This window comes from Oreochromis aureus, linkage group 23 (genome assembly GCF_013358895.1).
Source record: "Oreochromis aureus strain Israel breed Guangdong linkage group 23, ZZ_aureus, whole genome shotgun sequence".
NCBI lineage: Eukaryota > Metazoa > Chordata > Actinopteri > Cichliformes > Cichlidae > Oreochromis > Oreochromis aureus.
In genome coordinates, this window is record NC_052963.1 from 24,334,430 (window position 1) to 24,478,154 (window position 143,725).

The 143,725-nt window shown below is 42.7% G+C and overlaps 5 protein-coding genes, 1 long non-coding RNA gene and 1 other non-coding gene across 25 annotated transcripts; 2 read left to right on the plus strand and 5 right to left on the minus strand.

The window, feature by feature from the left end:
- Nucleotides 1–3,813: 3,813 nt before the first annotated feature.
- LOC120436280 lies at nt 3,814–17,030 on the minus strand. The gene is made up of 6 exons (XM_039607032.1): nt 16,962–17,030; nt 14,945–15,222; nt 14,674–14,721; nt 12,896–12,943; nt 7,918–8,156; nt 3,814–3,912 (listed from the first exon to the last, which is right to left on the minus strand). Exons 1-6 carry the CDS (start codon nt 16,967–16,969, stop codon nt 3,814–3,816), a joined length of 720 nt encoding a protein of 239 aa, XP_039462966.1. The 5' UTR covers nt 16,970–17,030.
- A 5,776-nt stretch (nt 17,031–22,806) lies between these two features.
- Nucleotides 22,807–45,941, minus strand: LOC116320907. The gene is made up of 9 exons (XM_031740642.2): nt 44,809–45,941; nt 35,495–35,604; nt 33,260–33,401; nt 30,025–30,194; nt 28,571–28,749; nt 27,127–27,280; nt 26,570–26,657; nt 26,239–26,308; nt 22,807–24,063 (listed from the first exon to the last, which is right to left on the minus strand). The coding sequence occupies exons 1-9, from the start codon at nt 45,939–45,941 to the stop codon at nt 23,437–23,439; spliced, it is 2,673 nt and encodes an 890-aa protein (XP_031596502.2). The 3' UTR covers nt 22,807–23,436.
- A 4,089-nt stretch (nt 45,942–50,030) lies between these two features.
- On the minus strand, nt 50,031–102,017 carry LOC116320952 (CLIP-associating protein 1-A-like). 19 transcript variants are annotated; one of them, XM_039606576.1, is made up of 40 exons: nt 101,742–102,017; nt 100,906–101,337; nt 96,066–96,144; nt 94,626–94,729; nt 94,084–94,175; nt 93,571–93,646; nt 92,099–92,196; nt 91,368–91,438; nt 76,242–76,382; nt 76,028–76,104; nt 75,829–75,921; nt 75,592–75,737; nt 75,319–75,454; nt 74,901–74,971; nt 74,067–74,126; nt 72,685–72,762; nt 72,397–72,564; nt 71,174–71,220; nt 70,702–70,905; nt 67,857–67,952; nt 67,433–67,627; nt 66,920–67,024; nt 65,294–65,391; nt 65,144–65,167; nt 64,563–64,810; nt 63,730–63,793; nt 63,460–63,462; nt 63,165–63,328; nt 62,545–62,767; nt 62,270–62,365; nt 60,717–60,869; nt 60,220–60,326; nt 57,711–57,861; nt 57,341–57,578; nt 57,195–57,248; nt 56,896–57,098; nt 56,679–56,807; nt 56,387–56,593; nt 55,763–55,879; nt 50,031–55,219 (listed from the first exon to the last, which is right to left on the minus strand). In XM_039606576.1, the coding sequence occupies exons 2-40, from the start codon at nt 101,113–101,115 to the stop codon at nt 55,136–55,138; spliced, it is 4,710 nt and encodes a 1,569-aa protein (XP_039462510.1). In that variant the 5' UTR covers nt 101,116–101,337; nt 101,742–102,017; the 3' UTR covers nt 50,031–55,135. The 19 variants fall into 19 exon arrangements, with proteins under 19 accessions (XP_039462510.1, XP_039462507.1, XP_039462509.1 ...); XM_039606573.1 differs by having other exon boundaries at nt 65,138–65,167; XM_039606575.1 differs by lacking the exon at nt 63,460–63,462 and having other exon boundaries at nt 65,138–65,167.
- On the plus strand, nt 96,460–96,588 carry LOC116320981. The gene has a single exon (XR_004199491.1). It is a non-coding gene; the product is annotated as a U4atac minor spliceosomal RNA (small nuclear RNA).
- A 5,182-nt stretch (nt 102,018–107,199) lies between the features above and the next one.
- Nucleotides 107,200–108,024, minus strand: LOC120436406. Its single transcript, XR_005610395.1, has 2 exons — nt 107,930–108,024; nt 107,200–107,744 (listed from the first exon to the last, which is right to left on the minus strand). It is a non-coding gene; the product is annotated as an uncharacterized LOC120436406 (long non-coding RNA).
- A 16,012-nt stretch (nt 108,025–124,036) lies between these two features.
- clcn4 (chloride channel, voltage-sensitive 4) lies at nt 124,037–130,903 on the minus strand. Its single transcript, XM_031740665.2, has 12 exons — nt 130,719–130,903; nt 130,058–130,212; nt 129,851–129,950; nt 129,430–129,617; nt 129,226–129,348; nt 128,746–128,952; nt 128,538–128,618; nt 127,913–128,458; nt 127,643–127,829; nt 127,042–127,440; nt 126,737–126,953; nt 124,037–125,041 (listed from the first exon to the last, which is right to left on the minus strand). Exons 1-12 carry the CDS (start codon nt 130,732–130,734, stop codon nt 124,951–124,953), a joined length of 2,310 nt encoding a protein of 769 aa, XP_031596525.1. The 5' UTR covers nt 130,735–130,903; the 3' UTR covers nt 124,037–124,950.
- Nucleotides 130,904–133,554: 2,651 nt separating this feature from the next.
- Nucleotides 133,555–138,635, plus strand: LOC116320933 (E3 ubiquitin-protein ligase TRIM39-like). Its single transcript, XM_039607033.1, has 3 exons — nt 133,555–133,624; nt 136,999–137,240; nt 137,274–138,635. Exons 1-3 carry the CDS (start codon nt 133,555–133,557, stop codon nt 138,633–138,635), a joined length of 1,674 nt encoding a protein of 557 aa, XP_039462967.1.
- Nucleotides 138,636–143,725: the final 5,090 nt, after the last annotated feature.

The window sequence follows — 143,725 nt, forward strand, 5'->3', positions numbered from 1 at the left end:
ATATTTGTTTTACAGCTTTCAGTGTTCTTTCAATCAGAGCAGCTTTCCAGTTGCCTTGCCCGACACCAAACACCCGACACACACGTCATGTCTCTGCAAACTACTGAAACAGAGAAGGCATGACCAGGTGATGAGGAAAAGCTGTGTCTGTTACCTTCCCCACATACCCCTACCACCCTTGAGTGGGAGAGGAAATCGGCCATGACCATCTGTGCCCCTGGCCTATGGACCAACTTGAACTTAAAAGGCTGGAAAGCCAGTATTATTTTCACATGGCCCTCTCTTATACCTAAAACAATATAATCAACAAAATAAGCATTAAAAATATATATTTAAACCAGATACAACACCACGCCACAATACATAATCAGCCTTATGTCTACAGGTTAGTATCAGCACAACTTTCACATCATATTCATCTCAGCACAACTAAAACATGGCGACTGACCTCAGAGTTTCAAGTCCGCATCCTGGACTCTCCAGAAAACGACACAGTTGCTTCAGTCCTGAATTCTGCAGCTTGTTGTTACTCAGGTCTAGGTATTTCAGATGGGAGGGATTGGACTTTAAAGCCAAGCACAGAGAACTGATCTCTGACAAATCACAGTCCTTCAATCTGTATAAAGAATCAAAGATGTAAGTTTATTAAACAAAGTTTGTGCTTGAAATAATTTAGTGTTTCATAATCTGTTCAGAGCCAAAGAAGCTTCATAATGTAGAAGTTTAGAAAATGGAAACTCCAAACAGTTGAAGCAAACAGGATACAGCTTCCAGCAGTTTTCAAGAAACTCCAACAAAGTTAGAGAAAATTCATTTTTCTCACATTTTATCAACAGATCAGGATAAAGTGTTGGGTATCCAACCATTGAAAAATAATACCCAAAACACAGTATTTGATGCTTTTCTTTGACACGCATGACAGTAAAGTCAGTCTTTTTGTATTCTGGAGTGTTGCTCAGACCAAAACATAATTTGAAAAAGTCACTGTGATCAGTACTTTGAAATGTTTCCACTGTTTGAGATTTCTGCATGTTTGATGACCACAATAACTGGTTTTCCATTAACCATTTAAAACCGGTCAGAGCGGGCACGCTCCGTTTTGCATAACTATTTTTAAATCCCTGTAGAACTGGAACCACGTAGGCTAGCACAATAATTTTTTTTGCATATGAAACCAGAGGAGTTGTACTTACATCTTATGCCATCAGCTTGTCCTAGGTCACGTTTTTTGCTCAGAGAGAGCTGGGGAGGCAAAGTCTAGTCTAGTCTAGCTTATCTTTTTTCCACCTCCTCTCAGACTGACGACAGATACGACGTAAATCTCATATAGAGTCATTTAACCAGGATTGAGGGGAGGATCTAAGACGCTTCATCTTTACGGGGGCCACTAGGCAGGGCTCTAGACTAACTTTTTGCCACGGTTGCACTGGTGCACCAGCACAAAAGTTAGGTGCACCCAAATTTTTCAACCGCATCGCTTAACACCGCAGTTTTACATGTGCACTTTTGGGGGGGGAAAATTGATGTCCATACAGACAATATTGATTTGTAAATGATTAACTAACAATCTTGTGCTTAAAGTGCTTTTGCACTCTTTGGCAATATTGTAGACAATATTAAAATTAATCATCACATTGGCCTCCTCTGATGACCTGTTTGCTGCTGCCTGCCGCTGAAAGGCAGTGGGGAGAGGAGACACTTGGGCAGTGCATTTATCACGACATGTAATGTGTTTTCTGGATACACTGTGCTTTTTCAGTGTTCAAAGATTGATGGCTCCGTGTCAGAGCACTGGCTATGAATTTCAGATGGATCAGGCCTTAACTTAACCTCTTACTTTTGCAGCAAAACAGCAAAAGTAAGAGGGAATTCATGACGATGTTTGTTAAATGTGAAGCGTAGTTTCAGAGTTTCAGAGGGGTTTTTTTGTTTGTCTTTTAAACTCGAACAATTGGTCGCACCGGTGCGACCTAGGATTTTTTTTATTTTGTTTTTATAGATGCACCATTAAAAATTCAGTCACATTTGCGACCAAAGTGGTCGCATTCTAGAGCCCTGCAACTAGGTCCAACGTGGTGGAGCATGTGGATAACATAGCATTCATAACTTCATCAGCCGAGGGGGGGAGTACGACACTTGGGGTCCATCATATCAAAGACAGTAGTGAAATTAGCCACAATCTCAGAGTTGATTACATGTACAGGGCAACAGAGATCAGCAGTGTTCATATGTGTTACACCTAAGGCGGCATTAAACATAACCAGATGATGATCAGAGATGCCAACATGTCAATGTCCTTAATGTCCTTGAAGCCAGAGAATGTAGGAAAAGGCAGTCGCTGAAGTTTAAGTTTATTTTTAAAAACCGTTGCTATGCCTCCACCCTTCCCTGAAAGTCTCGGTGAGCTGAAAAAAACACAGTCAGGGGGAAGGAGTTCAGAGAAGGAGAAAAGCTCACTAAGGTGAATCCAAGTTTCGGTCAGGAACAAAACATCCAGGTGCAGGGTGAGAAAAAGATCATTTAGGATGAAGGTTTTATTCACCAGTGATCTTGTGTTAAGCAACGCCATAACGCTCTTAGTCACCTCGTCCCTGACAGAGGCGCGTCTCAGCTTGCCTGTGTTGAGCGCAAGTCCCAAAGGTCCCAATCCAGGTCCGAAGCGACGAGCACACCACTGGAAAGGCCAGATAAAATTGAAGTCCAACAGGGCAGATCCAGCGATGGCTGAGCAGTTTGAAGGATGGCCGGCCATGGGAGGTGAATGGAAATTGCAGAAAGTCCAGGAAGGGAGAGGAGTTAGCCGCAGCATGTGCCTTAAGTAAGGCTTTAAGGTGAACCCGAAGTCCACTCCGCTTACCACGCTTCCTGGAGTGCCTCTTGAACAGGGAAGGTGGAGGCAGGCAGAAAGTTCTAGTAAACGGGCAGGTACGCGGCAGCGTAGCGTCTCCTAAGTCCCAATGTAGCTCTGGCTCATGGAAGAGAGGTGGCCGGAGATTTAATAAAGTTAGCCGATCATATGTGATTAAAGCATTGTTCTCAGAGAGGCACAAAGCCAAGACGAGAATAAGAAGCACACAACAGTCTAAATAAAAAGTACTAAAACGGAGACGAGGGTAAGAAGAGGTAGGAGGAGAACAACCTGCCAAGCACACTGGCGCCATCTTGGTTTACTCTTCTTCCACAGACTATGAGCTAATACTGGGTATAAGCAGGAGCTGAACACATGTGAACTATTCAAGTCTGGAGGTTTACAGTTTTTGTTCTTCATTTTATGATCTTAGTCTGAAATGTTTTTGAATGTTTCCTTCTCCAAAGCTCCTTTTATTTAAATATCGAACTGTCATCATCCACAGTTAATGTTTTGAATATTTGATAGACAAAATATTCCAATACGTGAGAGCAAAAAATATTTTGTTTCAGCCCTGGTAAGAATCTGAACTGAAGAAAACCATCAGGAGAAACTCAAGGTGAAAATCGAGTGTGTCAGAGTGAATTGTTCGATGGAGGACATTTTCATCTATGAAGGTTTTAAATGTGTAATATTGTTCTGGTACAGTCAATGAACTAAACCAGAGAAGAAGAAAACAGACTTTACCATGAAGATCCTCAGTGTGGATCAGTATAATATCAGCCTGCTGCTGATGTTTGCAGTTTAGTCTCAGCATAACATTTGCATCATATTTACCTCAGACCAACTAAAACATGGTGACTGACCTCAGAGTTTCAAGTCCACATCCTGGACTCTGCAGAAAACCACACAGCTGCTTCACTCCTGAATCCTGCAGCTTGCTGTTAGCTGGGGAAAAACTGTCACTACTCAAGTCCAGATGCTTCAGATGTTTCTGAAGGGAGGAGTTGGTATTCAGAGCTGGGATCAGACAGCTGACCTCTGATGAACCACAACTCCTCAATCTGTATAAAGAATGAAAGATGTAAGTTTATTAGACAAAGTTTGTGCTTGAAATCATTCAGTGTTTCATAATCTGTTAAGAGCTAAAAAAAGGCTCCAAATGTATTTGTCACGTCTGCGATGGCAGGCGGCATGGAGTGGAGAGAGTGTGGACCCAAATCTAGACAATGGAGATGGAATGGAACATTAACAGAAAGCATCTTGATGCATGCTCAATCATCCAGGTAAGTAAAACTCAAAAAGTTGATTCTGTTCATCTGGATGTAGCGTTTTCAGTGGGAGAAACGTTTTGTCACTCATCCAAGTGACTTTTTCAGTCTCAGCTGAGACTGTAGTAGATTATGCAGTAATAGATTATGCAAATCTACTATTTATAAGATTGGGGAAACCTGCAGTCAGCTGAGACTGAAGAAGTCACTTGGATGAGTGACGAAACGTTTCTCCCACTGAAAACGCTACGTCCCGATGAACAGAATCAACTTTTGGAGATTAACAGAAAGCGAACCTTTATTTTGGGCTGAACAAAACTAAAAACAAAAGCACAGAAAGACCGAAATGACTAAACTAAACTGGGCAAAAGTAACACTAAACACGAGATATATGAAGAAAAATACAATAACCTGAAATGCGAAAACCTGGGACTTGAAAACCTGGGAACTTGACATGAGGCAAGACAAACAGACGGACCGACAACAGACAGAGGAGAACAGAGAAGTAAATACACACAGATAATGAGAGGATGGGAAACAGGAGGTGGGAAACACAGCTGGGGCTAATCAGAAACAGCGAGAAAAGGAAGAAGCAAAACTGAACAAATTAACACAGAACGTTTTATCACAATTGTTATCACAATAAAACAGAAAGCATGAGAAATACGCTGAGACATGGACTCGACAGACATGAGAACATAACTTTCTTGACATGACACATGGAACACAGAAAAGGACAGTAACAAAACCTAAGAACTAGAACCTGCCAATCAACCAGAGAATAACTAAGGCAGCTAGAAATACAAAAGACTACACCGTGAGAAACACAAAACCAAAGAATATTGAGAAATTAAAAACAAACAAACAAAAAAAAACATGTAAAAACTGGCTTCCCAGACCCAGAACCATGGCAGTATTATTTCAGGAAATGGAAAGTCCAAACAGCTGAAGCCAGCAGGATGCAGCTTCAAACTGTCTTCAAGAAACTTAAACAAAGTTATAAAAAATTCATTTTTCTTCCATTTATAGGCACAGTTCAAGTTACAGGGTTCTTGCACCAATTGAAACATCTAAATTCATGCTTTACAAGGCTTTTTTAAGACCTGAAAATGTGAATCTGAGCAAACAATGTTGAAATGATGGATTTTATTTTAACTTTTTCAAACAAACCAGACAAACATGCTTTTTGCTTTGTGTACAGGTCCTATGGAGTGGCTTGTTGATTTTCCAGTGTCTGTACTGAATAATGTGCTACTGTAAGTGTTTGATGATGGACTGCCTCTATTTGGCTAAGAGACTGATGTTGCGCACATTTATGGAATGGACAATGAATCTGTGTAATCTGCTTTCTATAACAGTTAAGGAGTCAGGTTACTAGGATGCACCCAACATTGAAAACCAAAAGTTAGTGACTTGGCCAAGTCACTATCTTGTTTTACTTTTCTTTCACTTTTTGTAAGTTTTCTTTCTACAATTATAACAATTATAAGTGCCTTAACCTGTGGTTGTCAAACCTATGGTTTATTTCACTAAAGCCGACTGGTTCTTTTGAGTTACATTCCAGTCTCTGTGTCTCATTTAAACACACCCCTGTGCTCCTATAGTCGAACCTATTGGCCCATTGATATATTCATTTCAACAATATACAAATAAATAAAAATAAATAATGAATAAAAATGTTAATAAAAGTGAAAGTGAAAGTGGCTTTAAAAGCACAAAAACACTCTGCTGTCTTTTGGTAACAGAAAATCATCTAAATGTGGGTTTTAGTACTGACTTTAGAGACAATTTAAAAAAAATAAAAACATTCGCCCAAACAACGTCACAGATAAACAGTTAAAAATATAAACTCAAGAACTGAAGAAAAATAGTCCTGATTTTAAACATCCTCATCAAGATAAACTTACAGATTTACGAGTCAAAAAGTGTCAAAAAGTCTGTATCCTTACCTGAGAGTTTCAAGTTTACAGTGAGGACTCTGGAGTCCAACACGCAGAAAATCCAATCCAGAATCCTGCAGCTTTTTTAAGCTCAGGTCCAGCTCTCTCAGATGATTGGATGGGGAGCTGAGAATTGAGGACAAAGCTTCACAGCTTCTTTTTGAGAGTGTACAATAACTCAGCCTGAAGAAGAATAACAATGAAGACATATTCTTTTATTCATCTAATAGTATTAAACATTTAAAATTATAAATATATTTATTTACAGAGCTTTGTTGGAGGCTTTGACCACTGGCAGCAGCCTCAGAAGAGCCTCCTCTGAACTACAGTATTTCTTCAGGTCAAACACGGAAAGATCTGATGACAGTAAGATGAAGACCAGAGCTGACCACTGGGCAGGAGACAGTTTATCTGTGGAGAGACTTCCTGATCTCAGGGACTGTTGAATCTCCTCCACTAGAGAACGATCATTCAGTTCATTCAGACAGTGGAACAGATTAATGCTTTTCTCTGCAGACAGACTCTCACTGAGCCTCCTTTTGATGTACTGGACTGCTTCGTGATTGGTCTGTGGGCTACTTCCTGTTTGTGTCAGCAGGCCTTGTAGGAGAGTCTGATTGGTCTGAAGTGAAAGACCCAGGAGGAAGCGGAGGAACAAGTCCAGGTGTCCATTTGGACTCTGTAAGGCCTTGTTCACAGCACTCTGGTAGAAGAGTTCTCTTGTTTCAGACTCCTGGGAGATTGTTTGTTTCTCTTCCAGCAGATTGACTCCAGAGTTAATGAAAGTCAGATGGACATGAAGAGCAGCCAGAAACTCCTGAACACTCAGATGGATGAAGCAGAACACCTTGTCCATGTACAGTCCTCTCTCCTCCTTAAAGATCTGTGTGAACACTCCTGAGTACACTGAGGCTGCTCTGATATCGATGCCACACTCTGTCAGGTCTGATTCATAGAAAATCAGGTTTCCTTTCTGCAGCTGATCAAAAGCCAGTTTTCCCAGAGACTCAATCATCTTCCTGCTCTCTGGACTCCAGTGTGGATCTGTCTCAGCTCCTCCATCATATTTGACCTTCTTCACTTTGGCCTGAACCACTAGGAAGTGGGTGTACATCTTAGTTAGGTTCTTGGGCAGCTGTCCTCCCTCTCTGGTTTTCAACATATCCTCCAGAACTGTAGCAGTGATCCAGCAGAAGACTGGGATGCGGCACATGATGTGGAGGCTTCGCGATGTTTTGATGTGCGAGATAATCCTGCTGCTCTGCTTCTTATCTCTGAATCTCTTGATGAAATACTCCTCCTTCTGTGGGTCACTGAACCCTCTGACCTCTGTCACCATGTCAACACAGTAAGGAGGGATTTGATTGGCTGCTGCAGGTCGTGTGGTTATCCAGAGGTGCGCAGAGGGAAGCAGGTTCCCCCTGATGAGGTTTGTCAGCAGCACATCCACTGAGGTGGACTCTCTAGGGTCAGTCAGGATCTTAGTGTTCTTGAAGTCCAGAGGAATTCGATACTCATCCAGACCATCAAAGATGAACACAACCTGGAAGTCTTCAAAGCTGCAGATTCCTGCTTCTTTGGTTTCAGTAAAGAAGTGATGAACAAGTTCCACCAAGCTGAACTTTTGCTCTTTCGGAAGATTCAGCTCTCTGAAAGTGAATGGAAATATGAACTGGATGTCCTGGTTGGCTTTGCCTTCAGCCCAGTCAAGGGTGTATTTCTGTGTTGAGACCGTTTTCCCAATGCCAGCCACTCCCATTGTCAGCACTGTTCTGATTGGTTCATCTCTTCCAGGTGGAATTTTAAAAATGTCTTTTTGACTGATTGTTGTTTCTGGTCTGTCTGGTTTCCTGGATGCTTTTTCAATCTCTCTGACCTCATGTTCATCATTGACCTCTGCAGTCTCTCCCTCTGCGATGTACAGCTCTGTGTAGATCTGATTCAGAAGGGTTGGGTTTCCTGCTTTAGCGATCCCCTCAAACATGCACTGGAGCTTCTTCTTCAGCTTAGACTTTAGTTCCTGCTGACACACCTCAGGAACCCCCAACTGACATGACCGCTGCAGCACCGGGCAAACCTCCATCGGCCCCACTTCTGCTAAACAGGTGAAAATAGATTTAAAAGCGACAGCAATTAGTGCTGCTGAATCTTGGATTTTTATTTATTTTTTTGCTTTTTTACTTGATGTGGGCTGCCACAAACGATTATTTTGATAGTCGACTAGTCACCGATTATTTTTTGCGATTAGTCAACTAATCAGATCATGCATCCACTGGACGTAAAACGTACAACTTATTGCACCAGCATGCGTCTGCTCTTATACACCTATCATTAGCTTACAGCTTGAAGTATTTAAGGTATGTGCTAACTAAAAATAAAGACAAGATGATAGTTTATTAAATGTTTATTTTAATGAAATTTGCCGAATGTCTCGGGGGAGTTTAATAAACTCGTCCGTCTGTTCTTTCTGTGTAAAATATAACACGACAGTGGAGTAAATTCTCGACCATTTCACGCTTCTGTTTAATCAGTTCTGTTTGACATTTATTCAGCTGTGTAAAAATTATAACTTTAATCTCAGCCAAACCAATTTACTGAGGAACAAATAAAACACTGAAAAAAGCCAAACAATAACAGTTTTAAACTATCTGACTGACTTATATATCATGTTTAACCTGAGTAGCGAAAGACCACAAGGGGTTTGAAAATGATGTGCCGGGAGTTCGCTGTTCTCGCCGGCTCTAGTGAACCTTGAACCCTCTAGCTATTGAGCAGGTGGGTAACAGACGTTTCCGAAAACGTCAGAGCACTTTTGCAAATATGTGATGTCTTAATAAACCGAGCAGAAATTTGTAAGTAGCTGCCGCCATTGTTGAAAACTGGAATTAGCTGGGAATATGCAGAAAATAGAACTAAACGTTCAACAAATTTCTTAAAGTCAAAGACTGTTTCATATAATGTAATTGTTCCTCAATGACGTGCATAAAATTAAAAGATTAAAACTAATAAAACATTTTTTTAAAAGAGATTTTTTGATTTGATTCTATTTTATATTATCGATTATACAGAAAAAAGTCATGTATTCAGGTTGTGTATCATATTTTCAAAAAGTAACTAAGCAATAAGGTAACTAATTACTTTTGAAAATAAGAAATCAGTAAAGTAATGGGAGTAATTGGAGAAGTAATCACCAATTACCATTTTCAAGTAACTTGACCAAGACTGGTTATAACTCAGTGGAAGGTTTTATGGAGAAATATTCAATTCAGTTTTATTTATAGAGCACCAAATCACAAGAACAGTCACCTCAAGGTGCTTTATTTTGTAAGGAAAAACCTCAACAATCATTTGAGCCCCTATAAGCAAGCGCTGTAGTGGAAGGAAAAACTTCCTTTTATCAGGAAGAAACCTCCAGCAGAACCAGGCTCAGAGAGGGGCAGCCATCTACTTTGACTGATTGCTTGAGAGAAGGAAGCCAGGATAAAAGACATGCTGTGGAAGAGAGCCAGAGATTTATTATAGCTGTAGATTAGCAGCTGAGTGGTGTATAAACAGGCAGAGAAGAAGAAACACCCAGTGCATAATGGGAATCCCCCAGCGACCTACACCTGTTGCATCGTAACTAAGGGAAGTTTTAGGGTTACCTGATCCAGCTCTAACTATATCCATCCATCCATCCATCCTCATCCGCTTTATCCGAGGTCGGGTCGCGGGGGCAGCAGCCTAAGCAGAGAAGCCCAGACCTCCCTCTCCCCAGCCACCTCCTCCAGCTCATCCGGGGGAACACCAAGGCGTTCCCAGGCCAGCCGAGAGATATAATCTCTCCAGCGCGCCCTGGGTCTGCCGGGGCCTCCTCCGGTGGGACATGCCCGAACACCTCGCCCAGGAGGCGCCCAGGGGGCATCCTTGTCAGATGCCCGAACCACCTCAACTGGCTCCTTTCGATGTGGAGGAGCAGCGGCTCTACTCTGAGCCCCTCCCGGATGGCCGAGCTTCTCACCCTATCTCTAAGGGAGAGGCCAGCCACCCTTCGGAGGAAGCTCATTTCTGCCGCTTGTATCCGCGATCTCGTTCTTTCGGTCACTACCCAGAGCTCGTGGCCATAGGTGAGGTCGGGGCGACGAGATCGACCGGTAAATTGAGAGCTTCGCTTTTACACTCAGCTCCCTCTTCACCACGACGGACCGGTGCAGCGTCCGCATCACTGCAGCCGCAGCACCAATCCGTCTGTCGATCTCCGGCTCCCTTCTCCCATCACTCGCGAACAAGACCCCGAGATACTTAAACTCCTCCACTTGGGGCAGGAACTCATCCCCGACCCGGAGTGGGCACTCCACCCTTTTCCGGCTGAGAACCATGGCCTCAGATTTGGAGGTGCTGATCCTCATTCCTGCTGCTTCACACTCGGCTGCGAACCGTTCCAGTGCGAGCTGGAGGCCCCCACCGATGAAGCCATCAGAACCACATCATCCGCAAAAAGCAGAGATGAGATTCTGAGGCCACCAAGTGAAAGCCCTCCGCCACTTGGCTGCGCCTAGAAATCCTGTCCATAAAATTATGAACAGAATCGGTGATAAAGGGCAGCCCTGGCGGAGCCCATCACCCACCGGAAGCGAGTCCGACTTATTGCCGGCAATGCGAACCAAACTCTTACAACGGTTGTATAGGGATCGAATGGCCCGTAGCAGTGGGCCAGACACCCCATACTCCCCGCAACACCTCCCACAGGACACCCGAGGGACACGGTCGAATGCCTTCTCCAAGTCCACAAAACACATGTAGACTGGTTGGGCAAACTCCCATGCACCCTCAAGTATCCTCGAGAGGATAAAGAGCTGGTCCAGTGTTCCGCGACCAGGACTAAAAACCGCATTGTTCCTCCTGTATCCGAGGTTCGACTAACGGACGAACTCTCCTTTCCAGCACCCTGGCATAGACTTTCCCAGGAGGCTGAGGAGTGTGATCCCCTGTAGTTGGAACACACCCTCCGGTCTCCCTTCTTAAAGATGGGGACCACCACCCGGTCTGCCAGTCCAGGGTACTGCCCCTGATCTCCACGCAACATTGCAGAGGCGTGTCAACCAGGACAGCCCTACAACGTCCAGAGCCTTCAGGAACTCAGGGCGGACCTCATCAACACCAGGGGCTCTGCCACCGAGGAGTTGTTTAACTGCCTCAGTGACCTCGACCCCAGAAATTGGCGGGTCATTCCCTCATCCCCAGACTCTGCTTCCTCCTCGGAAGACGTGTCAGTGGGATTAAGGAGGTCTCGAAGTATTCCTTCCACCGTCTGACAATTTTCTCAGTCGACGTCAGCAGCGCACCGCCAGCACTATACACAGTGCAGGTAGAGCACCGCTTTCCCCTCCTGAGACGCCTGACGGTTTGCCAGAATCTCTTCGAGGCAGTCCGAAAGTCTTTTTCCATGGCCTCTCGAACTCCTCCCACACCCGAGTTTTGCTTCAGCCACTGCCCGAGTCGCATTCCGCTTGGCCTGTCGATACCTGTCAGCTGCCTCTGGAGTCCCACAGGCCAACCAAGCCCGATGGGACTCCTTCTTCAGCCTGGTGGCTCCCTTCACCTCTGGTGTCCACCATTTGGTTCGGGGATTACCACCACGGCAGGCACCAACCACCTTGCGGCCGCAGCTCAATGCAGCAGCCCGGCAATGGAGACGCTGAACATGGTCCATTCGGACTCAATGTCCCCAGTCTCCCTCGGAATGTTGTTGAAGCTCTGCCGGAGGTGTGCGTTGAAGATCTCGCGGACTGGGGCCTCTGCTAGACGTTCCCAGCACACCCTCACTACGCGTTTAGGTGCACCGGGTCTGTCCAGCGTCCTCCCCCGCCACCTGATCCAACTCACCACCAGGTGGTGATCAGTTGACAGCTCAGCCCTTCTCTTTACCCGAGTGTCCAGAACATATGGTCGCAGGTCTGGTGATACGATTACAAAATCGATCATCGACCTGCGGCCTACAGCATCCTGGTGCCACGTGCACTTATGGACACTCTTATGTTCGAACAAGGTGTTCGTTCTAACTATATGCTTTAGAAAAATGGAAAGTTTAAAGCCTAATGTTAAAAGTAGAGATAGTGCCTTTGGCGAGCGAATGTCAGTGTGATTGGTTGTCTCTATGTGTTAGCCCTGCGACAGACTGGCGACCTGGCCTGGGTGTACCCTGTCTCTCGCCCTAAGACAGCTGGGATAGGCTCCAGCACCCCCAGCAACCCTGAAAAGTTTAAGCACAAGCGAATGGATGGATGGATGGATGGATGGATGGATGGTTAATAAATATTGATTTGCTTTGATAATATTACAAAAATAGCATAATACACAATACAGTGTTCAAATATTTAACAACTTTAGTATATCATTTCACTTAATAAAAAATTAATACATTTCTAAAAACTCTGGTTTAAAATTTAAAAGCCATTTGAAAGCACAAGAGTGAACGTCTAAATGTATTATGAGATCCTAAAGCATGACCTGTTTGGATATTTCTGATCTCAAACAGGTTAGATGCTTTTCTATTTTTTTTTAGAATCTGCTATGAACCATCCTTACATCTCATCTAAAGGTCAGTTGTCCTCAGTTTTAACTGGATCTGCTCCTGAAGCATTAATATGAGGTAAGTGCTGTTATAGCCAGTGAACTAAAGTCAGACATTTTTAAACCAACCAGCCATTCACTCAATAGAGCTCTGACATACTGGAGAGCTAAACTGAGGCTACAGAGATATCACATGGAAAGAATCAGAGCTCTGATTGGTCAGCTCAGACTTTGTGTGTTTCTGCCTTATCCACGTCTCTTCAGACAAACTCGTGGAATCTTACCTTCTGATTCTGATGAAAGTAATGAAGCTTCCTGGACTGAGGGACTTCCTGTTGGAGGAAAGTGCACCTGAAGTGATCATGAGGTGGACTGTTTAAAAATGAAAACCTGCGTGGCTTCAAAATAATGTAAATATAACATTTGTACTCAAAGATTATTTGAGGAGGAAAGACAGACAAAATTAAAACTTTTAATACATAAAATAAATTGTGAGAATGTTGTGTCTTCCTACTAGAGATGGACCGATCCGATATTACGTATCGGTATCGGTCCGATACTGACCTAAATTACTGGATCGGATATCGGAGGGAAATAAAAAATGTAATCCGATCCATTAAATATCAAAAAAGCACCTCACAAAACTTGCGACACGGCGTAACTCGGCTCATAACCCTTGCACATCGGAGCAGTGTGCTCACGTGATAGAGCGGCTGTGTGTATTTGTAGCCTCGCTACCAAACCAGCATTACATCTCCGAGGAAGTTATCCCAGAGAGAAGTAAAGCAAGTGTGTAAGTTCATCTCTGAATGTTTGTAAAGCGTTCCCATGTTAAGCTTAACAACCGATATATGGAGCGACTGCCTCTCTCTCTCCCTCACCTTCCTGCGGCTACTTCAATGTGAAACTGATCAATGATCAGCTGATCGGCTTTTCTGTCGCCAGTCCGTCTCTCTTCTTTGTTTTTGGCCCACTTTGCACCAGAAAGAGGAAACCAGCGGCTGAACAACAGCAGCACGTTTAAGCTTGATAAGCTGTTGTTAGAATGTATTTAATATTACTTTCTACACCAGGATCCTTTTCTACATAGCTGACGGCTGGTAACTGTGCAGGGGCGGATCTAGCAAAGTTTAGCCAGGGGGGCCGATAGGGCATGAACAGGAAAAGGGGCACAAAGACATACTTTTCTTTCTTATTCTCATTTAAAATGTCTAGCTTTTAATAAATAATTATCTGAATCTTACACCCAAAGTTTTAATCTGATGTAAAATGTATAGAAGTCCATTACTGTATATAGTAACTGTTAAGTCTAATATACCCTAGTAAGCTATAGTACTTTTTCCTTTGGGAAGGTACCATCTGTGCAGTCTGCAATTCTGTTGAAGAAAGATGTTGAATCTATTTAATTATTCTTGAAAAATAATTTATTTCTGTGCATTTTGTTTCACCCTGCATCAAATTAAAGTTGATTACATCGATTAAGCATCATGAGGTGGAGGGTGGGGGGTGGTTCCCTATTTTTCTTGGCTTGGAGTTTGCAACCCTATTAATTAGGTTGCTTAATATTTCTGCTAAGTACTCTTTAAAATACCAGAATAGGGAGGATGGAGTAGGTTTAAATTTATTAGATTGATCAGTGTTGCTGAACTATGAAATATTTTGGGTGCAGTGTATTTTTTACATACAGGTATAACAGAATAGCTTTAGTGTTGTTGTTTATTTAAACTTGAGTATGAACTTATACAAAATGCAGCAAGATATTAAAATAAGTTTTATTGATTAAAAACACACTATATCGGATTCATATCGGTATCGGCAGATATCCAAATTTATGATATCGGTATCGGTATCGGACATAAAAAAGTGGTATCGTGCCATCTCTACTTCCTACCATACTGAGTCTTTGATGTTTATTTTTTTCTCTGACTTTTATCATACTGGAGAGCTACATTGAGGCTACAGCGATGTCACATGCAAAGAATCAGAGCTCTGATTGGTCAGCTCAGAGTTCATGTGTTTCTGCCTTATCCACGTCTCTTCAGACAAACTCATGGAATCTTACCTTCTGATTCTGATAAAAGCAATGAAGCTTCCTGGACTGAGGGACTTCCTGTTGGAGGAAAGTGCACTTTCATTTCATTTCATTTCATGTCTTTATTTATTTCACACATGGTTCACAGTGCCTCTCCTCCCACACACACTTTGAATCATGAAATGGTCTTTTTAAAAATGAAAAACTAGCCTGTCTTCAAAATAATTATTAGATTATTTGAGGAAAGACAAAATTAAAACGTTTATTACATAAAATAAATTGTGAGAATGCTGTTTCCTACCGCACTGTTTGTTTGTTTCTTCTTTCTCTGAATGACCTTTTTTAATCTTCTTTAAAATCAACTCCGCCACCTCCATCACACGGCCAGTAGTATATGTTCCCACCATAAGATCCACTACTCTCATTGTGTCTGCTTTCTCCAGGTGGCTCTTTTTAATGGTCATGAAATCACCTCCGGGTCCAATCCGCAGGTGCCAGTGAAAACGTTCTAGCTCCTTTTTTCCTAAATCATCCAGTATGTTCAGCAACTGTCTTCGAACAGGCTTCTCCATTTTTGATCTGTAAAACATGAGAGCATGTGAATCATGGTCTCATCACACCTTTTTTTGTTTACTTATTTAGTTTATTTCACAGCAGATTTCATCTTCAATCTGTATTATTTATGCTGGCACCAGTCTGATATCATGTTTCTAAACCTGCTCTGGTATCAGGAACATGGTACCAAGAAGGAGTCGTCACAATAACAGTTACAATATAATTATCTGATGATGGGATAACTCTGGTCATTGGATATATTCTCAGGTTCCCATTGATCCTAATGAGCTGGTTCTCCTCTATTAGAGCAGACAAACGTGAGGATCAGCTGAGCTCAAAGCCACTCAGGGCTGCACGAACAGGCTAGAACGGTTTCACATAAGTTTCACATAAATCAAAGTCCAAAACTTTCTCTTTCAGGTGAAAATGTCTCACTAAACAATTTGTCCTCGTCCATCTAGCAACACCTGAAAGTTCCTACCTTCACTGTGTTTGAAGCAAAGCACAAAGGAGACAACTGCTGGAGCAGCTGGAGTCCTACAGACACTCAGCTTCTACTACAGAAACACCTCCTACAACATCCATTCTTTACACTCTGACTGCTGTGTTTGTGGAAACACAGTCATGGAGTCATGTTAGTTAGAGATCGTCATCTCACCTCTGAGCTTTGGTCTGGGGTAACCCAGTCATAGATTCGCAGAAACACACCAGCTACACTGGCTCTCATGTTCCCCACACAGAGTAGTTTTAGAGGGAGGGGCTCCCTTCTCTTTGTCACTCTGATCCATGCTGCTGAATCCACATCCACCTCAATTTGTGGGTTACAACAGAAAATGATAGGTTTCTTGTTCTCCCGTATTATAAGACAGAGGACATTTTGCCTGATAATTATTTAACTTTACTGAATAAAGAGCTAAAATCTCCAGAATTCCAGGAATAGTTAGTTATTATAAGAAGTGTTTGTGAACTAAAAATCAATAAATGCTTAGACACTGCAAGCATGATGGACAGGTTTTTGACGGGACTCTCACACAAATGCAAAGCAGAAGATGAAGCATTGTCAAACCAACTTGCTTTTAAGCCAAATACTAGAAAATATGTTGAAGAATAACTTGCCTTTGGCTTCACCTGCACAACGGTTGCCAAACTTGTTTTGCTACCCCCCCTCCCCCTTATTTTTACAAGACAATCTTGCCTCCCACCCCCACCCCCCTTCTCCTCAAAAGGGGGATGGGGAACCTGCTTCCCTCTGCACGCCTCTGGATAACCACACGACCTGCAGCAGCCAATCAGATCCCTCCTTACAGTGTTGACATGGTGACAGAGGTCAGAGGGTTCAGTGACCCACAGAAGGAGGAGTACTTCAAGAAGAGATTCAGAGATAAGAAGCAGAGCAGCAGGATTATCTCGCACATCAAGACACCGCGAAGCCTCCACATCATGTGCCGCAAACACATCCTCCAACCACACACACCCATACTTTGTTTTCACTGCAACTGCAATAAATTACAGGTAGCAATAAAATAAACTACTACCTCTTTTATATAGCGGAAAAGTAAACCATCTTCATGGTGTAATTATTTTATGTGTATTTTGTTTTTAACTCTGTAAGAATATTCAACATTGCTATCAATACATGTTTCAAAAAATTCCTCTCTGTGCAAAATGGGTTTAAAAACAGAGACAACTGTGTGATACTGAGTTGAACAAACAGTAAAGTTCCTAAAGACAAACTGTTAAAGGAGGAAACAAAGCAAACTTACATTTTCATCAAACAAACACACGAAGAACAAGCTCCACTCCACGAACTTCAGGGAAGAAGAACTTTGAGCAGGAAGGGAAGGAAACACGGAGAGAGGCGTTTGAGGACACTCAGCAGCATGAAACACTGTGTGCTACATTCATGTGCACCTCGGAAACTCCCTGATGTCTGGCAGGTTGTGATTTATTTCTGCTGGTTTTCCTGTTTGAAACACAAACATATCTCATTACTTTGTTGCTCTTCTTGGTGCGGCATTTGAATATTTCAGCACCAAACTGATGTTTCTTCAAAGCTCGTTTCGACATGTTGAAGTCATGAATGAAAGTGCAGACTGAGATTGGATCACATGATTTTTAAGTGCATCATGTATTGTCACACATGTCTAGATTGTCCCTGATATCATAACTGCTCAAACACTGATTATTATATTTGAAGAATTATTACTGATGGCAGCAAAGTTGATGCTGATTTGTCGCCCCTGGAGATCAAAACACAAACTGCATGATGTCACTGGAACTCATAGTGACAGGAAGTGTTTTTAAATGACTGAAACATATTCAGCTTTCACAGCCAGCCAATATCCTGTGACATTGAGCCTGTGCTACACAGACCTATCAATTAGTGTTTGTGTTGTGAGTCAGTAACAGTCTAAAAGCAATGTTCAGCTGCTCTTGTCATGGTCTGTAGTCAGTGGACTCGGTGTTTATGTTTTATATTTATTAATATTTTGGCCCAGCAGCTGGAGTCTCTGCTGCAGCTCCTGGGGTTCCAGCTGCTGTTAACAGGAGAGTTACACAGGAAAAGCTGCTGGTCTGTGGGGAGAGTTCTCAAACTGTGTGGCTCTAAAGTGGATCTCATCCTCACACCCAGCAAGATGTCTGCAAGAGGAGCTGCTCTCCTCTTTAGACACACAACACAACTACACAGTCTGAGGCAGGAAGTGAAATCATGACTCTCTCTTGTTCTTCTAACACCATTTATCTGCTGTCTGCTTTGAATCTTTAGTTCTTGGTGTTCATCATTTCTGCTCTTTTGTCTCTTTGATCTTCAGGCTTTCCATCGACATGTCCTTGCTCCTGTTTCAGTGGGTAAGAAGAGGCAGAGTGGTCTGTCCGCTGGCTGTTGAAGAGCTTTCTCTTGTGCCTAAGAAAACCCGACCATCACAGAGAGTAATGTTGAGGGCTGTCAGTAGTTTGGCTTCCCTGCTGAGCTACTGGACAGTCGGACGGTTAGACCTGACTGAGACCTGCATCCCTCCTCAGGGTCTGATTACACTGCTGCTCCATGATGGTCCTCTAACAGTCAAGTAAATGTATTTATGTGTATGTTGTGTGTTTATATGTATGTTTTTCCTTGCAGTGTTGACAGGAATCAGCTGCTGAGGTTCATCCAGTGCTGTGCTGCCTGTGACGTCCAGCAGGAGGCAGCGTCAGGCCTGCTGAGGACTCTGCAGCACAGCTTGGATCTGTCCTGCTCCTCCTGTGTGGAGCTACCAGAGGAGGATCAGCCTGAGCCTCTGAGTCTGACCGCTGATGACTGCAGGGCCGTCTCCACCATCCTGACACACAGCAGCCGAGACACACAGCTCGACCTGCGAGACTGTGAGGCGTGCTGGACCTGCTGTTTCCTGTCCTTCACAGGGTCCGCCTCAGGTGTGAAAGACCACAGAAGAGTCTAAACCAGAGAGAAGCTCGTTCACACTGGTGTTGATGCATCCTGACAGTTTCTCTTTGCTCTGTTTGTCCTGTTTAGACTCAGTAAAACTGTCCTCCTCCAGCTGCTGTCTCTGGATCCTGAGAACAGTGAGAGGGACACAGTGCGGCGGGCGGTGTCCCTGTGTAGAGCTCTGGGTGGAGAGCTGGATCTCAGTCACAGCACGCTGGATCAGAGGGCCTGTGGTGCTTTGGCCCAGATGCTGGACTCGTGTGAAGGGCTGACAGAGCTGGACCTCAGTCACTGTCAGCTCACTGACCAGCTGCTGCTCCCTCTCATCACACATCTGCACAAAGTCCAAGTCCTGGAGTGAGTGTCACACACTGATCCTTCTCTGGGAGGCACCAATAACCATCAGCCTGTTCACACACACTACAATAATATAATGTGCAGCAAACAATTAGAGCCTCTTGTTGTGTTTACATGGATTCATTCTGTGTGAATGAGTGACATCTGCTCTCTCTGCTTTGGTCTCTTTCTAGACTCTTTAGCAACAACATCATGGACAGAGCAACCTTCAAGGAACACAAGCAGTTTTAGATCTGAAGTAGTCATCATAGTAGTAGTTGTTGGTTTTCTCTCTTCTCATCATCATTACATGGAAATATTGATGAAGTATGAGCACCGGTACTGTGTTCATGAAGTCAGCAGTGTACGACACATTGACATTAGTCAGATGAGTTTTGACGACTATCTTTTTTTTTAGCCCTTAATTTTTAGTTCTGCATTCTTCTTTTACTCTTTTGGATTTTAAGTCTTTAGCCCTGGTCACTCTTGCACTCTGGGTTCTGTCTACATTTTGAACATTTTTTACATTTATTCCTGTTTCAGTTCAGAACAGCCTCACTTGTGTCCTTTTACCTCCTGGGGCCTGAGAAGTGGAGTTTAATAATAATAATGATAATGTATACTTCATTGATCCCCGTGGGGAAATTACTCTCTCTGCATTTGACCCATTCACTCAGTGAAGCAGTGGGCAGCCACTAAGCAAGTGCATCAGGGAGCAGTGTGTAGGAACGGTACCTTGCTCAGGGGTACCTATGGGTAACCGTTCAGTGGATTTGAACCCCCGACCTTCCAATCATGGGGTGACCATGCTACCTACTGAGCTGTCTCTGCCCCTAGAAAAGACCCGACCCGACCCGACCTGACATACAGACACAGACGAACAGGCACACACAGACACAAATGTGCATTCTCACTCTCATGCAGACATATACAAATACTCGGCACTCAAGACAGACACAAATGGAAACTGTATAGACAATCACACTCCCCAAACATACTCTATACCCCAGGTCCAGGTACCCTCGCCCCCAGAGGGGGAAACCGCACGCACACCCAGGAGATGTTACCCTTTTCCCTGGGGTGGAGACAAGCAGACCGCCCCCAGCTCCGCAGTAGCAGGGAGGCCCCACATCCCAGACCCCAACCGGACGGCCAACTCTTCCTCCCAGCTCCTCTGTCCCAATGGCTAACATAGAACTGGGGTGTGTGAAGACCCCATACCTCCGTCTGCCCGCTCATATGTGGTGTTGCTGCGTGCTGTTCTAAACTGCATTTAAAACATGGGAGGACATGGTGCTTCCTGCCAGAGAGCAGCCGGTGTCAGCACTGCCCCTCCCAAGAACCCTCAATGTCTACATGCATTTAAAATTGAGAGGTGGGCACAGGCACCAGTGTTGAGGTTGAATACAGACTGTCTTCTGGATGCCGTATAACATGCCCACCGCCAAGGCCCTATATGTATGTGTTATGAGAGTGTGAGTAATGTGGATGTCTAGGATGTGGAATAAAATTGAGGAACAGGTGGCCAGCAGGGGACAGAGGGGGGAAGCCTCCCCTGCACCCTGGTGACACACCTGCACCCCAAGGCCCTGCATGTGTGGGTGGGTGTGGTGGAGCGGAAAGAGGGAGGCACATGGGGATGGGGAGGAAAGGAAGGGAGGGGCAAGTATCCCCTCCCTGGGGCCAGCTCCCCCGCTGACCTTGGTAGGCATCCCCGCTCTCTGGAATCCACCAAGGGCAGGGGGCCCAGGCCCATCCAGACCGAGGCCCATGGCAGCATCACCACCAAGCCCGAGAGAACCTGTGGCAGCCCACCTGATCCCACCGCAGAGGGAACTGTACCCACCCCATCATCCAATCATCTCCCAGACTACACAAGACAACAGACAGCCAGGTTAAGTTCATTCTCCACCTCTCCTATATATCTTCCCCACCCACAGAGTGAACTCCTGCAAGGATGTAATAACCTCCCCACCAAATGAAGAGCCCCCCACTTTAGCCGATGCACCACAGGCCCCCGCGCCAGGGCTGAGCCCCCGTGCACCCACCCGCCCACAACCTCAGCGACACACCAACCAGGACCCAAGCCCCCAAGGCCCAGCCAGAGCCCCAGCCTGGAGGCAGAGCACTCCAAGAACCCCAAGCCCCCACACCCACCCCGGACCCACCCAGGGGCAGCCAGTCTAACGATCAGTAACCTATATCCGCCAGGACAGACCCTCTTCCAGCCCTGCTGTACGCAGCCATGAGGAAAACACCATCCAAGAGCCACCAGAGCCCCGAACCAGGTCATGACCACAACCCCCGGGTTAAGCCCTCCAGGGAAAGCATCCCTAGGGAATCCCCAGACGCCCTAGCTCATTAGTGGAACTTGTTTCAGGTTCCATTAATGGGTCCCTGGTGCTTACTGGGGTCAGCAGGGGAGCTGGCCCCAAGGAGGGGCTATTTACCCCCTATTCCTTCCCTCTCCATCCCCATGTGCCTCCCTTTTTCCGCCTGAACGTGCAGGTGCTCACAGACACAAACTATGTCTTTCTTGGCTTCTACCTCAAAGCATATTGTGCGTTGTTGGTCGTACATACACAACTTTTCTACTATATTAATGTTCAGCTGCCAATGGACTTGAGGAGTAAATAATAAAAGGCCAAATGTGTGTAACTGATGATTCTGTCTCAGTGATTTATAGCTGTAACGTGTTGGGTAAATCATGTTCATGTTGCATGATCACAGTCCTTTTTTTGCCCTGACAAAAGTTTGTGCAGCGTAATTAAGAATTAAGACCAGGTTTACTTTAAGAATTAAGATCAGAGCATTAAAATTTTTAATTGTTTGGCCTCACATACTAAAGAGCACCAACAGGATAGACCCTAATTTACCTTTAAGCTTCACCAGTGTCCACATGAAAGAGTAATTAATCAAATTCAGCTCACTGTACAGTTGTGTTTTTTTACTCTATTACTTCAGCCTGATTTAAGTGTGACTGATCTTCTTATTATACATTAAAAAAAGAGTTTTGTTCTGTGCTTTATAGATTTTATAGAATATTTGTTTACAATAATTTATTTGCATCACACTGATCGCATGTAAAAAACACAGCATATTTGATGCCAGAAATAAAAGGTCAAACATTCTGGAAAATTATTCTGAAGCGAAACAAACCTTATTTCATGGCAGAATCATAACTAATGCACTTTTGTAAGTGATTTCAGCTCCTAAACAGTGGCCGGAGGAAAGAATTGGCAGAATAATGTGGGCACATGTTAGAGAGGTTTCCCTGTAGATACTCTGTACAAATATTAAAACCATTAAAATCATAAAATTATTAACACCTGCCTTTAGAATTTCCCCCATAAAGACAGCAATGACCACAAAAGCATATCAAATATAGACCAGAGTCATCCAGCTACATATAGACCACTATCTTTTATGGATACCGATATTAAAAAAAACACCCTGTTTAGAAAAAGTCATTCCAGCACTCAATAAAACACACACACATGTTCCTCCCCATCCCATTTCCGCTCCACCACACCCACCCACACATGCAGAGCCTTGGAGTGCAGGTGTGTCACCAGGGTGCAGGGGAGGCATTCCTCAGCACACACACAAAAACACACAACAAATCCTCTTTCACTGTGTAATCCTGAGATGAGACCTCACAGCATTCATTAAATAATGGATGAATTGTATTTCGTATGCATAATTTATTAATCGAAGAAGAGTTCAGTCTTTTTTTATTACACAAACGTTTTCTCACATTGTTTTTGATCAGTTCATTATTTGATGATATAAAAAGTACACACAAATTATATATACACAACGTCAGCTCAACATAAACCCGCAGACCAGCTTTTATACATGCTCTCTACTTTCCTCTGCATCTGGGGGGCTGTGTTGACGGAGCTCATGCTCCAAGTTGACTCTCCTCTATCATATTATATATTTATCTTCACAAAAACAGATTGAACATCCAAATGATGCTTACCAAGCAAAGGTAAAATAATTCCTGCTTATTAACCACAAAATAACTTCACTGATGACCTGACTGACCGTGTCCTGCAGAGTACCCTCTGGGTATCGTTTCTAACTGAATTCTCTGTCACACCAGTGCTGCTGACTGCGGGTGGATGTGCAGATATCCCTTATGTATTTTCCCATGGTTGTTTTTCTGCAGCCGCCTCACACTCCAACTCACACTCACCGTACATCATATACAATCACAGGTGCATTTCATCTACTACTCTGTGTCAGTTTTCGCTTCTCTTGTTCTTTGTTCATCCTTAAATGTTTTCTCTGAGTGGCCTGAATTTGTGGGGGGTTTTCTTTTTTTTAAATTAAACAAATAAGCAAAGAAACAAGGAACAGGATCTGATTCCAGTCAAACCAGCAGGATACAGCAGATTTCACTTTGCATATGTTAAGTCTGCATGTTGGATGCATTTTTTTTTAAAGTATCTGGATCTATTTCTTGTCAGTCAGCCACTGTTGTCAACAGTAACAGGCAGCACAGGGACAGCTGCCTCGTTCTTCTCAGAGTCATCAATATCGTTCTTCTTCTCTTCCTTCTCTGTAGCTTCTAAATCAACCCTCAGAAAAGATGCCAAGCACGGCACTCGATGCACCTCACCACTTTTGTTTAATAGCTGGACACAAGTGTAGAAGTTTTGTGGTGAGTGGCTGGTGCTGAAAGTGAGTTCTGGGACCAGGACAGTATTGGGACCGCAGGAATATTCCATCATGCTGTAGTCCGTCCCAGGCAGTGATATGATCTTCAGCATCGGCCATGGAGAAGGAATACTCCGAGGTTTGGTGAAGGCTTCAGTGGGAGAAGAGCAGTAAGGCGGCACACTCTGCACAATCAATGTAGGGTTTGGAGCTGTGAGCTGATGGTGGGCGGACACTGCCGTGGATGCCGGATTGCAGGGAACTAGTAAGGTGTCCCTCTCTGATTCTGTAGGGTTGCATGGGTCGCTGTTGTCCTTTGGTGTGTTTAGATAGAGGTCATTGGCACTCACACGGTCCCAGACCTCCTCGGAGGAGCTTGGAGGCCTGTAGCTGTGGAAGTTACTGAAGTGACGATTGATTTCATCCAAGTTCCCCTTCTACGGATGGAGGTGGGGGTGGGAGGAGGAAAGAAAGACAAAATTGAAAAAGGAATGAAAATTAAGATATGGAAGAAAGTGGGAAAAGAGGAAGAACAATAATCTTAAAGGAAATTACAGGAAGACAAAGTGATAAAATAAGAGGAGAATGGAGAAGGGAAAAACATATATGGAGTGAGGCATGAGAATTAAAAAAGAAGAGTCTTGATGCATGCGCAATCATCCAGGTAAGTAAATCTCAAAAAGTTGATTCTGTTCATCTGGATGTAGCGTTTTCAGTGGGAAAAAACGTTTCGTCACTCATCCAAGTGACTTCTTCAGCCTCAGCTGACTGCAGGTTTCCCCAAGCGTATAAACAGTACATTTGCATAATGACTGAAACCAGCCCACTGAAGGAACAATGGATCAGTATATAAGGTTTGACTCTCATCATCCACTGGAGCATAAACTGGGTGTCATCAGGACGCTACAACATAGAACGAGCACCATCCCCACAGACACAGCGGCCAGGGAAGCAGAAGAACATCAAGAAGGCCCTGAGTAAATGTGGTTATCCCAGCTGGACATTTGTCAAAGCTGGGAAGCCGCCAAAAGAAAGCTCCAGCCCATCCAGGAGAGAAGTACAACAGCTGACTAAGTGAAAACCTGTAGTGATCCCGTATGTGTCAGGAGTATCGGAACAGTTTAGATGCATTTTTTCTAAACACCATGTTTCTGTGGCTTTTAAACCCCAAAACACGCTGCACCAAAAATTGGTCCATCCCAAGGATCGGGTCCCCCGACACAAACAACACATAAGAGCTACCTCGTCAGGCCAGGACTCTGCAGTCTATTTACACCTACAGGCCAGTGGACACTCTTTCAATGATGAGGATGTACACATCCTGGACAGGGAGGAACGCCGGTTTGAGCGCGGAGTCAAGGAGGCCATTTACGTGAAAAGGGAAAGACCATCTCTGAATCGAGGAGGGGGCCTAAGGGTACATCTTTCGCCATCTTACAATGCTGTGATTGCAGCCATTGTCACGGTTCTGGGTCAGTTTCGACCCAGTATTTTGAGTTCCTTATGTTTTGGTTTATTTGTGCATTTTGGAGTGTTTTGGGGTTCTCTGGGTTTTTGATTATTTATGATAAATTATATTACTGTGGTTCTGGTTTAGGCTTTTGTTCGCAGGTTTTGTGTTCTCATGTTTTTGTGTGGGTTTAGTTCTGTGTCTAGTCTGCGTCTTTGTGTAATGTTTTCTTTTTTCCTGTTTTATTGTGAAGGTCTGCGTCTCATGTGAGTGTGTTCAGTTTACCTCCCTTGTCTCGTCTCGTTAATTACTCCCAGCTGTGTCCCCCACCTGTGTGTAATCTCCCTGTGTTTCTCTGAGTGTATTTTAGTCGTGCCTTCTGTTGTAGTAGTCGCTGGTCTGTCTGTGTATCCACCATGTTTCACTCGTGTGTTCTCCCTGCTGTCAGCCGTCGTCTGCCTCTGCTCGCTCTCATTCATGTTCGTGTTCATGTTCAGTAGTTTAGTTGTTCCAGTATAGTTTAGTTTATCTTGGTTTGCCATTTTCTCCCTGTGCTTAGTATTCAATAAATCACCTTCACGACTGCCTGCTATTGGATCCTCCTTTATTTTTCCACACGGCTCACTCCACTCACCATGACAGCCATTCCTGAACTCTCTGTGAATGGTACTCATGGCCATTGATCAGTGGTTGTTGATCAATGGTCATGAGAATTTGCATAATAATGATGAAGGAACTCTTTGTTCCTTCAGTGGGCTGGTTTCAGTCATTATCCAAATGTACTGTTTATAAGGTTTGGGGAAACCTGCAGTCAGCTGAGACTGAAGAAGTCACTTGGATGAGTGACAAAACGTTTCTCCCACTGAAAACGCTACGTCCAGATGAACAGAATCAACTTTTTGAGATAAAAAAAGGAAGATGAGAGATGAGGGAGGATATGGGGAAACAAAAAATGTAAATATAAAATTAAGCAAGAGGACATGGAAAAATTAGGGAAAAGAAAGAAAAGGGCAACAAAACACAATGAAAAAATTAGACGTGACAATACAATAAGAAAAAGGGGGGAAGAGACAAATGGAGGGAAGAAAAGAAAGGAGCAGAAGTACAAGGTCAGAACAAACGGCTTAAACCCTGAAAGCAGCGCTGCATGCAGGCAAGTTACCTTCAAAAGCACGGGGTCAATGCCAATAATCCGTGATTTTGGAATGGCCGGCAGGAAGAACTCTTTTATTCTGAAGGTGAACGCAGACAGGAAGGAGGGTTGAAAATAGCAAAAATGAAAACGAAAACACATAATACATTCATCCTCCAACACTGTGACTGTGTGACTGCAGTAACTTCTGCTAACTGAGGTTCTAAGGGTTCTAAATAAGGTCATTTTAATGTTATAGCTACTATAGCAATCAAGGTAAGACCAAAACCAAGTTAATGACTAGCATTTGATAAAAAGTCAGCAAGTAATTTTATTTTGAAGGAAAGATGTTTTTTCTCACCTCTTGGTCTGTAGAACAAGACTAAAGGCCATAACAAGCAGAGCCAGAACACCAACTCCAGTCTCCAGAATCAGCACCAACAGTTTACCTGCACAGGTAAAACACATTTACTCAGCTTCTGTTTCCTGCTCTCCATCAGCTTTATGACACAGTGACACATTTAACTGGAAAAGTTACAGTTCTTATAGAGATTCTGTGTGTAAGAAGCTGTCATTTTTTATTATTATTTTAGCATCTATAATGCATGTAACAGAAATATGCTTAATGCAATTACAGAACTTAGCTCTAATTAAGGAAAGACTCAGCTTAGTCTGCAGGTTTAATGTCTACTGTCGAGCTCTAGATGTTTGACACATTTGTTCTTTCCTGCCATTGGTTTTACATGGACATAATGAGAAAAAAATACCAGAAATTTATAAAAACCAAATATTAAAAGTAGAAATACAACTGTATTCACTACAATTAAAACTAAAATAATGGTAACAAATAAAAACAACTTACTAATCATCAAAAAGTATGTAAATCAGCACCATATTGCCATCTGCCTGCTGACGTACCTGCAGACGGTTTTGGGGGGATGCTCATCACCAGCGTGGAGCTCCAGTCACTCCACAGCTTGGAGTGCTGCGCACGGCAACGAACTCGGATCATGTAGTCGTCAACAGGGAGTCCAAGCAGCTCCACCTGAGCCTCACGCAGAGGATGCTTCACCTGCAAACAGACAGCATGTTCTATGACACGCAGACCATAATGAACTACTTTATTCTTGAAAATATGTCAGCAGAAAAGTAAAGAACTCAGTCAAATGAATACAATTTTTTAAAAATCTAAGTTTTTCATTCTCTCTTTTGTCAAAGTCTTTGTCTCTCACAGTCCTGGGTTTCTTTTGTATTTTGTTTATTTTTTGTTTTGTTTTATTTTGCCGAGTTTTGGGTTTTTGTCTGTATGTTATTGAGATTTTTTTTTGTTTGTTTGGATTTCATTGCTTTTGTGATGTTTCTTTATACTTGTGTTTGTTGATTTTTGTGGTATTGTGACTGTGATTGTCAGTTTTGTGATATGTTATGTATTCTGTCTTGGTTTATTTTTACTCTTCAAGACTCACAGATCTTCCTCTGTTGTTTCTTTTATTATTCCTCCTTTTTCTCCTTGAGACTTTGTTCATCGAGTTAAACATGCTCACTTTTTTTCACACAGCACTGATCACAGGTTTTAGAACTTTGGTCTTTAAACATAGTTGTGCTTATCATCTTCTGTGCAGATGATACTGTAATATACCCAACATCGTCCTCACAGCCGCATCTGATTTCAGTGAGATACAGTAAACTCTTATTCATCCCACACCAGAGTTAGTCAATGAAATTACTGTAATCTCACATCTGAATGGGTTTTCTGCACAAATGCAGAACTGAATACGTTGAAGGCTAATGTAACCAGATACAAATACAGAAAGAGCAAAAATGTTATGTTTTATATTTTAATGTTTCTTTTAGCATATTTAAAACCTTAAATATCTGCTGAAAACACCTTAAGCCTCTTAACCCAGATCTTAAATCCAAATCTTACTTAAGAAATAGCAACATCAGCTCTGACGTTCCTTGATTGAAAAATCAGGTTAAATTTAAAGTCCAATCTCTGGTCTCACAGTATAAATTTAAATTTATACCCTTTAGAAATACCTGCTTTTACCTATAGACACCACTTATGAACCTGAATAATGTGGCCTCCAACCACAAAGACAATGTTTTTGTAATACACTATATTTAGTGTATTTGTGTATATATTTTACACTCAATATCACAATATTTATAAGTATTTGTGCAATAAATCTTCATAAATGACCAATTAAACGGTCAAATTTTGAGTCTCCTCTAAAGAACGTTGCCAGAACAGGAAATGCAAGTGCTTTTACCCAAGTCCATTGCATTATTTTATAACATAAGACTGCCACAGTAAAGAGAAGTCATAATGATTGTTCCTCTCCATGTTTTCTCTCCATACCTTCCAGTTGTCAGACTCTGTAACATGTCTGTACTGCAGCTCATAGACCAGTGTGATCCAACCATACTGCACGTGGCCGGGCACCGGGTAGGTCCAGGAAATCAGCGCATTTTGGCCCATTTCATCGCTGCCTGCATTTGTCAAGTTGTAAGTCACGTTGACTGGAATTTCAGTCTGAACTGTTAAACACACACAAAATGTGTTTTGAAACATTAGCTGTGTGTCAGTCAATAGTTCTGGTTTCTATTTCCTGTCTTCGGTGCTCAGGAAAACAAATGAAGAACATCTATAGTGAGACCACAAATTTTGATGCTAATGTTGAAACTTCAGCTTTCTCCTGCCGATGCTTCCAGACATCCATCCTTGTTGAGACTTTTTCTAACTGCAGAGTCATGAACTTTAACATGTAACATGTCACATGCAACATGAGGCCTGTAGATTCTTAGAGGTAGCTCTTTGTTTTTCTGCAGCTTTTCTGAGATTTGGAGTCAGTTTTCTCAGCTGCATGACTGGCAGCAGTTTCTAAGATCATTGTTGATGTCTCTCTGGCTTTATGTGAACACACACCTGAATCATCCACATCAAGAAAACGGTAAAACCACTACTTTTACAGAGGTGCTCACATTTTGTGATCATCAGTTAGTCAAGTGATTTTTCACCTGGCTTCTACTTGTCCTCTAAATTCCTATGGAAGCAGACAGAGTGTACATAGTTTTTCCACACACTGCTTCTGCATTTTGGATTATTTTTTGTCAAATTAATAGTGTCAATGTCTAATATGATATAGTTCATCTGAGGTTGTATTGAAAAAAAATCATCCCCTGGCTTCCAGTGTTGCTATAATGTTTGCTATTTGGAGCTTAAAAATAGTCAAATAGTTCAATAGTCAGATATAATGATGAAAGAGGTAACAGACTAAAACACATGTGCATAGTTTACTGTCAGGGCTAATTTAGAGCAAGGAAATCCAACCACTCACTAATACCTAAAGGTCACTAAAGGTCTGCTTGCACTAAAAACATATTAGATGTGTTTTTTCTTGTGGGGGGCAGTCATGGATATGCAGACAATTATACATGGACTACGGTGACAGTAAAGAAAAGTTAAAGACACACACAGGAGCACAGATGTTTCAGCTGGTTGGCTGAGCATGAGGATTCTTTTCTGGTTTAATCAATACTCAAAAATTAATTTATAGCCTTGAACTCGCTCTTTTTCATCTGTTTTCTTTGTATCAATTTGTTCTTCAGTAAATAAGCAATAACAAGGAAAAATTTGCACCAATATCTGATTCAATTCTGAATCAAACTCAGAACAGAACCGTTTTGGTTTGGGGGGTTTTGCTAAATAACAAACCAAAAACTAACTACAAAAAAGAAACTGAGTTTTGTGTTATGGAGTAATGGAATTAGTTTGAATCAGTATTGATAAGCCAATGTCATCTCCATCTTTACCTATTTCTGCCACATCCAGGCAGTGCTGCTGGGAGGTGTAGTTTCTGTGTGTGGTTACGGCGGTCACGGTCAAACAGTACACCGTCCATATAGACGTATGGCTGCTGTCGAAGTGGCAGCTGTTGGGGCCGCCAGTCACGTAGTCTGGACATTCAAGGTTGGCTTCCTGCCTTCAAAAAAATCAAAGAAAAAACACATTTAGATAAGCACTAACACACAAAAAGGAAATCAGTAAATTAACACTGGACATGTTTTTTATGCAATACCTTTCTTTTGTTTTTGTTTTTTTTCACACTTTTTGTTTAACTTCTAAGCAGGTTTGCATTAATTTTTCAGAGTTTAGTGGTGTTAGACAATTTGATATGTAGCCATCATGAAGCCATTGTTGTAGCTTCACTCTGCAGTTCAGAGATCCAACCAGAGTCCTGAAGAACTGTTTGCAACCAAAAGAAAAACAAGGAATCCCACAACAGATGGTCTCACTCCTGAGGACCTGAGGTTAATTCGTCTGAGACAGAAGTGATGCTCAGAGACGTTTTTCATCATACCTCAAAACGAAGACTAAACCAAGTCACTACCTGGTATTTCCAACCTCTAAAACCAACTTAAAACCAGTTTCAGAACCAGTCCAAAGAAAATGTCAAATCATATTCCAAATTCAGGAACATCAAGGAACCTGTCTTTAAGTTTTCAAACTTTTGTATATGGAGCATAATCCCAAACTTGTGTTTAGCCTCATTAACATGCAGCACAAACATCAGTGAGGTGTGCCTGCAGAGTGTATTGTGTCTGTTTGGTGAAATTTTGTCTTTTTTTGGTCAGATAATCCCTGATCTACAGGGTGGGCCATTTATATGGATACACCGTAATAAAATGGGAATGGTTGGTGATATTAAAGTCCTGTTTGTGGCACATTAGTATATGTGAGGGGGCAAACTCCTCAAGATGGGTGGTGACCATGGTGGCCATTTAGAAGTCGGCCATCTTGGATACAACTTTTGTTTTTTCAATAGGAAGAGGGCCATGTGACACATCAAACTTATTGGTAATGTCACAAGAAAAACAATGGTGTGCTTGGTTTCAACGTAACTTTATTCTTTCATGAGTTATTTACAAGTTTCTGACCACTTATAAAATGTGTTCAATGTGCTGCCCATTGTGTTGGATTGTCAATGCAACCCTCTTCTCCCACTCTTCACACAATGATAGCAACACCGCAGGAGAAATGCCAGCACAGGCATCCAGTATCCGTAGTTTCAGGTGCTGCACATCTCCTATCTTCACACCATAGATGACCCCAAAGATAAAAGTCTAAGGGGGTCAGATCAGGAGACCTTGGGGGCCATTCAACTGGCCCACGACGACCAATCCACTTTCCAGGAAACTGTTCATCTAGGAATGCTCGGACCTGGCACACATAATGTGGTGGTGCACCATCTTGCTGGAAAAACTCAGGGAACGTGCCAGCTTCAGTGCATAAAGAGGGAAACACATCATCATGTAGCAATTTCAAATATCCAGTGGCCTTGAGGTTTCCATTGATGAAGAATGGACCCACTATCGTTGTACCCCATATACCACACCAAACCATCACTTTTGTTGTTCCAACAGTCTTGGAGGGATCCATCCAATGTGGGTTAGTGTCAGACCAATAGCGGTGGTTTTGTTTGTTAACTTCACCAATCATATAAAAGTTTGCCTCATCACTGAACAAAATCTTCTGCGTGAACTGAGGGTCTTCCATTGAAATCTGCTACAATGACCCGGTTACTGCGTTCACCAGATATCAACACAATTTCGATCCGCTCCTCACGTGTTAACCTCTTCGACATGTCAATGGCTGTGAACAAAGAGAAACTTGTAAATAACTCATGAAAGAATAAAGTTACGTTGAAACCGAGCACACCATTGTTTTTCTTGTGACATTACCAATAAGTTTGATGTGTCACATGGCCCTCTTCCTATTGAAAAAAACAAAAGTTGCATCCAAGATGGCCGACTTCTAAATGGCCACCATGGTCACCACCCATCTTGAGGAGTTTGCCCCCTCACATATACTAATGTGCCACAAACAGGACTTTAATATCACCAACCATTCCCATTTTATTACGGTGTATCCATATAAATGGCCCACCCTGTACATTTGTTTTCCCAAACAAGCATCGGTGGGAGCTCTGAAACCACGTGGAGGTAAGAGCACAATCCAATTTGTCCTGATTAGTGGCAGTGTTTTGTTTTTTTTTGCTGTGGGTGCCATCTGGGCCGGCTGGCATCTGTCTGAGGCCACATGAGTCTGCGTTCAGGATTTCAGAGCAGCTGAAATGTGATGTCTTAAACGCTTCCCGGTGACGCGAAGCACGAGAAATCAAACTGCACAAACTCACCTGACCCAGAAACTTCAGTGTGCTGCTGAACTGGGGCTCCTTGTATAGTTTCACAAGGCTAAAACAAGGCTCTTATTGTTTGTTATGGACTCTGGCAGATTGTCTTCACGTCAGTGCTTCTAATTGGGCTCTCCTAATTAGAAATCTGTGCCCAGTCTTCAGTGAACTAATATTGCTGTCTAGCCTCCACTCTCCTTGTCTGGATCCTTACTCCCCTGTTCCTCATTTGCTGTTCCATGGAGTCCAGTGCTGCCTCCAGCTCTTGCTTCTGCTTAGTCACACCTGTAACCTGTACTCAAAGGACTTACCTGGATACATCCAGATTCCTGCTCTGCTTGGAAAACCTCCTCCTGGACTGAAACCTCTCTATTCACAGGTAAGGCTATTTCCATCACTTACATCTACACAAGCTTGCCTCCACCTAACCTTCTCCTCCCCATCACAGAGCTCCCAGCTGTTTGTCTTTGCTCAAACCCTGCACCAGTTTTCAGTACATCATTAGTTGTCTTTTCAATAAACTTTTTATTGAAAGAGTTTGACTTCAGAGTCTTAACCTGCCAGCATGACATGTATAAAAAATCTCTAGGGAAGTTTGATTAAAACACATTTAAAAATTTACACCCCAGAATAAGTTTTGACTTTGATATAGCGGCTTTATGCCCCTTGCATCTTTGCTTTTGTGGAGCATTTCCATCGAGTTCAGTTCAGGATTTTGGAGAGCCACATTTCTCAGTTGGTATAATATCCTGCCATCCCTGTAGGATGTATTTTTGTACATTTCTATGTATTTTTACAATGTGGGCTAGTTTTACTTATAAAATATTTTTAATTGTAACGTGCAGTGTTCATACTCTGTGGAGTAGGTGAGGATGTGGGTGACTTGCTCGCCATCTGTCAGGTTGCTGAGTGGATGCCACCAGCAGGTGAAGTCCTCCATGTTGGGCGAGCGGCAGAAGTAGATGTGAGGCGTCACTGTGGGGCCACCGGTCGTCTCTGTGGAGTCAGACACAGGTGGAGTTACAAGCAGCATGATGCAGTTACACTCTCTGCCAATTTATTCATATTTTTCTTCCAAGAATGATCCTGGGAGGTTTTATTTTAGATTTATCTTGTTACTTGCAGTTGCTTTACTTTAGTTGTTTTTTGATTCTGATGGAGTACCTTTGTATTATCATAAAGTGGAAAAATATTAATTTCTCTTACTGTTGTTTTTTTTACTCATTTTGTGTCAATTTATCCTCCTTTTAATCTAATCCCTTTTGATTATCCAGCCTTTTTTATTTCAGGCGTCCACTTTTTTTTTTTAATGAAGCAATGAGGCAGAAATCCCCTGCCTCCAAAAGAACCAAGTACATCACAGTGTTATAATTGTAAAAATTTAAAGTATGCTACACAGATTCTTTAATACAGGATTAGAGGTTGTGTATGAAAGGTTTCTGCAGTCACAGTGCTGTTAAATAATAATCAAAGCTCTGATAGTAACGGATGCACACAAACAGCAGATTGAAGTTTGTAACTCGAAGAAAAGTAACTTCTCTGATACTGCAGCACATCTTTACCCTCTGGAGCTCTTATCTAGTGGTTGCTGATCGGGCCTTTGCTGCCCTCTTCCCTCAGCTGTGGAACTCCTACAGACTTTATATAAAGATGGACGTAGCTATTGGTTTCTGGATGCTGTAGTCTGAATCCTTTTGGTTGCTGTTGTGTTGATTTCATGGATCAAGAAGTGACGATATGTGTATGAAAGAGTGGAGTGATCAGTTATCAGCTAATCTATAAAATGTATGAGTGCAACACCCAGACTGAGTTAAAAAAAAACATATTTAGGCTTTTTACTCGACTAAAAGTTACAATCCTAGTTAAATAGCCTAAAAGTAAACAAGCTCTTAGAATCAAAGTAATTTGCCTTGTGGGATTAATATAAGTGTCTATGTATCGAGCTAGCTATAGAGAGCATTCTACTTATGTAAAATGACCATTTCATATAGATTGAGGTCATAATCTATATATATTTTAAAAAATATAGAATATTTGTGAAAATATAATGGCGTAACAGCAGTGGAGTATAAAGCAGCATAACTCCCTCTAGGCACGCCCCTGCCAACAGCACAAACACTCCAGTTACTGAATTTAATTCTTGCAGCCACCACAGCCACCTGTGCCACCATCCACCTCTGAAACACAGCGACCACACCCCTAACTTTTAAGCTTCACCTGTATCCAGACAGACGCTGCATAAACGAGTCAGCATATTGTTACTGCGTACCCGACGTGTGAATCAGGAGGTGCTGAACAGTTATCTATGACCAGCTGCTACAGAGCAGCAAAAGCAGGCACACCTGATGTCCGTGTTATTGTGCTAAAGCAGGGCCTCAGTGTGATGATTAATGTAGTGAAACACTGCGTGCCCATCGAGATGATGCCGTGGGAAGCAAGCAGTAATCCATCAGAAAACCTGTGGCGCTTCAGTCTGCAGCAGCAGGGAAAAAAAGGGAAGGCCGTATGTTTGCACATGCATCCAGTATGGAGATTTATGGCTTTTCCCTTTGATTTTCCCTTTGAGATTTTTTCAAAACGCTGGAATAGTTTGTATATATAGTTTTGTATAGAATAGTTAGTATATAATTATTATATACTATGATTAGATAGTCTTTGCACTTTTAAAATGAAGAGCCACCAGTTTTTGTTCCACGATGCCTGTTGATACTAGTTTTTTACAAATTGGTGAAACTGCGTTTATTTGTGCAGGAGTTTCACACCCTGTGAGGTTCAAAGAGAAATGTCTAAAGAACAGAAAGAATGGAGGGATGACTTAAAATAATCATGCCTTGGATTGATGTGAATCCTGTCAGAGGATTTACAGTAATAAACTTTAAGAAACACATTTTTCCTTAAAAAAGTTTTATTCCACTCAAATTAAACTGTTATGATTTCAGCACCATGGACAGCACACACAGTTTTTATGGTGATCTCATAAGGAGTCATCCTACGCTTGACTTTTGACTAGTGGACCTAACATGCACAAAATAAAAAGAAATCACCAGTCTGAAAAACCGCCAGTCTTAAGCGGTTGCTCTCAGACTCACCATGGTCGTGTCTTTCTGTGTGAGCGATGTTCTTGGCGACGATGCTGCCATTGCTCACTGGAGGAAGCAGAAAGAACAGCAGCCACAACATCTCAGATCTGTCTGGTAACCTGTCAACACAAACAAATGAACATTCAAATATGAGCTGGAGAAAACGCCACTGAACCCCTCTCTTAATACACTTACTGTGATTTTATTACTGTGATTGAGTCTCAGTGTCCACTTGTGTCTGTGTCAGGCCAAGAGGCCAAGTACATCTAAGATTTTCTTAGGTTGTTTCAAGTTAGCGTTTGAAAGCTGTACTACCAACCAAAAGTCAAGAAACAACCTCAACACTGGACACTGGACACATAATATTGGCACCATGTTTTGAAATTTGAGGGCTTTTTGCCTATGTGTCAAGTAAGATACTGACCATTTCAAATCCAATCTGATGGGTTCATTTTACCACAGCCAATATTACATTACTTAAAATCAGCTAACTTCTTAACTCAGACTTAATTATCACTCCAAATACTTTAAGTTGCATTAAAAACATATCTTCTGTGCATTTAAAACAACAACAGCTGATGCTCATTAGTTCCAGCTTACATTCAGATCTTAGTTATCTTTCTAAAAGTTAATAGCCCTGCAAAGTTTCATGAACTAAAAAATATTTATCTGAGAAAATATCGTTGCCTTGACGCCAACCTTTAGATTTCTATGTTCAATCATTTCTATCAAAATATCAGATATTAGAGGGTCTGTTGAAAGCTTATTACTTTAATCAGCTTATTCCACTGAACTGCTTCCTCAGGCCTACTGGGCATGTGCAAGAAGTCATAGATGCACATTTACACACACTGTTGAAGGATCAGGAGAGTGGACTTATTGATGTGTTTTGGTGTTTTTCTCTGAAACCAACATAAGGGGCTGATGTCCCTCAGATAAAGGGGAAAATAGAGAAAATAAAGTCAGTAATAAGCTGGCTGAATGTTGGATTTTCCTGAAGCTCAGGAACTGTTGAAGACTGCCTATCTGCAGCTTCCTAGAATCAGCTAAAGTGACCATAAACAGATTTTTCCAGGAACTCTTTCATGAGCTCGGGAACGTTGCAGGGTCTAATTTGGCTCCCCGCCTGGCCACCTTTAATATTTCAGGAGTGGCAGTTACCTGCCATACAACTACAAACCTCTTTATTCCTGATGACCTGCACTGGCTGTGAAGTTTATTTCTCTTTGCAAATTGTAGAAAACCCACTATATTCCCCTCAGCAGGTGGATGCGGCAGCATTAGACGTAGATGATAAACCCAGGAGACTCTGACATTTTCCTTTGCTTTCTTCTCCTCTGTTTTATAGTTTTCCTTGTTTTTCTTTTTCCATCCTTACTCACGTTCCTTTTCATCACATTCCTCTTCCTTACACTCCTCTTCTTTTTCCAACTATTCCTTATTAATCTTTTCCTTCCCGTTTTCCTTCCTTCCTTTTTAACTCATTTTTTTCCTCTGTGCTTGCCTCTTCCTTTTCATCCTTGCACCTTAAAATGTTCCACCTTTTCATCCATTATTTAACTGTCCCTCCTTATTTCTTCCCTTCCCTATTAAGTCCTCACTTTAACCCTTCATACTTGCTTTTCAGCAGTCCATTTCCCTCCTGACCTGCTTTTCTGTCCTACCTCCTGCCCTGTTTCCATATAATCACTCCTCTTTATTTTGTTTCTTTATGTACTTTTAGTCTTTTCTTCTTCTTTATGTACTTTCGCTATCATCCCATCGCCTCCTTTTTTCCTCTAAATCCCTTTTTTTACTACTCATTTTTATTCTCGTTTTTCAGTTTCCTCTCATCTGTCCCGCTTCATTCACCTCTGTTGACCCTGCCTTTCCTGCTCATTCTTGTCCAGTAGCTTAGCTCTATCCTGGAGTACTAAAACAACAATTACCTCGAATAATCCCCGCTTTGATCTCACAGGATTACTGCGAAGCCTTGTTGGGTTTTATCTGGCAACCTCGGCTCACCCTGACACGCCACAAGGTGCAGCATGACCGCCTCAAAAAGCACAAAAAAGAGTCTCGTCCTTCAGACTGACCCACGTCAGCAAGCATGCAAACTTCTGCAGGTTTCTAATCCCTTGGCATCCCTCACCAAACATCTGACCAACAAAAAGCGAAACACTTGTTTTAAAAGCTTCAGATTTTATGTTCCCCAAAATTAAACCCCATGCTCTGTATGTTAGGGTTTAATGGGCTTTTTGGATTTCTTTATTTATGTAACAGCAATATGTAATTTGCTACAGAGAAGACGGCTATCTCTCTGCTCTACTCATCAAAGAAAAGCTGAGTGATCTGAGTCTGACACACCGGTGTGTTTTGCTTTGAGATGCTGACAGAAAGTGGAACCCCCTGGTTAAATCCAGTTATTTGGATCTTTAAAATCCAAAAGCAACAGGAGGAAATTTTGCCAATAACCCAGTGAACTCATAGCCTAATTAGAGGGGGAAAGTCTTAATTGACAGATAATTGCATTTGAAAGCTCCAAAATGAACTAATGGCACAAACACGCCTGACAAGATAAGTTACCTAATGCCAATTAGAAGAGACGAAGGGCGAGATAGTCCTCCTCCTTTAAAAAACGCTGGTACTCACACTTTAAGGCGAAACAAGCATCGTTATGACTGAAACAGCTTAATAATCTGAACTTTCCAGATATTGTCACTTTAATATATCAACGCTTCACTGCAATTTTCACACTTTGTAAAATCAAAGAAAAACAAAACAAAAACAACAACAACAAATTAATTACATGTAAATTTTCCATCATTTTTTGTAAAATGTTACATTTATTGGATTCGGGTCAAATGAAATGTAATTTATTGATTGGCATACATTCAGTTTATACCTAGCACATTTTATGAGCTGGCTGAGTGCACTCAGTAAATTATCGTCCCTGCTGGTTTCATTGATGTCTCTGAAATTTGTGATGTTTTTTTCATCAAACAGAAATGAAAATTGGACTCTGTGCGATATTAAAAAGGTCAACCATGGAACCAAATAATTATAAGAACTTATGAGTAGAAAACTAGTTTAACTCCACTATTTAATTAAATTAAACATGTAAAACAAACTGTACACTCAGCTGGGAGAGGATCCAGAGTCCTACTTATCATCAAAACTGGATCAGCGTCTACAGCTAATCAAACAGACAGTCTGAGACACACAAGTAACAGATTCACGAACAGACTGAGCGGGTGTACATGTGTTAGTCAGGCAGTAGTTTCGCTGTCCTGTTTAAATTAATTAATTAATTAAAACTTAGGTTGCAGTTTCAGCTCGGTAATAAAGGAGTAATATTAGGGTAGTAAACAGGTGTCTCCGGGTAATAATCCCACACATTTTTGAGTTTGCCTTAATAGGTTATTGATATGTTATTAATTAGAAACAAACAGTTTTGAATTTTGCAGCACTGTTTCCTGCTTATTAGACAGAAATTACCACAGGTAAATGAGTAGTAATTACTTAGAAATTACCACATTACTACGTTATTGTTTCTTCCTTGTTACCCTACTATTACCACTTTATTAGCAAGCTGTATTTCCATATCATTGCCCCCAGTTTTGGGGCCCTTATTGTCCAATCACACACATTTCAGCATAATACTGTAACCACTGGTACTACCATGATATTACTTGGATATTAAGTGGTTATTACTTTGGTAATTGCATGGTAACAAATTAGAAATTGGTACATTATTACATTCTTATTTCCCCTTGTTACCCTACTATTACCCCTTTATTACTGAGCTGTAATAGAAAGTGCTACCCTTATTTATATGAACTGTTAATAGATCAGCATGTGTTGTTCAATTGCAACACAACAAATAACATTGGTTCTCTAAGTAATTTGATTTCTTTTAAATGAATTCAAAGGAAAAACTTTAAAGTGTGCTTAAAAAGGTCCATGGTCTAAACTAATTGCTAGCTGTGACTCCACACCAAATAATAAGATGTTGTAGTAAACATTGGCTTGATGCTCTAAACACTTAATTAATCCTTCATTAGTTCATAATGTTAAGACTTTAAGGCATTTTGTCTCCGGTTTAAATTAAGTTTGTAAACTGGGATCTTCTTGTTAACCTTACAAACTAGCACGTTTGACCAGCAGATTATAAAGCAGGAATCCGTCTTACCAGGAGTAAGCCTCTTTAACGCCTCCTGTGGCGCGATTCCTCAAACATTAACCCACACTGGGAGCAGGAACCGGCCGGTGGCCCGTCGATAGATAAAGTCCGTACAAAGAGTCGGGACCTGTCCTAACAGCTGCTGCTGCTGCTGCTCAGTGCTGAAGTGCCATCCACGGAGCGAGTGCGCCTTTCACCACTCTGTCACCACTCTCTGCCCCCCTCCCCTCCATAAAGAGCTTTTCCTCCACCTGATCCCGCGTCATAAACACCAGCTGGAGCTCCGGACCCCAACCCTTCCCTGTTTGTGTCCAGCACTGCCAATATTAGAGTATATAAGTGGCATGAAGTAATTAAAATGATACTGTTAATTTCAGAATTAGGTACAAATATAGTAATGTAGTAAATGAAAGAGATTTAAACAAACAAGATTATTTTACAGTACAGTTAACGTAAAAGTTTTTAAAGCAAGAAAAAATCATGTAGCAAATGTTGCTTACAGTAAAAGTATTGTAAATTTCTTTTACAGAAAATTACTTGTAAACTTAATTTAAAACAAGATTTTCCTTGCTACAAATTACTTTCACAGAAAATTACTGTAATTTGTTTTACAGTAACTTACTGACACCGAGCTGCCATTAAGTTATTCTAATATTACAGCAGCCGTTTACATGAAATTTTGGAAGAACAACTGTGTGTGAGAAATATTAATAATATTAAATATTAATTATAACCAGGAGATCTGTCATGTAAATCGAATAAAACATTAACGTGAGACAGCTGGGAACAGTGATGATGTCTAAGCATAAACTGCGCTCTCCCGCTCCCCCAACACACCAAAGAGCTTCAAAGTTATAAACAGTTAGCAAACTCTAAACCTGCTTTAAAAGGTCGAGATTTAAGCTAATTGCTAAGTGTGGCTCTACACAAAAGAATAAGATGTTGTAGTAAATAGAACACAAGATCCGCTTAATGGTTAATTCATCCTTCATTAGATTATAACGATAAGACTTTAAGGCATTTTGTCTTTGGTTTAATTGAAGCTTGCAAACTCTGATCTTCTTGTTAACCTTACCAAGTGGCGCATTTGACCTGCAGATTAAACAGCAGTAAACCATCTTACCTGAAGTAAGCCTCTTTAACACCATCTGTGGTGAATTTCCTCAAAAATAAACCCACACTGGGAGCACGACCGGCGGGTAGCCTGCCGGTGACCTGCCGATGGAGCGGATAGTGTGGCTGAACAGAAGCTGACCTCACAGCTGCTGCTTGAGGGCATGCAGTTATCAATTACTGGTTAAAAATCTGCAGTTAAAAAGAGACAAAACTGCAGGACCGGCAGACATAGGCAGCTGAAAAGACATTGGAATATTAAGCATGATATTAGATTATTTAGCTTTATAATTACAGGCCCTGGTAAAACTGTGGCATCAGTATAATATGAGATTGGTGAATTAGCTCTATCAAGAGTATTATAGTGGTTATATATGGTGCTAGGAGAAAAGCTGTAGCTGTAATGGAGTGAGATTTTCACATATCATGCTGCAGCAGTCTTGCATTAATGCAGGGCTGGGATAGATTTGGATGAAAACAACAGAAAAAAAATCTGCTGAAAAAAGCCTAACAAATTGTACCTCTAATGTGTTTTGTTAGGTTTTGTGCACACAGCATATATTGTACAATGTAATGCCATGTTTTAATACCTTTTTAACCTGCTACTGACAACTCAAAAAATAAAATTTGCAAAGTGTTTTAAAGACACATGTAAAAATAAAAAATAAGGATACAAAGATTTCATTGCTGATTTCCTGCTTTTTCACTTATTGTCAGTGCAAGTCATCATACCTGACCATTTGCCTTAACAAACAAACAAAACAAGCTATGAAAAAAAGACAGACAGCTTAGCAAATAACCCATTTCAGGTCCCAAGATACTGGCAGCCAGCCACATCTGTGACAGATCTTCTGACAGATGGTGATCATCCTGAGCGAGAGACTCCTCCTGTTTATTTGGGGTCTCTTCCTGCTTAGAAGTAAGAGCATCATCTTTAGCACCAGTGACTCTGTCTGAAGGCTGAATTTTCCTGGATGTCCTCCTTCTGACTCCGTCATCTTCTCTGCCTCCTGCTAAGAGCTCCATCATGTCAGACTGGAGTTAATTCGAAACTGGGAACTTAAGATTTTGGATATAGGACTTCACATAAATGTCCAGAGTCTGGCTGTTTACTGCCATCATCTCTCTTTTACTATTTTCTACCCTAATAATCTCCAGTCACTGGCACAGAGAAGTTCATGGACCAATGCCAGCAGGGGTTGTTCTAGTTCTGCTAATCAGCTTCTCCTGTTTATGCAGTAGGATCCTGGGACCTTGATGCTGACATGGGTCGTGCAGCAGAAACAGCCTTACCAGGCTGGATAGGAAGTTAAGACCCAGAGTTGGAGCTGGAGTGATCTTTGCTCACAAGCAGTTTTTGGCAAGTGCAGAGCATTTTGTGTATACATTTATTCATTTATTTATTTAAATAAAGACTCCTAAACTTCTGCTGTGCTGATTGAATCCATGGTTAACAGGGTCAAGCTACAATTATATTTCATCTTACATTGTGAAATTAGAAAAAAAAAAATCAAAATAACAGATGGGTTCACTTCTTGTTTACAGTGGTGATAAACAGGTTGACAGCTGAGTTTGGGCAGGAGTTTCTGTGGACTGTGATGTTTGCAGAGACACTGAGCTATAGCGAAAGAAGAGAGCCTGGTGAGGTGGAGGTATGCTCAGGAGAGCAGAGAGATGAAAGTCAGTAGAAGTAAGACAAAATTCATATGTGTGAATGAGAAAGAGAGACAGGTGTAACAAGGAGAAGATGTAGTGAGTCCTGCCATGATGTACAGTTTGGAGAAAGTGGCCCTGACAAAAAGACAAGAGGCAAAACTGAAGATGATAAAAATTTTCACTTGGAGTGAGCAGGAGGGAAAGGATTTGAAACGAGTACATCAGAGGTACATCAGTTTTTCTAATCACAGACACAGTTCATTTCTGTATAACATGCCTAACCTGCCAATCGGAGACTACCTCTGGTATTGGTTAGAGGTAGCCAGGTAGCTTCATCACTCACTAAGCTAACATTCACAGCTGAACCCTTTTCTTGGTCTCCATGGACTCCTTGGCCTTTTTGTCTCTGCTCGTGCACTGGCACACTCAGCTGGACATTGCACATTCGAGGAAGATTTGCAGCTTTTAGAGAAGTTTTAAGAGAAGAGGTTTCTTCTATCAGAGAGCAGGGCATTATTTTCTCTTCCTTGGTGTCTGATAGTGAGACTTCAAGCTGTTATTATGTATGTTTCTTCTGGGGATCCTGAGAAATAACACCTGCATAAAAGACCACAGACGGCATCAGCCTCTTCTTCCTCTGACCTGAAGAGGAATTTCAGACAGGTCTGAATCAGTTTATAGTAGAAAGTAATAATTTTATGGAATTACAAAGGGTAGAGTTTCCCTAGCACCAGAGACAACTGATATGACACAAATTAAATCAGAAATAGCATTAAACGAAGAATCTGGGGTGATGGTGGGTTGCAAAGCAGCTTGCTGATTCAGCAGTTGTAGAATATAAGTAAAGTAGCACACCCTAGTGCTTACACTGGGATTGCCATTATAGAAGAGACTCGAGTCTTTATCAGCAGTCATTTCAGCTTCTGATTGCATTTCTTTTAGATGAAAGTACCTTTGAAAGGCTTCATAGTCAGACTGAGGGCTGCTGAATCTTCTGGACCACTGATGTAATAAGACTGGTAGCTTTCTCAGAAGTTTCTGCTGACAGTGTTCTTTTCTTTATTAAATCTTTGTAGTCGATGGGTCTCACTGGTGGTTGGCTGTCAATAAAAGTTTGTCTTGTCACTATCAAAGCCTTTGAAGCATCACACTATAACTGACAAATCAGATCTTAATATAATATAATGGTTAATACAAACTCTCAAAGCACACTTGTCCTCAATACATGTCTTAAATATAGCTGTTATATTCTAAACTGGCCCATCCATCCATCATCATACTGTGAATAGTCTTAAAAAATAATTTTTGCATGTGTGTCTCACAAGTGTGAAATTCAAAGACCAATCAATAACCTTTGGATCTTGAACAAACGCTCCTTTAGATCCAGGAAATTCTCCTGATGTTGCAAACTTGAGGGTTTCAATAATAGTCTAAGTGCGAGTCCTTTTTTTTCCTGTAGATTTGCAGGTTTCCAGAAGACAGTCCTGCATCTGTTGAACGCGGCATTTCGCTAAGGAGCAGATGAGAAAACAAGATTAAGGATTGCGTTAACAAGCCCAATGAGAGAAACTTCAGAGGGCCTGATTACCACCGCAAGAGATCTGCCAGAGAGCAGAGGCTCAAGCTACTCCTTAAATACTAATGAGCTCCGAACCGTAGTAAAGGGACCTCTGGCTAATATGTCGGGTTCGTGTCGGGCTCGTAGCCGAAAACTAGCTTTACTTCGTTGTCTGGCTCAACTTTGCTAGTGAGAGACAGAGAGAGGTGTTGAAAGGCTGCTCCATCGGAACTTATTGTTTCGGAGGAAAACATGAACACGGTGTACAGTTGAGTCTTAATAGCTTACTTACAGCTGGGCTCGTCAGGCACTCTTCTTGGCTGCAGTGGTTATTATTATATTTACATGCTTCCATCTCCCGTTTCTGGTCGGTGACAACTCGTACTTTTCCACTCTCCTTTTTCTCCCTCCCTTGCTCACAGACACATAACGGGTATGGCAGTCCATTCTCCCTGCAGCACGGACTACACTGCCCATGAGGCTACATTCTTTAGAGCTATGCCTGTAACACTCTGCCTATTGCCTTCATATTAAATTATTCTTTGAATAATAATTTTTAAAAATATTTCTTCATGTCATTATGCGGCCGCAAGTAGAGGTGACATGGGCGGGGAGGTTGAGACACAGGCATTAGAGCCTCTTAATGCGTGTTTTGTTTGGGTTTCCACCGGCGTGGAATTACCAAAAATAGAGAGGGGACAACCTAACATATGAAGCAGGTAAAGACCGCCGTGTAATCCATTTATTTCAACAAAGTAACTGTATTCTGAATATCACCTTTTTAAACGGTAACTGTAATGGAATACAGTTACTCATATTTTGTATTCTAAATACGTAACGCCGGTACGTATGTACTCCGTTACTCCCCAACACTGATCCACTGCATACTGCTGGACCCTCTTCTGCTCAGCCTCAATCAGCTTCTTCATGTCTTTACTGAGTGTTGCCTTCAGCTGATCCACAGCTCTCACCACAGTGCCCTCATATGATGGTGGATGGATACTGACCTCTGTCCAGTCCTTGGTGGTTGGAGCAGCTTTCAGGGATGAGAAGCTTTGGAGGAGGTGGAGGTGATCTTTAGAGCGTGAGAGCTGCTCCACCTCAGAGCTTCTCTTCATCAGCTCAGAGATTTCCTGTTCCAGATCTTTGATGAAACCTTCAGCCTGTTTCTCTGTTGTTTCCTGTTTGTCTTCAATCTCCTTTATGAGCTCGTTCAGGCGTCTGTCAACAGACTCCTTCAGAGCAGTGAAGACCTGAACACCTTCTGCTTTCTCTCTGTCTGCAGCATCTTTACTCGTCTTCACTGATTCTTTGATCTCCTGAATCTTCAGTCGTCTCTTCTGAATCATCTGTTGGATTTCACCCTCAGTCTTCCTCAGTTCTGCCTTCTTTCCTTCATATTCTTCTCTCATAGGGACAAACTCATGAGTCTTGTGGTCTATAACAGAGCAGAGCATGCAGACACATGTCTGATCAGTCTTACAGAACAGCTCCAGAGGTTTATTGTGCTTCATACACATCCTGCTTTCCAGGTTCTCCTCGGGATCGATCAGCTGATGTCTTTTCAGACGTGAAGCTGTCAGATGAGGCTCCAGGTGAGTGTGACAGTAGGAGGCCAGACACACCAGGCAGGACTTCAGGGCCTTCAGTTTGGTTCCAGTGCAGATGTCACAGGGAACTTCTCCTGGTTTGGCAGCTTGTTGCTCTGAACTGCTGCTGCTGACTTTCTGCTGAGCTTCACGTCTGAACTGAGAAACCATCTCAGAGATTAAAGTCTTGATATGCAGTTCAGGTCTGGTCTCAAACACCTTTTTACACAAAGGACACTGACACCTCTCACTGATATCCCAGTGTTGACTGATGCAGAAGTTGTGTCCACATGGTGTGGAGACTGGATCAGTGAAGACATCCAGACAGATGGAGCACAGAAACTGTGCTTCAGATAGAAGACAGCTGGCAGCAGACATGTCTGCACTCTGAGTGAGAAAGAAAAGAAAATGATTATATTTAAAATTCAGTTTTAATTCTATTTAAAGAGGACTTGTTTTGCTTTTCCTACTTTCTTGTCACATGTCTCCTGTTCCAGTGGTGGATGTTAATGCTAAATATGACCAACGTTTCAAATAATGTAATCGAGTAATCCCTTTGAGCCCAAAGTTTACACTTCAGACTGCTCTAAAAACTCAGTTTTACACAGTTTTTTTTAACTGTTAGATCTGTTTGATGACAATACCAGCTGTGGGTGTTAGACAGTATCATGAGTCCAAAATGGTGATGTTGAATGTTGTCAGTGTAAATACCCAACAGTCAGAAGAGAAAGAAGAATTCTGGAGTAGGTGGATTAAGTGCTAGAGGGTGTCTCCAGTGGGGGAGAGAGTGCTGATTGGAGCAAACTTTAATGGACATGTAGGTGAACGGCATAGAGGTGATGAGGAGATGCTGGATATTTATGATGTTAATGAGAGAGAAAAGGAAGGACAGATGGTGGCGGATTTTGTGAAAAGGATGGAAATATTTGTGAACACATATAAGAATAAGGAGGAACAAAGGAGTAGAGGAATATGTGCACAGTTAGACTACATCTTAGGCAAAATGTGCAATATGAAAGCCATAGGAGAAGGCAAGGTGACATTAGGGGATAATGTTGATTGGCAGCAGTGGTGACTTTGGACACCAAGAAGAGGAAGAATGTGAAGGTAGAGGAAAGTATCGAATGATGGAAGTAAAATGGCCTGTATTTTTATATAGCACTTTACTAGTCCCTAAGGACCCCAAAGCGCTTTACATATCCAGTCATTCACCCATTCACGCACACATTCACACACTGGTGATGGCAAGCTACATTGTAGCCACAGCCACCCTGGGGTGCACTGACAGAGGCGAGGCTGCCGGACACTGGCGCCACCGGGCCCTCTGACCACCACCAGTAGGCAACGGGTGAAGTGTCTTGCCCAAGGACACAACGACCGAGACTGTCCAAGCCGGGGCTCGAACCGGCAACCTTCCGATTACAAGGCGAACTCCCAACTCTTGAGCCACGATCGAAGTAGTTGAAGAAGGAAAAATCTGTCCTCTTGCTGTCTTGTTGCTCTTTCTCTTCTTTTCCTCTCTTACCTTCTTCTCCCTGTTCATTCTGTGCAGATACCCTGGAGATCATTGATAAGGAGACTTTGGTTTCTGAGAGATTCTGTGCAAAAAGGAACTGTTGAATTGCCTGTGTGTTTGGAACCTGGACTTGACTATCCAAAACCTTTACCTGAGCTTTTGTGAACCTTAAATTTTAAACATAACTTTGTTAAACTTTTTTCTAGTCTTGCATTTGACTCCAACCTGTTTGGTGGCCCCGAAATAACAATTTAGCCAAGATATGGATCTGTGACTAAATGACAATGTAAACAAACAATCAGTGTGAATGAACAATGTGAACTGAAGATTTGTGCTGTACCAGTAAATTATGATGAGTTGCACTTACCAGTGTTGGGTCTAAACTTAGACCCCGCTGACCTCGGGACTTATTCCCGTGAAGGACAAAAAAGCAAGGCAACAGCAGTCGATCGATTTACTTGCGCAAGGGAGGCTTCGGTCGCTATCTCAGGAACGCACTTCGAATCCCATCACGCATGACCCCGACTCCGGCCTCCGCTCGTTGCCTTTTATTGAAAACCCTGTTACAATAAACAATAGTTTACAATAGTTTACACAAGTACCTCCCCTCGTAAAACCCCCCTTGGTTACAAAGACAAGGCACTGTGTGTGTGTGTGTGTGTGCACGTGTAAGCACGTGTGCAAGAATGTGTTTGTGTGTTTGTGTGGGTGTGTGTGTGGCTCTCTGTGTGCGTGATTTCCTGATCACAACATCCTTGGTTATAAAGGGGGTAATCTCCCCCACACCCAATATAAGGTTCAATTCCTGTATTGGTTCACCATACACAACACAGTGAAGCCATACAAAGGGCAGGAAGCTTACCAAACATCAAACAAACCTTCACAAGGGATGTGCTTGTGATAAAACACTACAGCCCCCCCAGAACCTCGAGAGGCTGGGGAGGGGGACAAAGGAATGCCTTGATCACAGAGTTGAAACAATGTAGAGATGGTAAGCATAAAAATGACAACATTTAACAATTCACTTTAACAACCAGTGTTTGTAAAGACTGCTGCATTACTGAGGAAAACCCGTTGATCCAGTTGACCCTGAGATTAGACATTTAGCTGTAAGCTTCTTTGTCTCTAGAGGATGATCCACATTTGGACTTTCAAACTGTTCAGTCATAATTATCTGTACTCACCAGTGTTGGAGAGAAGCTCTGCTGTGCTGATATGAAAGGATCAGTGAGCCCAGTTTAATGTTCCTTTGAAAAGAAACTGATTCTTTTCAAGTGAAACTCTATTGTGACACAATTTAGTTTCATCTGGTAAATGTTGGAATGCCATCCATGTAGAGTTTTGTGTTGACTCATACTGCACCTTTGCTGGTTGGTTGGATTCCTCCTCAGAAACATTTGCAGTGCTCAAGTCAGTTTATTTTAATGGGAATTAGACTCTCAACCCAACATTTACAATGCACTGCATCAGTTCCTAAATGGTTGAACGACTAAAGACAAAAGAAAGTTAATCACTTTTAAGCTAATCACAGCTCAAGATTAACTGTAAGTTGTTCAAATGAGAGGATTCATGTTTGTCAAAGAAGTGGACTTTGCTTGTCTTTGCTTGATTCCTAATTTGTGAAAGAGAATTTACATTTGGACTTTTCAAACAGCATCATCATGATCACCTGTGTTGGACAGAAGCCATGCTGTGCTGTAGCAAAATGTTCAATGAGCTCAGTTTCTCATTCCTCTAAACAGAAACTGAAGTTGTTATGCTGCATCTCTCACTTTCAGGTTCACTTCTGAATTTCTAGTCTTTCAGATGTTGCTCCGCCTCTTTCAGCAGGTGAGAGCCAGTGTTTACCAGTAAAGATTCAAATGTAGTCTGATTTCTGATTTCAACTGAATTTTGACCTCTGCCTACGGTGCCTGCAGGTATTTATGGACCTTCAGCTGTGGTCAGGAGTTTACTTCAACTCATCATGGCCATGAATCCAATGGTAATTTTATGCTTTTAATGATTTCCTTGAACTGAATGTTTTTGTTTTTTTTAATGATTGTACAGCATACACCTTTAATAATTTCAAAAACCAAGAAGTTTCAATTTATTTTGGATTTTCTCTAATTCACACATGGTCAGAAGTTTACATACAGCCTCAAATATGAACATACATGCCCATTAATATCTGGTTAAATTTTTAGCAGTGTTAGGGACAAAAGAAATATTTTTTAATGTGTATCTGCTCATTAGATTGTTTTATGTACTTTAATAATGAAGGCTTGTAGATCAAGGCCACTTTTGACTCACAAACTAAGTGCTCAGCCAGACTGAAAAACAGGACGTTTTAGTGCACAGGCATATTAATAAATCAGACACAGAAAAGAGGAACTTTCCATATAAGCAATGTTTGAGACTGTGTGACATGTAAAGTACCAAAATAAAACCTATATGAGGCACAGTTTATGATTCTAATGTTAGAGCTCTTGCAACTGGCGTTTGAGCTGTGCACGGGTCTCTCTCTTCCGGAAGATGATTGAATAAAAAGAAATACAAATGTTTTAACACACTATGAGTCGGTTTTCTCTGTTCTGTCATGGGGAAAAAAGAATCGGGATTTAATAGCAGCTGCACCTACGGCATCAATTCCATAATCCTACGTCACCTTGTTCTTGAGTGAACATTCAAAAACCTTGGTGTTTATGCTGTCTGCCTGCCCAGCAGGGTGACAACAATATTTCATCAGCCTTTTTCAATGACGGGTAATAAAAACTATTTAAAAGCATATAAAATGGAAAGAATTTTCCTCCACTTGTCCTTTAAATCTATTAATATTTAGTTAAAAATTTGCTCTTTATTAGATACCTGTGACCAAGATTAAATTGAGTTTAGATGTCAAATGAATTCGTAGAAAACTGGACCTGGATAAAAAACACAAATAAATGTTGTAATAAAGACAATAGAGAAAAGAAGTCTGATAGTTTATTTCAAGTTCTGCGAAATCTATCACAGGTGAAAGAGAACCAAACATGTAAATATATACAGTCATACACAGGGAAATAAAACAGAATATAAATACTGTGTAGCATGAAAGGAAACTAACCAACTAAAAAAACCAAACTGGAGCCATGCACTGTAAGTCGTTTGAATGGAAAAAAAGCTTGAAGCGTATTTACAGCATCATTAAAAGGTTTTCTTCTCGCCTTCAGAAGCAGTGAATCATAGTGTTAGTACAGGTTAGTATTGGACAGAACAACCAGGTGTATTGCAAGAAATCTTTCCCCAAAGGCACTCAATCAGGAAATCAAAATGATGTTCTCAAATCTTAATTTCGAGTTGACTACATTTAACGATTCCTGTGACGCACCCATGCAGACGCCGTTTCAAGTTACACTGTAGCTTGAAATAAAGGGAACTGAGTTTTAGTTGCCAAAACTGTAGCGTAAACTGCAGCAGGCTTAACACGGGATCACCACCACTGGACTAGACACGCTATGGAGGACTTCGACATTCAGTTCAGAGGGAAACGCTGATCAGATTCTCACAGCTGAGAAGAGTGACAACGGCCACTGGTACAGTACATTTAACAGTCCAAGTAATGTGTCGGAAGAGATTCAGTAAGGCCTGGAAACATCCTTCACTTTTAAAGACATTCTGGGAAATGTTGCTTTTTACTGAGAGTCAGACGTATGTGCAGAAATGTTAAGAAGGAAGGGTGCAGAAATAAAAACTGGGACCCTCAAGAGAGGGTGGGTATTTCATTTTGGAAGAACAGAAAGCATTTTTATTTCTACATGCATCCGACAACACACTACCTCTGAAGATGTAAACACAGATTCCATATTGGCTTCACTTTTCAGCCCCAGAGGTTGGAAGTAAAACTAATGCTGAAACTGAAACTCTAATGTGTGCTACAGGCAGTGTCCCCATAGACTCCTATGGTAAAATGTCCAAATTTATAGCAGAAGTAAACATCTTCACAGCCTGCTACAAAAACAGTTTTGGTCAGAGCAAGAGCTGCAAAGTTTCGTAGGTATTGTAATTTTATAAAAACCAAACTGACAGACAAAGCCTGATTTCACTGAGAAATTCCACTAAAGTAGAGACCATGCTACACTGGGATCACCTGTGTCACATGTATTAAGGCGTGGCCTATCTGCTTGATAGCCAGATGGTGTGTCACAGGCAGCTATATGTTTTAGCTGTCTGGTAGACTTCACCTCAGCTTATTGGAGTTCCTAAACTGGACCTCTGGCTTGAGGTGATTACTATATTTGGATAAGAAATAGAATCACATCATCAGCATGTAGTGGCAGTTTGTGCTCAGTCCCTTTTGGAGCATTTTAATGCAGTTATCTGACACATGATATGCATTGTGTTGCTGTGATTAGCTGTCCAAGAAGTTTTAGTTTTAAGGAATCAAATTGTAGGATTTTATTTGGATGTTCCTTAGCACTGTCTACTATTGTATGTTAGGTAGTAAAAATTTAGTTAAATTAAGCTAAATGCTTAAAAAAATCAGATAAAGTTCTGACAGTCTTGTAAATATTTAAAGTTAAGCTTGTAATGATGGATGATCTGTAATGTTCGGATCCCCACGCAAGCCTCTGCAATCTCATCTGACTCTCAGCAAGAAAACAAATGCACTTTTCTGGAAATGTCGGATTATTTCTCATCTTCTGGCCCCTCTGGAGTGTTTGTTTGGACTCACTCAGTGTGCGTGATGGGCGGAGTTCAGCACCAGGAAAGTGCAATCAGTCAATCAATCAGTATTAAAAATTTCAGTCATTTTTCCATCGTCATCGCTTCACCTACACTTCCTGCTGAGATAAAGTACATAAACCAGAGTGGTTAGGCGCGTTTGTTAGTATTATAATAAGCAGCAGTAAGGTTTAATTATAGGTGCACTTATTCGAAAATGACACTTTTTTACACTGACCGGCGAGAGCGTCTCAAAGGAGGACCTAAATGGGAATCTACAGTGTTTCCACAAGGAAATCCCAGCTGGATTTCTTGAAGTTTATTGCTAATGTCCACTCTGTTTCTTTTTTTACCACTGGCACTTCACCATTCAGCAGTTCAGCATTGTCGCGCTCATGTAGGAGCATCTAATGATTCAGATGATCAATCTTTCCCACAGGTTTGGCATTCACATTTTAAAGGTCGAAAAAGTGACTTACATTCGATTTGGGAGCCGCTGATGCAGAGAACCTTCATCAGCACGGCCGCTAATACTATTTCTGAGATATTTAGGCCTCTATTTTGACCTTCAGATTGAGCTTTAATATATATATTACAGTATTTTGGAATGAAACTCCCCTAATCACAGTAGTCTAAACTTGACAGCAGTCATCAAAACTAATAAACTCCCAGTTTAACCCAAGCTGGGCCGTTCAATTCACAGGAGAGAGCAACACTGCTGTCATTACAGTGGTTTTAATTAGGAGCTGATTGACCTTTTAGTTTTTGACAGCCATTAAAAAACCCACCATAGCTGAAAAAAAATTAAACTTATGTGACACTCATCAGCTCGATTTTGCATTTAAAACTCAATAAAAGACAATTTAATCTTTTTTGTTCTTTATATCAGTCTCATATTTACGGAGGACGATGAGAAGATCTCCTTCTCACTAGCTTTCTACCTTTGGCCTGAAAAACAAAATCATATATCTGTATTTAATTATTGTCTCCTTTTGGTCACAAAATGTGCAGTTCTTTTATTAACATTTACAAAGTGAGCTCAGTCTTTACGTTGTGTAACATAAATTAGATGATGGTGAGGATATTTACAGTCCAGATGAGTGAATGACCAAAGCAATCACCAAAAATATGTTTTCTTTGGAATTTTTCTTATTGTGGTCCCCAGTCTGTCAAGCTAACGGTCATTTTTTACATTTTTTTATAAATAAATACTTCTTTTTTTTTTTTTAAATGAGAAGCTCGATTAGTGTTATACTTGGAATTAGTGATAATATTTAAATGTTTGTGTGTAACTGGAAAGTATTGCTTTAAGTGTCTCGGTTCTTATATCTACTTTTATGAAAGTATGTATTTAAAGTTCTACAGGGGAAAAGAAGAAAAGCTCTCCTTAAATTTAGGCTCAACCACGAGCCCAAAAAAGTGTTGGACAGACTATCCATCCATCCATGTTCTACAGTTGTGTGCAAAATTTACTTCCTATCACAACTTAAAAGAAATCTTTGTCTTTCAATAAATCTGCCTGTTTTGTTCACATCAGCAGAAATGCTACAGAGAAATCTACACGTGTTTAGGTCAGTATTTTGTGCTGCTGAGTTATCTTTGCAGAAATCCATAATGAAAGCTTAAATGAAGTCACATTTTATGCTGATAACTGGAATGCATATTTAAACATAAATATTGATAATTTAATGATGATTTAAAGACTAATTACACTATGTTTCAAACTTTTTCTAACAATTAGAAATTAAGTCTAATGCAGTATTTTAACAGCTTGTTTCTCTAACAGAAAAAAGAGTGTTTATTTCATTGCAATATATTAAAACCATCTTAAAAAACACAATATTTATATAAATAAAAGTCAGCATTACATTTCAAAACTTCCTAAACTAAAGTTAAGATTACTTAAATCCTACAATCAGCTCTTCAACATGCTTCTGTGAGCTGCTTCATCAGCTGAAATTTACCCTGCTGCTGCTAAAGCTTTTATTGTGAAAGTCACGTACAAAGAAGTGCTGTTCACGCGCGTGTAGGACAAATCTAATTTCCAACACTGAATATTAAATCTGTGCAGAGTGGTCTGTCTCTTTAAAACCTCCACCTCATCTCCAATAGCTCATTTAGACAGCTAACTAAAGCAAACCTGTGATTTCAAAATAACTCTCACTCACATCTAAGTCTAGTTCTTCACATTTAAAAACACGGCCGTTTCAATTTGACATTTTTTTCCAATTCAGGTAGAAAACTGTGATCTGTGAGGTGAAATATTTAGCCTTGACTATTAAATGGAAATCTAACTGATGAGTGCCACAAAAACAGAAATAATTTGTTCCTTCTTTTTCACACCTTAAAAAATGACTTTAAAATATAAACACTGCTGTTTTCTGCTGGTTCTCCGGCCCAGAACAATAAAACTTTGCTGATTTGTAGTGCTTAAAATCATTGGCCAGCCAAATGATCAATCACTGTAAACTGAGACGAGCTTCACATCTTTTGAAATGGATTATTCCAGGACTGAGTGCAACCCCGTCGATTCTCCCGTCGCACTCACAGAGGCATGAGCCCATTTTCAAAATAAAAGCTCGCGTTGATCTTCAGATTATCTGTGGGATTCAGCCTTTTAAAGACTGTAGTGCCACTTTCTGTAACAACTCATTCAAATGTTAAAAACTGGAAAACGTCCCACCGATGAGGCAGTAGTTCACGAAGGAGACTCGCGCTCACTCAAAGCTCTTTACATTCAATAAAAGGTTTGATGTGTCAAAGCAAAACAGTGTCCAGGAAGTGGATTAAAGGTACTAAAAAGGAATAAAAATACTGGCAGAAGGAGGAAGCTACACTGCAAAAACTCTCCTCTTCAGGTCCTTCATGGTTCCAGGATCTACTCGGCTTCAAACTGCACCTCACATCCAGGAGATTAAAGATGACGACGATGATGATGAGATGAGGAAGAGGAGATCTTGGTTTCAGGCACACGGCCTCTAAAAATTGATCATTTCCATACTGGAAGATGGAAGATGAAGTCTTAAGGCTAATGCATCTAGTGGTGAATCTTCATGAAACATCTCAAAAGCCAGGGTCACCCTACCTCCAAAAAACGAGCTGAACTTTATGGATGATGGGAAGATGGACATGAAACTGGAGCCATGACAGCATGAGCTCCTCAGGGACTTCAGCTCCATCAGCAGCTGAAGGAATGAGATGGAAGATGGTTTGGGAAACAGAAGCTGGTCAAGAAGATGAGGTGCCAGGCACCTGGTCCTACAAAGAAACTGATGATGATCCCACTGGTGGTGACGTCGCCCCTCAGGTCGATCACCGGCTGATGGAATGAAACAGTTTATAAGCGTGTCTGCGAGGATGGAAGCTGCAGGAGTTAGTAGGAGGAGATGTCGGAGGAGCTGCTGCTGTTGCTGGTGGAGGTCTGCGCCCGCTTGATGTACAGGTTCAGCAGCTTCATCTGCAGGAGGAAAACAGCGGCGCGGTCAGAGGACTCCAAGAGCTCTGCAGATAATCTAAAGCTCACTGCTCTTTAAACACTATACTAAAGTTAAGTTATTGTAACAAAACTTTATTTATATAACAACATTCAAACAGGTAAACACAGATTAGGTTAGTTCACAATTAAGAAAAAAACACTGGGAAATTTAAACAGAGAAGAAAAAATTGGAAATTTATGAGAAGATTTTTGATACATTTATGAGAAAGATTTACAAAGGAAACATTTGGCAAATTTACTAGAAAAAATTGTCAAAATTATGAAAAAAGAGCAAATATCTGGCAAAAATTGAATATTATTAAGAAAAAATTTAAAAATTCAAAACTTTTGGCAAACTTACGAGAAAAAAGTTTACTCACAAAAATAGTGAATTAAAAGAGGGGAAAAAACGGGCAAACTGCACGATTGCAAATGCACTTTCACTGTACTTTTAAAGACTTTTATTATTTCTGCGGTGAATCGTCTCTACGTGTAGGATGCCGTTTCAGCTGTGGTCTGAAATACCTTGCTGCCGGTCAGCTGAGCCAGGTAAGGCTTCAGCTCCTCTCCAATCACAGAGTAGATGGCCACCAGGCAGAAGACGCTGGCCTTCCTCACGCTGCTCTCAGTGTTGTCGTAGCCCTGAAACAGCAGAAGTAGAAGAAGAAGAGACTGATTTCAACACAACTGAAATAAAAAAGAGTTTATCTCACCAATTAACAGATGACTGTGTGAATACATTTCTGGGATAAAGCTGATCATACAGCAGAGGAAATTAAAAAGATATTTCAATATGTGTCTAAATTCAGTCTTTTCAGGTACAGCATGAACTCAGATACACACGAGTGCTACTGACACTAGTTTTATTTCAGTATAAAGAACTGTCTAAAGGCAGTTTGGGTCTAATTGTGTGCTGCATGGCTATCTTACTTGTACAAGTCTCTGGATTTTAACCAAATCTTATTCTTGCGTTTGTAATAACACAGTTTAACCATTTTTAAGTGTTTTCGTTTACTCAAACATTAAATACATTTCAGTTCACACATCCTGCATACTGGAGTCCAAATGCTGGACACATGTCCGTAACATGAGCTAATCTTGCGTGTTTATGAGCAGTTAAAGTATCTACAAATTTAAAAAATGAAAAACCTGCAGGAGTCCGGGTATGATGTCGGGCAGCAGCTGGTGCAGCGGCTCTCTGGTGATGCGTTCGATGGCCCTCGTCTGCATCTTGATGGCGGCCAGGTTGATGGGGTAGTCGGCTGTCTGCACGATGGGGCAGAGCACCTTGATGCACTGCTCGGGGTGGATGGAGCCCGCCAGCGTGGAGGCCGCCTCCTCGGCCGCCCGCACCACCTTCAAAAGAAGAAAAGAGCGCCATGAGGGGTCAGAATCACAGGAAGACCGGAGGAGTGGCCTCTGGTTTCTTTTTCATCCTCACCTCCTTGTGCGAGTCTTTGTGGGCCTCCAGCATCTTCATGATGGTGAGCTCGGCGTAGTTCTTGAAGCGGGCGGGCTGGTTCCTCAGAATCTCCTTTAGGACTCGCAGGGCGAGTGCCCGGATCGTGTGCTGGGACAGTGAGAGGAAACGAGTCACTCACAGGACATTTACAGCAGTGGAAAAAAAATCAAAAACAGCGGAAGCCTCGTGTCCTCACGTCTTTGTCTCCCAGCGTTTCGAGCAGGAGCAGCAGCATGGTCTTAAAGTGCTCCTCCCACACCACCAAGCTGTCCTCCCGGGCCACCTTCAGCATCTCCAGCAGGGTCCCCCGGCGCTCCTCAGGGCCCCGCTCCCCTGCCTGGCCCTGGGAGAGTTCCTTCAGCAGCTCTCCGACCAGCTCCAGCTGCTCAGCAGCCCCGGCTGTAGGTGGAGGGGAAAGAGGTAGTTTTTAAAAAAAGTGAGAACAAAGATCAAATAAATAATTTGTTCACCTCTGAGGTTTTCTGATGAGTTTACCTGGGAAACTTTTGGGGTTCAGGATCTTGTTTTCCACACTTTCCTGCCGGCGGCCTGCAGAGTGGAACGGGAAAGACAGAAAAATTGAATCTTTACTGACGCAGCAGGACACACACTCCTGCACAGCCTTCGTCCTAAGGTCCCACCTTCTCGCAGCTGCTCCACAGCGTCCTCATACAGCGCCTCCTTCAGCGTAGCTTTATCCATCGTACTGATGCCGTCTGTGTAGTTGTATGGGTTGTACTCTCTGAAGCGCGGCCCGGCGAAGGATCGAGGAGACGGCGTGTTCAGCAGAGAGGTCTTGTTGTCCAGGGCAGTGCGCCCACCCTCCACCGCATCACCGCTGGGACGAGGTTCGGAGTCCGAGGACGCCCCGCCTCCAGTCTAAGATTCAGTGACAGCAGAGCAGATGAGTTATTCTGGAGTCTTTACTCCAAGATAAAATAATCTGTATTTGAATATTTTTAACAGTTATTTCAGTTATCTGCCATCTGGTTCCTCCGTGTAACTCCTCACCATAACGCCATCCTTCTTGCCGTCCCGCCTCAGCGGTTCCACCAGGTCCTCCTGGCTGCGGAAGCTGAAGTTCTGGATGGCCTCGGTGACACCGCGCAGCGAGCTGTAGATCTCCTCGGAGTTCAGGTTCTCGCTGTCGTACTCCAGCATGCTGCAGCATGAGACAAGTCCAATGGACATTTTAGACAGGGTTTAGGCAACATCGTCAGGGTATCATCACTTAAAGGGAGAGTTCATTGCTAAATCAGATTCACATGTTTTTCCTCTGGCCCGTAGAGCGTGTTATCCATATTTACCTGGAGCTATAGAGGCGTCGGCTCCAAGCACCAAAAACACATTTGGAAAACTCAGCAGTAATAACTTCAGACCTGTTTGGGTTTTTTTTGTTTTTTAAATCCCCAAACACATAGGTACTTTCATCCATTAGATCATGTTTATCCAGGATCTTCAAAACAGGATTTGCTTGTATGGAATTGGAATTTAATGTTATAAATATTTTTCTTTCTCTACAAACTAATAGTTTGCAATAGCTTTGTATTCTCCCCATTTTACTTTGGCGGTCAGTTAAGCCACTCGAGCTGAAATGACTGAAGAAAACTGCTGTTTAGATCAGACTGTCCTGTGTTACTTTTTGTTTGTCTTGTAATAAATTTCTTAAGAAAAACTTTAAAGTTGCAGTTTGTAAAAAACGCACCACTAGATGTCAGTAGACTGCAGCAACTGAGTTCTGTTTTCTTACCCCTCACATGTTTAGTGCATAATTCTAGCTACAGTGGCCACTGTAGGACAAACAGCTCTGTCTGCTGATCATCTGTAGTGAGTGTAGGCTGTCAGTCCGCTGTTTACCTCAGCTGTCGATATGTGTCCACATCTATTAACTCTGGGGGAGGGCAAAAAACTTTGTGAAAGTAGTCCGATACGAGTCGATATAAAGGACATGTTAAACTCGTCTCTGTCTACTGTTTGTGCAGCAGTTAGCTGCTGCTAGTAAAACTTTCTTTGAAGTGGAGCGTTAATGTTAACGCTCTCTGGCAGGTGTAAATGCCAGAGAGGCCGAAAAAGACGACTGGAAAGTTACTGAGGGCTTGTGTCTGTTTACAAGAGATGAGAACCTCGATCAGCGCAGGAAACATGTGGAAACAGTCGATTAAATCAGAGGATCACTGCCCGCATAACTGCTTCTAGAAGGACATTTAATCACCAATATATCCAAAGCATCAAAACAGTGTAGATGAATAAACAGCACCACAGGTCAGAGGAAGAACGTGTGCCTCTGTCTTTGAGGTGGACTGTCCCTCTAAGAGACTGGTGGAAGTACAGAGGCTCTTCTTCTTAACAGCACCTATGATCCCTTTAATGTCAGCAACATGAAGCAGCTCCACTTTCATCTTGAAGATTGTGAATGACGACTGAGGGCATTTTCCTTGACATGGATCAAACACAATAGCATCTGCGTGCCAAACAAATTAGTCAAATCTTGTACCAAGGGGTGGTTTGTCCATGACCAGGAAACAGGAAGTACACAGCCGTGCATGTTGACGAACGCACGCAGACAGATGAGAGACAGAAGGAAAGCCACCTTTCAGTCACCATGACGACAAAAAGAAAAACAGACACACGAAGCTGATGGAGGCACCGAGGCAGCAGAGGTGACGACAGACTGACGGAAGCTCGAGGTTTCACAGAGAACTCCAAAATATCTTTAAAAGTAAGCTTAGAAATCCATTCATCACTACAGAGACAGAGCCAACTGTTAAACTGTGAAACCCCGTACAAAGGAGGGAGGAGGGGGAGGGGGAGGAAGAAGGGTTACCTGGGTGAGTAAGCTCGCCGCAGGGCCTTGAGGGAGGAGTGGGCAGTGGGTGGAGGAAGAGGGGAGGGGAAGGGTGGAGGAGGGAACTTGGAGAGGCCGTCTGCGCTCCAACCCCACAGCCGACTGCGACCAGCCGGGGAGGAAGAGGTGGAGGAGGAGCCCGGAGAGAAGAAGAGATGTGAAAAGAGTGGAAGATAAGGAGAAGCAGTGCTCTCAGTCCGAGTTAGTACAGGCGGAGGGATCATTAGTATGACAGTTGTGAGGAAACCTGCTGATTGGCTGAGAGGAGAAAAAGTCTAAAATCACACGAAGCTTCAGGAAGAGACGCACAGAGCCGAACATGAGCCTAAAATTCTGATGTTCACTTAAAACAACGCATCAACCTGCAAGTTTAGACTTTGAGCTTTGGCTCGGATTTTGAGCTCTTCAATGGCTCCACAGTGGAGTGGTTAACATCTAAACTCTGTGGTGACCCCTCAGTGCAGCTTTACATTCCTCTGTTAACGAGCGAACAAAGAGAAGACACGGGGAAATACGCCCACTGCGTTATAACCTGAGCTTCAAAATAAAAGTCTGGATGATTGCGGAAATGAAGGATGAACTGCTGAAGCCAGAATTTTATCGGTGTGGATAAAATTATACACAGGAAACGTGGTTTGAATCCTCGGTGTGGCGATGGCGGGGCCGTTTCTGTACCTGGGGGAAAGGCCGCCGTGGGAGCAGTTGGTGGGGGAGGTCAGCGGGCTGCTGCGGCTGCTGGGCTGTCGCGGAGGCGTCCGACCTGCCGAGTTACTGGGAGACGCCTGCGGATCCATGAAACACAAGTGTCTGGATTTAATGTGAGAACATTTGGAAAGCCACAGCTGTGATGATGTAAGGATAAGAGGAACAGCACTCATACAGAAACTACCATATTTATCAAAACAAGTGTGTTTGTGCATCTATGCAACACAAACAACAAAAAAAGCCTAAAACTCATCTTTAAAATGATTATTTTGTGTTTGAGTTAAAGGAAAGTCCTGAAGTGTGTTACGATATTAGTTATCAAGGTCAGGTTACGATGATTTATCAATATATTCTGGTATGGATCAATAAATAAAGGAATAAGACCTCCTGGAGTGTGTGTGTGTGTGTGTGTGTGTGTGTGTGTGTGTGTGTGTGTGTGTGTGTGTGTGTGTGTGTGTGTGTGTTACCATGCTGATGCCACTGTTGGCACTGGCGTTCCTCAGGTGGTTGTGCAGCAGCTTTGTTGTCCCGTCCTGGAAGGTTTTGGGCAGCGCACCCAGCAGCATGGTGAACTCCGGAGTGTTCAGCTCAAAGAGGGCGATCAACACCACCTGGGCCGCCTGCACACACACAAAAAAAACATGTTACACATCACTTTACTGACATTTAATGACTGTCACTGCACTGATTTTGGCACTGAACGTGAAGAAAAGCTTTCTCTCTGTTATAAAAGACAGCCAGAAGTAAATTAACCTGTTTGAAATAAAAACAAAATATTGTTTTGTAGCATTTTAGTGCAACAGTCAGCCACACTGAAGAACCATGCAGACAAGAATGATACTAGATAATGCTGTAGTTCAAAATAAAAGCTTCCTGTTAGTCACAGGAATTTTACATGATGCTTTAGTTTCACTTCTTCCAAAATAAAAGCATCTAGCCATTTACTGCATGACTGCATACTTCGTTGTTGTGGGACTTTTAAAGTAAAAGTCCCCAGTTAATTTTAGAAAATTAACAGGATGTTCAGACTTTCAGAATAAAAGCCTTCAATTTCATGCACAAGTTTATCAGCATGCTTTAATGCCCAGACCTTTTTTTGTTTTTTAAGTAAACCTGTTTACCTCCAACCTTTCAACAGTTAGTAACAGACAAATTCCAGCAGTAACAAAAACCGTACCACAATTTCTCCACAAATTGAGACAGAGTGCTTTCAAAGATTAAATCCTCCCACAGAGAAATCAACTGAGTAAACATGGCTTCAGTCGTGTTTACTTATTATAATCCTAGCTTCCACTTTAAAGTTGACCTCCTGTGCCCCATATTTTAACTCTGGGCTTTGCATGATTTACAGTTCAAAAAATTCTTTGTTTATTTTATTCTAGTTTGTCCACAATTAAGCCAGCTTTTTTCTGATTGGCTGCCCTTTGCAAACTCAAGGTTTGAACAGCAGGTGGATGGAGCTTCTGATAAAAAAAAACAGAGTTTGGAGCAATTTGACCTTTAGGCTCACAGGGATTATTTGGACAAAGACCGAGATTCTCTGAAACTTTGACCATTTTAATTGGAAGAGGAAAAAATATAACACGAAAAATAAAAGTAATAGTTCTGTTAACATGCAGCATGTCAATTGAACTTGTTAAGCAAAAGCTAAAGGAAGCATTTATCACTCAGTTTCCTTTCAAATGATTCGAATGTTTCATGTTTTACTGTAAAGGTTAAAGTTCAGATTCATGCCTGATAATAAGAGAAACATCACAGTGGTCGGCAGAGTTAGTCTTAAAGCTGCACTCAGCAGCAGCATCTCATGCACACACCTCAGGTACACGGATACCTGTCCACCTTTTTCACTGTTTGCCAGCAGTTAGTGCTGAAAAGCATTCACATAACCCGCTCACACTCTCAGGTTAATGTCCTCTGTACGCGGGCCTGAACAAACACGCTCACAGCAGCTTCCCGCTTCTTTGTGACCGGGTTAGACGAGGTTATTCACGCTGCGCATGCTCACTGGTAGAGGATCTACCTGCTTGCACCTCTCCTCCAGGTTGCCCTCCCCGGGCAGAGAGGCCACGGTGCTGGGTCGGCCTGAGAAATCCTCCCCCGCCCAGTTATGAAGGGTCTAAGGGTGAGTTGGGTGGAGGAAGGACGATTAAGGGGGAAAAATTTAAGACATGAAACAAAACAAAAAAACAGAACAAAACAACTGAAAATATAAAAGAATGAAACATTTAGAGGAATTTAAAGGGATGAAAAGGGGGGAGTGTTTTAAGGAAGACGGAGGCTGACATGCCCTCCTACCTTGCGGACATCGGAGCTCTTGGGCTCGGTGGTCCAGGTGATGATGCGGGAAACGGCGAGGCGTGTCTCGCTGGAGTTGACAAAGTCGGCCGGGTCCATCTGCCTGGCCAGAGCCTCGATGTAGCGCAGGATGGCCACCTTCACCTTCAGGTTGGGCGTCTGCGTCTGATCCACGATGAAGCGCATCAGGATGTTGAACTGCTGCTCGTATGGGAAGGACTCCCTGCATGGAGGCGGGAAGGAAGAGAGAAAAACATCGTCAGAACACGAGATGACGTTACACCCTCTTTTTTATTGACAACAGCTGCTCTTGCTTCAGTGAGTTCACACAACACACTTTATATTATATTACCACATATTCTAAAGTAATTTATAAACTTTTTTAAAAAACATTTAGTGCAAAATATCTCCTGTGCTCCACCTGCAGTACCAAATTAAATAACAGGAATACTTTCCCCTTTACTAAAACTGTGACTCGTTGCTCTTTTGTGTTATTTCCTGCACAGACAGCGAGTCCCATTAATTACTTTAAATCCAGTTTGGTTGATTGGAGTTTAATTTGCTGCAGGATAGAAACATACAGGACTTTTCTTTAATGATGATAAGGTTTCAGTCTTAACCTCGTGACATCCAGAGCCTTCTGGACTTTGGCCTGGACGGAGCCCAGCAGGTCGGCGCCCATCTTCTTCAGCAGCTGTGTGAGCAGGACGAAGAGCCAGTCCAACAGGTCGTCCCTGTGCAGCACGATGAAGTCCACCAGAGTCTCCAGGAACATGCTGAAGACCTGTCACAGAGTCAGGGGTGATGATGAGGAGATGTTTGAGTGTTTGTCTGCACATGTTGGTCTGAGACGAGTACACACGCAGTGAAATATGACAGCAGACAGTTATCATGTGAGTGAGAGCAAACACTTACTCTCTGGTGTTTGTTAGAGTCCGCAGCAGCGAGGAGGCATGCAACAAGAAAACACACACTGTTAGTTTGTCCTGCTGTTAGTGACGACACGAGAGCAGTGAAATCAGCCACGACGCTCATGTCCCAGCTTCACAGTCACAACAAACTCCCAAGTTTACCCCCTCCGGCTCTCACTGTCCCCGCTCTCTCCTCAGAAGGTGTGAACTGCTGCTTTCTGACGTCGGCTTTCACTTTTAATAAGAGTGCGTGTGAAACATGCTGCCGTCTCACCTTGCTGTGAGGGTCCGCAAACATCCTGGTGAAGATCTCACAAAGCCTCTTCAGCTCCACACGACTGAAACAACAGGCACGGTTATTTTGTTGTCCTTGTTGACAACAGACAGCTTTTATGTGCAGACAGAGTAAAGAAACAGGAGAAATTACAGTTCTTTACTTTACTGTAGCTTCATTAGATAAACTTGACTTTGGGAGGAAGAGAAAATAGTGAGGTGAGAAGCACACTCATTTTCTCATATCCTTTTTTGTTTGCTTTTGTTTTTAAACCAGAGGAATCGCCCCCTGCTGGTCATAAAAGTCATAAATAAAAAAAGACCAGGGCTCATGAGAAACTTGTATCTAGTGATGGGTGTGGCTTTTTAGACTCAGAATACACCTCCATCACTATATACAGTGTATAGCTACAACAGAGTGAGTGGCTGGAGAGCACCTCCTGAACCGCACACAGTGCATTTCCAGTAGCTGAAACAGATCTGAACAGAAGTAAGAGTGTGCTGAAAACACAGCCTCTGGATCTCAGCCTGGACTGATCACTAACATCTCTCTGCTTTAACCTTTCTGCTGACTGTCAGCATCAAGGTACAAGGTTGATTAGAAGTCTACAAAGACTACAAGGTTAAAAGGTTTCTTTTATTAAATCCTTCTTTAACAAAACTCCTGACATTAAACTCATAACCCAGCATGTTTCCTTACGATTAAACCTTATCCACCGCCCCTTTTACCTCAACCAATCAGTGACTTCTAGACATGTAAGCTCCACCGCAAAAGTCCTCAAACCTTCAGAGGTGGAGCTTTTCAGACCTGTTTTCCACCGTTGGCACACCCACCTGAGCATCCTCTGGCTCTTGAGCAGGTTCTGCAGTCCCAGCAGTCCCTCCTTCCTCTCGGACCAGTTGGCGCTGGCACAGTGGTTCAGCACCTCCGCCACGTCCTCCGTCTGGCGCAGGTAGTGCGGCGCCACGCCGCCGTTACGTGAGCTGTAGGAGCGCTCAGAGCAGGCGCTGGAGGCGTCGCTGTTGGCGTCGTCGTCTGAGTACATCCCCGGCGACTCGAACCGCCGCCTCACTGGCCTCCGCTGCATCAGAGAGGAGATGAGAGAGGCTCAGAGTAAAGACGAGACTTCACAGGGTAAATGTACAGCTGTCAGAAGGAGTAGCATGCAGCTACACAGGCAGACTCATGGATGCTTCTGATGTCATCGCATGAGATGGATGAGGTTACTTTGGGGTTTTTTCCCCCTCTCTTGTGAGTCCATATCAACATGTTGCTTTTAATGGAGCGATGAGCAACTTTTACCAAGCTAAAACAACCTGAAATAAAGCAAATCACTGCATCCATGTTTAAAACGTGAAAGTCAGTGTGCACAGCTCATGCTCTGCATGCAGTGACAGGTGAGATCTACCTGTACCTTACTCCTCGAATCTCCTAAGAGCTGAAATGTACAAAGTCCAGAGAGAAAGAGCAGAGAGGGCATTAACACAGAGCTGAAAGAGCTGCGACAACATCTTTGATTCAAACTTGTATTCACATTAAGGCAAAAACAGTTTTCTGTTCTCACCAGAGCATCGGCGACCGCAGCCTCGACCTCGGTGCCCGTGTTGAGGATCCTCATGGCATTGACTGAGGCAGAGATCCGAGCCTGATGGGACAGCCGGTCTGATGGGAGGAGGTCAGAGGAGGAGAAGCAGTTTGATTACAGAGGATTTAAAATCCACCGGCGCACCTCAATATTAAACAGAAACATCTCCTTCATGTAGAACTGACGATCAATAACAGTGACGTGAGTCTTGGTCCCGTTTTTGTGAATTCAGACAATTTAATGAGCTAAAATTACATGAGAAGAATGTGTGTCATTAACCTGTGCAGGTTGCAAATTTTTAAGTAACTGCTTTAAACCAGACCAAACCCACAGTGATGAGAAGAGAGGCTGTTTGAATGTAATATAATATAACACAAGTCCAGATCTGAGCAGCGAGCAGCCTGTTTAATCAACTCAAATACAAAGAAATGCAAAACACAAGCAGAGCTCCAGAAGTAAAAACCAGCAGCGCTCGATAAAAAATGTAAAAATAACAAACTCCATAAACTGCATGAGAGAAATAAACTTCATGATGCTCGGCAAAAAAAAACACCAAACTGAAGGAGAAGCAAAACTTTATCTTCAATATTCACAAGCGTGAACTCCTGTTTCCTGTAGCCGTTTCATAGCAACAGGTAGGAGGGGTGTAACGATTCGCCTGATCTATAGTCAGGTTAATTACAAAACATACCGGCAAGTATTTGTTTTTATCACAGACATGATCAGCTGATAATGAATTAAGTATTCCCAGTTTTCTCTTTACCTGAAACATCTTTAGCTTTCACCAGGCTAACAGCCCACCGACAGCCCAACTCATAATGATGAGTTTAATAAACTAAAACAAGGAACTTTGTCAGAAAATCTTGACTGTTTTGTGAGTATGTTGTACTCTGGCACAGAGTATTCCACCTTAAAGCTGAACCTGCTTATATTTATCTGACAGATTTACCGGGTGGAGGCAGGAGACTGTGGATGTTTGCACCCTGATTCAGAACCGTTACACCCCTGGTAGCGATAAACATGACAAAGGCAGCTATGACTGTAAGGACCAGGCCAGACTGGGTTTAGTACCGCCCCCTGTAGGTGAATGAGAAGTACTGCTTTACGTGCACCAGAGTGGGAAACTTCACTTAAGCATCTTTAAGGTTTATCTGTGGCTGGAGGCTGCATCTGATTGCTCTGTAAAGGTTTCCAATATCTAACTGATTATTGATTACTTCCCACTCTGACCACAGGAGGCAGAGTCGACTTTGGCCATGCAGGGTGAGACAGGAAGCTTTGAGCCGCTTTTGTTTTTGTTATCTGTTTAAATCTGCTCCACTGGTCACCTGAGTAGCACTCTGCAGAGGACAGGGCGCTGGTGGAACGGGAGTGACGGCGGGACGCTGAAGGAGGACGCAAATTTAAGAAGAGACCAGGAGTGAAGATGTTATTTTACAGAGGAACTTAAAAGACAACAATTAGCTGCACTTTAAAGGATTACCAGCAGATACAACCTGGACAATTAGACAGAGAGCATGCAGATAAAAAAGCAGGAAAAGTAAGGATTTAGTCAGACAGACGTCTGAGATCGTCTCAGCCTTCAGTCTTTGGTACCATACTCACCCAGGGGGGAGAAGCCCCGCGCCGGGCTGGTGTCGCGGCTGCTCTCGCGACTGGTTTCGCGGCTGCAGCCCTGACTCATGCTTGGTCGAGGGATGCGACTCCGGGCTGCAGAGGCGGACACACAGACAGACAGACAGAGAGCGGTGCAGGGAGGAGAGGTTAGGCAGACATGACACACCTGAAGCCCAGCAGAGACGGTTAGTGAGTCAGGCAGGAGAGCGAGACAGAGACAGAGAGGGGGGAGGCAGCAGGTGTTAGCACCAGGAAGAGGAACCAGGAAGATCTGTCGCCTCCAGTCCAGTGTGCAGGTCGACTCACACACAAGGAGTCCGATCTGTCGATTCTGACCGGCTTTACTGTTTCAGACAGCATCATATTTATACCAAGTTCTCAGATTTTTACTTTCAGTAATTCTTTTTCCACTTTTTAACTTGAACTCCTTCACAAACACTCCAAAACCTGTTTTAAAAAATAGGCTTTCATTTATAAATGTGTCTGTCTTCCCTCCCATACCCGTGCCTGATCTGGTGGGGCTGGTCTCTCGGCTGCAGCCCTGGCTGCGGTGACCTCGAGGTCTGCTCTTGTCGGTCAGGCTGGTGGAGGTGCTACCCGTGGCGGCGGTGGTGGCACCGGTGCCCATGGTGGGCCTGGGGATCCGGCCATAGGTGGAGCTCAGCAGCCGCCCGGGAGAGCCTGACCGACTCCCAGCTGAAGCATAGGAAGACATATTTCAGTGAACCAGTTTATATGTCTGTCACACCTTTGTTTAGGTTTCCAAATAAGTGGTAAGATTAGAAAAGTAAGACAAATTGTTACAAATCCATTTTTACTCACAGAAATGTTATTCAAGAAAAATGTTTACATTTTCTCTATATATTTGAACAGACTGATATCTAAATTTTATCTATATCACTAAAAAAGCAGCAGAGTTACTCACGCTGGGACTGAGAGACGACTTTCCCTCGACTCCGGCCCCGGGTGTCTGTCACCGACGGACCGTTTCCTGAGCTTGTCCTCCTCGTTCGCACTCGACCTGCAGAGGCAGAGACGCAGGAAGACAAAAGCTCAAACACACTGAAGTCTTAAGACTGCTGTGACACTTCCTACATGTGTGCTTCATGCAGAAACAGAGGGACTGAGACTGAAGGGAGGAAAACCATACAGATCATCCTGAAGACCAGTGAAACACAGAGTCTGTCATCCATAAACACGAGCTTTAAATCCATAAAGACAGCGGACGGTGACATTAAAGGTGTTTTTGTGGGTAGCGGGGGTCACATGACAAGCGTTTATTGGTCACTGAGAACAAATTGTTTCTTTAATGTCTCAGCTGCCAGATTCAAATGTGGAGACAGAAACAGATGGAGGAGATATAAAGACGCCACAACATTTACAGACTCGGAGAGGAATCTGTGCCTCATGCAGACGTGCTCGGAAGTCTCAACACGTCACCAACAACCTTTCATTCTGGGTTAACGAGCTGTAATGTGAGTGAACTGGTGCAAAGACTCAGGAGCAATTACGTTATACAGTTCACAGTAAAGGAGAGACACGTATACACACACATAGTAAATACAGCTGGCGTTGGTTGGGAGTCCTGCCTAACTCCATCTGGGTCACATGTCCTACATTTGGGTCCACTCAGCACCCCATAACCTCCTCCTCTCCTACATTAGGAGCTCTGTGTGTCTATAGGCTGCTTCTGTTTGATTCGTCTGCCTGATCAAATACGAGCAGAGACACATGACTGACTGCAGTCCTGCTTTTGAACATGTCTGTAGATGCAACTGTGTCCTCTGCTTCCAGGAATCACTAGAAAGTCTGAGCAGCTGCTTCATGCACTGCAGAAAAAGCTTTTTTTCCCCTAATCTGTGGATACAAACAAACTGAGCTCTGACATAGAACAACGAAGGCCATGTCATAACAGCTGCACACGCCAAGAAGTGGAAGAAAACAGAAAGCAGGACAGTTTTTTCATGGTCTCCATATTCAATGATGGGCAGGTGTTACAGCCAGACGAGTGTCAGACCCTGTGTGACAGAGACGGGGTGATAAAGCATCCACCAGTGCCCTCAGCGGGTCGGCACTGCTTCTGCTTTGGAGGCACAGCGAGGATCAGGAGACTCTTTTGTGTGTGTTTTTTCTGTTGTCTTTTCAAGTATACATCAATCACAACCTGTGCCCGGGAAGCCTTCAGCCACAGTGTGCATCTGCGTCACAACCAGCGATGAAGTGCTTTCTTCATTAGTAACTACGCCCGTCTCTCTGTACGCTTTCTGTCCACACAGAGACTGTGGAAGTTTAACCATGGCCGAGGCCACAGAGACGCACGTTTGTGAAGTCTTCCAAAAAAAGGCAGCATGAAAATATCTGTAAGTCAGTTACTCACAGGCTGAAAGGTTAATGTGAACAGTAAAAGGAGCCACAACTGCACGTAAAGCTCAAACGATGGCTACAGTCAAGAGTTTTTAGTTTATTTGTTTTCAAACTAGACACAAAGAAGTGACTTCAGTCTGCTCTGTGGCTGAGCTAAAGGAGCTAAAGGAGCCACAACAGCCACGACATCACAGGCTGTTCCTCTTATTTCTGACAGATCTGACACCACCATGCAGGGATGTAAACCTCTTCGGACACCAGCACAGGAAGGTATTTTGTTTACTGACCACACGGAGAGAAGTTCAAGCCTCCACGTACTGACAGCCAGAGTGGGACTTCAGAGTCAGTGAAGTCTGAGCTGTTTGCAGGCCGACTAATAGAGGACTAACACTGCACTTCTCGGGACAGGAAACGCAGATTTTTTCATTCTGATGCTTTACATTTATCTACATGTCAAAACTACAGCTGAGGAGCAGAATCAGTTATTTACACAATCAGCTGAGTCTGTTCTCAAGCAAGAAAAAACTGCATGTGATCATAAAACAACTTCAGGCTCACAGGTTTCTTTGTAACTCTGTCATCATGTTTGTCTTTGTAACCACACAGGTTGGTAGTTTTCCAGGTGTGTGTGTGTGTGTGAGAAGCTGGAGTAAACCATGCACAGACAGTCCATGCACTTACATTTCCATTACAGATGACCACCACTACAGAACTGATGGAGGTAAAACACCCACCACACCCACACAGCTTACCGTCTGAGTTAACAGACCACGAGCCATCTGACAGGCGAGCGAGGCCGGGAGAAACACAACAGGGTTTAGGGTCAACAGGTTAGGCTTTAGAGGGGTGGAGGAGGGGTGGTGGTGGGAGGGGGGGCATACACAGCAAATTTGATTTGGATGGTGAGTTTATCATCAGATCAGATCAACCTGAGACAAATGCATGAACGGCCCGCACCAATTTATTTATTTGAGATTGATTCAGTAATCGTATTATCAGCCAACATGACAATTATATAATGAAAAAATAGAAATAGCATCTCGATCCTGATCATAAGACCTGCTGCCGGAAAGACATCAAATTATATAAAAAGCAGCAGAATCTGAAGGTGAATAAATGCAATTATTCAAAGTATTTGTGCAGGTTTCATTAGCACCAAACAGCAGATGGTGATTTTCTTTAGTACAAACTGTTATTTTAGTTTTTGTTGCGTGAACTTTTGAGCCATCTTTTTGTTTTTTGTTTTTATAAAGTGTGCTCTGTGATTTTGCATAAATTGGCCTTTGCTCGTGGTCGTGCTTTTAGGTTAAATACATTGCTATAAGTGGAGCTGCTGGTCCAGTTTGCAGCTAGAAGCAACAGCAGAGTGTGGAGCAGGATCACCGCAACGTGAGCGGCTGTCTCACCCAGTGAAGCGTAGGATCCAGGAGGCAGCGCCGAGGCAGAGCTGAAGGGCGAGGCCGACGACAGCACAGTGGAGGGTACGGCAGGCATCCTCGTGCGGGCGCTGGCGCTGGCCGCGGCGTTCACGTCCACGTCGCTGCGGGAGCGCTGGAGTGAGCTGGGGGAGGAGGCGGCAGCCGGCGTCCTGGAGGTGTGGGTGGGTTTGGCTGGAGAAGGACAGATAAAGTCAAACTGTTTAACGGCAAATCAACTTGATCAGAGACAGATCAGATTAGATCACCTCTGGTGCCTTTTTTGCTTTAATAAATCAAATTTTCTTGCATTTAGGTGATAACAGAGGTTTTATTGAGGAACACACACTAGACAAATACGTGCTCCTCTTAAAGCTCAAAGAAAACATGACAGGAGATCATCTGCTGCATGCAGATTTAGGTTTTTCTAAATGAACACAAGAGCCAAACAAATAGTCCTTACATCGGGCTGAGCTGCTCCCAACAGTGCTTTTTGCAGACAGAGGTCGACTGTGGAGGAAGGAAGCGAAAGAGAGAAGCTTGTTTAGAACAGCAAACAAAAGGTAAGTGTGAGATATCAACTGTCACAAAATCATTCAAGACTTCCCCCAAAAATCTGTCAGTGCTGCTCCTTTGTGTCAAAACAAAAACCCTTTGACATGAGACTGAAACACTGACTGACCTGCATTTACAGCGCTGTGGAAAAGTATTCACTCTTTTCCTGATTTCTTTTTTTTAAACTAATAACTGGTTGTTCCACCATTGGCAGCAAGAACTGCAAACAAGTGTTTGTGATAACTGACAATGAGTCTTTCACATCGCTGTGGAGGAATTTTGGCCCACTCTTCTCTGTAGAATTGTTTTAATTCAGACACATTGGAGGGTTTTCCCGCATCAACAGCCCGTTTAAGGCCAAAACATTTCAATCGGATTTAAGTCCAGAGTTCGACTCGGCCACTTCTTCAGTGTATGAATTTATTACTTTTTCACACAGGGCGAGGTAGGTTGGATACATTTTACTTTAATAAATGAAATCATCATTTAAAAACTGCATTTTGTACGTATTCAAATGTGTGACAGAATACCATACTGTAATATCATGATCCCACCTCATCAGCAGGACGGCTTAGTTACATTAGTTACACTCTCTGCTGCTGTAAATCACATCTTTTAAAAAAAAGACCATCTGTGACAAACAGCTCATCCGCGGCGCACACACATCAACACAGCAGCTTTTTATTAGACGTGGACGGCACAAAGATCAATGAGGCCTTGAATATGTTAGTGATACAGGAGTCAAGTAACAGAGAGGAAAGAGAGGGAAGCAAGAAAGTGATCTGCAAAGGCAGAAATTCATTCGAAGCGAATGAGCGAATGAGGACAAGTTTAAGCTTAAACAGCTTAATGCAGTCATTTCTATTCAGTCTATGACAGCAAACAGATCAATAATCAGTCCAGGAGCAGAAAACTACACATAGATTAGATGTTTCCATTATTTCTACATTAAAGATATGTTATTGGGTGAGAACTAGTCTTCCATCCTCGTGTTTTCCTCTTTGTGAGAAGATAAAGAGATGTGAGTGAGTCAAACAACTAGATGAAGGGCCACAAAGACTGAAACCTTTTCTCCCTTTATGACTTTAATCAATAAACTGATTAATCGGGGAGGAGGAGAGGAAGTCTTACTTGAGGCTCTCCTGAGAAGAGGAGGAGGAGCGGTCAGAGGCGGGGAGCGACATCAGACTGTCTCCGCTCCTCAGGTGAGCCTGCAGAGCTTTCTGATAGGACGACTCCAGGCCCTGGAACAGCTGCTCCGCCTCCCGGCTGAAGTGACTGTGGAAGCTCCAGTAACACCTGCAACATCAAGCCAGAGGGCCACAAACCTCCATCAGGGCACGAGCTGATAAACATTCTGCTTTTATGTCCTTTTCCTTTGTTTCTGTAGGTTTAAGGTGCGAGTGCGCTCAGACTTACTTTCTGGCCACAGAGCGAGCCTCAGCGTCTGCATCATGGATCCCTTTCTTTATAGTCTCCATTAAAACTGTGCCGTGCCTGCAGGTGGAGGAGAACAGGAAAACTGTTGGTGTACCTGCTTTCATTGAGAGGCAAACAATGCTTGAACATGCGCGTGTTTATTTGTGTGCTGATTTCTTTTCTCCATCCTCAGTGTTCCTTGTTGTTAAGATGTGTTTTATACATATTTACATACATGGTGTCGACAATACCCAAAGCCTTTCAGGCTGAAAATAAGCAGGTTTAGGGACACATGGTTAGCTAAATGAAACGTTTATAAAACTTTAGGGTTTTGCCACCCTAAAACCTTTAAAGTTTGATCTAGGATATTTTATTATTTATTATTTTATCAGCTTAATGACTGTTACAGCTGCTTTAGCTTTTCTGCCACTTTTGCGTCCCGCTGAGGTCACTGAGGCTCAAGGTTTCAGTGGCATTAACCTTAAGTACAGCCAGTGAAGAAAAAACAGGCCAAACTACTCCTCTGTCATTCAGCATGGTCAAACTCAACCATCATGCACGCAGCACTAACTCACAGCTGTAATGACAGGAAGAGTCACAGCCTGCACACGTCCCAGCAGTAACTGCAGCAGTGACCTTTAAACTGCCATCTGCTGTGCAGTCTACACTCCATCAGCTCTGCTGGCACTTTAGTCTTTTACAGCTCTATTAATCAATATTTAGGGATGTTGCTCAGTTTGTGCTCAATGTGCAACAGGAGGCAGCTGCCTAGAGAACTTTACCAAATAAAGCACAAAGTGTGGATTTAAATCTGATGGAAAAATTAAAGCGATCACAGCTTGTGACTTTTGTTTGATAACAAAACCTAAAGAAAGGCACTGAGGGTCAAATCAAAGACCAAATTTTCTCAAATTAATACATTTTTAGTCCTTTCTCTTAGTAAAACTGATTTGTAGCTCAATGACTCAGATCCGCACACGGACAGCCTCTGACTGAGTGATCGATGAGAACCAGAGCGCTCCCCTGACACTGAGGGGTCAGCTCGGGTTTCTCCCTGGCGGCGGCGGCTGCAGGAAGCAGCCGGGTGGAAACACAAAGAGCTTTTTGGTGGCAGACAGAGATCCCCCGGCATTGCCATGGAAACCGCTGAGACAGACCTTGACCCGGGCGGTGTCGCATTTCCTCACAAGGTAGCATGTAGCGCTCCGAGTGTCCCACAAATCACTGTCGCTGCTATTGTTTTGTGTTTACTGCATGGCTCTCTGCGTATTCCACAGTTTACACACAATTAGTGCTGAAGGCACACCTCAAATACTACTAACCATTAATCCAACTAAAACTGTGAACCGCTGCCATCAGCTGACCCACTGATTTTTCCTCACCTTTCCAGACAGCTCGTCTGCCATTCCTGCAGCAGCAGGTCCAAGAACTCGAAGCAGCGCCTGCAAACAGGAAGAAAGCAATCAAATTATTTTTGAAATAATCATGAATATTAAAATCTAAATCAATGTAAAAATGAAGCAAGAAAGAAATGCATAAAAAAATATTATAAAACAAATAAATATAAATAAAATTGAAATGTATATAAAATAAAGCTAAAAATATTAGAGTGAAATAAAAGAAAAAAGTTGATGAATTCACATTTAAATATGTAAACAAATATTAATAAAATATATGAAAATATAACATAAACACGTGAATATAAATGTGATAAAAAAAGCTTAATTAAAAGAAAATACTGGGATGAAATTAAAACAAGAAATGAGGAAACAATAATAATAATAAAACATGTTTATAATTAAGAGAATAAATAAGTATTAAAATAATTTAATTTACATAATACGGACATGTATAAAAATAACTACTTATAAAATAAAAAAGGAAAAATACTTAAAAAAGAAATTACATATGTATGAAAACAAAAATAAAATATAGAAAACACAAAAATAAAGGAAAAAACTAAAAACATAATACTACATATACAAATAAAATAAATTAAACAAAGACAACATGAATCAAAAATAAATATGATAAAAAATACCATAAACAATAATAAATTAATGATAAATATAAACATATAATTATAATAATAAAAAACTATAATAAAACAAACTGAACTCAAAGGAGAAACTGGAAAAAAATAAAATCCCACTAAAATATTATGAAACAATTACAAAGACAAAAACGATCAAAGAGAAAATGTGAGTGTGTCTCACCTTCGCACAGCCACAGATTTGGAGGTACAGTTGCTGGTGATGATGGGGATGAGGCGTGGGTAGTGTGTGTGCTGTTGAGGAAAAGGCAGAAGGAACTCTCTTAATTTACTTCAGATAGATAAGCTCCTGCATTTGAATTTATTTAAAAAGAAATTTGTTCCATCTGACAACAGTCAAGTCTTTTCTTCTGGACATGAAATGTGATTTGCAGGATCAAATTTTCTGTGAAATCCATCCTGTTATGACATCAGACTAACATTGTTATGTCTGGAGAACATGTTCAGATCAGATAGAGCAGCTAAGTCAGACCGCATGGACGAAGATTTAACAGATTTAAAGTTAAACTTTTTCTTCCTTAAATGTCATAGTCAGTGATCAGCATCGAAACCGCTCGCAGCCTCTGCTTTATCGCACGTACTCGGAGGATGAGGCGGATGGCGGCCATGCCGGACGTGGCCATGACTTTGGCACTGTTAGGGACCAGGTTGAGGAGTATTGGCATGATGGCCTCTGCTGCGTGATCGAACCGGTTGCCGAGCACTGACGACAGGTGTCTGATGGAGGGAGAGGAAGACAGATGGATTCATTTCAGCTGTGCACTAATAACAGGCAGGAGGAGACAATCAGCCTGGTTTTATTTTCCTTTTCTTTTATCTCGTGAGGTCCAAATCAAGTGAGCCATGCGCCTTACCCCAGAGTGATGCAGGCCTCCCTCACCACCTGAGATCGCAGGTCCTTGGCAGACAGCTTGAACGCCGCCTCCATGAGACGCAGCTGCTGCAGGAAGCCGTCGAACTCTGGTGCACCGGCCAGGAGCAGCGAACGCACTTTCTTCAGCTGGTGGAGCACAAAAAAAAAGTTCAGTACACACACACCTTCACTGATATTTCAAACTGAGGCGAGGGCCAAGGTCAGGACATGTTCTTACAGCTGCCACTCTCAGCTCCCAGTCCCGCTTGTCGTCCGACAGCACGTCTCGAATCTTCGTCATGGCTTCCTCCACCTCCCTGTTAGAGTAGATCTGACGGAGGAGAGAGAGAGGAGAAGGTCCACACACGAGCAGGAGTCTTACTCCCTGCAGATGGCGACTGTCAGCAGTTTGAAGTACATGTCACATATGTACTAACCTGCACTGTGGGAACATCTTCAAACGCCTGGATGAAGTCCTCCTCATCCACGGCTCCAGCACTGGACCCGTCCCTCCCTGCAGAAAACACAGCAGAAAGAATTACAGATCCACAAAACGCACCTGGATTTTGCCCTTCTTACATAAAAAACTGTCATCTTATTTTTATTTACATCCTCATGAATAAATTTGGGTGGAGATGCGGTGGTTCTGACCTGCAGACTTGCTGCTGGAGGCGGAGGCAGGGCGTCGAAATGAACCCATGCTCACCGCCTTCCTCCCGGACAGCGAGGTTCCTTTGGACGAGGACGAGGAGCGGCCGCCGTCCACCGAGTCATCGTCCTCGAAGTTCTTGTCTGTTGGGGAAGAAGAAAAGGGAGGGGACACAGGGACAGTCATGTGACTGAACAACAAAGTTCTCACAAAGAAAAACGCCACCGCCGAGGATCCAAACGATGCGGCGCAGCAGGAGGACTCTGACATTTCTGCGATTGGACTTCAGCTGACGCAGAGGGCATAACTCGCATTCCTGCAACACCGAGTTAACGAGCTGGTGATGGCGAGGAGGGCAGCAGGTCAGAGACACAATGCCCTGACAATAAAGACAACAATTAGCCCTGTGTTCCCAGCCAGAGCGACCATAGGAGGACCGACTCACATCCTCAGGGCAACCATCTGAAAACTGACTTCATTTATCCTCCACACTCTCAGATTTTATGATTATTATAAACAAATAAAAGCTTTGCTTCATCAGAGAGTCACACTGATGGTTTCCCTTATCTCCCCTGCTTGATACTGACACATTATGGCATATAAATGATCATTTATGAGACAATCCGCTGGTTTCAGACTCTCCAATGTCAATATTTGTTGCTGTCATACATCATTATAGATATGATAAATGGACACGGGTCATACTGAGTATTTTTATTACTTATCTTTAACAAACAAATGTTTTAATCCAGCTAGTTACACACTGCTATAATGCCAAATATATATTTAATTAATGATGTCAGTGTATGTACACATAAACCCACTGAGCCTCAAAGTTCTTTACGTGCTCAGTTTTTTTCTACTCTCGGATCTGTAAGATGCCACTGAGCAACAACATGAGACTGATCTCAAAAAAGAAGCATATATCCCTAATTCTACAGACACCTACCTGCTGTTTACAAGGCCCAGTTTTGAAAGTACAAAACGTTAGAGGAGGAGCTTAAGCATGACAGCCCAGTATAAGACAAGTATGGATTATTTTGAATTGTGAATCATGCAAAGCTACGGTAGCATAGTAAATGAATACACTAATAAAATAATTTTTTGCCCTTTAGAAACAGGAAACAATCATTCAGAGTAAAATGCAGCTGAAATATATAAAATTATCAAAATTAATCATTAAGGGAAATGTGTTTGGTATAAACTGAATATATGCTAAATAGTAAATTTCATTTGACCAGATTCCACTAAATTAAATATTTTACATTGTACTTTTAAATAAAACTTACATGTAATCTAATTACTAATTAAAACCAGTTTTCTGGGAGTAAAGATTGTGGATGTGGAAATGAGCAGAGCACATGGCGATGTCTTTGTCTTCTCTTCCTGTCATGTAAAACAAACAGGCAACAAATCCTCACAATTCAGGGGCCAGATCTGGAGAATATCCAGCAAACCATCTGTTTCACCTCTAATCATTATAAATATAATCTATTACATTTGAACTGATCAGTAATTGAACCAAAATACAGCAACAAGAAGCAGCTGAAAGAGGCCCAGCCCTGTGCAGATGTCTCCTGCGGTGGACGCCAGAGCGCCACGTGAGCCCCCCTCAGCACAGGAATCTGCCAGGCTAGCAATCAATCCTTTTTCATTATTTAGAGTTTCAACACACACATGCACACACAAACACACACAGAGCAGCAGGGAGCTGAGCCAACACATCAGTCATGTGACATCAGGTTGGAGGTCTTCCTCACAGCATAACACACTGTGAGTGTGTGTGAGGGAAAAACACAGCCTCACCTGTCACCTCAAGTTCAGCACGCTAACACAAACATAGCGCGACAGTGACAAACACGTTAGCAACAGATGAAAATCCACCCCCAGCAGCTCTGAAACTACAGCTACTAACAGCGTGACATAAGAAGATGTTTGGACGGCGCTTTGCTTTCTGTCGATCGATGAATTTAATCTTATCACGGCTTCTCTGAAAGGGGTATCATCATCACCAGTGTGATGTCTTACTGTTAAAAAGCCTTGTAAAAGCCTCGGGTGATGTTTCATAAGGAAAAAAGAAAAGCCTGCGTCGGCAAAGCTACTTTCTGATCAACAATCTGTTTTCATACGTTCCAGCATCCAGCTGCAGGTCGGACATTAGCCGGTCTTTAACCTGCTTGCTCCTAATTACAGGAGTCTTTTCCTTTGACTTTAAACATCACGGCTTTGACTCAGAGAGGGTCGTCTGTTAATCGAAACTCTGGAGGAGACATATGCCGACATATGTCAGCAAAGATAATGAATCGAGTGTGAGGTTAAAAGGGCTTAGGTACAGAATAAAGAAAGCACTTGTATGAGCGTGTGGGTGAATGAGGCTTATTGTAAGGAAGTACTATAAGTGCTTGGACTGAGTAGAAGATGACTGTAAAAGTACCCGTCCATTCAAACTCAACACGGGCACAGGCTCCTAAAACACACAGACGATTTCCAGCAGTGAGAATGTCTGAGGCAGAATATTTCCTGCTCAGACATGAAAATAAAAGATTGTTACCAAACGGTACAGAAAAGACGACAATTTCAGTGCATTGGTCCAAACATCCACCTGGCTAACAGTGAACCACTGAGGTTACATTTTAGCCACACGCTAAAGAAGCACAGCTTTGAATCAAGCCTTATAATTCTTCGGTTCTAACCTCTGCCTGTGGGTATGCCTGTTAAGTAAAGGAACAGACGTGACCATAAACATAAGAGTAAACAGGCCCTCGGTGGATTTCAGAGGTTAATGATCTGTACTTGTGTGAGGATTCTTAAAAATGCCAAAGAAAACGAGGTGACAACAGCCCTCAAAGTGCACCACAGACATAATTTACAGAATCAGAGGAGGACGGGCGACAGAATGAAGCCTTTCACATCAGATTTAACCTTCGCAGCTGAGTTTTTATCAGCTCGTCCTTCCACTCTGATCACACACAAGTAGATTAAAAGTTTCAGTGTTTACTCATCACACTTGCTCCTGCAGCTTCCTGACCTGAACCCTAACACACATCACTTCCTATGCATTGTCCACACAACGATCCGGCAGAGAGCAGGCCAGGAAGGACAAAATCCTGCTGTGTTTACGATCGAGACCAGGCACACGCGTTCCCCCTGGATTCACAGCTGTACCCGCACCGCACCTTCATCACCGATCACGGCCGCGAATCGATATCAATATTTGATTTAGTCCAGAGGAAGAGGAGCTTACAGGAGCAGATCCGCCTGCAGACCAGTTTCCTCAGCATGCCGGCAGACAGACGGGCAGACAGACAGACAGTCAGGTGGTCCTCCGCTCCTCTGTGCTCCTCACATCTTTTCCTCCAGCTGTGGAGAGAAAAGAGGGGAGGGAGAAGCCGAGCCTCCCCCCTCTCTCCTGTCAGGGAGCATGTGCTTCCAAACGCTCTTCCTCTGCGTCTTCGTCCTCTAATCCAAACACGCTCGCAGTGAGGACAGAGGATGGAGGAAGAGGAAGAGAGGGGACACAGAGGAGTGATGGAGGCGGGAGGGGAGGAGGGGAGGGGAGGAGCAGACCAATGGGAGGAGGAGGGGAGGAGATGGGAGGGGTCGCTTAGGGGGACAAACCCCTGCGGTTTCTGGAGAGAAGGCGGTGCTGGTGGGCGGTGCTAGAGATGAGAGACAGCTACGGAGCCGTGATGACTCAGGAAAGAGGGAGGAGGGAGAGTGGGAGAGTGGGAGGGTCAGTCTCTATAGGAAGCCGGTCCCCTGTCGGCGTTAACGTCAGGCGTGGAACCTCCACCAAGGTTCCTCCGTCAGCCCACAGCAGCAGCAGCAGCTTTATCTCAGCAAGGTCACTGCAGCTCCACACGTGTGAGAAACTTCACCGTTAGCACTGAGGTGGAGCAGGGGGAGGCTGAGTGATGTCACAGAGTCTGTGTGTAAAATAACAGTTTCTATCGTATGTCATCTGATCTGAATGAGACTCAACGCTGTTTGTAGGTTATACAGATTTATTAATATTATAATTGTGTTATTATTATATTAGTGTTCTGACAGGAGCTGAGTACCGTAACTGTAGTCCAACATAGCTTTACTTTTTAAATTCCACACTATACCCTTTAAAGAATAAATGATGAGCATTTTTGACACAAAATCTTGTGACATAAAGTGAAATATGAGGATCAGATTAATCTGAGAAAGCATGATTGAAGGCCTGAAGGAGGAGCAAATAAACTTATGTGCGATTAGAAGTCGGCCATCAGTGTGAAATGAATTTGGATGAAGTCGCATAGAAATAATGATAAACCATCAGGTTCTTATTATGAAATAATAATAAAAAGAGAAATTCTTCACATGTTGTTGTTGAAAGGCCCGTTTTGTTTCACTTCACAAATTTGTGTGATATCATATTCCTCTTTTAGGTTTTGTTGTGCTATTTTGTTCCAGCATTTGGCAAGAAGGGAAAATCCTCCTCACATTCCTGCTCAGATGTGACTGACAGAGCTGATTCTGTCCACTCATGACAGCTCTCATGATTCCACAGCTCTCTGTTGTGACCGTTTGTCACAGAGAGCTGCTGAGGAGGGCAGAAAGTCAGACAGAGGAACGGCATAAAGCATCTGGTCTTTTTTCAAAATAAAAGACACCATGAAAAATACAGCGTTTGCTTCCGAATTGCTCTCAGTGGGATCTGAAGTTGTGAGAAGGACCCGGTTAACCCAGCACCATCACAGTGATGTAAGACTTGGTTTTTCTTTAAGTCACCAAACAACACTGTTGGTCTGCATGGATTATGCTTTGAGCCCTGATTGCACTGTAACACAATCAAAGCATCACAATCGTTCATAATCATGTCTGACCTGCTGCGGTCTTCATCTCTGAGCTAACGTATCATACATAGACCAATACTGACCGACCTGACCGCCCCCTCGTGCCTCCAGACCTGCCACTGCTTCGTCCACCACTTTACACAGGTAGCATGACAGGCTTGAACAACATCCAAGCCAGCCACATGGCTCACATGTGCAAAGACGACAAAGGTGAGCAGAAACTGCCAATTAAAGTCTCCATTATATGGCCATCCCTCCATTTCTTCTTCAGTTCAACTTTTCAGCCAATCAGCATTCAATCAACTCATAGCTTCATCAACACTGGAGTGCACGCTGTTGGCTTTGAATCATTTAAATTTCAACAATACCTCTTTCTCCATCACAAAACAGACAACAACACAGTGCTACAAACAACGACCATGGCACTACAAACTACAAACTACTTTTCTTTTAGAAAGTAGATGAAAGAAGATGTCTCTTTTACAAACCTATAAGCCAAGCTCTGATTGGCTCATGGGTTTTCCTCCCAGAGACAACAGCAATCAATAAATAAACACCAACTGTTTTAACTGCTATGCTGATCAAAGATTCAGAGGTTTAGGACTGATAATCAAATTTAACACGTCGTTTTAAAGAGACTGAGAGTGTCTCAGAATGACTTCAGTTGACTGTTAAATGCACCCTCTGAATGCAAGCAGAGCACCTCTACCTTTAACCCCTCAGGAGAAAAAAAACACACAAGTACTCCCCCTGCTGTCACCGTCAGCTTCATTTATATTCATCAGCATAACCTTGAAGGTCAGACAGCAGAAACTGCTCAGTCTGGTTTAAACAGTTTCCGATCAAAGGAGATACTCGTGCACATTACATGTCAGAAAGCTGCTCTGCTTCCACAAGATGGCACAGTTACCACACTTTATGTCTTTATGCTGACAGTTAGAGCCATAATACATTTCCTTTCACATCCTCGTTCTTCTAGTACACGGGCAGGGAAACAGGAAGATAGCGCGGACAGGCAGAAGGTCAAGAATAAAAATAACAAAATATCAGTTCTTCAAATATTTAAAACAGTTTAAAGAATCATTTCCTGCATTTCTTACTCTATCTTCTTCTCGCACTGTTCTGTCTTGTTTTTGCTTCATTTTTGAAATATCTAAAAATCTCAGCGGCCTATAAATAAATGAACTGCCTCAACAAGTCTTCATTCATGTAAATCTGTCCCTTCACGCTTTTTCACAGTGATGCAAAACAATAAGCGTCCACATATGTGGACATCACATTTTGGGTTGTCTAGACCAAAATACTAAATTGTGCTCTACAAGGGCCTGATATCCACTTACGAGGACCTTATACTGCCACGGTTCGAAATTTAATGTGAATGTCCTCATATGTGAATCTCATTTTTCTCAGAAACAAAAATCAGGTAAAAAGAAAAAACAAAAATCACGTAATTCTTTGTTTTTACATTTATCAGGTTCCAATCAGCCCAAATAGCAAAGAGAAATTAAAAATGCATGCCATGAAAGAGTTCAGGTCTTAGGAGGTTATATGCTGGAATATGAAATATGTGTATCTGTATGTTTAAGCTTTAAACAGAGCTGGAGCTGCTTTCTTAGAACCAACAACATTTCTGAAGTGAAAGCTAAGACTACAACTTAGAGCCACGTTTTTTCATTTCCAACAGTGAGTCAGCCCCATAGACTCTCATGTTAAACTGTTAAATTTCAGCCTTCATAACAATCGCAAAGGAGGTGAATTTCTTCCTAATTCACCTGTTCAGGTGTATCAAGGCTTAAAGTGTGTATTATTAGGTCGAGTGACATCTTTAACTGACACAGTCAGTCAGCTGACAGTCCCTGAACTGGATCTCTGGAGCATGTTGTTGCTTTCTGGAGCATTTTAAATACAAAAAATTTAAAATATTTTACAATTTCACTGGTGTCAGTTGGCTAAATGATCCATAGTTTGGACCATTTGGGAGCCAAACCTCACATTTTAATGGCTTTACTTTGCTAAAAACAAAACAAACCCCCCTCAAATCTCCATTTTTCTTGGGTTTTGTACTAACAGTTTCAGTTTTGGGAGATTACATGAAAAAAAGATTACCTGCAGCCCTGCTGAACATCTAAACTTTTACCGTCTGTGTGATAATTTCATTGATATAAGCTCAGTTGTTAAATATGTGAAGTTCGCTGTTACTTTTACAGCTTTACCACAGAGATATAAACAACTGCTCCCATCTGACAGACCCACACTTACGACTAATAATCATAATCGAACAAATCTAACAAAGCGACTGTGACTAACTATGCACCTCCTCGCCATGCCAGGTCACAAGTTTCCCTCCTGGCAGCGTCTCAAAGTCTTCGAGGAGCTCGGACACTGATGGGGTCTGACAGCTAATCGCCCTGATGCAAATGCACAAAATGACCGGGGAGGAGGTGAAGCGTTTACGAAGGGAGGTGTTACATCAAGACCTGGGAAGAAACCTGAGACCGGGGAGCGTGGGAGAACAGACTCACAGCGGGTTATCCCTTCCTGCACGGATCAAATCAGCCTTTTTGACCCCCCGCCCCCCTTTTGGAGGCTCCAGCATAAAAAAAACCAAAACAACAATTACATGATCAGGCAGCCACAGGCTTAAGGTAACACTGCAACATGCGACGGTGAGGTGGGAAACACCTCCCTATCTTTCACCTGCAACCACAGTGGGAGGAGTGTTCCCACAGAAATCTCAGGCTTCGGTCATGCTTTCTCATCAGATTACAGCCAAGAACACACTGTGGAGTTACAGCATGTCAGAAAACATGTCTCACCTTGAGAACACAAAGAAAAGCAGCAGATTTGTACATCTGAGAGGCCGAAGAGGGAAAGGTTGAATACTTTTGCTAAGAGGCCTCTGCCGTCTTCATTTTAACTCTCTCAAACTGAGATAAGAAGTGCTGGGAAAAGTTCGTGAACAATTTTTAATATTTTTGCATAAATACGAACTAAAACATCATCAAATTTTTAAACTAGTCCTGAAAGGCCCCCTGCATGCTGTCAGACATCAGCAGTGTCTGCAGCGTTAGGTTCATGCTGCGCTTCTTAAGCAAAGCTCAGTTTTTCCAGCTCACAATCATCTGCAAACAGATTAATTCATGTTTACTGAAGCACAAAGTTAGAACTGGCTGTTTCTTTATCTCCATTCTCTCCTGTTTCTTGGGATTAAACTGCTTTGAGTTACTGTCCCCATCCTTTTTACATATCACGCTTCACTGATAAACGTGTTTAGACTCCTGTTTTAGCAGGAACTCAGTCACATTTTCAGACGGGTGTGCAACAAACAGATTCTAACTAAACAAACTGAATTCAAATGTTACACTTGGACACCTCTTTATTATGAAAGGTCTGAACATGCGCAGCTATGTAGATGTTTGTGTGTCGGGTTTTGAGGGTCAGCCAGTCTTGATTCCTGTTGGGAGTGAACATTTCCTGTCTGGTGTCCTTCTGTCTCTGTGGAGAGGACGGTTCCTGTTGTGTCGTAGGACAAACCCTCACAGCTCCAGTCAGATAATTTTAAAGTCTGGAAAAACTGGATCCCTGCACCTCTGACTGTTTGTGGTGTCAAAGGTCAAGGCCCAAACCTTTAAAATAACAACCGATCTTAACCGATCAGGTCAGTACTACAGCACCCAGCAGCGAGTTAGAGGCTGTGAGTCCTCTGTCTTTGTTCTTTTATTATTCTGTTTTCCAAACAGCCGGGGGAGTCTCTGCGCTGCGCCGTGTCCTTTCTGCCTCTGGACGGCCTTCATTATTCATGAGCTTTCCAACTGTGCAACCCAAGTCCTGCTGGCAGCCTGTACCTGGCCTCGTCTGTCAGCACCTCCCACCTGCGGGACCTCCCGAGGCGCCGTGCGTCACGCAGCGAGGTCAGAGATAACACATGAAACCAAAAAAAATCCCAGAGCAGGAAAATGAAAGCTTTCGTCCCGACCGCAGATATGACAATCTGACCTGCAGAAGGTTATTTATGTGCACTGTGTGAGCTGCGGGGCTTCGGTAAAACTATGTAATGAGATCACATGCTCAGGATCAATGTTAGCATCCCTTCACTGTGTTATGGCTGCTTTGAGAATACAGCAGTAAATCAATTATTCACTCATAAGGGTTTAAATGGACTTGCCTCGAGCTCCGTCTCTGACTTACAACAGCTCTAATGTACAGGAGAGCAAAGTGATCAGAGAAGCAACTAGATCTGGTTGATGTCAGTTTTTAAACCGCTAACACTTTACCACTTTACCTCCTATTTATCTGCTTTTACGACTTCTTTAAGCCTCCTTTAAGAAACAGAACTTGCTTCAAATCAGGTTCAAGCCCGACTTAACAGGTAAGCTTCCTTTGAGAAACCCGAGTACCTTCAACAACAAGCAGAACAGAGGCAGAAAGCAGCAGTTTTCCTCAAATTAAAGCAGTCATTTCTCCCAGGATACTGGGAATGAGTGAAATGCTTCAGCAGGAGCAGAGCAGCAGGATTACACACATCAGCGCGCTTCAGCTACTTGTGGCATTCGGATCCTAATTATGATGTAATTACGAAGGATTACAGAAAAAGTCGTTTCATTAATCAGCTCTCACATGAAGACAAACATGCAGCTCAGATGTCCTCCCTGAACTCTGCAGACGGTTACAGCAGGTCTGTAGGTTTCACAGAAAAATGCTCCGACTTGTTATTTACCTGCAAACGGCAGCCTGCTTGCAGAGGCGACACTGTCCCCCGTGGATCTGCAGGAGGACAAATGCTGGCGTCCTGTCAGCCACTCCGAGCTAACGCACTGCTGCCTGCCTCCTCCCTTCCCCTCCAACCCGGTCTTGTGACTGTAGGGACGACAGCTGACACTGCTCTTACAAAATAAGAGCCCTGGGCTCTGAGAGTAAAGGCACTTCTTCTTTGTGACTGACTCCCACTTTTGTTTTATTATTCCTTTCTTTTCCTGCCTGTCACTCTGGTCCACTTCTCTGCTCTCTTTGACTCCCGTCCCTGTTTTCCAGGTCAGTGTGAAGTTTCCTGTTCCTCTGCTGTGCGGCTGAAACACACTAAAGCCTCGTGATGAACACACAAACCTTCCTAATTAGTTTTTTTTAAGTGACACCTTTCCCTAAAATAGATATTAATAGGCTGGCCGCTCTGTAATCTTCACCAGTCTTCATCAACAATCAGGCCGCGTGTCTGAGGAAAGTGAAATAAGTCCTCCATATCAGTTCAGCTGCCAGACAGGGCCCAGCACTACACACAGGAGTGAGTCTTTATTAATGTCAGGACTCGTTTAGTCATTAGCTGTTCAGTCAACTTTTAAATGTGACATCATCACTTCTGCAGAGCAGCCAATGTCATCAGTCCAGCTTGTCTGCTTGCCAGCAGGATTACTCAGTAATCAGGACAGATCTGCGGGAGAATTTGATCAGAGCTCAGTGCGGTTTAAAGTGATCAATCTTTAAAGTGCAGCTCAGAGTCCAGTAGTTTTTGGAAGGATCCATTACAACACTGCCCCTGTGAGACATCAGGAAACTGGACGTTTTCAATAAGAGCTTTGCAAAAACAAATCACACTGAAATCAGAAAAACTGTCTGCTTTTGTCTTGAAGTTCTCAGGAAGATATCACAATCTAATCCAGATCCAGGGATCCTCCTGGATCCAGGGGTCAGTGTGGTACTAGATTTCATTTGCTCGTGCATAACGCCCATTTATGTTCATTGGATGGTCAGAAATAACAGGAAAATACACAGATTTCTGTCAGGTAATGTAACACGGACTCATTACAGGTGCTGTGTAGTTAGCAGTCATGCTTACGTCACCTTATAAATTAATCAGGATAAACTGTTTACTAAAACCAGAGAGGCAAAGTGATTATTAATGAGTCAGATTTAGTGAAGATGTAGAAAAGTCAGAGTTTCATCTCTTGTGTTTTTGTTCCTGTTACCTGAAACAAACCTGCTTATTTCACTTCAGTTTATTACATTTACACACTTAAATAAATGAATGTGCTGTGTGATGAAGTTTCTTTTTCTTAAAGATTGAAGTTGAGCAGACTGAAGGTTTATAAATATGACGTGTGTAAGCTGCTGTTTTTTCTTTGTATGTAATCATCTGTCAATACTGGGTTTTTTTGGGCCTCTACATGAATAACAGATACGCGTTCCTGCTGTTGCAGTAACGCTGAAAAATCTTGGGCCATGTTTGAGCTCAAATATGGCAGATATATTAATTAACAACAAAACCTGGGATGAATGATAATCAGGCTTTCCTAAAGGAAGGTGGTTGTGCCTTTTCTTTTCAAAGCTGAGCAGCCTCCTGAGATGAAAGCTGACCCATGTGACCACAGAGATGGAGCGAGGTCACGAGTTCATGAGACCATCAAACCAGTTTAATGTCACTCGCTCCGGTCTGCTAACCATAACCTCTGTGCACAGATCACACAGAGACAAACAAAACACATCTGCTCAGAAACAATATTCATCCACTTTAATGACTGCTCAGCAGTTTTTCTTCCCTGTTCTGCTACACAGCCATAGCACCAAACATAAGTAGCTGCTTTTCACTGTGTAAACTGTCCCGTCTGTGTTCTGCAGGGTCACTTTTCCTGCAGCGAAGTGACTGAAATCTGCTCATTTCAGTCCACAGGAACAAAGAAGGCAGCTCGGGTTTCATTCTCACTGAAAGATAGCACGCACAGCTTTTCACCATGGAGAGGGCTTCCCAGCAGAAACACTGAGACTCACTGATGAGTACAACATGTACTTTCTCTCACTTTTAGATTTACAGCCTCCATCTAAATCCCACAGGACCAACAGAGACAAAGAGAGGAATAAATCCAATTAGCAAATTAAATCTTTTTAGTGGGCCACAGAATCGATATGTGGGTTTTTAATTTTTGTATGAACTTATTTTTATGAGCAAAATATTATCAGAAAGTGAAAATGACAAATTCAAACATGCTTCCATGCCAGGACATCCCCGGATATAATTGCACGTTTGCTATAAACATGTGTAAGGAACCTTAAAAAGCTAACACCTTCTTCAGTGGGAAGGTCTTTCCCCTCAGTTCCTCCTTATGAAGCAGAACCTTCTTATAACTGAGCAGAAACTATTGAAAAGAGCTTTAATGGTGTCACACATTACTGGGCCTGTGTGTGTTTCAGACATCTGAGCCACATCTCTGATTTCTCAAAGCTCCTCAGGCCTTTATGACACAGTCAGCATTATAGAAATGAGACAGATGGTCTCATCTGCAGTACCCAGAAATCACAGTTATCTTAGTTATTAACTGTAATCTTGATTATTTAGCATCATTACTTATTAACTTACCAAACACCAAGTGTTTGTTATGTGAAGGTGAAAAGAGAAACCAATAAATAAATAAACAGAAGAAATGGGCATGCACACAGGACCATCTGTTATTGAGTCAGGCGTCTAGGCTAACGAGTGTCTCAGAAAAAGCCCACTTTGAAAGGGCGACCACTGTTCGCTATTGGCCATCAGAGTCCAGATGGACAGATGAGTGGCGAGCCGACCATCCAATCAAAACTTTGGTCAGGCATCACCAAAAAGGACCCGGAGAGAGATCGGAGATGAAGGCAGCTCTACCAGTTAATAATCCTTCACAGGTTAACTTACATAAACATCTTACTTCCTCTAAGCAGATCTTGTTCACCAAAATCTTTCCATCTATTCATCACCAAACCAGTCCAAACACGTCTTCATGATTTGTTCCTTTCAAGAAATTCATAAATGTTGGTCTTTTTTTTCCTTTTTTCTGATCAAAGGACACTCAAAGTGTATCAGTATGATTTTACTTGAAGACAGAGAACTGCAGCTGTTTTCTACTGATATATCTAACAAGGTTTCCTGTTTTCTGCACTGAAACACAAGACAAACTGAGAGCTTTGTAGAGAAAATGAACAGACAAAGAGAAACTGTTTTATCTCCAGTTTTATCTCCATTATCATGCTTTCATAATCACTGAAAGTCAAGATAATAATTAAGATTAACCTCTGATTAATGGTCCAACCCTAGATTCGGATGTTCTTTATCTCTGGATGTGAAAACATAAACTGTCTTAGTTTGTGTGGATAATATCCTGCTCGCTCACAGCAGCAACCACCAGGCTTCAGTTTTCCTCAGTTTTGCAACTTTGTAACTTGATATGAACTCTTTGTTTACTCTGTGTTATACTTTATTTAAAAAAAAACAAAAAAAACATTGCCCAGGAAGCTAAATCTGTGAAAACATCTCGATAACTTCTCAATCATCCAGGTAAGGAAGTCCCCAAAACACGAGAGGAATGAGAAGCATCAGCTGAGTATAGTGTGAGAGGACAAAGTGACAGCCCTGTTTGTAGTTTCCTCCCTAACTGATTGATTTTGTGCATAAATACAGATGAAACCACAACACAGAGATTATCTTTGACTTATAAAAATGAATTCCCCAGCCCCGCAGCACTGGAAAACACTGGAAATATTTCCTGCTACCCAAAAACAGCATTCAGGACTTTCCATTGACATAAACCATAAACCGGGTACAAGTCAGCTGGTGATCAACAGGAGTAACTCGGACGCTTCTGGGTTTATTTATGAGGCCTATCATGGAGTTCAGTAGGTGTGCACATACAGGGCTCTAGAGTGCGACTTAATTTGGTCATTATGCGACTTAATTTCTCAATCGTGCAAAAAAAAAAAAAAAAAAAAAATCCTCTTCAAGTCTGAAAGTCTCTGTGTGGTCAACAACAGACACACATTATGCCCATATCGTGGTCTAAACCAATAAGAGATAGTCAGGGGCGGGACCTGTCTGATTGGTCGTGGTCCAGATATTCCTGTAGTCCTACGCACGTGTATGTTTGAAAGTGCAGGCGGATAGAGAGAGGTGAGTAGCTTGAATAAAGCGATATTGATTCATTAAATCCTGAATCGACTTTTAAATATAAATATATTTTGCCAGAAACGCCAGAATCTTAGAATTCACAAAACTATTTTAAAACCAACCAAACAGCTAAAACGGCCAATGAGAGCAGGTAAACAGATTCCGCACAAAGATGTAAACACAAAGCGCAGACCCGACGCATCAGAATCAGTGAGATGTCGGCTTTTTTTCAAAAAATGACCTCTGACAAGAAAGCCTCATTTCTGCTGTTTAATAGCAAAGAAATGTAAACTTTTTTAAATAATGCCAAATTGCAAAACGCTTAGCTGTGTCTCTAATAAAACCTCTGTAACTTTGCTCTGCTTCACTTCAGCAGCATGTTTATATGTTGACTCATGGTTTTCTTCAGTTTTTGTTCTACTGCAGAATATTTTTAAGTTTATCTGCTATAAAAAGCCCGGCCAGGAAAATCTCCTTCATGTTTTTCTGTGTTTTATCCTCAGTTACTTTGACACAAAGGCATGTGGTGTGATGCTTACACCTCTCATGAAGTCTCACAAGTGTCAGTACTGACAAATGATCAGAATTATAGTATTTCTGACTGTCTGAGTCAAAATTGACTGGAATCGAATCTGGACTTTGTGAATCGGAATCAAATGGATTGTAGAAATCAGTGATGATACCCAGCCCTAGTAAGTAGCCTAGGCCTGGCAGAAGTGGATGTAGCTGTGGGTAATGAGAAAAGATGAAAAGAACTATTGATATATTTTTCATTAAGTTAAGGCCTGATCCGTCTAAAATTCATAGCCAGCTCTGACACGGACCCATCAACCTCTGAATGCTGAAAAAGCACAGTGTATCCAGAAAATACATTACATGCTACGATAAATGCACTGCCCAAGTCTCCCCTCTCCCCGTTGCCTTTCAGCAGCAGGCAGCAGCAAACAGGTCGTCAGAGGAGGCCGAGATGATGATTAAGTTTAACATTGTCTACAATATTTCCAAAGAGTGCCACAGTACTTTAAGCACAAGTACTTTTTGAGTAACTTCTCTTTCTTGTAGAAATGTGCTCCAAATAAAGACAAGATCAATATTGTCTGTATGGACAGCAATTAAAAAAATAAAATAAAAAGTGAACATGTAAAGCAGTGGGGTTCAGCGATGCGGTTGAAAAATTTGGGTGCACCTAACTTTTGTGCTGGTGCTCCTAAGAAAAAAAGTTAGTCTAGAGCCCTGACATAGACAGACAAATTTGGTGCAGTTTGGGAGGGTCACATGTCGCGTGTCTCGAGGCTGCTTTCAACAATCAACAATAGAAAATATGAAATAAACAAATTAACGCTGCCATGACAACTTCCCCCGGCGCCATAAACCAAACCAAGCTCATAAAACGCTGCAGGACTTACCCGACAAAGGTGACAGGACCATGTTCCCCGACCTCTGGACTTCATCGAACTTACTGAAGATGACGTTCAGCCTGCACACAGAGAGACGGAGCAGACAGTCAGAACCAGCTGGTGTTATGATGTGAGGAAAGCACCAAGTTAAAAAAAAGGCCCTGCTGTGTCCTCTGAAAAACAGAAAACTGGCTCATTTCAGGCTCCTGGGAGAGCGTTTAAATAGGCCAAAGTAACAGCACAGAGTCTACAGCCTCCAAAAATACACAGACGACGGCAGATATTAATAGAACAAACACCAAGAACCACAATGTCACTGTCACATCTGCTGACCTGATGGACAGTTTGAGGAGGAAGCACCCATCATTTAAAGGACGAGCTTTATTGATAACAGTCAGTTACTGTTTGTGCGATTAAAATGAAAACTATTTCCTGATTATTCAATTAATAACCTAATTATCTGCCAGTTAATCAGACACTGATCATCAGATTAAAGCTGAAGCTAAAAGTCAGTTAATTAATAAGACCATCACTGTCAATCTAAGCAGTGAAAAACCCAACAAAAACTAATTAGAAACAGTGTTTTTAAAGGGCTGTGAATGCCTTTCCTTCTTATGTGAAGCACAGTTATTTAAACGTCTGTTACTTTTCTACTTGTAACAGAGTAATGTGAGTGTGCACCACCAGCAGTACCACAGAGCCCTTCACGTGATGAGATTTACAGGGAGCGTTGAACGCACCGTGACTGAGGCAGGCCCTTCTTTCCCAGGTCGATCCGCACTCGCTCGCCGACGTGCCGGTAGATCTCCACCAGGCAGTTCATGGCGCCATCACGCACCTGTGGGCCGACAGGTAAACACATTACTTGAACATAAAGAGATCGCTCGTTTTAAATCATCCTGAATATGTGTTCGACACTTTAAAAACAATTAAATCATCTCCCATGACGCTCTTTGGCTGCTGTCACAGCAGAAAAACACATGACTGTGATGACACGTTTAACGTTAGGTGTCTTTCTTTCTTTACTTTGTGTCCTGGTGCAAATCCATCTGTGTGTGTATCAGCATTTACAGTGACGCTTCCACATTGACGTTCTCACTCTTATTTTGAAAGAAGCTCCACGTTACACCGGTTTAAATCGTTCTCTTTGTTTTGTAGCGTCTAGATGCAGATTAAAAGCAACAATAAATACACACCGACTTTAAACTAAACATCTGAACTGTATTCAAAGCTGTGACTTTTTTCTCTCTGCAACTGATTAGTGATGAAATCAAACAAAAACTATAGACTTTAAAATCTGATAAGGGTAGTTGAAGGCCTGACTGAGCATGCGTGAGTGTGTTTGGCTTTGGGAAGGGAAGTTCATGGGCACGGCTTCCTGTCCTGAGGAGGAAGTGTGATTCCGGCGATGACGAACCAATCAGTAAACAGCAAACAGAGAGGGGAGCAGACAGACGATAGCTGAGGATCCTGATGCAGAGCTGGAGGACCACAGACTTCATCCCTGTAAAGCGGTGTGGGTAGGACAGCAGCTAAAGCAGGTCCACTATGGTGTAATGTTTGAACTCCACCAGCAGAGGGCAGTCAAACACCAAGATTACTGCAGATTAAAGAAACTGTTCTCCAGCTGAATGTGGAGGAAGTTGGCTGACCTGCACAGTACAGCTGTTTAAAGCCATCACAGGACTGCCGCTCAGCTGCTGTCCTGAGTGTTAAGTCCTTTCACTTGTTTCTGGAGCACTCCAGTATGTAAGTCTCAGATACTGACTGCATATGAACCACTACAGCCCATCAGGCCTGCTAAACTCTGCTAGATGAGCCAGTAAAATGATTGGTGAGGGGGTTTTAAGTTTTCACACAACGGCTGGAAGCAGCAGAAATCTTTCAACCTAAAACATCCTCAGCCTTACTTTATTAAGTAGCAGCTTGTCTTTTTACACAATTATGCATCACAGCATTTTTCTATTCACTGATTCACTGCTGAATTATTGCACATTTTAATATATTTTCTGTCTTTTTAAAGTAATTTATCTAGCGTTACCTGGTTTGATGTGAGAACATGTCTGAAGCGGACATTTTCCAGCTTCCTGTGGAAAACAATCCGACTCGATCCTCAAGAAGCTGTTCACGGTGCATGTGTGAAAGCGGCTCCAACCACAGTGTAACCTGGTGTGTGTGCGCGTATGTGTGTGTGAGTGAGCAGGCATTGTACCTGGCTGGTGGGGTCTCCGAGGAGGCTGCAGATGTGAGGAACGATTTTACTGAGCGTCAGACTCTGAGAGCCAAACCTGAAAGATCAAAACACAAAACTGACTAAAGTCAAGTAAAACTGGAGGTGAGCTCAAAGACACATGACATTATCAGTACGCTTCCTTTACTGTGAATAAAACTTCCAGTTCGTGCTCTTTTATTTTGAAAATCACCCACACACTAATTTCTGCGTTTTTTAAAAGGAAAAACAACCAAACCGTCCCTAGCTTCTCACACGTGAACGTTTGCAGCTTTTCTTTTATCCCATGAACCAGTTTTAGGTTTGAACTTTTGAAATAAAAATCAGAAGATGTGACAGTTTTATATCTGAAGCTGTGATAAACCTCTCTGAATATTTCCTGAAACTTTAGAACTAAATAAACAAACAAAGAGTTAACAGAGTCCCAAATATAAGCGCCAAACCTGCTGTTACATTATAAATCAGTTACTGCTTTCAATAATGCTAATAACTTACACGTTCAAAGTTGAGATGAGACACAGGCAGAGTCCCTCTCTGGTCCTGTTGTTCTTGTGCTTGAATCCTCCCATCATTCGCTCCCACACATACTGAACGCACAGGGAGAAGACAGAGAGACATTAACACGTCACCTGTAACGTTATAGTGACGCTCTGTTGGAGGACGAGGCTGTGGTGGATAAATCCAAACATGCGTGTGGAAATGTGTGTGTTAGACTATGGTAATTTACTTTTCTGTGAGTTTAAATTTGAATTTAAATCATTGATGGCAAAATTTCTCCTGTGCCGTCTTTTTTCCCCTGTAGTTTGCAGAGTTATGACACCAGATGTGATAGGTCAGCGCCACCATGAGGTTATTATATCGTGCAAAACAGTTGTTTGAATGAAATATCACCTCACAATACTGGAAAACACTCTGAACAGCTCCTGGGATGCATTTAAATTCAACAAATGTTGATGGTAATTGAACGTATTTCTGTTAAGGTGGATCTCTTGTGACTAAAGGCATGAAAAAGGAGATATGATGAAGAGTATGTGTACCTGTGGGTTTGCAGCCTGGTCCATGATCTTCAGCAGAAGTGCTTGGTCCTGCTCTCTGACTTGATCCTTGGCGTCTCCCAGTCGATCGATAAGACTGGGCAGGACTGAAAAAGGAAGAGAGAGTTGGTGTCTACAGCCTGCAGTGATATCACAAAGAAAGCTTAAAATCTAAAGCAAAAACCTCCATGTTTGGATATTAAAGCAGTGTTTCTAAAACTAGAAGAAATATAGAGAGAATCTAAGCTTTGGTCAGGAAAATAAAATCATCTGTTGAAGCTGAAACTGTGGGGTGTGAACTCTGAGTACTGAATCAATTTTCCTATTGCTGCACTCGTCATCTGATTATAGAGATTACTTCCATTACTTCCATAACAGCACAGAGAGTAAGTTAAGTGAAAGACTAAAAATAATGGCTGTGATATAAACATTAAGTCTACGGAGGATTACTAAAGTTTAAATAAGAGAAGCACAGAGTAAAATGGGATTAAATATCTGTGAGCCACATGAATGAAATCCTGCCTGTATCGGTGGTTTTATTATAGTAACAGTGAGGAATGGGAGGAACTGTCTAATGCAGACAAATAAATACATTTGAAATCAAAAGTACTTCCTCACAACACTTCAAAAATAACATAAAACGCGTGTTTGGCCACACAGTATCACGCAGTTTGGCTGAAAGTTGCAAATCATTTTTGAAGAGGTGAGCACGATGTGTGAGAAAACTAGATGTTAAACACTGGAGAAGACATGATGATGGACACAAACCCCTCTACTAGAAATAAGTTCACATATTTGGAATAAATATTTGGCTCTAACAGTCAGTCTGAGAAGCTGATTCCTGTAAACTGTTTTTAACTCTTTGCAGTGTTTTCTCTTTTATTGATTCAAACTGCTGTGTGTTTAATGTGAGTAGCAGGCTCTTTTCTCTCTAACAGGTCTCACTATCACTTTATAAACCCTCTTGCTGGTGTCCTTCTATCACACACCATCGTGTAAATGTAAGAAAACACAGTTGTTTCATTTTTAAGTGGTTTTTTTTATTGCAGTTTTTGATATTTTAGTATATCGAACTATCATTCCAGCCATTTCCTCCTATGAAAAACAATAAAGTAACATTAACCTTAAATAATAATATAAATTACATTTAATACACACATGTAGAGATTTGCAATGAAAACATAAAATAAAAGCACTTAAGGTGCATCAAAATGTAAATTAAACACTTTTAATTTGAGAAAAATGCATATTTATATACATTTTGTGACATTTCTAAATATTTAATAAAATAACAGATTTTTTTAATGCACAAAGTATTATTTTAGTATAAATACATCTATCTAAAACTAACAAAAACAGGTTGAAGTCATTTTTAAAAGTAGGCTGAAGCTCATGTTGTTATACTGTTATTATGTGTGCAGTAAATAACGAGGAGAGGCTCACCAGTTCCAACCTGTGTCCTGAATCTCTCCTGCAGCCGGCTCACCAGAGCCGACAGGATATCCATCCCCAGTAAAACCACCTGAAACACACACACCATCACACAGGCGGTTAAACTGATCCACAGTGACTCCTCCTCCAGGGCCGGCAGCTCCACAGCGCCGCAGCAGCACAGTATTTGAATATGAGCCGCAAAGGGTTATGGGTAACACGGAAAAGCAGCGGTTTCAGCTCTAAAAAGGTAGAAAAAGGCCGAATAAAGGCTGCTGGTGTATTTGTGATGTGAGCTAACAGTGTGAACTGCGGTCCCGTGAGCTGAAGCGCTGACCTGATTGTGAACCGTGAGTGTAGCCGCTGTGTAGATCTTACTATCAGCGCTTCGGGGTACGGGGAAATAACTTTCCTTGTCATGGGGTGGTTTGGGAAACTCAATGAACGCGTAGTGAGAGCTTCCCTGCTGACACCATATCAACACATTCGCACCACCTGAACCGCGAGTTCAGACCACGGTGCAATTTTTGGAAACTCTCAACAACAGAGAGAGAGATTGAACGTGACTAATGTAAGAGCGACTGAAATAAAAGACCGCCTCCCCTATGGCGCCATCCGCTGGACGGAGAGTGGGACGACACCGACGTAGATATTTAAACGAGTTAGGTTACAATCTATTTTCATTGTATAACAACGCCATTCTTATTCCAAGGAGTTTATTTAAATTTATCAAGACACTTTGTTTTAATATATTCATACTCACATTTGTTACATATTTACCTGTAAGCTCTTATATACTTGGAGTGATATTCACTGCTTTTAAATTGTATATAATTTTTTAAAATTGTATATATATATATAGAGAGAGAGAGAGAGAGAGAGAGAGAGAGAGAGAGATTTTGTTTTTTTTTTCAAATTGAACTTACACCTACTGTATATTTTATACTTTATTTCGGTTCTTTAAATATTTTTTTAACTTATTCAGGTTTTTGTTGCATTTATGTTTTCGTTCACTGAGCTCTTAGATTTGATTTAATCTCACATATTTTCACTTTTCTGTGGAATCTTGTCTCTCCCACTAAAAAGAAGAAAATAAAAAGTTGCCATCCATGAGTCCAAAATTATTAAACCAATTATTGTCTCAAAATTTCATGTTACTGACTCAAACTTTGGAGAAAATAACTTGAAATTTTGCATTATTAAGTCACACTTTTTAGATAATAACCCAAATTTTCATATTAGCTGTGTTTTGGTTTTGTTATTTCAACTAATGATTGTTTGCTTACTAATTAATCGACTGTGTATCTATAAAAGAGTAAAAGACGGGTATTTTCACTGATTCTGACAAAAAATATTAAATACATCATGATGTTAGAAGTGACTAAAATAATTAACTCATAACAGTTTTTTTTTCCTGCATATGAAATCTGTTGGTGTCCACTAAAGGAAAGCCACTGAGGTCACTTATTTTGGGGTAGGTCTCACTTACATAAAATACACTTTTGTTTATCAATTGTGCAATGAATTAATTGTGAAATATGAGGAAAATGCTTTGACATCTTATAACGAAGGTATTATAGACTCACTTTTATAACCTTATGCAGATTGGCAGAGATTTGTGGTTCATTCTGAGCGGGAATAATCTGGATTATGAAAAACACTTTCAAGTTTACAGGGATCTGTTTAGTTTTGCCTTACTTCCTGTCACATGTCTCCTGATTAAGAAGTGGGGATTCATATTAAACATGGCCAACACTTCAAATATGTAAAAGCAATCCCAGTGAAGCTAAAGCTCAGGCTTCAGACTGCTCTGAACACTCAGTTTATCACAGTGTTTTCTACTCTCAGCTCCATATCATATCACAAAGAGCAGATATGTAGTCAAAATATGACCTTTAACCTTTAGATCACCCAAAAACATCTGGACATGAGTATGTGAAGAGGGAGAATTGCTGCTTTTCGGCTTTACATGATGATAAAGTGAATATCTTTGGATTTTGTGGTGACATTTGAATAATTCAACTAAATGGTAAATGGCCTGCATTTGTATAGCGCTTTACTCAGTCCCTAAAGACCCCAAAGCGCTTTACACTACATTCAGTCATTCACCCATTCACACACACATTCACACACTGGCAATGGCAAGCTACATTGTAGCCACAGCTGCCCTGGGGCGCACTGACAGAGGCGAGAGACTACTACAAATAAAATGAGTGTTTCTGACATTTGATCCACTAAAGAGAGGAAGAAATCAATATGGAGATTAATCTAAACATGTATCCATTATTCATATCATCTTAAATCCTTCCCTCATATTTAAGCACTTCACTTCTGCCATAAGAGGCCGCCCATAAGCAGCCTGTATTTACAGCTGGCTGGACAGCCTTTTAATTTACATCAGAGGCCTGTGATCGATTAACACGAGCCATTATCCTAACAGCTTGTGAAGGAGCCCTCCTCCATCCTTCACGCTCAGCGCTGGAAGGTTTTAGTGCCCTGTTAACGGCAGCGACTGGCTGGAAGCTGAGTCTCTGTCAGACCTGCTGGCTCGCTCACACAGAGCAGGAAACTGGGCTAATGGGTGCTGGTAAATTAAGCTTGCCTCTGCCGTGCTCGCCTGGGAGCCTCGCCGTCCTCGTTACGGCCCCACAGACATCACCAGGACGGACAGAGGAGGCTGTGTTTCCAGGGCAGCGCGGGATGCAGCGATACGATTGGTCCGTATGTATCCGCTGCTCTTACTACTGAGTGAAATGATGCCACACCAGACTCCAGTGAAAAATCCGGCATTTTAGTTAATAAGACTAAAAGTTCAGCAGCCGTTCAGGAGCTGAGCGGCTGCTGAGGGTTTACAGAGGGTTTGCTTTGGTAGACAATGCTGCAAACATCTATTTTATAAAACAGATGTTTATAAAAAAAACATCTGGTCTTCCACCAAAGCATTTTTACCATTGGAGTTTCATTCACTGAATATTACCACCGTTTTGTTTTTTTTGTCTATCAGACAGGAAAAAACCTTCTATTAAATCAGGTAACACAAACTCTACCTATATCAGAAACAAATCCATAAATTTGTCCTGACTTCCTCCCCTCAACTCCAACTAGTCGTACTGTTAAAAGAGAGTTTTTCCTTCCCACTGTCGCCAAATGTTTGCTCATGGGGGGGTCGTTTGATTATTGGGGTTTTCGCTGTGTTATTACACGGTCTTTAACTGAATGTTGCTTTGAATTGCTGCTATATAAATAAAAGTGAACTTAACTGAACCCAAGAAAAATACGACCATGAGAAGAACATATATGAAGGAAACCTGAGAGACATTACAGAAGCCTCAGATATGTTGGACGGTTTGTTCCCACAGTCTGGCTTTGAGTTTTAAGGCATTTTTAATAAGTAATATTAGAAAAGAACTGGGTAGCTACATGTAGTTTGTACAAGAAGCAGAGCTGGTGAAAAATGGTAACAGTTGAGTAAATCCATCATCAGGGTCAGGAGCTCTGTAACTGTCCTTAGATTCTCTATGATTAATCGATTAATCAATAACATGCTTTTATTCAGTGTTTGTTTGGCTAAGTCTGGCACATTTACATGCAACCTTTCTATCTGACCGGCGTGAAACACGAGGGTTCATTGACGGTTTCGTTTGTTTAAACTACACAAACTTAAACAGCAGATGGTTGTTTTTGTTTTATTTTGCATATTTGTGGAGTCAGCACGACTCTGATTCGTCCTCTCTGGCACCGCTGCATTAAAAAGTGACATCATCAGCTTAAAGCAGCTCTACATTACTGTGCACTACTCCCATCTCTATTGATTAACCAGCACCAGCGGCGGCAGCAGCAAACGTCCATGTACAGCATGCTAATCGAGCAGCACGGGGAACCGGGCTGACTGCAGCTGAAGGTAAACAGGCTTGTGGGTTTTTCATCAGCTCTCAGACAGAGCAGCGCTCCACGAGGAGCTGTGGTAATTAGCATCGAGCGGTTTCAAGCTCAAACACACAAACGAGGTGGGGAATAAGAGGCAGGAAGACTTAAAGTACCACCTTAAAAAACCACAATAAAATAAATCATAATTCTGGACTCTATTTTCTTCTATTTAACAGAAAGGATGGTTAGATCTCCTTCAAATGGCACCGTACACTAACACAATCTGAAACCAAGAAGCACTGAAAACTGCTCAGCAGGCTTTCACCATCATTTTCAAAGGTTACCCCAAGAAGACTTTTGCATATCACTAAGTTAATAATAACTTATCCTGGTCCTAAAATAAACAGAAATTCAACTCTTAACTTCAGTCATTTCTCAGGACATCAGCTGACATTACAAAGATGTGTCATTTGTCAACAGGAAGCCAAACATTACAACACATCTGGAGGGTAAAGATAACAGAATAAACACCACACTTGTATTTAGTGGGGCTTTGTTTGGCCAATTCTCTATTTTGTCGAGCTGTTTAATGCCATGTTATTACAGGTCGGCTTTAATATTTTTGGTTTCTACAACTCAGGAATTCCCCACCTCCTCAGAAAGAATACAGTGACTCTCATCGTGACTTAAACAGAGCGTTTCCTTCCCAAAACGACCAGCCATTCAGCTCTTTTTTAAAGACACTCAGTGAGGGATGAGAAACCTAATGAAATGGTGTGTTAGACAGTTAACACACCCAGCCAACACTCTATATTAAGGACACTTCTCGAGCCGAGTTTCACAACTAAATAAAAGCACCACTCCCTCGGTACTGCAACAGCTGAGGCTGAAGTGCTGTATTCATGAGCACACTGACAGATGTGGGGACTCTTTTTTTTTTTTTTTTACCCCATCTCCACCCTCCAGCTGCTGCTGCTCTGCTCACCTTGAAGTTGCTGGAATTGACCCAGGAGCTGGCCACGCAATCCACCATCCTGTCCAGCATGCTCTGGTCCTGCTCCAGCTCCGGGGACCTCTCCTCATCCAGGATCAGCTCCATGACCTCCTGGCCCACCTGGAGCCTCTTCCCCAGGTCCTTCTGCGTCACCTGCTCCAGCAGGTACTCCATGCTCACCGCCTCCACCTCCTCCTCCATGGCTGCAGGAAGCGGACTCCCCCAAGTGGTCTTGTTTTCCCTCCTCGCTCCTCCTCACCTGTGGTCCAGCGGAGGTGTTACAGTTGGCAGGACCTGCAGCAGGATTCGTACTCGGCGCTTGTGCTTAGGAGGCAGCTAATGTGGAAGAAGGAGAGAGCTCCAGGCTGTCCTGCTGCGGAGGGCTGTGCCCGGCATTGGGCTTCATTCTCCTGTACAGCTTTGCTGTGATTTAATGAGGGGGAGAACAAAAAAGGCGAGAATTAGAGCCAAGTTTCCACAACTATCACCTCCAGATTAAAAGACTCCAGCCTGCTGACCTCCAGATCCTAGCGTGGTCCTAGCAGTGCCTCTGTGCTTTCAGCTAACGGGCCGTTAAGTGGCGCTAACACAGGTGACCATTAAGTTAGGTGTCAGGACAGTTTAACTGAGCTGTTAGCTTCAGCTGCTAGCTCGCTGATAGCCTGCTTTCTATCCAAAAATACAGCCGAGCTGGTGCTAGCTATGCGGGCAAATTCAACCCTGTTCTCCCCGCAGGAGAGCCGTGAACGCCTCTAACCTGTCTCTCGGACTCCTGGCGGCTTAATTAACTAGTTATTAATTCAGCGACTGGCTGTAAATCCACTCACCGGATGGACTGACTCGTTCCCAGGGAAAAAAGTCAGAAGTGGCGATGCTGCCTCCGGCCACAAACTACCGTTACTTTCCTCCGTGGGGCTCGGCGATCACTTCCTCGCTGGTGAAATCTTAATCTTCTGGCAGCTCACGCCATGTCTGCGCTTCTAACCCCTCACCTCTCTAACTGACGAGCTGCCCGCTGCTAATGAAAAAGGGGAAGATTATTATTTGCCGTAGTAAATCAAATCATGACCCCTGCCAGACGCCGTAGAGTCCTGCAGCGAGTCGAGTGAAGCCGCATAGTCACGACACCTCCCGGCAGAAGCGCGCAACTACAGCAGGAGGAAGGCGTACATGGGTGGGAGGGCTCTCCCGTCAGCTTCAGGTCACCCCTTTTAAAAATTCAAGGTGTGCGTGTCAGAGTCAAGAGGTGTCATTTTCGTTTCTGGAGCAGGCCGGGCCCAACTTGGCTCCGAGATGACAGCAAAAAGTATTTATTTATTTTTATGGTGAATGAGAAGTTGGAGAGAACTGAGTTTGGAGACCACTGCTCTGTTGCAGATCTCAAAGGTTAGAGACAGGGCCTGCATTTTGATCCGGTTGTCTAAAAGTCTCAGAAGAAATCACTATGCGCACTGTGAACGTAAGGGCTGTAAATGTGCTGATTTCTTAGATTTGTTTGGCATATTTGTCACACTTGCATGTTTCAGATCATCAAGCAAATTTTATTTTATTTTTTTTTTAAAGATAAGCCAACTAAATATAAAATGCAGTTTTGAAATGATGATTTTATTTATTTGGCGGGGGGGGGGGAGCTATCCATATCTGGCCATGTGTGAAAAAGTAATTCACTGCAAATTACCTATGATTAACCACATTTTTGGAAAACTGAGTTCAATTTGAATTAAAACAGAACATGTATGACAAAATGAGGCAGGCTAAAAGAGCTGAAACAGCTACAGAAACAGCTGAGAAACAAAGTCACTGGCATCTATCAGTCTGGAAAAGGGTTAAAAAGCCATTTGTAAGGCTTCAGGAGTGCAGTGAACCAAATAAAAATTATTCCAAGAGTGCGCTGATGACTCATCCAGGAGGTCACAACAGAACAGAGAGAACAACATCTACAGAGCTGCAGGGCTCACTTGTCTCAGTTAAGGTCAGAGTTCATGATTCAACATTAAGAAAGAGACTGGGCAAAAATACTCTGTGGACTGATGAGACAAAAGCTGATCTTGAAGATCCTCCACAGTGATGACTCATTGCTAGTTATCGCAAACACTTGATTGCTACCAAGAGTCGCACAAGAACCATTAATGAGGTTTATAGGGCAATCACTTCTTCACACAGGGGCAGGTAGGTTTGGATAGCGTTTTTCCCTCAATGAAGAAATGATTTTGTATTTACTTGTGTTATCTTTGTCTAGTGTTAAATGTATTTGATGATCTGGAACATGTAAGCATGACAAATACAGAAAGACTAAGAAATCAGAAATGATGTAAGTAAGTTTCCGTGTTTCATGAACGCCCCTGCAGCTTCAGAGTGAGGGTCTGACCTCTATGTGGTTAAAAGAGCCTCGTCCATCTCAAGAGAGTAATGAATAAGCCATGTGACAGCCAGGGCCCTGACCTATCATGGGATTCTATTCACATCAGGGAAAAATAACACCAAAGTGAAACTAAAATAATGTGGAACAAGCTGGATAGTTCACTCATTGCAATAAACAGTGAAGGAACGTCTTGATGCATTCTCAATCATCCAGGAAAATAAATCTCCAAAAGTTGATTCTGTTCATCTGGACGTAGCATTTTGTGGGAGAAACGTTTCGTCACTCATCCAAGTGACTTCTTCAGTCTCAGCTGACTGCAGGTTTCCCCAAATCTTATAAACAGTACATTTGCATAATGACTGAAACCAGCCCACTGAAGGAACAATGGGCTGGGAGGTCAGTTCCTTAATCATAATTATGCAAAATTATGCAAACCCACTGATCAATGGCCATGAGTACCATTCACAGAGAGTTGGGGAATGGCTGCAATCACAGCATTGTAAGATGGCGACAGATATACCCTTAGGCCCCCTCCTCGATTCAGAGATGGCCTTTCCCTTTTCACATAAATAGCCTCCTTGACTCTGCGCTCAAACCAGCGTTCCTCTCTGTCCAGGATGTTACATCCTCATCATTAAAAGAGTGTCCACTGGCCTGTAGGTGTAAATAGACTGCAGAGTCCTGGCCTGACGAGGTAGCTCTTCTGTGTTGTGCCATCCGCTTTGCCAGAGGTTGTTTGGTTTCCCCGATGTATAAATCCTGGCAATCCTCCTGGCACTTAACAGCGTACACTATGTTACTCTGTTTGTGTCGGGGGACCCGAACCTTGGGGTGGATCAATTTTTGGCGCAGCGTGTTTTGGGGTTTAAAAGCCACAGAGACCCGGTGTTTAGAAAAAATGCGTCTCAATTGTTCCGATACTCCTGACACATATGGGATCACTACAGGTTTTCGCTTGGGCAGCAGTTGTCCATCTCTCCTGGATCAGCTGGAGCTTTCTTTAGGTGCCTTTCCAGCTTTGACAAAAGTCCAGGTGGGATAACCACATTTACTCAGGGCCTTCTTGAAGTGCTGTTCTTCTGCCTCCCTGGCCGCTGTGTCTGTGGGGATGGTGTTCGCTCTGTGTTGTAGCGTCCTGATGACACCCAGTTTGTGCTCCAGTGGATGAGGAGAGTCAAACCTTAGATACTGATCCATATGTGTAGGTTTACGGTACACGTCAGCTTTTAGATGTCCCCCATTACTGATGGAAATCTCACAGTCTAAGAAGGCTAACCTGCCACTTTTCATATCCTCCCTGGTGAATTTGATATGTCGGTCCACCGAGTTAATGCGATCCGTGAAATGTAGTACGTCCTGAGATTTGATTTTCACCCAGGTGTCATCCACATATCTGAACCAATGGCTTGATGGTGTTCCAGGGTAGGATAGCAAAGCCCTCTTTTCCACTTCTTCCATGTACAAATTGGCCACGATGGGTGAAACTGGGGAGCCCATGGCACACCCATGTTTCTGCCTGTAGAACTGACCCTTGTATGTGAAGTAGGTGGAATGAAGACACAGTTCCAAAAGCAAACACACTTGGTCGATGCTGAGAGTGGTCCTGTTGCTGAGGTTGGTGTCATCCTGTAATCTGTTACGAACTACCTCCAACGCTTCCGTGACTGGGATGCAAGTGAAGAGAGATGTAACGTCGTACGAGACCATGGTTTCATCTGCCTCCATAATGACATCTCTCACCTTCTCAACAAAATCCAGGGTGTTCTGGATGTGGTGTTCAGAGCTGCCCACCAGCAGGTTGAGGATCGAAGCCAGAAACTTGGAGATGTTATAGGTGACCGTGAAGGAACGTTTTACTTCACCATCCTTTAAGATTTAGTAGCTAAACCTTTAATAATAAATCCCTATGGAAGACTGCCGCCAATAACAATGTGAGTAAGCATAATTGTGACTTATTATCTCTTAATTACAAGTTAGTATCTCACAGGTTTGATGGACATTCTCATAACAATCATTTAGTGTCTCATACGAGATGACTTTATTATGATAATGAACTTTATTATCATACTCACGAATATCATACTCATGAATGTCTTTCTTTTGATATTTGGACCTCATATACTTATAAGAAGCTTTGCCTTCATCATATCTTAAAATTAAGATTTAGCATCTTCTAATTAATAATTAACAATGACTTAATGCCTCATATCAGACAATAATGAGCCTAACTATCATAATTATGACTCTCTCTCTTTTTTTTATTTGTATCCAGTGATGTAATGCAAATGCTCACGGTTATGACTTAATGTGTCATTATTGTCATATTTCTATCATAATATAAAAACGTTATTAAAGTATCATAACAACAAGTTTCACTTGTATTATTAGTTCATTTGTGGCCAGTTTCTGAGCGTGCTGCCAGATAAAGACTCCAACACCACACAGATGTAACTGCAAATTAAAGAGCTGTTTATGTAATAACAAAATAAATATCAGTCAGACTGAGGATATAACAGGTTTTTATAAACATGTAGTTGCTTTATTTTGCCTTTGGGGGCAGCACTGAGTCTCTGTTGCTGTAGGTCGCTGCAGGTGATGGAAGAAGTGTGAGAACATCTAAAAAAACAAAGACTCCCATCATTGACAACCGGTCAGTGCCAACCCACATAAAACACACTCTCACACACATATACTGTGGTGCTGCTGACAGGCAGTGGGGAGAGGCGGAGATGCTGGTGCTGGTCCAGGTCATGTACACCGACCTGGACTTCCTGATGGAATTCCACATGGAGCTGCAGAATTTCCTGTTTGAGAAGTACTGTCTCTGTGTCACCCAGATGGCTGGAAAACCAGGAGGGAAACCCCTTTACCTCAAAAACATAAACATCAATTAAATTCAGAAGAAGTTGGTGTTTTTATTTAAAAACTGCTGCTGGTGGGTCTGTGGACTCTAAAAAAACACAGAAAAAAGCCCGAAATGGAAATAATATTGCAGTTTATCTTTTAAAGTGTAGTAAGCTTTCTGTCACCTCTGTCTGCGGTACAACAAAAACATGAGTTCAGCCGTTCATAGCTACAGAGAAAACACGTTTTAACTGTGAATAGTAATGTGATATAATTAAATACGTGATTAATACATGAGAAAAGAAATCTGCACCACATTCATTATGAAAATGTTGTGATCATATACCTTTCACAATCACTCGACCTCAACCAAGACTATCTGGGGGAAATTTGACTGTCATAACAGATAGATAATAGCTTTGTTATTGTTTCCCAATCAATTCCAGGAAACACTGAAGCTGTTGCAGAGGCACGTGTTGTACAAATATTTCAAAAACTTGTGTTTGCCACCTGCTTGTACACATTGCTTCTGTGGTTCCGGTCTGTTATGTATTTTGTTATGGAAATTTTAACAATAACCTGCAACACACCCAGTGAGCTTGATCTGAAGTGGGTTTAATAAACACATTACAATGTAGAGAGAGCATCTCAGTGAAACACTAGGATCATCCCACTATCTGTTTAACGTCTCCCATTACAATGGCCTCACTGTGTTAACATTGCACATGCATGTAAACTGCTGATGGGAGTGCTCTCACTATAGTAAAGTGAGAAAGTGATATTACTATAACTAATGCGATTTGATTAAACATGTGATTAATAGATGAGAAAAGAAATTTGCCTCCACAGTTTCTACATAGTTTTGTCTTCTGAGCCTGTTGGCAGAGAATGCTATTTGTGTGCAACTTAATAAAAACATATCAAACATATTTCTCTTTCTATAGATTTTATTTATTTATACTTGTATGTTTTGTCAGTGCCCTTAGGATTATTGTGATGCCGATTCAAAGAAGATCAGTAAGTCTAAGGCAGATTAAAGCCCAAATTAGGCATTCATTAAGTGAACCCACAACTCACTGTTACTGTAACACAGGACACTTTATTAAAGTGGAGGAAACGGGAATACAGGAAAACAGCACTGCAGGGTAGTCAATCAGTGAACTTGATTATGAATGCAATGCGAGGGGCTTTACATAATCAACTGTGTACACAAAGTCAAAAGTGCCTGTCAGGTACGCTGGAATCATACACGTTACCATCAACAAGAAAGTTTAAAATGAGCAACATGTACTGACAACAGCCATACGCAGGTAAATGTGTAGTAAATGGCAGTGCAGTAAATCTGCCTAGTACAATATTAAATACACGATACACTTACAACTTCATATATGTCACATCGTTTGTAACGAGCCACGGTCGGAAAGCACCACCGGGCACTGCAGACGTGAAGGCGCGTGGATACCGTCTGTGCGTGAGTGAAGGCAGCGACTCGGCTGAGCAGCTCCTGTGGAGGTTTGGTGAAGACCATACTTCTCACCCGGCCTGCTGACGATGTGCAGGGGCATCTGGGTTTATAACACGAATTGCTAGTGTCGCCATCATCAAGTGTAGCCACTGGAAAAGACTAGAAATGGGCGTAATGCATTAAATGCTGGCTAGCGCGCAGCTAACATTTACCCTAAAGTAAGAGTTGAATGAACTATGCAGCCTCGTGTAATTTCAGCTAAGTCCAGGAGCGTCTTAGAGTCTATAACTTACCGTAAACACATAAAAGAAATGCCAATTTCCACAAAAAAATAGCGGACTTACCGGGGTAACTACTTTAGCACAACACCGGTACTGGTTGTTGTTGTGGTGATGCAACTTCCGTCGACTGACGATTTGTAGTCTAAAGTGGGATTCAGCGCTCCTATTGGACCAGACTCTGCGAATGCAATAAAATACAAATACATCAAAAGAAATACCATCACAGGTCACAAGAGTAGGAACACAAAGCGTCAAAGGAAATCTATGACGTTCATCTCTTCATCATTTATTTAAATTAATTTATTTTAATTCAGCCAGAAAGGAAAACGAAATCATGAGGCCGAGGAATACTTTAAACTTTATGCACAAGGCTTTGTGGGAAATGCTTCACCTGTAAAAGTTTCAGTCACCAGTGACGTTTTTTCATCAGCAGAACGTTGACCGTCATCAGAATGAACCAAATTCGATGACGAAACAAAGGTCAGAACAGCGCACAACCAATCAGAATGTTGCGTTTGATCTCTGAAAATCCTTAAATAGCCGTAAGGTCGCAGTGTTCCTCACAGCAATCAGTTGCGGTTAGTTGACATTTGCTCCGTGTTTTTAAAGAGTTTGCTAAAGAGATTTAAAATCTTTTTCAAGGACATTTTAAAAGTTCTATACCAATCAGCTAAAGTTTGACAGCTGTACCGACCAGTTTCCTCCAGTCTATTAAAGCAGACTGTTTTCAAAAAATGGATAGAGGAGACGGCTCACAAAACCATGACGATGGTGAACAAAACCATGTTGGTGAAGGGCCAGCGGTCAATCACCTGGTTTTGGCACTGCACATGATGCTCCCCTGGCTTGAAATCGATCAGTTGCGTGGTTTAGCTGATAATCAACTGCCACAACAAGAGGAGGCAGTTGATGTTCCGGTAGGAGGCATCGAAATAAATCCTCCCCAGGAAATAGCAAGACCCTGGGAAAATAATAGAGCAGACTTGGGAGTAGGAGATAACAGAGAAAGAAATCCACCCCAACAAATAGAACGACCCTTGGTCATTAATGGAGCAGGAGACTTTGAATTAAACCCAGCTGAGCAAGAAGAAGATCCGATTATTGACGAAGTGAGGTGGTGGGAAGATGATGGATCTGAGAGCGACACTGAAAGTGTTCCTGATAGTGACACAGATGACAGTGATGACGATGGAGACAATGGCCAGGATGCTCCTGTTCTATTGCCCCCCAGCCCAGTACCAGGAGGTTCAAGGAGGAGACCAAGGGAGGAGGAGGATGAAGAAGAAGAAGATGGGAGAGCTAGAAAAATGTCTAAACACTGAATCTTGAGCTGAGCTGGACAGTCAGTGTTGCACCCATCTTCCAAAGCTACATGTGTCCTACATTGTGTTTCTTTCTGCAGAGGAGCTTGCATCCAATAAAAGCAGCAGGAACAAACACGGGAAACAAATAAAAAGGACAAAGTGAAAAACTGCAAAGCAGAAAAGGAGGAAGCAGGGACTCAAAGAAGGAAGATAAATAACAGAAAGAAAAGAAGAAAATGTCATGGCTGTGTGAAGGCAGGCAGGAACCCAAGAGCAAGACTCACAGAGGCAAATGTGAAGTCAAAACACCCAGCTTTATTGGGAGTTTGCTGATTGAACAGAAAACTAACTAAACTGGGAAAGCAACAGACAGGAAAACGGGCAAACAGAACAAACAGAGTAGAATGAAGAACGACACAACGACGAGCAGGGGAAGACGCAGACACTAAATACAAGAGGTGAACGGGACTGAGAGGAAACAGCTGGGAAACACGGCTGACACTCAGAGACAAAGTAACAGAGAACAGAAGGAACACATGGGCAGAAACTTCCACAGAACCAAAACCCTTAAAACTAAAAAGTTTAAACCCGAACACATAATCAGAATGAACTAGAACACAAGATCATAATAAATAATAAACACAAAATGCTGGGTCAAATGACCCAGGACCATGACAGAAAAAAAATAAAAGATGAGAGAAGAACGAGTCAGGTCAAGCAGCAAATTGTCAGACATCACCACAGACAATGATGAAGATCCAGATGACCGTGTGTCAGCGCCATCTACATCAGCATCAGCTGGACACTGGAAGCAAAAATGAAAGGACGATGAAGAACAAGATGGGAAAGACGTTACACCCCAACTTTCAAGCCCAGTGTCCTACATGTAACATGCTCTCTGTCAGGTTTTAGTTAATGGACTCAGGCGCAGACCGGAAATCCTTGCAGAGTTGACAGTCAGTTTATTTACACAAACGACACCAGGTGATACTATTTACAACGTGCTGGAGGGAGGGAAGGGGGGTCCAGGGCTCCGGGGCATGTGAGGGGAAGGACGGGAATCAGACACACTCCAATGGCTCTCTCTTCTCTCTCCACAACGGGGTAACACAAATCCACTCACTCGTCCACACGGTAACAGGCAGGCAGGGAAAGGTCCGGGGTAGATCTGTACACAGAAACCAGAGTTAACGGCGAACAGACGGAAACGACTTTACAGAGTTGAACTCACTAACGGTAGAGTGACTGACGCTGATAGCTCAACGATCCAGCGACGAGTAACACAGCGCTGCCGTCTTAAATAGGCCTTGCGGTCACCCAGATAGGCAGCAGGTGCGTGGGCCAGGGGCGGGAGCCCATTATGAGCACTGCCCCGGCAGGTGAGAGAGAGAGAGAGAGAGAGCAAAAAACAACAAAACACATGTTGCCTAATACAGGATCAGCTGGTGAGGCACAGGGACCATGACACTCACAGACTGAATCTCGGGTGGCCCCCTCTGACCCACGGACTTAGGCTACGTTCACACTGCAGGCGAAAGCACATCAAATCCGACTTTTTTGACCCTATGCGACCCATATCCGATCATGGTATGACAGTGTGAACGGCACAAATCCGATATTTTCAAATCCGATCTGGGTCACTTTCGTATGTGGTACTGAATCCGAATGTTTTCGAAAGCGACTGCTGCTTGAACAGTCATGTCGCATTAAATCCGCCTTTTACGTCACTGACACAAGACAGACGCCAATTATCAGCTCCGGAGAAGCACCCGATAAGACATCGGAACGCTTCCTGGCCATCCAGTGTAGATGTCAGTGAAACTGTTGGGAAGACAACGTTGGAGAAACGTGAACATTTTATTTGTACTGTATAATCTGCAGATTCTGACAGAAATCTGCAACTATCCTTTGAAGCACCGCTCCTCTCTAAAACAGCAATAAGGATCATTATTTTGTTATTTACATTATTATGTAAATAACAAAATAACTTAAAGCAAAAATTGGGAAAGGTAAAGTCCCAAGTCTTTATATTAAGGGCCATCAGTCAAACAATGTTGTTTGCTCTGGGTCTAAACAGAGCGCGTTGTGTGTGACGTCTTCTTTTGCGTATGCGGGCCGCTTTGAGGGTTCACACTAGAGCGCGTTTGCTGTTGCATTTTATTTGTAGTGTGAACAAGCAGACAAAAAAATTGGATTTGATCAAAAAATCGGAATTCAGCATTAAGACCTGCAGTGTGAACGTAGCCTTAGTTTCCTGCCTATACCACCTGTGGATATCTGTTCAACCTGTGACCCAGTATGATTGTGCAAGTGAAAAGCAACATATGTGTCTCATATCACTGGTACCTTGTTAGATGGTGATGATTGTGGTCTCACTGGTCGCAGACATGGAGGGAGTGGTCCTATTGGTTGGCTCCCACATTAGGAAGGCGGGGTTGGGGCCTTCCTATCACCATTGTGCTAAGGTAATTAAACAATAAATAGCATTTACAACACCACCATCTTCAGGTAGAAAAACACATTATGGAACGCTATCAGTTGTGTATTGGCCTCCCCACAGCCTGGACCTCAACGTTAGTGAATATGCCGAAAGGCAGCCAACATCCAAAGAAGAGCTTTGAATGCATGTCTTTATCCTGTCTTCCTTCTCTCACCCCAACCAGTCGCAGCAGATGGCCGGCCCTCCCTGAGCCTGGTTCTGCCGGAGGTTTTCTTCCTGTTAAAAGGGAGTTTTTCCTTCCCACTGTCACCAAAGTGCTTGCTCATAGGGGGTCATATGATTGTTGGGCTTTTCTCTGTATCTATTATTGTACGATCTACTGTACAATAAAAAGTGCTGTGAGGTGACTATTGTTGTGATTTGGCGCAATATAAATAAAATTGAATTGAATTGAATGTCCTTCAAGAAGCCTGGAGAACTTTCCTGAAGACTACTTTCACTATAATAAAAAAAAAGAAAGAAATTAAAGCAAAGATAATGACTAGTTTTGGTGTTGCAGTCCTTTATTAATCAAGGAAAAGTAGTAAATCCACAATTAAAAAAAATGCTTTTATTATAAATAATCCTGGTGTGGATTAGTTACTTACACATCAAATCAATGTTTTACAGGCAGAACTTTGCTCATCTGAGTTTTTACAGACCCAGAGTGAAATTCACACAAGTTCAGCTTTCATCGCCTGAGTGCACCACTGAAGCAGACCCACTTTGCTCTGTCTTTGAAGATTCACCATGAGAAATTGGCATTCCTTGCTCCAACTGTCCACAATATGATACCTCTTATGACCTTGTTTTCTGCTTAGCCTTCACCTAAGGATTTACATCCCTGATAAGCAGGAGCCTCACTATCTGTTTAATGTCTCACATTCCACATGCATGTAAAGTAGTGACAGGAGTGCTCTTACTATAATGAAGTCAGAAAGTGATATTACTATAACTAATGTCTGACTTTAAATGACACAAGGTAAAAGCAGCAGCTTTAAGTTTGGCTCTAATAAACTGCACCATGTTAATCTTACTGCTTTGATGCAGAAGCAGTTTTGTGCAGATCAAAAAGTTGGTATTAAAACACCGAATGAAACGGTTAATATGTAAAGATATTAATGTGCTCAGACAGTTCTGTTTTCATAAGAGATAATTAGAAATAATAAAAGCAAGATCCAAATGAAAAAACAAACACAGAAAACAGAAAAACAGTGCAGAGGAAGAGTTTTTATTACAGAGTTGGACATGGAGAGAGCAACCAAAGAGGAGGAAGTGTCCAGTCCACAAATTGTGGACACAGACGCTTTCTTAGAAGATTACTGGCTGTGTTACATCAGAAATCTTAATAAATACAAATGTGTGGTGTTAATCTTACAGTTTTTATGGCGTTGTTTGGATTCAGGCTGCTTTTAATGTTTCATGATCTTTAAGAAAGGAGTTAATGCTTCTCACTTAAGAGCAGACTGTCTGTTTTGATCTATTGTACCTATTTTGTAACCGCTCGCCTGATTTAAGGTCACAGAGGGGCTGGAGCGTATCCCACGGCGACAGGTGAACTCAGAGAGGTAACCGCACTTAAATTAGGTAAGCAAATGTGAACGTGTTTGGACTGTGGCAGGAAACGGGCAGGCTTGTCAGGAGGTCTGAACGACCAGCGCCATCTGGTGGACTAATCCAGTTCATTTAAACAGATGGACGCTTTACTGATCCCACTGATGTGAAGCACTGAGTAAATATTTTTTTTTAAATTGGATCCAGTTTTGATTAAATTACTGTTGATTCTGTGTGATTAGAGTTTTTTAAAAGCTTCTAAGTAAAAAAATAAATAAAAAAGGGAAGGAGGACTCAGAGTCGAGTTTATTCTGAGGTTAAGTTCAAAGTTTTAATTTGTTCTTCAGTCCCTTTATTTCCAAAGCCCACAAACAAAAGTGCAGATGTGTGATTTCTACCTCATAACCAGCCACCATTCAAATAAAACGTGGAGTTGATGTTATCCTGTCTGAAACGCACTAACTTAACAAACACTAAAGGTTCAGTATTTACAGCACAGAGAGCTTTCCGGTACATTCTATTGGCATTTCTCAAAGAAAACACTAAACGAACGAGTTTCCCTCAAAGGTTCCCGTCTGTGTGGAGTGTCAGCAGCACCTGCGTCTTTCCACACCAACACAACGAGCACTGAGCGCGCTCAGCTTAGCTTTAAAATGACCTCAGTGGACACATTATCCCATCCTCAGATGGTAACAGTTAGTGTTAATGTCAGTTTACATAACGGGAGCTCACAGTACCTTAAAGTGTTAAAGCAGCATCAGACTGGTGGATATGAAACCGCTGCTGTAAAGGCTCACACACACAGACACACACCGTTTCTCTGACTTAGCTTCGCTTCCACGATTCACTAGAGTGAAAAGCAAAGCGTCGCTCACATGGCCTTTAATTATGAGTGACTTGGCAACATTTTCCCTTTGCTTTGTCTTTAAATCCAGTTTGTGATTAAAAGAAAGATCGATTAGCTTATTTGAACTAGAACTAGGGCCTGTGAGTATGTGTGGGAGCCTTTAGAGCAGCGGTCCCCAACCTTTTTTGCGCCACGGACCGGTTTATGCCCGACAATATTTTCACGGACCGGCCTTTAAGGTGTCGCGGATAAATACAACAAAATAAAACTAGTACCGGTACCGAAAAAAAAAAAGAAGATTTATTTATAACACTCGTGAAAAGACCCAGGAAAACCGAGTTAACGATAAAAACGATAACAAAATAACGCTGAAAACCGATAAAAACCCTGAAAACCATACATTTCACACCTGAGCCTCAACTCTCGCGGCCCGGTACCAAACGACTCACGGACAGGTACCGGTCCGAGGCCCGGGGATTGGGGACCGCTGCTTTAGAGCAACTAATGCAGGTTTCATATCGTTAAATAGGAACTTAGAGGAGGAAACAAAGCTCAGCGACGTCATGCACAAGAATTCCGTCGCCTCCTCGTGCAGCTCTGGACCGCTTCCAGCACCACTGATATTTGGACACAGATCTCTAAAAGTCCTTTAGTGACCATCTTCTCTTTAAACGAGTCAAAACAAACACCTTCAACACTGAATAAATAAATAAAACGTCAGATGTCTTCAAACCATCTCCTCAACAAGGAGAAGAAAGTCTTTTCAGCTGCTTTAGGGGTAAAATCTGCTGCAGCTGTCCTCTCTCCTGCAGATTACAGCTTTGATCATTAATATCAAATATAAATGTAGTACCAAAGAATAATGTGGATTAAATGCCTCAGCAGCAAATAAAATGATGAAAATTAGCTTTTTTCCCCTCCTGCAGTGCAGGAATGAAACACTCTGAGCTGCCTGCTCTGGGAGCTGTTCTAGTGGATGCTGTTTGCTTTTTAAGTTTTCTGGTTTGGTGTTAAATTAGATGTTAAATCTTTGTGCAATCAGGTCAAACATGACAACCACACAGCATTTTAATTCCTTACCCACTGAAATTCAACCAGGAGGAAGCCTTAAAGCTCTTCTCTGATCTGATAAACTCGTGAAAACCCCAAAACTATTCTAAAGGTCATCAAACTACAACTTTATGGATATGTCAAAGCTGGTCATTCAGGGTCCAGGGGAGGTTGTCTCTATGAGGAAAACAGCTGAGACGGCTGGTAGTGGTTCAGAGGTGCACACCCATCCTCTAAGACCAGGGTTGCTTTTTGATTTTTATGGGTGGAGTTTAGTTGGAGAGCTTTGTGATTTCCTCTCTGTGCAAAGAATCTGATTGGCTGGTAATTAGAAGAACAACCAATGCTACAGTAAAACAAACAAACAAATAAACAAGGTTTAGTGTTTGAGGGAGCTGGCATGTCCACCAGACGCATGAACACAGGCAGCAGTAATATATAAATATGGCAGCAACACGTACAACAAAATAAGACAAAGTGCAACAAAGTCCTCAACTTCAAATAAAATTAGCTCCAGATGTGTGTGACCCTCACAGCTGGTCCCATTTCACCTCCAGATTTAAAGATACACATGATCATTTTCCAGTTATGACTGAATATCATCTCATTCAGAAGCGTGTGTGTTTCATAGATACTTGTAGTGCATTTTCTTAACCGATAAAGTTGAATTTGGATTCAAAGAAGAGCTAAACTTTCTAAATATGTTGACGTTTCGGGTCTGAAGATCACTCAACAGGTCTGGATCTGGAAATGTGGTGAATAGCACTTCACCAAATATGTTAAATATGTTAAAACTTTATAAATCTTTATAAAGTCTGAGTGTTTTAGGGTTACATATACACATCTAACACATAGAGCCGTTTGAGCTCCAAAAGAGAGGAAAGCTAGGCAGAATAAAGACACCCTTCTGAATGAGATAATCTCTAAAACCTACACCATGAATCAATAAAAACAATCATCACGGAGCCTCAGAGGTCCAAATTTCATTTAAATATGATCAGAGATGATCGTTAACCCTGCGATTCACTCCACACACACACACACACACACACACACTGCCCTGCCCTGAAGTCGCAGTTTCCCTTCATCCGAATCTCTAAACTGTGAGTGAAGGCAGCGACTCGGCTGAGCAGCTCCTGTGGAGGTTTGGTGAAGACCATACTTCTCACCCGGCCTGCTGACGATGTGCAGGGGCATCTGGGTTTATAACACGAATTGCTAGTGTCGCCATCATCAAGTGTAGCCACTGGAAAAGACTAGAAATGGGCGTAATGCATTAAATGCTGGCTAGCGCGCAGCTAACATTTACCCTAAAGTAAGAGTTGAATGAACTATGCAGCCTCGTGTAATTTCAGCTAAGTCCAGGAGCGTCTTAGAGTCTATAACTTACCGTAAACATAAAAGAAATGCCAATTTCCATAAAAAATAGCGGACTTACCGGGGTAACTACTTTAGCACAACACCGGTACTGGTTGTTGTTGTGGTGATGCAACTTCCGTCGACTGACGATTTGTAGTCTAAAGTGGGATTCAGCGCTCCTATTGGACCAGACTCTGCGAATGCAATAAAATACAAATACATCAAAAGAAATACCATCACAGGTCACAAGAGTAGGAACACAAAGCGTCAAAGGAAATCTATGACGTTCATCTCTTCATCATTTATTTAAATTAATTTATTTTAATTCAGCCAGAAAGGAAAACGAAATCATGAGGCCGAGGAATACTTTAAACTTTATGCACAAGGCTTTGTGGGAAATGCTTCACCTGTAAAAGTTTCAGTCACCAGTGACGTTTTTTCATCAGCAGAACGTTGACCGTCATCAGAATGAACCAAATTCGATGACGAAACAAAGGTCAGAACAGCGCACAACCAATCAGAATGTTGCGTTTGATCTCTGAAAATCCTTAAATAGCCGTAAGGTCGCAGTGTTCCTCACAGCAATCAGTTGCGGTTAGTTGACATTTGCTCCGTGTTTTTAAAGAGTTTGCTAAAGAGATTTAAAATCTTTTCAAGGACATTTTAAAAGTTCTATACCAATCAGCTAAAGTTTGACAGCTGTACCGACCAGTTTCCTCCAGTCTATTAAAGCAGACTGTTTTCAAAAAATGGATAGAGGAGACGGCTCACAAAACCATGACGATGGTGAACAAAACCATGTTGGTGAAGGGCCAGCGGTCAATCACCTGGTTTTGGCACTGCACATGATGCTCCCCTGGCTTGAAATCGATCAGTTGCGTGGTTTAGCTGATAATCAACTGCCACAACAAGAGGAGGCAGTTGATGTTCCGTAGGAGGCATCGAAATAAATCCTCCCAGGAAATAGCAAGACCCTGGGAAAATAATAGAGCAGACTTGGGAGTAGGAGATAACAGAGAAAGAAATCCACCCCAACAAATAGAACGACCCTTGGTCATTAATGGAGCAGGAGACTTTGAATTAAACCCAGCTGAGCAAGAAGAAGATCCGATTATTGACGAAGTGAGGTGGTGGGAAGATGATGGATCTGAGAGCGACACTGAAAGTGTTCCTGATAGTGACACAGATGACAGTGATGACGATGGAGACAATGGCCAGGATGCTCCTGTTCTATTGCCCCCAGCCCAGTACCAGGAGGTTCAAGGAGGAGACCAAGGGAGGAGGAGGATGAAGAAGAAGAAGATGGGAGAGCTAGAAAATGTCTAAACACTGAATCTTGAGCTGAGCTGGACAGTCAGTGTTGCACCCATCTTCCAAAGCTACATGTGTCCTACATTGTGTTTCTTTCTGCAGAGGAGCTTGCATCCAATAAAAGCAGCAGGAACAAACACGGAAACAAATAAAAGGACAAAGTGAAAAACTGCAAAGCAGAAAAGGAGGAAGCAGGGACTCAAAGAAGGAAGATAAATAACAGAAAGAAAAGAAGAAAATGTCATGGCTGTGTGAAGGCAGGCAGGAACCCAAGAGCAAGACTCACAGAGGCAAATGTGAAGTCAAAACACCCAGCTTTATTGGGAGTTTGCTGATTGAACAGAAAACTAACTAAACTGGGAAAGCAACAGACAGGAAAACGGGCAAACAGAACAAACAGAGTAGAATGAAGAACGACACAACGACGAGCAGGGGAAGACGCAGACACTAAATACAAGAGGTGAACGGGACTGAGAGGAAACAGCTGGGAAACACGGCTGACACTCAGAGACAAAGTAACAGAGAACAGAAGGAACACATGGGCAGAAACTTCCACAGAACCAAAACCCTTAAAACTAAAAAGTTTAAACCCGAACACATAATCAGAATGAACTAGAACACAAGATCATAATAAATAATAAACACAAAATGCTGGGTCAAATGACCCAGGACCATGACAGAAAAATAAAAGATGAGAGAAGAACGAGTCAGGTCAAGCAGCAAATTGTCAGACATCACCACAGACAATGATGAAGATCCAGATGACCGTGTGTCAGCGCCATCTACATCAGCATCAGCTGGACACTGGAAGCAAAAATGAAAGGACGATGAAGAACAAGATGGGAAAGACGTTACACCCCAACTTTCAAGCCCAGTGTCCTACATGTAACATGCTCTCTGTCAGGTTTTAGTTAATGGACTCAGGCGCAGACCGGAAATCCTTGCAGAGTTGACAGTCAGTTTATTTACACAATCGACACCAGGTGATACTATTTACAACGTGCTGGAGGGAGGAAGGGGGTCCAGGGCTCGGGGCATGTGAGGGGAAGGACGGGAACCAGACACACTCCAATGGCTCTCTCTCTCTCCACAACGGGTAACACAAATCCACTCACTCGTCCCACACGGTAACAGGCAGGCAGGGAAAGGTCCGGGGTAGATCTGTACACAGAAACCAGAGTTAACGGCGAACAGACGGAAACGACTTTACAGAGTTGAACTCACTAACGGTAGAGTGACTGACGCTGATAGCTCAACGATCCAGCGACGAGTAACACAGCGCTGCCGTCTTAAATAGGCCTTGCGGTCACCCAGATAGGCAGCAGGTGCGTGGGCCAGGGGCGGGAGCCCATTATGAGCACTGCCCCGGCAGGTGAGAGAGAGAGAGAGAGAGAGCCAAAAACAACAAAACACATGTTGCCTAATACAGGATCAGCTGGTGAGGCACAGGGACCATGACACTCACAGACTGAATCTCGGGTGGCCCCCTCTGACCCACGGACTTAGGCTACGTTCACACTGCAGGCGAAAGCACATCAAATCCGACTTTTTTGACCCTATGCGACCCATATCCGATCATGGTATGACAGTGTGAACGGCACAAACCGATATTTTCAAACCGATCTGGGTCACTTTTGTATGTGGTACTGAATCCGAATGTTTTCGAAAGCGACTGCTGCTTGAACAGTCATGTCGCATTAAATCCGCCTTTACGTCACTGACACAAGACAGACGCCAATTATCAGCTCCGGAGAAGCACCCGATAAGACATCGAAATGCTTCCTGGCCATCCAGTGTAGATGTCAGTGAAACTGTTGGGAAGACAACGTTGGAGAAAGCGTGAACATTTTATTTGTACTGTATAATCTGCAGATTCTGACAGAAATCTGCAACTATCCTTTGAAGCACCGCTCCTCTCTAAAACAGCAATAAGGATCATTATTTTGTTATTTACATTATTATGTAAATAACAAAATAACTTAAAGCAAAAATTGGGAAAGGTAAAGTCCCAAGTCTTTATATTAAGGGCCATCAGTCAAACAATGTTGTTTGCTCTGGGTCTAAACAGAGCGCTGTGTGTGACGTCTTCTTTTTGCGTATGCGGGCCGCTTTGAGGGTTCACACTAGAGCGCGTTTGCTGTTGCATTTTATTTGTAATGTGAACAAGCAGACAAAAAAATTGGATTTGATCAAAAAATCGGAATTCAGCATTAAGACCTGCAGTGTGAACGTAGCCTTAGTTTCCTGCCTATACCACCTGTGGATATCTGTTCAACCTGTGACCCAGTATGATTGTGCAAGTGAAAAGCAACATATGTGTCTCATATCACTGGTACCTTGTTAGATGGTGATGATTGTGGTCTCACTGGTCGCAGACATGGAGGAGTGGTCCTATTGGTTGGCTCCCACATTAGGAAGGCGGGGTTGGGGCCTTCCTATCACCATTGTGCTAAGGTAATTAAACAATAAATAGCATTTACAACACCACCATCTTCAGGTAGAAAAACACATTATGGGCGCTATCAGTTGTGTATTGGCCTCCCCACAGCCTGGACCTCAACGTTAGTGAATATGCCGAAAGGCAGCCAACATCCAAAGAAGAGCTTTGAATGCATGTCTTTATCCTGTCTTCCTTCTCTCACCCCAACCAGTCGCAGCAGATGGCCGGCCCTCCCTGAGCCTGGTTCTGCCGGAGGTTTTCTTCCTGTTAAAAGGGAGTTTTTCCTTCCCAGTGTCACCAAAGTGCTTGCTCATAGGGGGTCATATGATTGTTGGGCTTTTCTCTGTATCTATTATTGTACGATCTACTGTACAATAAAAAGTGCTGTGAGGTGACTATTGTTGTGATTTGGCGCAATATAAATAAAATTGAATTGAATTGAATGTCCTTCAAGAAGCCTGGAGAACTTTCCCTGAAGACTACTTTCACTATAATAAAAAAAAGAAAGAAATTAAAGCAAAGATAATGACTAGTTTTGGTGTTGCAGTCCTTTATTAATCAAGGAAAAGTAGTAAATCCACAATTAAAAAAAATGCTTTTATTATAAATAATCCTGGTGTGGATTAGTTACTTACACATCAAATCAATGTTTTACAGGCAGAACTTTGCTCATCTGAGTTTTTACAGACCCAGAGTGAAATTCACACAAGTTCAGCTTTCATCGCCTGAGTGCACCACTGAAGCAGACCCACTTTGCTCTGTCTTTGAAGATTCACCATGAGAAATTGGCATTCCTTGCTCCAACTGTCCACAATATGATACCTCTTATGACCTTGTTTTCTGCTTAGCCTTCACCTAAGGATTTACATCCCTGATAAGCAGGAGCCTCACTATCTGTTTAATGTCTCACATTCCACATGCATGTAAAGTAGTGACAGGAGTGCTCTTACTATAATGAAGTCAGAAAGTGATATTACTATAACTAATGTCTGACTTTAAATGACACAAGGTAAAAGCAGCAGCTTTAAGTTTGGCTCTAATAAACTGCACCATGTTAATCTTACTGCTTTGATGCAGAAGCAGTTTTGTGCAGATCAAAAAGTTGGTATTAAAACACCGAATGAAACGGTTAATATGTAAAGATATTAATGTGCTCAGACAGTTCTGTTTTCATAAGAGATAATTAGAAATAATAAAAGCAAGATCCAAATGAAAAAACAAACACAGAAAACAGAAAAACAGTGCAGAGGAAGAGTTTTTATTACAGAGTTGGACATGGAGAGAGCAACCAAAGAGGAGGAAGTGTCCAGTCCACAAATTGTGGACACAGACTCTTTCTTAGAAGATTACTGGCTTTGTTACATCAGAAATCTTAATAAATACAAATGTGTGGTGTTAGTCTTACAGTTTTTATGGCGTTGTTTGGATTCAGGCTGCTTTTAATGTTTCATGATCTTTAAGAAAGGAGTTAATGCTTCTCACTTAAGAGCAGACTGTCTGTTTTGATCTATTGTACCTATTTTGTAACCGCTCGCCTGATTTAAGGTCACAGAGGGGCGTATCCCACGGCGACAGGTGAACTCAGAGAGGTAACCGCACTTAAATTAGGTAAGCAAATGTGAACGTGTTTGGACTGTGGCAGGAAACGGGCAGGCTTGTCAGGAGGTCTGAACGACCAGCGCCATCTGGTGGACTAATCCAGTTCATTTAAACAGATGGACGCTTTACTGATCCCACTGATGTGAAGCACTGAGTAAATATTTTTTTTAAATTGGATCCAGTTTTGATTAAATTACTGTTGATTCTGTGTGATTAGAGTTTTTAAAAGCTTCTAAGTAAAAAATAAATAAAAAGGGAAGGAGGACTCAGAGTCGAGTTTATTCTGAGGTTAAGTTCAAAGTTTTAATTTGTTCTTCAGTCCCTTTATTTCCAAAGCCCACAAACAAAAGTGCAGATGTGTGATTTCTACCTCATAACCAGCCACCATTCAAATAAAACGTGGAGTTGATGTTATCCTGTCTGAAACGCACTAACTTAACAAACACTAAAGGTTCAGTATTTACAGCACAGAGAGCTTTCCGGTACATTCTATTGGCATTTCTCAAAGAAAACACTAAACGAACGAGTTTCCCTCAAAGGTTCCCGTCTGTGTGGAGTGTCAGCAGCACCCGCGTCTTTCCACACCAACACAACGAGCACTGAGCGCGCTCAGATTAGCTTTAAAATGACCTCAGTGGACACATTATCCCATCCTCAGATGGTAACAGTTAGTGTTAATGTCAGTTTACATAACGGGAGCTCACAGTACCTTAAAGTGTTAAAGCAGCATCAGACTGGTGGATATGAAACCGCTGCTGTAAAGGCTCACACACACACACACACACCGTTTCTCTGACTTAGCTTCGCTTCCATGATTCACTAGAGTGAAAAGCAAAGCGTCGCTCACATGGCCTTTAATTATGAGTGACTTGGCAACATTTTCCCTTTGCTTTGTCTTTAAATCCAGTTTGTGATTAAAAGAAAGATCGATTAGCTTATTTGAACTAGAACTAGGGCCTGTGAGTATGTGTGGGAGCCTTTAGAGCAGCGGTCCCCAACCTTTTTTGCGCCACGGACCGGTTTATGCCCGACAATATTTTCACGGACCGGCCTTTAAGGTGTCGCGGATAAATACAACAAAATAAAACTAGTACCGGTACCGAAAAAAAAAGAAGATTTATTTATAACACTCGTGAAAAGACCCAGGAAAACCGAGTTAACGATAAAAGCGATAACAAAATAACGCTGAAAACCGATAAAACCCTGAAAACCATACATTTCACACCTGAGCCTCAACTCTCGCGCCCGGTACCAAACGACTCACGGACAGGTACCGGCCCGAGGCCCGGGGGTTGGGGACCGCTGCTTTAGAGCAACTAATGCAGGTTTCATATCGTTAAATAGGAACTTAGAGGAGGAAACAAAGCTCAGCGACGTCATGCACAAGAATTCCGTCGCCTCCTCGTGCAGCTCTGGACCGCTTCCAGCACCACTGATATTTGGACACAGATCTCTAAAAGTCCTTTAGTGACCATTTTCTCTTTAAATGAGTCAAAACAAACACCTTCAACACTGAATAAATAAATAAAACGTCAGATGTCTTCAAACCATCTCCTCAACAAGGAGAAGAAAGTCTTTTCAGCTGCTTTAGGGGTAAAATCTGCTGCAGCTGTCCTCTCTCCTGCAGATTACAGCTTTGATCATTAATATCAAATATAAATGTAGTACCAAAGAATAATGTGGATTAAATGACTCAGCAGCAAATAAAATGATGAAAATTAGCTTTTTCCCCTCCTGCAGTGCAGGAATGAAACACTCTGAGCTGCCTGCTCTGGGAGCTGTTCTAGTGGATGTTGTTTGCTTTTTAAGTTTTCTGGTTTGGTGTTAAATTAGATGTTAAATCTTTGTGCAATCAGGTCAAACATGACAACCACACAGCATTTTAATTCCTTACCCACTGAAATTCAACCAGGAGGAAGCCTTAAAGTTCTTCTCTGATCTGATAAACTCGTGAAAACCCCAAAACTATTCTAAAGGTCATCAAACTACAACTTTATGGATATGTCAAAGCTGGTCATTCAGGGTCCAGGGGAGGTTGTCTCTATGAGGAAAACAGCTGAGACGGCTGGTAGCGGTTCAGAGGTGCACACCCATCCTCTAAGACCAGGGTTGCTTTTTGATTTTTATGGGTGGAGTTTAGTTGGAGAGCTTTGTGATTTCCTCTCTGTGCAAAGAATCTGATTGGCTGGTAATTAGAAGAACAACCAATGCTACAGTAAAACAAACAAACAAATAAACAAGGTTTAGTGTTTGAGGGAGCTGGCATGTCCACCAGACGCATGAACACAGGCAGCAGTAATATATAAATATGGCAGCAACACGTACAACAAAATAAGACAAAGTGCAACAAAGTCCTCAACTTCAAATAAAATTAGCTCCAGATGTGTGTGACCCTCACAGCTGGTCCCATTTCACCTCCAGATTTAAAGATACACATGATCATTTTCCAGTTATGACTGAATATCATCTCATTCAGAAGCGTGTGTGTTTCATAGATACTTGTAGTGCATTTTCTTAACCGATAAAGTTGAATTTGGATTCAAAGAAGAGCTAAACTTTCTAAATATGTTGACGGTTCGGGTCTGAAGATCACTCAACAGGTCTGGATCTGGAAATGTGGTGAATAGCACTTCACCAAATATGTTAAAACTTTATAAATCTTTATAAAGTCTGAGTGTTTTAGGGTTAAATATACACATCTAACACACAGAGCCGTTTGAGCTCCAAAAGACAGGAAAGCTAGGCAGAATAAAGACACCCTTCTGAATGAGATAATCTCTAAAACCTACACCATGAATCAATAAAAACAATCATCACGGAGCCTCAGAGGTCCAAATTTCATTTAAATATGATCAGACATGATCGTTAACCCTGCGATTCACTCCACACACACACACACACACACTGCCCTGAAGTCGCAGTTTCCCTTCATCCGAATCTCTAAACTGAACGAGCAGCAGCAAATGAACGACGTTAAGGTAGATTCACTACGTTTTAAAGCCTTCCTGCCACTGCAGGGGGGGGCGGGGTTTGGATATCGAGGGAGGTGGGAGGGGCTTTTCACAGGTAGCAGAGCAGCATGGCGTCATCTTTCCAGTTTGACATATTTACACCATCAGGGCAGTAAACCCGCCTCTCACGCTAGTTGAACATGATGGACTCTGGATCCTGGTTCATCATCTGGGCCATGTGACGCAAAACGTCCTTCTTGGTGATGATGCCCAGGAGACGCCTGCATGGGAGGGATGCAAACAAAGGTCAGAGGTTGCTGCCCATGTGATGAGCAAAGGAAGAATGTGCAGATTAGAGGAGACAAACTGAAACTGCAACCAGATCAGCTTTACAGCCACTCTGATCACACAGATCAATCAACTACAGGAGAAAGTTGAGTCTAAGACCCAGCCTCCTGGCAGAAACAGCGAAGCATGGACACTGCAGGCTGGATCACAAAGTGTCCTGACCTCTAAACACCAGCTGGCCTCTCATATAAGTGAGTAAACATTGAATATGTTTGGGTTTATTTAAATCTTGGTTACAGGAGACCTATTTTCATTTTTATTTCTTTTAAATAAGTAACAGAGGTAATAAAGATGTAATAAAGATTAAAGAAGTCATAAATTAATTGGTTTTAGGAGTTTTAACAATTATTTATGTCACTTTGTTTCATAACTATTAAGACAAATGATCTCATTGAATCACTAGAGGGAGCCGTTTGACCTTAAAATAACCTAATGAAAAAGCTGCTGATCTCTTTGATCTGTAAAGCTAAGCCGGCTGCTGCAGAAATACGACCATAAAAACTTCAGCCCAGCTTCACCTTCCTCATCTTTTTTTTTTTTTAAGTGCATTTTTAGAAAAAGACTGGCACATAGAAGAGAAAACACTGTACTGAACACCCGATCTCTATTATTCTAGATAAAGCCCTGAAATACTGGCTGCTCTTACCAACAGAGCAGCCAATGACATCAGAGGTGAGAAGGAAACATGAAGCTGCTGCTTCTCTGTTTCCTGCAGACTGGAGAGAATCCTTCTCTAACATTTTAAAAGAATGATACAGATCAGCTTCTGAGCTACAAACGGTTTCAGGCTTTTTACTGATGAACGTCACTGCTAAAGTCAAGGTATTCACAGTATTTTTGGTGGCAGGACAACTGCAAATGATCCAGTTTGTCACCAACAAAGTGAAACTAAGTTTTCAGCACTTTGTAGGTGCTTCCTGAATGAAATCTGACCCTGTTTCTTTGAGAAGTTTCAACCCTCTAGCAGATCATTACATGAAGGAACCTTTTAAATACAAGTGCGCTCATGCTCACAGGTGTACACACGGGTGCTCACACACACAAACTACACCCTTTTTGGCTGCTACCTCAAAGCACACTGTGTGCTGTCGATCCTACGTGCTGCACAATAATATTCAATATTTAGTATTTACTGTTATACTCACATAGATCATCGCGATTATGTTGTTTATTATATTGCTCTCTTTTTTTGCTTGTTTTCTTTCTCAACAGGTGATCCAGGTGAGTGATATAAGTATTTTTTGTCTGTTTGTTTTTGTTTTTTTGCCCTTAATCACTGTTCCTCTTCCCCGCTGTTTTTCTTTCCCTACCTCTCTTTCTTTCTCTCTTTTCTTTCCCCCAGTCATGTCTGTCCCATATGTAGCAAATGAAAATAAAATAAAATAAACAATAAAAGCAAAGGTGAATCAAATGAACCAATACGGCAAGGCCGGGATGGTCCATTTGGTAAAGTAAATCCGTTGGGCATCTTTCTTTGCCTTTAGACAATAATTCTGATGGCAAAAGAACCAAACGGGACAGGCAAAAAAAAAAAAAGAAGAGAATTTTCAACCGTTTCCATATTTCAGGCTGTAGTGGAACGGAGGACGAATGGCAGTAACAGCAGATGGCATTGGGCGTGCTCTTACCCGCTCCTGGTGACCAGACACTGGCGCAGACCAAGCTTGCGGAAGATGTCCACCACGGTCTCCATGGGCGTGTGATCGGTGACGGTGAATGGGCTGAGGTTGAGGATGCGTCGCAGCTTAAGCGGCTGCGGGTTGCTCGCCGGCAGTTGCGGTGCGTCCTCGGTGAAGTAGACCACTGAGCTGCTCACCACGCCGTCCTGCTTCTGACGGGCGTTCTCTGTGGATGGAGCGAGAGGGGGGAGGAGTCAGTGGAAACATTTCGATCAGATTCACTAAAGACTAACGTGCATTTGCGGTTGACTTACTGATGGCGAGCGTGAGGTCTCTGCGCTGGACGAAGCCGATGAGCCTCTCTGACTCCCTGGACACGACCACGGGGAAACCGTTGTAGTCCGTGTCTTTGATCAGCGTCTCCACATCCTCTACCGTCGTGGAGTCCTGCGTGAGGACAGCCAGCGGCGGGTCGTTCCTGCGGGGACGCATCACGTCGGTGGCGAGCGTGCGGTGGGTGAACTCGTCCCGCACGTCCAGGTACGGGTAGCCGTTTAGCAGGATGTGTGACTCGTAGATGCCCTCCTTACCGAATGCATCTGCCACCCACTTGCTGGTGACGGCGGCGGCCATCAGGGGGACGATGTACTCCAAGCCGCCGGTGAGCTCAAACATGATGACCACCAGCGAGACGGTCATCCTCGTCACACCGCCTGAAGCAACACAAACACAGGAGGAGACTTAATTCAACCATTCACAGTGTGAGAAGTTTCTGCTGTTTACCAGAGGCAGCCAATCAGAACAAAGCTTGGGTTAAAGGGGGAGGAGCTAAAACAGCTTGTTTCAGGCAGGCCTGACACGAGGCCTCATCATGTCTACATCTTAAAGCTTCTAATGGGTGAACGGTGCACTCACCCAGGCAGGCGGCGGCTCCCACCATGGCATACAGTCCCGGCGTGACGCAGTCGGCGCCGGGCCGGCACCAGTTCTTGAAAATGATCCAGTCGTGGTGATGGTAGGCCATCTGCTCCACGGCGATCCCGACGATCCGCCCGGCGATGGCCCCGACCGCCATGCTGGGGATGAAGAGACCCGAGGGGATCTGAGGAGGAAAGAGATCAGCTCAGGGAAACAGAAACAGGAAACAAACACCGACTTCCAGCCCATCGTCTTCCTCGCACTGACCTTCATGCCGAAGGTGAAGATGGTGATAACGATCTTGAAGATGAGTGCGAGGGTGAGCTGCCACAGGGCGTTGTAGACACCAGGTCCCGCCGGGCGGTCCGGGATGTCGTCCACCGGCCGGCTCATGTTGGGGTTGTTGACGTAATCGCAGAGCTGCGATGACTCGAGCGCGCCGCAGTCGTTGAAGAGCTCTGAGATAAGCTCGCTGGTGCTGCGGCGGGTGTATGGGTTGGGGTAAGCCAGAAGGGCAGTGATCCCCGTTACTGCGATCACCTCCAAGACCGGGTACTTCCCCAGCTGTGTGGTCTTCCTCCGCCGGCACCAGGCGATGTTGGCTCGGATGAAAAGGGTCCCCCAGAGGCCGCCGAAGACGCCAAGCAGGATAAAGGGCACCAGCTCGGCCATGTACCACGGCGTGTGGTACTCCACATAGAAGAGCACCAGGCGGCTGTTTCCAAATGGGTTGATAGAGCGCAGCGTGAAGGCCGCGACCAGTGCGGCGAAGAAGGAGCGCCACAGAGTCTTCAGAGGGAAGTAGTAGCTGACCTGCAGGAGGAAGCACAGGACATCGTTAGGAGAGAGGAGGAGGAGCTACAGATACTCTGTGTCCGGTCTGATAGCCGACCTCTTCCAGGCTGAACAGGACTCCTCCAATGGGCGCACCGAACGCCACCGACACTCCAGCTGCCGCCGCTGCCGACAGCACCTGCAGGAGGCAGACACACATACATCTACGTGACTTTTTCTTCATCGAGGGAAGAGCGTGAACACTGTGAGGAAATCTTACTGCCCTTAAAAGGTCAAAGGTCAGGAGTGTTTTTCCCGCAGCATACCTCTCGCCTCTTGCCCTCATTCTTGCTGTACTTGGAGAAAAGGCTGCAGAAGAGGTTTCCGCAGCAACACGCCACATGGACCAGAGGACCCTCCTTCCCCAGGCTGAGGCCCGACGACACGGCCAGCACCAGCGTGACTGTCTTGATCAGCAGGGTCCACTTCCCCAGGTAGCCCCGGATAATGAAGCCGCTGAGGATCGTCTTGATCTGCACAAAACATGTAAACAGACGGAGACATGTGAGAGCGAACGCATGGCTGACAGCGCAATCAGACTCCATTTAAAAAGTCCAGCAGGAAAACTGTTAAAAACCATCTAACTGTGGTGTCCACTGATGTCATGGCTTCAGTTCCTGTCTCTGCATGGGGGCGTGGCCTAATGCCACCTACTGCAAGTAACACAGCTCATTAGAAGCCTGCTCAAATGAACTGAGGCAACTCCAACTGATTTAATTTGTTTATCCAGTGAAAAAGTTTGTTACCTCCGGGATTCCCGACCCGCAGGCGTACGGAGCGAACACTCGCACCAACGACACCGCCAGGAAGGAGAAGAGCAGAGCCCATAGGATGTACAGGAAGTAGTTCAGCACGTACGCTCCGGCTCCCTGAGAGAACACAGAGTTAGCTCATCACTCTGTCCACTCATTGAAGAAACACACACAACCAGTAAAAGCGGGCAACTCAACCTCGGCGTGGCCTGTCATCAGCTCCGCCCACTTCTGCCACTGTGGGCACTTGTCCCGGTCGTCAAACGTGGTCTCGTTGGAGGTCCAGCAGCACTGCTCATGGCTGTACCAGAACGCCGAGAGGCACACACCCTCCTTCAGATCCGTCATCCAGTCCACGGCAAGGTCGATCACACCGGCCAGCGTCCCTGTGGAGGAGAAGGGGAGGAGTCATTCCACCTCAGAGACACCTTCATCACTCTCAGACTGCTCCTGTTTCTCTTCCGGTGTCGCTTGGACCGCCAGAGAGACGTCTGCAGCTTCAACAACAGAGTAAGAAACAGAAATAAAGGTGAAAAGGAAGCTAGATAGATGAAGCCTTGGAACTTTAAACCCAGCAGCATTAAGGGGAGGAGGAGATCAGAGACACGGCGAGCCTGACCTGAGAGGAGGCCGATGAGCAGCATCACCACCCATCCCGACCAGGCGTCCAGCAGGCTCTTAATCAGCTCCCAGAGGGACTCTTTGCTCTTGCTGGTGATCTGCAGAAACACAGGATCAACTTACATGTTTGCTGTGTGGATTTCAAATAAAAGCTCACACATCACACCTCACAATGAGGAGGGAGAGGAATAGATGGAGCACACACCTTACGGTGGCGGTCCGTGTCCCTGGATTTCTCTCTCAGCCAGTCAATGGTGTGGAAGTCCTCGTACGTGCTCACATCGGGGAAAGGCTCATCCAGGAAGTCCATCAGGTTCCCGGCACCGTTCATCTCCTCTGTGGGCGTGGCGGCGCTCACACCTGGAAGAAAGTGAGGACGTCATCAGTGTTAATTTGATTTGTAAACACTCACTGTTTATTTAACGTTAATGTCCATGCTCATCAGTTTAATGAGATATCACCTGCTCAACACATTCATATAAATAAGAATAAAAGCTTAAATTAAAGATCCACGTGTTTTTAATAATATGCATTTCTGTTTATCCTGATGAGGAGGAGCCGGGTGCTGTCAGCCTTTACTGAATTCAAAGATCCCAATGAGTTAAAAGGAGGAGGGGAAACATTTCACCTGCCTCATATCACAGGATGAGGGCAGATCTCCTCACATTTACCTGCCGAACAACAACAACAACTATCTCCTCTGACATGAATGCAATCACCACCGAGAGTCTCCACTGTGTTTGTCAGACTTCACACCTGAAATGATCCAGCAGCACAAACAGCACCGCGGAGCCTTTATTTACGTTAGCTCCTGAGGCTAACCAGGCTAACTCAGCATCATTTCACTGGCTGTTGTTGTTGTTTACCTTCGGCGGCCTCCATGTTGCTCCGTGCTGACCGCTGCGGGTCTAAAATAAAATCTCTTCAATTATTAACTGATACGTTGTCAAATAAAAATGACATTTTAGTCAAATTCGGCGAGAGAAAAATAAATAAAAGCCGACAGGAACGTCGCAGAAGGCTCCGTGCAACCTGTCAGTATCGCGATACTTCGGGATCTCTCTTTGCTTGGACCCACCTCAAATCTCGTCGTGTTTCAGGTGTTTGGAGTCTTTTCTGCCCTCTGATGGCCACGCGTGGGAATTACAAGAAAGATTAAAGTTTGAAAAATTACAAACCAGTCAAAGTCAAATGTATTTATGTAGCACATTTAAAACAACAACCGTTGACCAAAGTGGTGTACAATTAAGATAATTAAGAGAAATAAAAACATAGGGAGACATGATAAGAGTTGAGAAAAAGAATCATAAAATTAGAAGATTTGAGTAAAAAATAAGATAAATAAAAGTAATACAAGCTCATTCTGATTTAAAAGCCAAGGAATAAAACTGGGTTTTCAGACGGGTTTTAAAAGTGTCCAATGTTGGGCAGGTCCTGATGTGAAGGGGCAGTTTGTTCCACAGTTTAGAAGCAGTTACAGCAAAGGCCCGATCTCCTCTGTGCTTTAATCTGGACCTCGGGACAGCCAGGAGCAATTGTTCCGCAGACCTCAGTGATCTTGCAGGAGTGTACCAATTTAAAAGATTAGAAATGTATGAGGGTGCTAACCTGTTCAATGCCTTAAAAACAAATAATAAAATCTTAAAATTAATCATAAAACTAACTGGCAGCCAGTGTAATGACGCCAGTATGGGAGATATGTGTTCTCGCTTGTGTGTGCCAGTTAGTAACCGTGCTGCAGCATTTTGGACCAGCTATAGACATTTAGCTGATGACAAACTAACACCAGAGTAAAGGTTATTACAGTATGTCTGTGAAGGTTCTCAGTCATCCAGGTCATTGTAGTCTAAGGAGCTTGGAAAGAAAAGCGTCTTCAGTTCGAGAGGTGAAACATCTTCAAGCAGCTTAAAGAAGTCCAGACGCTTTTCTTTCCAAGCTCCTTAGACAACTATTACAGTAGTCGAGGCGAGATAAAATGAAATCATGCATAGCTCTCTCAAAGTCTCTAAAACAGAGAAATGGCTTCACTTTAGCAAGTAGTCGAAGATGCAAGAAACTGGACTTGAATACAGCATTAATTTGTTTATCAAACATTAGATTAGAGTAAAAAACTCACACTCTCATAACACATACATAGGACCTTTGGGGTGGGTACGCTACACGGCATCCAGATGACCATCAGGGTGTACAACCCCACCCCTGGCGCCGTTGCCCACCTCTCAATTTTAAATACACGTATACATTGAGGGCTATCAGGAGGGGCTATGCGCTTACATGCTGCTCTCTGGCAGGTAGCTCCATGCCCTCCTGGGTTTTAAATGCACCTTAGAACACACATGCATCAACACTACATATGAGCGGGCAGAGGGAGGTTTGGAGTCTTCACACACCCACATTGTCTGTTGCCTGTTGGGGCGGGGGAGTTGAGAGGAGGAGTTGGCCGTCCGAATGGGATCTGGAATGTGGGGCCTCCCTGCTGCTGTGGAGTCAGGGGGGGTCTGCTTCTCTCCACCCCAGGGAAGAGGGTAACACTACCTGGGTCTGGGTGCAGTTTCCCTTTCCAGGGGCAAGGGTACCTAGACCTGGGGTATAGAGTACGCGTGGGGAGTGTGACTGTGTGTACAGTGTCTATTTATGCCTGTCTCCACGTTGGTTGAGTGCTGAGTAATTGCATATGAGAGCACGAGGGTGGGAATGGATGTTTGTATCTGTGTGTGCCTGTTTGTTTGTGTCTATATGTCATATCTCTATGTCTATGTCTATATCTCCTCCCACCACTCCCCCTACCAGTGGCAGATGCCCTCAGACATCGGTGCATTGGTGGTTCTTTGTGTCCGGGGATGGGCGTCCAGGTGCGCTGCTCACTCCTGGTGGCTGCTTGTCGGGGCCTGGAGCCTGGGGCTCGCTCTGGCCCCTTCGGGGGTGGGGTGTCCTCGGCCTCTGGGCCTGGGGCTTGGTCACTCTGGCACAGCTGGCTGCCGGCGGAGCTCACGGGCACGTGACTGCAACCCCCCCTGGCTTCTACTCCGCGGCTGCTGAGCGACCCCTCATCTGGGGCTCTCCTCAGCTCTTTCCGGGAGAGTGGCACGGCTGACCCTCTGTTGGTCTTCCTTGGTCTCTTGCTCTCTGAGGGCCTCTGGATTTTGGGAGCCTGGAAATTTACAATAACAAGGCTCGAATAAAAGAACACAGGATGGGGGGGGGGGGAGTTACACTGATGTGGACTGTGGCTTTAAGTCAAGTCAAGTGGCTTTATTGTCATTTCAACCATGTGCAGTGGTACATTACACAGCAAAACGAGACAGCGTTCCTCCAAGACCATGCTGCTACGTATAACAGACAATGAGCACAGAACAGCATAAAGTGCAGATCTGCAAAAATTGCCAAAAAGCAAAACAAGAACAGTGCAACACCAGAAGGTAGTGACGTGCATGAAAGTGTGTGTGTGTGTGTGTGTGTGTGTGTGTGTGTGTGTGTGTGTGTGTGTGTGTGTGTGTGTGTGTGTGTGTGTGTGTGTCAGTCCAGTCACTGAGTGTTCAGGAGTCTGATGGCTTGGGGGAAGAAACTTTTTGCAGTTTGGCAGTAAGGGCCCGAATGCTCTGGTACCTCATGCCAGAAAGCAGCAGGGTGAAGAGTGTGTGAATGTAGGCGAGTGGCACAAGTGGGGGGAGTTTTCTCAGTGAGTGTCTGGCCGAAGGGAAGATGGCAAAATCCAACCTGAGTTCCAGTTTGTTAGATGAGCCAGTGGGCAGGAGGACCGCAGACAAGGATGGTGAGTAGTTGCTAAAATCCTGAGAAGCATGATGCTAGTCTTGTGAGAAACTTCGGGTAGAGAGCAGTGTCCAAAGGAGGTAAGTAGTTGACCGTAAAGTGGAGTCATGGTGTGGTTGCTTGGAGTAAGAGGAGATCAAGGTAAGTAGACATCGAGAAGTAAAGGACAAGGAATTACTATGAGGCTGGTTTCTTACCACCATAGGGTAGCTGATGCTGATCTTAAATACTCCTGATGCTGATTGCTGGCAGTGAGGAACAGGTGAATGAGACAGGTGTAAAATCTGGGCTCCATCCAAAAGGGGTGAATGCTGCAGGACCACGCCAGAGTGGAAAACCACGGGGCACTCAATCAGATTATAACAAAGTTATTTGAATGTGTCACCGGGACTGAAAGAAGATGCAAACTGTCACATTTAGATAACTGGAAATTGGCTAGGATGGTCAGGAACAACCCAGGAACCACCAGCACTTAAGCCTGCCATGAACCGGAAACTGCTGGAACACCAATGTCACTGTCCATCACCACTGTCTGAAAGGGTTCCAACCAAGAAAGAGTCCCCGCTCCAAAATGAACACCTTCAAGTTTGACTAAAACTTGCAGCTGCCTACATGGACAAGCCAAATGTCTTCTGGAGAATTTTTTATGGTCAGATGAGACAAACATGGAATTATTTGGACACAATGATGAGTATGTTTGGGTGAGAAAAGTCAATCAGACCTAAGAACTGTCATAAATCATGCTCTAGGGCTGATTTGCTGTGAAATTCTTTGAAAATGTATGGGTTAAGTCCATATCAGGAAATGCTTGGCATTTGCATTTCCACCAAAGAGAGTCTCTGCAAATATCTAGCCAGAATTCAAAAGCTTGCTGATCAAAAGGAAACTTGCCAAAAGAGACATTTATTAGTGGCGTGCATGTTTATATTTGAGCCTGTATGTAAACTTGACTACGTTTAGAGAAAAACCTAAATAAGTTCAAAGTTGTGCACCCAATTCTTATTTTTCTAAAGTCAGTAAAGATGCATCATGTGCAGTTTACCCCACCCTGAAAAAAAAGCAGTTACGACACCAGTTTAAAGATATTTACAACATTACAGTGAGCTTCACTTCCAATTGAATGTTTACTGGTAAACAATGTCTCTCGCCTGCTGAAAGAGGCGGGGGAAAACCTGAAGGATGAGAAATTCAGCGTCAGAATTCAGAAATGAAAGTGAGAGATACACCTGAGCAAAAATCTATTTCTCTTTAAAAGAACCTAAAACTTTGCTCATTGAGCCTTTTGCTACAACACAGCAGGGCTTCTGTCCAACACAGCTTATACAGGTGACCATGATCAGGCTGTTTTAATTGTCTAAATTTAAACTCTCCTCTTTCACAGTTTAGGAATCAAACATCAAATACAAAAACAACCCTACGCCCACTTCTCTGACAAACATGAGTTTTCTTATGTGGACAACTCTTTGGTAATCTTGAGCTGTGATTGGCTGAAAAATGATAAACTTTGTTGTTTCTTTGGTTGTTGAACCATGCGGGAACCGATACAGTGTATTGTAAATTATTAGAATTAAATAAACTAAAATAAATGTAGTAAGATGTGACACAAAACTCTAGATGGATGACATTCCACTGATCAAAGTTGGATGATAATGAAGGATGAAACTAAAAGCATGTGTAACAATAGAAATTCACTTGAGTGGAATCGGTTTCTTTTCAAAGGAACATTAAACTGAGCTCACTGATCCTTTCATATCAGCACAGCAGAGCTTCTCTCTAACACTGGTGAGTACAGAAGATCATGATTGAACTGTTTAAAAGTCCAAATGTGGATTCTCCTCCAGAGACAATGAAGTTTACAATTAAACCTCTAATCTCAGGGTCAACTGGATCCATCAGGTTTTCCTCAACAACACAGCAGAGTCTTTACAAACATTGGTAAGTGAACTCATGACACTCACTTTCACAGCAATTTGTTCATTCACGTTGTTTTAAATTTAAAAGGGACCAACATAGTTAGGTGAGAGTTTCTTTGACTTGTATTGTAAAGACACATACTTTGTGGACTTTTTGGTCAGACTTTCTGACATGGGTGGTATCTTGGTGCTGGGATCCAGTGGGGGGCCAGACATCAATTTTGCTTGGAGGGGCTTCTCATGTGGACCTCCCTAACTACCAACATGCAAGATGTTGTAGTGAGGAAACAGTAATCGCATCTTTGACAGTAGATGATTTATGGAAGTTGGTAACCCAGTAAAGACTTTAATGGGGAAAGACCAATAGTGTCATGTGAGGGCTGTGTGCAGGCAGGAGTGGTGGACCCAAAATGCAGACTCACAGCAGGCAAAAAGTGTACTTCAAAACTCAGCTTTTATTGCTGGATGGCAAACTGTAACAAAAACCCCAAAAACACAAATAAACTTACATAGGCATGCAGACAGAACACACAGCATAAATGAGAGTAGATCACGACACCAACAAACTGAAACACAGGGCTTAAATACACAGAGGGAGCAATCAGGGAATGGGCAACAGGAGGGAAACACAGCTGGGGCAATTTAGGCCTAACGAGACAAAGGAAGCACATCCAGACACATTTACATGAGACACGGACTTTCAAAGTAAAACAGGAAACATAACACAGACTGAACTTACAGACACAGACTCACAGGCAGGCACTACAACAGAGGGAACAGAGACGTGGGACCAGGGCAGACACAGACACTGACTGGACACGGGGATATAGCAGACAGGGGAGACAGCAACTAAGGATTACACAGAGACATAAGACAGAACTCTAACAAAGAAACCAAAGACTAGAAATGATAAATAATATAATAAACTCAAAACCCTGAGTCAACGACCCAGGTATCCTAACAAATAGAGAGAGCAGTGGAAGTCATGGAGTTATGTGTGTGTTTGATCAGGACAGTTTGAAGCTCAGGAGGACTGGTTAAAGGAGGCAAAACACCAAAGGGCAGCTTACACCGCTTGGGTAGCTTTCTCCGTTGCCCGGTGGTCTGGGGTAGAAATCAGAAGAGAGACTAACTTGAGCTCTCAGGGGCATTCACACTGATGACATTCAACATCATCCCTTCGATTTCTAGCTTCAAACAAATCTAAGACTAAAAGAACTGTGTGATACTTTTTATTTAGAGCAGTGTGACATGTGAACTTTGGGATCACAGGTATTAATTTCACATACACTGACCTTATTATTTCAAACTTTCGGCATGTTTATCTTGACCATCCAGCACTGGAAAAGGAGACATAAGACAGAAAGGAAGTAAAAGCAGAACAAGTCCTCTTTAAATATGATTAAATCTGAATTTAAATAAAAAATATAATCATAAAATCATTTCCTTTACTTTTTTTCAGACATGTCTGCTGCCAGCTGTCTTCTATCTGAAGATCAGTTTCTGTGCTCCATCTGTCTGGATGACTTCACTGATCCAGTCTCCATACCATGTGGACACAACTTCTGCAAAAACTGCATCAGTCATCACTGGGATATCAGTGAGAGGTGTCAGTGTCCCATGTGTAAAAAGGTGTTCAGGATGAGACCTGAGCTGCACGTCAACAGTTTCATCTCTGAGATGGTTTCTCAGTTCAGACGTGAAGCTCAGCAGAAAGTCAGCAGCAGCAGCTCAGAGCAACAAGCTGCCAAACCAGGAGAAGTTCCCTGTGACATCTGCACTGGAACCAAACTGAAGGCCCTGAAGTCCTGCCTGGTGTGTCTGGCCTCCTACTGTCAGACTCACCTGGAGCCTCATCTGACAGCTTCATGTCTGAAAAGACATCAGCTGATCGATCCTGAGGAGAACCTGGAAAGCAGGATGTGTATGAAGCACAATAAACCTCTGGAGCTGTTCTGTAAGACCGATCAGACATGTGTCTGCATGCTCTGCTCTCTTATAGACCACAGGACTCATGAGTTTGTTCCTCTGAGAGAAGAATATGAAGGACCAAAGTCAGAACTGATCAAGACTGCGGCTGAAATTCAACAGATGGTCCAGAAGACACGGCTGAAGATTCAGGAGATCAAAGAGTCGGTGAAGATGAGTAAAGATGCTGCAAATAGAGAGAAAGCAGAAGGTGTTCAGGTCTTCACTGCTCTGAAGGAGTCTGTTGACAGACGTCTGAACGAGCTCATAAAGGAGATTGAAGACAAACAAGAATCTACAGAGAAACAGGCTGAAGGTTTCATCAAAGATCTGAAACAGGAAATCTCTGAGCTGATGAAGAGAAGCTCTGAGGTGGAGCAGATCTCACACTCTAAAGACCACCTCCACCTCCTCCAAAGATTCTCATCCCTGAAAGCTGCTCCAACCACCAAGGACTGGACAGAGGTCAGTATCCATCCACCATCATATGAGGGGACTGTGGTGAGAGCTGTGGATCAGCTGAAGGAGACACTCAGTAAAGACATGAAGAAGCTGTTTGAGGCTGAGCTGAAGAGGGTCCAGCAGTATGCAGTGGATGTGACTCTTGATCCTAATACAGCACATCCTTATCTCATCCTGTCTGATGATGGAAAACAAGTACACTGTGGTGAAGAGGAGAAGGATCTTCCAGACAACCCAGAGAGATTTTCTGAATTTCCCATTGTTTTAGGAAAGCAGAGTTTCTCTTCAGGCAGATTTTACTTTGAGGTTCAGGTTAACGACAAGACTGAATGGGCTTTAGGGGTGGCCAGAGAGTCAGTCAACAGGAAGGAAGTCATGACATTGAGTCCTAAAAATGGTTACTGGACTGTAGGAGTATGTGAAAATATTTGTGTAGCAGTTGATGACCTTCCAGTCCATCTCCCTCTTCAGTCTGGTCCTCAGAAGGTTGGGGTGTTTGTGGATTATGAGGAGGGTCTGGTGTCCTTTCATGATGTAGATGATGTAGATGTGATATATTCCTTTTCTGGCTTCTCCTTCACTGAGAAACTCTACCCATTCTTCTGTCCCGGCGGTAATGATGGTGGTAAAAACTCTGATCCTCTGATCATCTGTCCAGTCAATCAGTGAGTCTGATCTTTTTCCATGAGGAAATTGGATCAAGTACAGATTAATCTTAACATTTAAGCTCACCGAGAAGAAGTCCTAAAAACATAACTGAGCAAACTGCACGTGCTAATGAAGATGAAACTGCAATGAAGAAGTTGCAAAACAAGCCAGTAAACTGAACTTTAGTTGATTTTTCCCATTTGTCTGAGGAAGTCCAGTGTGACAAAGAAGAAACTCTAGTCGTCTTTTCTTGCATTGTATGGCAAAGGCACAGAGATTAAATTATATACTGTACACAGAAATGAGTACAAATGTTAATATTTTATTATTTTTACTTATCTGCTGTTAACTATCAAAATATGGTGGATAAACTGTTCTGTTGTCTTAACATGCACAGTATGCTTATTCAGAATGAAATAATTAAAATCTGAACGTACCATCTTTTTTGATCCTTTCTTTGATGATAATCAGCTGCTGAGCTTAAGCCTTCTTACCTCTGAGGTGATCACAGAATGAGCGGCTGTAAACCTTTAGAAAAACCCCACATTTGCATCAGTAAAATTATCTTTCAGATGATTTTTAAACATCTGAAAGCACGGTGGCACGGTGGTTAGCACTGTTGCTGCACAGCAAGAAGGTCCTGAGTTCAATTCCACCATCAGGCCGGGGTCTTTCTGTGTGGAGTTTGCATGTTCTCCCCGTGTTTGCGTGGGTTCCCTCCGGGTACTCCGGCTTCCTCCCACCGTCCAAAGACATGCAGCTTGTGGGGATAGGTTAATTGGATAATCCAAATTGTCACTAGGTGTGAATGTGCGAGTGAGTGTGAATGGTTGTCTGTCCTTGTGTGTTGGCCCTGCGACAGACTGGCGACCTGTCCAGGGTGTACCCCGCCTCTCGCCCTATGACAGCTGGGATAGGCTCCAGCGCCCCCCGCAACCCTGAAAAGGATAAGCGGAAGCGAATGGATGGATGGATGATTTTTAAACATTTTTGGAGCCCTGAGATATTTGATTTAAAAAAGACACCCCACGGCTCACTGACATTCATTCATTACTTGTGCACATGTTAAGTTGTGGTTGTGGTATTTAAACATTTTATGAAGGTGGCACAGTAACAGAGCAGTTAATGCTGTGGAGAGTTCTTCCTGAATAACTCACTCTCCAGATCCAGCAACTAACTCCCCCCCATACACGCTCACATTTTTCAGACCGCACAATCAAAACATATGTCTTAAAAAAACAGTAATATTGTAACAGAGATACTGAACACATCACAATAAAAGCATCTTTAGAATCATTATAATCATGTATACACACACACTATAAACCTTACAATTGCCACTGACACAGCTCACTCTGCCACTGTACTTTGTTTTCTTGTAGATAGATCGGTCTTTTATTTTAAGCTAGAAAAGAATGTTTTGTGTGTTGTTTTGGCCTTGGACACCCTGAAGCTAAGAACTTTCATGTGTTCATTTATTTTTGTCCTGTAATTGATTTATTTGCCTTAATTTTTAAAATTCAATTCAATTCAATTTTATTTATATAGCGCCAAATCACAACAACAGTCGCCTCAAGGCACTTTATATTGTAAGGGAGACACTACAATAACAGATACAGAGAAAATCCCAACAATCATATGACCCCCTATGAGCAAGCACTTTGGCGACAGTGGGAAGGAAAAACTCCCTTTTAACAGGAAGAAACCTCCAGCAGAACCAGGCTCAGGGAGGGGCGGGGCCATCTGCTGCGACTGGTTGGGGTGAGAGAAGGAAAACAGGATAAAGACATGCTGTGGAAGAGAGACAGAGATTAATAACAGATATGATTCGATGCAGAGAGGTCTATTAACACATACTGAGTGAGAAAGGTGACTGGAAAGGAAAAATAATTAGCTAAGACAGCTGGGTCTAGAGATGCTTTTTAAGTAAAGGTTTAACTACAGCCACCTTGAAGGCCTGTGGTACATAGCCCATTATTAGAGATAGGTTGATCATATTTAAGATTGAAGAATTAATTAATGGCAGGACTTCTTTGAGCAGTTTTGTAGGAATGGGGCCTAAAAGACACGTTGATGGTTTGGAGGAATTAATTATTGAAGTTAACTCAGAAAGATCAATTGGAGAAAAAGAGTCTAACTTAACATCGATGGTACTAAAAGTAGCTGTAGATAATATTACATCTGTGGGATGATTATTGGTCATTTTTTCTCTAATGATAAAAATTTTATTTGTGAAGAAGTTCATGGAGTCATTACTAGTTAACGTTAAAGGGATTGTTGGCTCAGTAGAGCTCTGACTTTTTGTCAGCCTGGCTACAGTGCTGAAGAGAAACCTGGGCTTGTTCTTATTTTCTTCAATCAGTGACGAATAGTAAGCGGAGGGCTTTCTTATAAAGCAGCAAACTATTTCTCCAGGCTAAATGATGACCTTCTAAATTCGTGACACGCCATTTCCTCTCCAGCTTACGAGTTATCTGCTTTAGGCTACGTGTTTGAGAATTATACCACAGAGTCAGGGACTTCTGATTTGAGGCCTTAGTTTTCACAGGAGCTACAGTATCCAGAGTGTAAATGCGTAGTGAGGAGGTAAAATTATTAACAAGATGATCGACCTCTGTTGGAGTAGCGTTCAGATAGCTGCTCTGCTCTATGTTGGTACAGGGCATTGAAGATGATAACAGTGGGTGGATTATATTCTTAAACTTAGTTACAGCTCTTTCAGAAAGACATCTACTGTGATAAAGTCTACCCTCCACTGCTGTGTAATCAATTGTTCTTCTTTAGCAAACAGCAAAATGGTGCATTGCCGCCACCAACTGGTGTGGAGTGTGGACCGAAATGACAAAAAAAAAAAAATAAAAAAAATAAAAAAATAAAAATAAAATAAAATAAAATATTCAAATTCTCCCGAACAAATGGGTCTGCCTTAAAAACCAAAATACAGTCTGATAACTTTCACCTATAGAGCTCACACGAAATAAATCAAACAAGTCCAACTTCACTTTCGTATCGTCCAGCTTTTTGATCAGTTGCAATAAAACATGTTCTGTTGTTTCCTGTTCCCTACTGCAGTCACACTCCCCTGTACAGTGTTTACCTATTAAAAATAATGTGCTATTTAAGCCAGTGTGTCCAAATCTCAGTCGAGATATAATCGTCTCCTCTCTCCTGTTTCGTCCTGTACTTCTCATTTCCCCCACTTTCCTTTGGATGTTGTATAACCATCGTCCTTTCCTCTCCTACTCCCATTGCTTTTGCCACCTTTCCTTCATTTTGTGTCGTATTCTGCTCTTGAGCTCTGTCCTACTCACACTAATAACCATATCTACCATCGGTCTCCTTGTTGCGACTTTTGCTGTCCTATCTGCCATTTCATTTCCTTTATGATGCGCTGGTACCCATAAGAATGTGACCACAAGCCCCATCATAACAAGTCTGAACAATGTTTTGCTGGATCTCTATCAGAATGTCAGGTCTGCAGTCTGAGTGGCTGTAATCAATTCTTCTTCTTCTTCTTTCTTACATTTGTATTGGCGGTTGGCAAGTAATCAATTATTGTAAATGTAAATGGTTTTTATCCACTGTGGACTGGCTGCACATGGGACAAAATTAGCTGATAGGGACCACCTGCTGAGGCATGGGTGTGTCCAGAGGTGGCCTATCAGCTGTGTAAAGACCTTTTAAAAGCAGGCTAGCTGAGCACTGAAGGATGGAGGCTCCAGACTGGAAGAGGAATGCTAGATGGCCAGCGTGACACGGTGCCCTAGTTTGGACAGTGAGGACGACAGTGGGAGATGCTGCCTGTTATCGACCGCCGGGCAGAGGTGTACCTCTGCCGGCATATGTGAGTAATGCTTTCCCCACTGTCATATGCTGGGTGCAGCTGTGCTAGGAAAGGTTGACCATGGCTATAAGCCAGGGTCTCTTCCGGGATGAGTTTTCTGGCCTCTAGTTGTGTATTTGCAGGGTGCTGAGGGAAGGGGATCCATGGTGGCATCGCGTGAAGGATTCCGGTGTGAAATGGAAGCTGGGCTGGGATGTGGGCGGCCCAGTGAGAGGACAAGAGGGGGATAGGAGGCTCCTCCTCATCGGCCTAAGATGGGATGGCATGGACCCAACTCATGCAAAGGAATTTCTGGCCCGCTGGTGGACCCATAATGCATCCATGGTTGTGGGACATCACATCAGGGGATTTTAGTAAGTGTAGAAAATTGTATTTTTACTAGTTTTAGCATTGGGTTTGTTTATTCTGGGGGGGTTAGCTATAATAACGTTTTTATTGTGTATGTTTTTAAGGGTGGTTTTATTGGTGTTTTCTGGACTAGTAATAAACTGTTTCTGATCAGACCTGCTTCATCTCTGTGCCCTTGGTATCTGACTCGCTTGCTCCCCTTGTATTTTAAAGAATCTTTCTTTTTAGCACGACATTCTGGCGCGACCGCTTTAGTGTCCCCCGTTTGTTACATAATGTTGCTGTGTAAGTTGACAGGTAAGGCTCAGGAAGTTTGTTCTGGTTTGTCTGTGAAGGGCTGTTTAGTTTATGAAAATCTTAAGTGCTGTCCTGAAAGCCTATAAACTTGTACTTGAAGCCTATATGCAGCATTTTCAAGGTTTGAAAAGGACACGGGACCAATCTTACCTTGACTTTGCTACAGAGAAGGAAGCATGGCTAATGATTTGGCTTTGTCATGTGAGCTAATGCTTGTGGAGGAATTCAAGAACTGTGCCTGAGTGTATTGCTTTTTCTGTAAGTGAACAAAGGGTTTCCACTTTACAGCAGGCTGCCATGCTGGCAGATGAATTTTTGTTAACTCACAATATAAATGCTGTAGAATGTGACATCCCTTCTCACCATAATATACTTTGGAGTGCTTCGAGTGTGCCAGTTGTGAAGGCTGATACGGTTGTGGGTTCAAGACCCAAAGTAAAACATTCTCCTGCTACAAACCTGGCCACATTGCTACTGGCTGTTTGAAACTGAAACTCAAGCAAAAAGCACATTCTATTCAAAAAGGCTCTGGCTTGAAAAAAAGTTGTGGGTCCAGAACTGACAAAGAAGCCAAGCCTAATAAAAAGCCACATTTGGACCATTATTGCTCAATGGTGTAATG

Bases quoted from the DNA above. Each gene is read 5' to 3' on its own strand.
- LOC116320907 (XM_031740642.2), bottom strand. From the start codon at position 45,941: ATGTCTGCTGCCAGCTGTCTTCTATCTGAAGCACAGTTTCTGTGCTCC. The intron at 33,402-35,494 runs GTGAGTCTGAGA...CTGACTCCACAG, and splicing joins CACAGAAAGACACGACCATG to AGACGACCGGTGGCCCCACA. The intron at 26,309-26,569 runs GTGAGAAAAAAC...GTTCACCTTCAG, and splicing joins CTTGTTCTACAGACCAAGAG to AATAAAAGAGTTCTTCCTGC.
- LOC120436280 (XM_039607032.1), bottom strand. The intron at 12,944-14,673 runs GTAAGATTCCAT...TTCCTCCAACAG, and splicing joins GCTTTTATCAGAATCAGAAG to GAAGTCCCTCAGTCCAGGAA. The intron at 3,913-7,917 runs GCATCCAGGAAA...TTCTTTATACAG, and splicing joins AGGTCAGAGAGATTGAAAAA to ATTGAGGAGTTGTGGTTCAT.
- LOC116320933 (XM_039607033.1), top strand. From the start codon at position 133,555: ATGGCAAAATCCAACCTGAGTTCCAGTTTGTTAGATGAGCCAGTGGGC. The intron at 133,625-136,998 runs GTGAGTAGTTGC...ACTTTTTTTCAG, and splicing joins GAGGACCGCAGACAAGGATG to ACATGTCTGCTGCCAGCTGT. The intron at 137,241-137,273 runs GCTCAGCAGAAA...AGCAGCTCAGAG, and splicing joins TTTCTCAGTTCAGACGTGAA to CAACAAGCTGCCAAACCAGG.
- LOC116320952 (XM_039606573.1), bottom strand. From the start codon at position 101,115: ATGGAGGAGGAGGTGGAGGCGGTGAGCATGGAGTACCTGCTGGAGCAG. The intron at 72,763-74,066 runs GTGAGGAAAAAT...CTCCACCTGCAG, and splicing joins CAGACGAGCTGTCTGGAAAG to GCACGGCACAGTTTTAATGG. The intron at 57,099-57,194 runs GTAAACTCATCA...CTCCACCTACAG, and splicing joins GAACCCCAAAAGTTTCCCAG to CCGGGGCTGCTGAGCAGCTG.
- clcn4 (XM_031740665.2), bottom strand. The intron at 127,830-127,912 runs GTCAGTGCGAGG...TTTCCTCCTCAG, and splicing joins TCTTCACCTTCGGCATGAAG to ATCCCCTCGGGTCTCTTCAT. The intron at 125,042-126,736 runs GTAAGAGCACGC...CCTCCCATGCAG, and splicing joins TGTCTGGTCACCAGGAGCGG to GCGTCTCCTGGGCATCATCA.